The 144,179-nt window shown below is 42.0% G+C and overlaps 1 protein-coding gene across 1 annotated transcript; it reads left to right on the top strand.

The window, feature by feature from the left end:
• Window positions 1-33,562: 33,562 nt before the first annotated feature.
• LOC115154023 (cadherin-10-like) lies at window positions 33,563-104,899 on the top strand. Its single transcript, XM_029699802.1, has 12 exons — window positions 33,563-33,704; window positions 39,357-39,709; window positions 64,495-64,789; window positions 72,461-72,580; window positions 76,002-76,169; window positions 76,633-76,820; window positions 83,207-83,466; window positions 90,553-90,689; window positions 100,418-100,539; window positions 100,626-100,734; window positions 100,935-101,183; window positions 103,797-104,899. The coding sequence occupies exons 2-12, from the start codon at window positions 39,494-39,496 to the stop codon at window positions 104,288-104,290; spliced, it is 2,358 nt and encodes a 785-aa protein (XP_029555662.1). The 5' UTR covers window positions 33,563-33,704; window positions 39,357-39,493; the 3' UTR covers window positions 104,291-104,899.
• The last annotated feature ends 39,280 nt before the right edge of the window (window positions 104,900-144,179 follow it).

Below are 144,179 nucleotides of genomic sequence, written 5' to 3'. Positions count from 1 at the left end.
TTTCTATCCATATCTACTAATTATATGCATATTCTAGTTTCTGGGCAGGAGTAGTAACCAGATTAAATCGGGTACGTTTTTTATCCGGCCGTGAAAATACTGCCCCATATCCCAAAGAAGTTAAAGTTAGTGAGGGAGATATAAGTCTCCAGCTTCAGTGATTTTTGCAATTCGTTCCAGTCATTGGCAGCAATGAACTGGAAGGAAAGGTGACCAAATGAGGAGTTGGCTTTGGGGGTGACCAGTGAAATATACCTGCTGGAGCGCGTGCTACGGTGGGTGCTGCTATGGTGACCAGTGAGCTGAGATAATGCGGGGCTTTACCTAGCAAAGACTTATATATGACCTGGAGCCAGTGGGTTTGGCGACAAATATGAAGCAAGGGCCAGCCAATGAGAGCATACAGGTCGCAGTGATGGGTAGTATACGGGGCTTTGGTGACAAAACAGATGACACTGTGATAGACTACATCCAGTTTGCTGAGTAGTGTTGGAGAATATTTTGTAAATGACATTGCCGAAGTCAAGGATCGGTAAGATACCCTCGTAAAACTGACTATGTTTGGCAGCGTGAGTGAAGGATGCTTTGCTGCGAAATAGGAAGCCAATTCTAGATTTAATTTTGGATTGGAGATGCTTAATGCGAGTCTGGAAGGAGAGTTTATAGTCTTACCAAACACCTAGGTATTTGTAGTTGTTCATATATTCTAAGTCAGAACTGTCAAGAGTAGTGATGCTAGAAGGGCGGGCGGGTGCGTGAAGCGATTGGTTGAAGAGCATGCATTTAGTTTTGCTTGCAGTTAAGAGCAGTTGGTGGCCACGGAAGGAGTGTTGTATACAGAATGTTGTTGTCTGCGTAGAGGTGGATCAGAGAATCACCAGCAGCAAGAGCAACATCGTTGATGTATACAGAGAAAAGAGTCGGCCCAAGAATTGAATCTTGTGGCACCCCCATAGAGACACCCCCCAGAGTTCCGGACAACAGGCCCTCCAATTTGACACACTGAACTCTATCTGAGAAGTAGTTTGTGAACCAGGCGAGGCAGTCATTTGAGAAACCAAGGCTGTTGATTCTGCCGATAAGAATGCGGTGATTGACAGAGTCAAAAGCCTTGTCCAGGTCGATGAATACGGCTGCACAGTATTGTCTTTTATCGATGGCGGTTATGATATCGTTTAGGACCTTGAGCGTGGCTGAGGTGCACCCATGACCAGCTCGGAAACCAGATTGCATAGCGGAGAAGGTACGGTGGGATTCGAAATGGTTGGTGATCTGTTTGTTAACTTGGCTTTCGTAGACTTTAGAAAGGCAGGGTAGGATAGATATAGGTCTGTAACAGCTTGGGTCTAGAGTGTCACCCCCTTTGAAGAGTGGGATGACCGCGGCAGCTTTCCAATCTTTAGGCATCTCAGACGATATGAAAGAGGTTGAAAAGGCTAGAAATGACATTCTAGACGATTCTGTGCTTCCAACTTTGTGGCAACCGTTTGGGGAAGGCCCTTTCCTGTTTCAGCATGATAATGCCCCAGTGCGCAATGCGAGATCCATACAGAAATGGTTTATCAAGATCGGTGTTGAAGAACTTGCTTGGCCTGCACAGAGCCCTGACCTTAACCCCATTGAACATCTTTGAGATGAATTGGAATGCCAACTGCGAGCCAGGACTAATCGCCCAACATCAGTTCCCATCCTCACTAATTTTCTTGTGGCTGTATGGAAGCACGTACAAACAGCAATGTTCCAACATCTAGTGGAAAGCCTTCCCAGAAGAGTGGAGGCTGTTATCGCTGCAAAGAGGACCAACTCCATATTAATAAACATGATTCTGGAATGAGATGTTCAACAAGTAGGTGTCCATATACTTTTGGTCATGTAGTGTACATCTATTGGGCACAGATACCTTTCAAAAAAGGTAGGGGGGTAGATCAGAACACCAGTCATTATCTGGTGTGACCACGATTTGCCTCATGCAGTGCGACACATCTCCTTCGCGTAGAGTTGATCTGGCTGTTGATTGTGGCCTGTGAAATGTCAGCCACTCCTCTTCATTCACAGTGTAAAGTTGCTTGAAATTGGCTTGAACTGGAATACAGTGTCCTACACATCAATCCAGAGCATCCTAAACCGCTCAATGGGTGTCATGTCTGATTATGCAGGCCGTTTAAAAACGGGGACATTTTCAGCTTCCAGGAATTGTGTACAGATCCTTGCGACATGGGGCAGTGCATTGTCATGAGGTGATGGCAGCGAATGAATGACACGACAATGGGCCTCAGGATCTCATCACGGTATCTATGTGCATTCAAATTGCCTTCGATAAAATGCAAAAGTGTTCATTGTCCGTAGCTTATGCCTGCCCACACCATAACTCCACCCACCGCCACCATGGGGCACCCTGTTCACAACGTTGACATCAGCAAACCGCTCCCCACACGACACCATACACACTGTCTGCCATCTGCCCAATACAGTTGAAACCGGGATTCATCGGTGAAGAGCACACTTCTCCAGCGAGCCAGTGAAGGTGAGCATTTGCCCACTGAAGTCAGTTCTAGACCCTGGTGAGGACGCTGAGTACACAGATGAGCTTCTCTGAGACGATTTCTGACATTTTGTGCAAAAAAAATTATTTCCTGCTTTTGTCAATAGTTGCTCAGTTCTCTCCACCTGTGCCCTCATGTTAGCCATGTCTTGCACGTGCTTCAGCTGTGCACTGTGGTATTGGATCGATGCCAACCTTTGATGGTGATACATAAGAGCTAAAGTGGAGAGAACCGTCACAAAGCTTGTGTTTGATGGTTGATTTTGGACAGCGTTCGTAATTTCGGCTGATTTTTCACTAATGGCATAATTAGGGTTGGTATCGCTGCTGAGGTCAGAGATCAATCCTTTTATGGGTGGAGGTTCACTAATTAGCGGAGGAGTGGTGACCACCTCCTTTGGTAACTTGCACATTATTAGAAAAATTTTGAGGAAAAATGTTCCTATTTTATTCAATGTTTGGGTTGGAATTCATTGGAAGCTGCAAAGACAAGTTTAATCTATTTATAGATGTTGACAAACCATTAGTACTGTACAAGTAATGTGGAAGTTGGGTGTGAATGAATTTGCAAAAGCAAATTGAATTAATTAATCAATGCCAATGATTAATCCTACCTGGGTATTAAACTTGAATTAACCTGAGGTTGCTTCATCCAGGTTAATATGGGAAGTTTAAAAGTGTCTCATTTGATTGCAAGAACATTAAGGTTTGTTCAACAATTTAACTTATTAAATTGAATGAGATGATAATCCATACAATCTCCATTGATTGGATATCATAAGTGTAAACAGTAGATTAAATGTTGGGAACACTTCCCACTATGGTACACTTCTTCCTTGGGCCGAAGCCACATGGGATTCCCGCTGGGGCGGAACTTCTGTCAGTACTGGATTACTGAATGGGTTTTGCAAAAACCAAATTTTACTGATTGATCAATTTTAATGATAAATCAAACCTGTATAGGCTATTTGGGATTTAAACTTTAATTAACCTGAGAGGTTTATTCATCTAGGTTAATGTGGAAAAAAGATTACAATGTCTCATTTAGAAAACTCATCAATTTGGATATTTTTTTTAAAAGATCCACTTGAGAATGTAAATCTGGCAATTTCACTTATTAGTTCAATTGAATAAGACATCGATATCCGTCTGGATGTCATGAGTAACGACTTGAGTGTCACCTGACTAATTATTTGAAGTACAGTACTGGAGACTCTTCAGAGGTCCCTACTGGCACACACTGAAATCAACCGGAAGTACCCAGGGCAGGACTTTTGTTCCGCAAGTCGGATGAATTACAATGTGGCACAAACAAAATGGCTGTTTTCCCTTTTGTTAGCTTAGCATCTCGAGCAAGCTAATGCTACTTTATGCCTGAAAAATGCTCAACATAGGATTCCCTTGGCAAGGGAAAGGTTTTACTTATAACGTATTATGTTCAAACCCTTTTCGGCGATATTTGACGATGTTTTAACCGGAACTCGCGGTAAACAACAAAATGCACCGTGGTCTCGCATCGAAACGCGAGAGACAGACAGAGAGATACGCTGGTCAAGCTAATCTCTCCTAAATTTCAATCGGCTGGCTCTTTGTCCTCGCTCGAGAAATGAATAATGACCTAGCCAACACGCGTCTGAAACGCGAGAGGCAGAAATAGCCCAGCGTTTGGCCAAACGCGCTATTTCTCAGATAGCTTTATCAGCCATCATACATACATGTATAGTTTATGCTACCCACTGACTACGTCAGTGCACAACACTGAGGCGATTCTCCAGAGCACACACGCACCAATAATTCCGGTCTACAATTCCCATAATGTATATAATCAACTTGGTATATTATGTAATCTGCCTATCAATTTTATATAGGCTGAATCAAAATGAAAGCTTCATCCTATTTTAGATTCCTCGCACGGGGGCTCCATATGTCGTGTCTTTGGCTATGCCGGATTAAGTGATATGACATGCTAACTTATAAAATTATTTCTCTGTAATTAATATTACCTGATTAAGCTAATCATGTAAATGTAATTAACTAGAAAGTCGGGGCACCACAGAAGAACGTTTATAGAGCTGTTATCTTCCGAATAAACTCTTAAAATACTTAGTAATATTTTACATCGATAGCAGTCAATATTAACCCTTATCTTATTTTCAGTCTCATAATGAAAGTTGTCAATTCTTGGTTATCTTCACGAACCCTGGCTAACAAGTTGAATCAGCAATACAAAATTGGGTTTAATTATTTATTTACTAAATACCTAACTAATCACACAGAATTACAAATACACAGAATACAAATGATGTCATACAGAAAACGTCCTAGTGGACGGAGCCTGTATCATACCTGGTTACACAAAGGAAAGGGGGGTTGGGCTTGAATGAAAGGGCGGGAAGACTTAGGAACAAAGAAACAGCAGCTATGCTATCGTAAATACATTATCTTATGCATTCTAAATTACCGCCCATTTGGTAAAGGAAAATGCAATAAATATTTACTCTGAGCTGCGCTTTGGTAGATTGGTCGTAGATGCTGGCCGGGTTGGCCAACAGATCTTCCTGTAGTGGAAGAATGTCTCTGGTGGTAAATTGAATACGTGGTGGTATCTTCGTCTGGTTGTTAGACTGGATCCGTCGTCCGTCCTTTCCTAGCCCACGTTAGCAGCGGCTAACTCAACGCCTAGGAAGTATCACTTCTGTAGTGAATAAGCTCAAAGTTCATACCAGTTCATACCATAGCTCACGCCGAGGTTGGCTTAGTTCTGTCCTTGATATGTGTCTGTCCTTCTAACGTAGAGGCTGCAGACCTCCCGTACTGGAACACGTGGTTATCTTTTCGTCAAAGGCTTATATAGTGGAGAGGGGGGAGGGAGGTGTTTCATCGTTTATAACCCCATGTCTCTTCACAGGGTTGGGCCACTGATCGGGCAGGGCACTTTCCCTATGAAAACCCAATTCTCTCATTTGGAAGCTAAAATTACATTTAATCTCCTAACAAACAATTTCAATATCAAACATTTCAATTGCATAACAATTCCATGTGACTCTGATAACTAGAGGGTGTATACTTTCTCAGGTACAGTTTGTCGTCCTGTCATCAATCATAATGTCTCAGATAACAATGAACTGACATACATACTCATTACGTTATCAAGCAAATTTCCAACTGGTTTTATTATCAAAAGATGGTTCCTTTCCCCATTTGTTTGATGTTCCCAGACTCTCTATATTTAGCAGGACAGCAGTCCTTCAGTAGGGTCAGTAAGAGAGGGGAAGGGAGAAAGGTATTTATGGGGGGGTCATAAACCTTACCCACAGGCCAACGTCATGACAGTCCCCCCATGTTGGGTTCAATCTTGCGATTAAACTGCATGTTGTAAACCAACATAAAAATTAACTTGGGTTGTCCTGGTTGTGGATCATCGTTGTGGTCCCCATCTGGCGGTCGACCCGGGTAGGGTGTCTGCAAATGAAGAAGTCCGCTCCAAGGCTGGGCAGCAGATGTCCAGTTGGTGGTTGCTATTGCAGTCCCCCCTCTGGTGGTCGACCCGGGTAGGGTCTCTGCAAATGAAGATGTCCGTTCCATGACTCGGCAGCGGATGTCCGGATTGGGATCGCCGTTCCGGACCCGTCGTCTGGTCGTCCAGACTGGAATATCTGGGCAGTAACTTAGGCAGAGGTTAACTTCTTGGGGCTATGTGGGACGTTAGCGTGCCACCCGTGGCGCACCCTATCAACAGCAGGTGCATTTCAAGAGCGGCAAATTTGAAACCAAATAAATGTCAAAATTCAAATTTCTCAAACATACAACTAACTTACAGCCTTTGAAAGATAAACATCTCCTTAATCTAACCACGTTTTCCGATTTCAAAAAGGTTTTACGGGGAAAGCATAAAGTTAGGTTATGTTAGGAGAGTACATTGACAATAGCTGTGTGTAGTGTATTGTCGATTCAAAGACAGGCGTCACCAAAACCATAAATTCAGCTAAAAGTATGCACTAACCTTTTACAATCTCCATCAGATGACACTCCTAGGACATTATGTTAGACAATGCATGCATTTTTAGTTCTATCAAGTTCATATTTATATCTAAAAACAGCGTTTTACTATGGCGTTGATGTTCAGGAAATCGTTTCCCTCCAATACCGGCAGTCAAGTCATGACAACAAAATAATTAATTAATATTAGAAAACATTGGTAAAATATTATATTGTCATTCAAAGAATTATAGATTTACATCTCTTGAACGCAATGGACTTGCCAGATTTAAAATTAACCTTACTGGGGAATCACACTTTGCAATAATCTGAGCACTGCGCCAGAAAAATACGCATTGCGATACAGACTAACCGCCATGTTGGAGAGATCTAAAATCGAAAATACTATGTAAATAATCCATTACCTTTGATTCTCTTCATCAGATGTCACTTCCAAAGAATCCCAGGTCCATAACGAATGTAGTTTTGTTCAAAAAAGCTCATCATTTATGTCCAAAAACCTCCGTGTTGTAGCACATGATCTAAGCCAGCCGGACTTCACTTCACTTCAAGAACGGAAAAAATATATTTACGTTCGTTCAAACATGTCAAACGTTGTATCGCATAAATCATTAGGGCCTTTTTTAACCAGAACATGAATAAAATTCAAGGCGGACCATTGGGTTCTCTTTTAAAACGTTTCGGAATGAGAGTACCCACCATCAACTCGCGCGCCAGTTGATGGTGGGCCATCACGTTCCAAGGCTCTTCTTCAGTCAGATCTCACTGTAGAAGACTCAAAACACTTTGTAAAGGCTGGGGACATCTTGTGGAAGCAATAGGAAGTGCCAAAATATTCCTCAGCCCCTTTGTTTTTCAATGGTATAGGCTTAAAGTCAATTCAACACATCAGGTATCCACTTCCTGTCAGAATCTGTCTCAGGGTTTTGCCTGCAAAATGAGTTCTGTTATACTCACAGACACCATTCAAACAGTTTTTGAAACTTTAGGGTGTTTTCTATCCATATATAATAAGTATATGCATATTGTAGTTACTGGGTAGGATTAGTAACCAGATTAAATCGGGTACATTTTTTTATCCAGCCGTGAAAATACTGCCCCCTAACAGGTTAATAACGCACACACACTCATGAAATATATCATTACATTTCCTCCCAAATGAGCGGCGTTGTGACACTAACTGATGGTTGTATGGGGGAGTTGTTTATGGCTCTATCACTTTCTATGTTCCAAAGAAAATGAAACAAAATTAATGAAAGCATAAACAAAACAAAATAGTTATGCCACCTTAATCATCTAATTGGACTGTATTCTATCTACGTCCATGGTCTTGGCAAAATGACCCTATCATGGCATTGTCTAATGTCATATCTAGGGCTTTCCTAATTTGCGGGGTGGCGCTTAGGGTACTATCCTAAGTTGACAACTATATGATAAGTCTACAGCTGTAAGGCACTAGTTTTGGGCAGTCTACAGGATGACCTATGGACTTCTGGTTAGAAAACTGGTGAGTGCTGTAGAGTCAAAGGCCTAAAAGTAAATGTTCAACTTTACTAAGGCTGGTATTTTGCTTGGACCCTTAAGTGATCCTAGCATAAATCCTAATTGGATGTTCCGTTGTGCATGTGCGTTTATGCTTACACAATCGCGCATGTCAAGGGAAGAAAACCAAGTATCCTGGCAGATTACAACTTGTTCAGAATGAGTCTGACGTAGTCAGGTAATTTTCAGGTCAATGCCTGGAGGTCAGTCAGAATTGGTGTCAAGGGAGTCTGTAGTAGTTTTCTACAAGTCACGGTGTCTTCCACTGTTGTAGTGGCGGTAGGTATGAAGTCTATTTCATAGCTATGTTATCCACGGAGGAGCTAACCTCACGACGGAAGTACTCTAAGTATTAGACCAGTCGTACGTGGTGTGATCATGGTTCATGACTTCTAATAACTTTTCTCCTGAACGGAGGGTTCTTTTTATTAGTGGCATGTGTTAACCATTGGAAGAGTGCAATGGAGATTCCCTTCCCCGTGTTGCACTCTGAGTGACTCCTATGTCGCTATTATCAATAGCAATTTAACTTGTGAGGTTACTAATCCTCTTACTGAGTGTTGCTGGACTGACTGTGGTATTGGTACTGGTATTCAAGGGGTCCAGTTGTCCTACCGATTTATTCTGAAATATTATCTACCGGAACACATGATTGGAGCATATTACTAGTTGTACTGTAGTTGAACCTACACATGACAAGGAATGATTATTGTTGCCATTTGTTTTGGAGGTGGACAAGTCCACTGGACTTCCTTTACGACCAGTGTGGTACACCTCAGAACTATCTTAGATGTGTTCTAAGATAATGCCCCTCTAGGGGCCTGTCTGCTCCTCACTGTTCTCATAAGGGAGTTTACAACTAGATTTGATTTATGCTCTGGCGGCCTCGTACGGTGTTGTCCGTAGTCTCGACCCCCCCACCGGCCTCGATGAGGCTCATTATGGGTCTGGGCTACTATTCCCCCCCTTTGTGTCTCGGGACCCCCCCACCAGCGGGTGGTGTTGGTGTCCGAGGCGCAAACGAAAAGGTCGGACCCTATGTACGAGTTGTCAGTGGCCTCGTTATTATGAGAATGGCTGTAACCTTTCAACCAAATCTCCTGGTGTTTGTGCTTCAACACCCTCAGTGGCTGTCAAGGTCTGTCAGTCACCACCGCGTCCGCGTGTGGCAACCTCTTCAGTACCTGCAAACTGAGACGAGGATATCGGTCTGTGATATCGCAAAGTGTTTCACCAGTGGGAGTCATCGGGTCAGTTGCTGGACTGACGCCATTAGTGTCATTGTAAGGGGTGACAGTCCCCAACAAAGCAGAAGGTGTATCATCGGAAGCAGAGTGTACTCTGCGCATCAATCTTTTTCTTGCTGAGACGGCCGCAGTGCTTGCGGAAGTGTCAACTACCGTATTGCACGACTGCAAGAAGGAGGGAAGTTGCTCATTCACAGAGACAGCTGGCTCGAAATCATGAAAAGAATGGTCAATCAGATTGGCTGATGGAATGTGTCGAGATATCGTAATATCTCCTTGGATCGGATTCTGCACCAAGAGGTTTCTAAACGTCTTTTTCCCAAGGGGTGCTTTCGACAGATACCCCTCGTAAAGGACTGCGTTGCAGCTAGCGTTAGGGGAAGACAGTGTGGTCAGTGGAGAAGGCACTGTGGCCTGTGACCATACCTGGTTGGTTTTCCAATCCATCAATGGGAGTAACCGATCCATCAAGTCTGCTCCAAGTAGCAGGGTTACAGTTTAGAGGCTGGTAACATACACAGGATGAACGAGCGATACGTCCTGGAAGTGTAGTTTCAGCATGACTCTCAATGTGAGAGGCGAGGTAGTCTGAGTGACCCCTCGAAGTGTAGTGGCGCATCGTTCCACTTTTAACCAACGTTTAGTTGGCTTCAAAGCCCTTTTGAGATCATCAAACAATGTTTGAGAGATGAGTGATATTGTCGCACCCGAATCAATTAGCGCATGACAAGCTAAGCAGTCCTCCAGGACTGTTTCCAGGTATGGCCGTTTAGATTCGTGGTTAGTGGACATATTCCCCACAAAGTGTAGTGGTCGTTCGCAACGACGTGATGTGCCATGCCTGTTCCAGATGGAAGCAGATTGACTTTTCCGATTTTGAGTGGGCTTGGCTTTAACGAAGCGTTTGACCTTTATTCTCGCAACTTTTGTATCGGAGTCTACAGACAGAGCCCGGGGGCTTGTTTCTTGATCAAGCCGGCCCTGGATTGGGTCTTGAATGAGAGCGGGAGAAATTTGAACTTTAACGTCCATACTATGGGTGTTAATTCCTGCGGATCTGGTGTCCGGTAATTCCCCGTCTAGTCCTTGTGACTTATCTTTTAGCCTTATCTCAAATTGTTCTATCTTTAGTTCTTCACGTAGTGGAACTTCTGGAGAACATTGGTCTACGTTTTGATCGTCCTTCAACCCTTTGTTACCCTCGTGTTCTGACACTTTGTGTGGGTTGGGTACAGGAACGTAGCGAACAGGTCGATTGTAGCGGTAGTCATTTTGAAGGCGACGTACTTTACAGTTATTTCGACCGCGGCGGTTATTGGAATCATGCTTTCGTGGTAGAAACTGTTGTTGTGCGTCAGCTCTCGATGCTCCAATACCTGATAATGCACCCTCTAACTGGAGTGAGTGCTCCTGGTCAAACTTCAAAACCGAGTGGTCAGGGCTCTTAGCGTTGCGAGCTTTTGATGCCTCAAAAGCTGTGCTTGCAAGCTCTCTGAGTTGTAAGATAGGCAAGCCAACGTGGGCTGCAGGGCCCAAGTAGGTAATGAAGGTGGGATACACGTTCGACAGAAACATTTGTTTGAATGGTAACAGCTCTTCCATTCCTGCTTCCGTGAGTAGGCCAAAGTAAGCTGAACGAAGCCTATGATAGAAAGCTTGTGGGTGTTCGTTCCGAGCTTGTTTGACCGTGTTAGCCAGTGAGCTATCGTGTTTGCGAGTCGCAGAACCACTGAATTCTAATTTCAAAGCTGTGCCAAGTTTAGCGTAGTCATTTAGCACGTGTTGCTGTTGTAGGCGAATGAACCTCGTCACGTGTCTATTCGACGTTCGCTTCAACAGGTAAACCCTGTCAGAACCCGTAGCGTTCGGGTAGCCACCCAACGCGTCCTCTATGTCAGCTAGGAACGTCTCAGTATCGTTTGGCTGACCTGGAACGGGGTCAAAGGTGGGGAAATTCTTGACGAGTTTGTCAAGGTATTCCGCGCCAAGCGGGCGGAGAGGATTGGCTTCATCCTGTGGAGAAATTGGGGCCGAAAGGCCAAGAGGAGAAGCCAAGCTTTGGGTTTGTTGGCCAAGAGGCTCCATATTACTCAGTGCCGAATGGCCAAGAGGAGAAGACTGAGGGACACATGATGGATGCAATGTCTGAAACCTATCGTCTTCACTCCTTTGAGTACCGGACTCCAGTTGCTTGGATGGGTAGTCATGCTGTAGAGCGTGACCATTCTGGATTTCCTCCAGATGGTACCTAAGGGTGGTCTTCTGCTGCATTGCAGAGTCCACTTGAGCGCTTAGAGTACCAATTTTGGACACGTGAGTGTCACACCTGCTCCTTTCGGTCTCAAATTTATCTGTCATGGTTTGCAGATAGAGGTCTCGAGTACGGAGCGAGAGATTCAGTGATGAGATTTCCTTTGCTTGCTTAGAAATCAATATTTCCATCCTCATCACCTGAGTTCTCTCATCATTCAATTGGTCAGCGACTTCAATAAGTTCTGCTGATTTATCATCCAACTTTGTCACTGTGTTCATTAACTGATCGTCTTTGGTCTGCAGCGCTTTGAGGAGCACCGTGTTATTTTGAGTAACATTCAACAAAACAGCATGCATATTGTCAAATTGAGCACTCTTGTTTGTAGATAACTCTTCAGATTTATCTAGTTTGGCGTGGACATCATCGTATTTAGTTTTGGCTAAATCGAGTTGTTCCTCTAGCATATGATATTGTTGAAGAGCTTGTGCTCGTTCATCGTCATAAGTATTTGCAATTACTTTTAATTGTTCCGATTTCAAACGCAGTTCCTCGACTAGCAGAATGTTTTCATTTCCTGCTTTTGTCAATAGTTGCTCAGTTCTCTCCACCTGTGCCCTCATGTTAGCCATGTCTTGCACGTGCTTCAGCTGTGCACTGTGGTATTGGATCGATGCCAACCTTTGATGGCGATACATAAGTGCTAAAGTGGAGAGAACCGTCACAAAGCCTGTGTTTGATGGTTGATTTTGGACAGTGTTCGCAATTTTGGCTGATTTTTCACTAATGGCATAATTAGGGTTGGTATCGCTGCTGAGGTCAGAGATCAATCCTTTTATGGGTGGAGGTTCACTAATTAGCGGAGGAGTGATGACCACCTCCTTTGGTAACTTGCACATTATTAGAAAAATTTTGAGGAAAAATGTTCCTATTTTATTCAATGTTTGGGTTGGAATTCATTGGAAGCTGCAAAGACAAGTTTAATCTATTTATAGATGTTGACAAACCATCAGTACTGTACCAGTAATGTGGAAGTTGGGTGTGAATGAATTTGCAAAAGCAAATTGAATTAATTAATCAATGCCAATGATTAATCCTACCTGGGTATTAAACTTGAATTAACCTGAGGTTGCTTCATCCAGGTTAATATGGGAAGTTTAAAAGTGTCTCATTTGATTGCAAGAACATTAAGGTTTGTTCAACAATTTAACTTATTAAATTGAATGAGATGATAATCCATACAATCTCCATTGATTGGATATCATAAGTGTAAACAGTAGATTAAATGTTGGGAACACTTCCCACTATGGTATACTTCTTCCTTGGGCCGAAGCCACATGGGATTCCCGCTGGGGCGGGACTTCTGTCAGTACTGGATTACTGAATGGGTTTTGCAAAAACCAAATTTTACTGATTGATCAATTTTAATGATAAATCAAACCTGTATAGGCTATTTGGGATTTAAACTTTAATTAACCTGAGAGGTTTATTCATCTAGGTTAATGTGGAAAAAAGATTACAATGTCTCATTTAGAAAACTCATCAATTTGGATATTTTTTTAAAAAGATCCACTTGAGAATGTAAATCTGGCAATTTCACTTATTAGTTCAATTGAATAAGACATCGATATCCGTCTATATGTCATGAGTAACGACTTGAGTGTCACCTGACTAATTATTTGAAGTACAGTACTGGAGACTCTTCAGAGGTCCCTACTGGCACACACTGAAATCAACCGGAAGTACCCAGGGCAGGACTTTTGTTCCGCAAGTCGGATGAATTACAATGTGGCACAAACAAAATGGCTGTTTTCCCTTTTGTTAGCTTAGCATCTCGAGCAAGCTAATGCTACTTTATGCCTGAAAAATGCTCAACATAAGATTCCCTTGGCAAGTGAAAGGTTTTACTTATAACGTATTATGTTCAAACCCTTTTCGGCGATATTTGACGATGTTTTAACCGGAACTCGCGGTAAACAAAATGCACCGTGGTCTCGCATCGAAACGCGAGAGACAGACAGAGAGATACGCTGGTCAAGCTAATCTCTCCTAAATTTCAATCGGCTGGCTCTTTATCCTCGCTCGAGAAATGAATAATGACCTAGCCAACACGCGTCTGAAACGCGAGAGGCAGAAATAGCCCAGCGTTTGGCCAAACGCGCTATTTCTCAGATATCTTTATCAGCCATCATACATACATGTATAGTTTATGCTACCCACTGACTACATCAGTGCACAACACTGAGGCGATTCTCCAGAGCACACACGCACCAATAATTCCGGTCTACAATTCCCATAATGTATATAATCAACTTGGTATATTATGTAATCTGCCTTTCAATTTTATATAGGCTGAATCAAAATGAAAGCTTCATCCTATTTTAGATTCCTCGCATGGGGGCTCCATATGTCGTGTCTTTGGCTCTGCCGGATTAAGTGATATGACATGCTAACTTATAAAATTATTTCTCTGTAATTAATATTACCTGATTAAGCTAATCATGTAAATGTAATTAACTAGAAAGTCGGGGCACCACAGAAGAACGTTTATAGAGCTGTTATCTTCCGAATAAACTCTTAAAATACTTAGTAATATTTTACATCGATAGCAGTCAATATTAACCCTTATCTTATTTTCAGTCTCATAATGAAAGTTGTCAATTCTTGGTTATCTTCACGAACCCTGGCTAACAAGTTGAATCAGCAGTACAAAATTGGGTTTAATTATTTATTTACTAAATACCTAACTAATCACACAGAATTACAAATACACAGAATACAAATGATGTCATACAGAAAACGTCCTAGTGGACGGAGCCTGTATCATACCTGGTTACACAAAGGAAAGGGGGGTTGGGCTTGAATGAAAGGGCGGGAAGACTTAGGAACAAAGAAACAGCAGCTATGCTATCGTAAATAAATTATCTTATGCATTCTAAATTACCGCCCATTTGGAAAAGGAAAATGCAATAAATATTTACTCTGAGCTGCGCTTCGGTAGATTGGTCGTAGATGCTGGCCGGGTTGGCCAACAGATCTTCCTGTAGTGGAAGAATGTCTCTGGTGGTAAATTTAATACGTGGTGGTATCTTCATCTGGTTGTTAGACTGAATCCGTCGTCCGTCCTTTCCTAGCCCACGTTAGCAGCGGCTAACTCAACGGCTAGGAAGTATCACTTCTGTAGTGAATAAGCTCAAAGTTCATACCAGTTCATACCATAGCTCACGCCGAGGTTGGCTTAGTTCTGTCCTTGATATGCGTCTGTCCTTCTAACGTAGAGGCTGCAGACCTCCCGTACTGGAACACGTGGTTATCTTTTCATCAAAGGCTTATATAGTGGAGAGGGTGGAGGAGGTGTTTCATCGTTTATAACCCCATGTCTCTTCACAGGGTTGGGCCACTGATTGGGCAGGGCACTTTCCCTATGAAAACCCAATTCTCTCATTTGGAAGCTAAAATTAAATTTAATCTCCTAACAAACAATTTCAATATCAAACATTTCAATTGCATAACATTTCCATGTGACTCTGATAACTAGAGGGTGTATACTTTCTCAGGTACAGTTTATGTCGTCCTGTCATCAATCATAATGTCTCAGATAACAATGAACTGACATACATACTCATTACGTTATCAAGCATATTTCCAACTGGTTTTATTATCAAAAGATGGTTCCTTTCCCCATTTGTTTGATGTTCCCAGTCTCTCTATATTTAACAGGACAGCAGTCCTTCAGTAGGGTCAGTAAGAGAGGGGAAGGGAGAAAGGTATTTATGGGGGGGGGTCATAAAACTTACCCACAGGCCAACGTCATGACACAGCTTATGATAGAGAAATAAGCATTCAATTCTCTGGTAACAGCTCTGGTGGACATTCCTGCAATCAGCATGCCAATTGCACGCTCACTCAAAACTTGAGACATCTGCGGCATTGTGTTGTCACGCCCTGACCTGAGAGAGCTGTTTTTCTCTGTTTAGTTAGGTAGGTCAGGGTGTGATATGGGGTGGGCATTCTATATATTTTATTTCTATGTTTTGGCCGGGTATGGTTTCCAATCAGAGGCAGCTGTTATCGTTGTCTCTGATTGGGAGCCATACTTAGGCAACCTTTTCCCACCTGGGGTTTTGTGGGTAGTTATTTTCTGTTTGTTATTCTGTGACCTGACGGAACTGTTTGGCTGTTTTCGGTTTGTTTCTTTGTTATAGTGTTTTCATTGTCTAAATAAATATAATGAACATTCACCATGCTGCGCTTTGGTCCCCACCTTTCGACAGCCGTAACATGTGTTGTGTGACAAAACTGCACATTTTAGAGTGGCCTTTTATTATCCCCATTATACGGTGTACCTGTGTAATGATCATTCAGTTTAATTAGTTTTTTGATATGCCACATCATTAAGGTGGATGGATTATCTTGGCAAAGGAGAAATGCTTAGTAACAGGGATGTAAACAAATTTGTTGCTCAACATTTGAGATAAATACTTTTTGTGTGCGTATGGAACATTTCTGGGATATTTTATTTTAGCTCATGAAACACGGGACCAACACTTTACATGTTGCGTTTATATTTTTGTTCAACTGTAACGCCCTGGCCATAGAGATGTGTTTTTTTGTTTTTTATTTTGGTTAGGCCAGGGTGTTACATTGGGTGGGCGTTCTATGTTCATTTTCTAGGTTTTTTGTATTTCTTTGTTTTGGGCTGTGTGTGGCTCCCAATCAGGCACAGCTGAAGTTCGTTGTTGCTGATTGGGAGTCACACATAAGGAGCATGTTTTTCCTTTGGGTTTTGTGGGAAATTGTTTCTGTTAGTGTTTTGCACCTGACAGCACTGTTTGGCTGTCGGTTTTCTTATTTTTGTATCGTGTTCTTTTGTCTATTAAATATTCAATGATGAACACTAACTCCGCTGCACCTTGGTCTACTCTCTCTCACGACAGCCGTTACAGAATTACCCACCACAAGAAGACCAAGCAGCGGAGTAAGGAGCAGAGCAAGGTTAACCTGTTAGGGTATAGGGGGCAGTATTTTCACGGCTGGATAAAAAAATGTACCCGATTTAATCTGGTTACTAATCCTACCCAGTAACTACAATATGCATATACTTATTATATATGGATAGAAAACACCCTAAAGTTTCAAAAACTGTTTGAATGGTGTCTGTGAGTATAACAGAACTCATTTGGCAGGCAAAACCCTGAGACAGATTCTGACAGGAAGTGGATACCTGATGTGTTGAATTGACTTTAAGCCTATGCCATTGAAAAACAAAGGGGGTGAGGAATGTTTTGGCACTTCCTATTGCTTCCACAAGATGTCCCCAGCCTTTACAAAGTGTTTTGAGTCTTCTACAGTGAGATCTGACTGAAGAAGAGCGTTGGAACAACGATGGCCCATTAGACACCTGGCGTGCGAGTTGATGGTGGGTACTCTCATTCCGAAACATTTTAAAAGAGAACCCAATGGTCCGCCTTGAATTTTATTCATGTTCTGGTTAAAAAAGGCCCTAATGATTTATGCGATACAACGTTTGACATGTTTGAACGAACGTAAATATATTTTTTCCGTTCTTGAAGTGAAGTGAAGTCCGGCTGGCTTAGATCATGTGCTACAACACGGAGGTTTTTGGACATAAATGATGAGCTTTTTTGAACAAAACTACATTCGTTATGGACCTGGGATTCTTTGGAAGTGACATCTGATGAAGAGAATCAAAGGTAATGGATTATTTACAAAGTATTTTCGATTTTAGATCTCTCCAACATGGCGGTTAGTCTGTATCGCAATGCGTATTTTTCTGGCGCAGTGCTCAGATTATTGCAAAGTGTGATTGCCCAGTAAGGTTAATTTTAAATCTGGCAAGTCCATTGCGTTCAAGAGATGTAAATCTATAATTCTTTGAATGACAATATAATATTTTACCAATGTTTTCTAATATTAATTAATTATTTTGTTGTCATGACTTGACTGCCGGTATTGGAGGGAAACGATTTCCTGAACATCAACGCCATAGTAAAACGCTGTTTTTAGATATAAATATGAACTTGATAGAACTAAAAATGCATGCATTGTCTAACATAATGTCCTAGGAGTGTCATCTGATGGAGATTGTAAAAAGTTAGTGCATAATTTTAGCTGAATTTATGGTTTTGGTGACGCCTGTCTTTGAATCGACAATACACTACACACAGCTATTGTCAATGTACTCTCCTAACATAACCTAACTTTATGCTTTCCCCGTAAAACCTTTTTGAAATCGGAAAACGTGGTTAGATTAAGGAGATGTTTATCTTTCAAAGGCTGTAAGTTAGTTGTATGTTTGAGAAATTTGAATTTTGACATTTATTTGGTTTCAAATTTGCCGCTCTTGAAATGCACCTGCTGTTGATAGGGTGCGCCACGGGTGGCACGCTAACGTCCCACATAGCCCCAAGAAGTTAAGAACCAGGAGAAAAGCTATCTGGAGTCGTGGACTTGGGAGGAAATCCTGGATGGGAAAGGACCATGGGCTCAAGCGGGGGATTATCGCTGCCCGCAATGGGAAATAGAAGAGTCGAGAGCTAAGAGGCACTGGTATGAAGAGAGGGAGCGCAGCAGACACGAGAGGCAGCGGGGAGATTGGCGGAGTCAGGCGGTAGACCTGAGCCAACTCCCCGTGCTTACAGGAGGCAGCGCAGTACTGGTCAGACAGCGTGTTATGCGGTAAAGCGCACGGTGTCCTCAGTAAGCGTTCATAGCCCGGTGCGCTATAGGCCAGCCCCCCGCAAGTGCCATGTGAGTGCAGGCATCGAGCCAGGACGGGTTGTGCCAGCTCAGTGAGTCTGGTCTCCAGTGCGCCTTTTCGGGCCATGGTATCCTGCATCGGCTCTGCACACTGTGTCTCCAGGGCGCTGGGAGGGTCCAGTTCGCCAAATGCCTGCTCTCTGCCCGTGCCGGGCCAAAGTGGGCAGTCAGCCTGGAGTATGGGTAAAGAGCGTAAAGTCTAGAACTCCAGTGCTCCCCCACAGCCCGGTTTATCCTGTGCCTCCTTGGACCAGGCCTCCAGTGGATCTCTCCAGCCTGGTCCATCCTGTGCCACCTCCCAGGACTAGGCCTCCAGTGGATCTCTCCAGCCTGGTCTGTCCTGTGCAACCTCCCAGGACTAGGCCTCCAGTGGGTCTCCCCATCCTGGTTAAGCCTGTGCCTCCTCCTCGGACCAGGCCTCCAGTGGGTCTCCCCATCCTTGTCCGTCCTGTGCCACCTCCCAGGACTAGGCCTCCAGTGGGTCTCCCCATCCTGGTCTGTCCTGTGCCGCCTCCTAGGACTAGGCCTCCAGTGGGTCTCGCCAGTCCAGAGCTGCCCTCCAGTCCGGAGCCGCCAGAGCCGCCCGGCAGTCCGGAGCCGCCAGAGCCGCCCGGCAGTCCGGAGCCGCCAGACCCGCCCGCCTGTCCGGAGCCGCCAGACCCTCCCGCCTGTCCGGAGCCGCCAGACCCTCCCGCCTGTCCGGAGCCGCCAGAGCCGCCCGCCTGTCCAGAGCCGCCAGAGCCGCCTGCCTGTCCGGAGCAGTCAGAGCCGCCCGCCAGCCCGGTGAGTCCTGTGCCCGCGCCTAGGGCCAGGCCTCTTACATGTCTCCTCAGCCTTGTGAATCCTGGGTCAGTGCCGCCGGAGCCGCCAGGGACGCCCGCCAGCCGGAGCCGCCAGGGACGCCCGCCAGCCGGGCGCAGCCAGGGACGCCCACCAGCCGGGCGCAGCCATCGCCGCCCACCAGCTTGGCGCAGCTATACCCGCCCGCCAGCCGGGCGCAGTCAGGGTTGCCCTCTAGACCTTCGGCGCGGCCAGGTGCGCCACCTAAGAGGGCGACGCCGAGGGTGGAGCAGAGGCCACGTCCCGCACCTGAGCCGCCGCCGTAAAAATGCCCACCTGGACCCTCCCCTTCAGTGTCAGGTTTTGCGGCCGGAGTCTGCAACTTGGGGGGATGGTGATGTAACGCCCTGGCCATAGAGAGGGGTTTTTTTGTTCTTTATTTTGGTTAGGCCAGGGTGTTACATTGGGTGGGCGTTCTATGTTCGTTTTCTAGGTTTTTTGTATTTCTTTGTTTTGGGCCGTGTGTGGCTCCCAATCAGGCACAGCTGAAGTTCGTTGTTGCTGATTGGGAGTCACACATAAGGAGCATGTTTTTCCTTTGGGTTTTGTGGGAAATTGTTTCTGTTAGTGTTTTACACCTGACAGGACTGTTTGGCTGTCGGTTTTCTTATTTTTGTATCGTGTTCTTTTGTTTATTAACCTCTATGGGCTAGGTGGAACGCTTGCGTCCCACCTACTCAACAGCCAGTGTAATCCCGTGGCGCAATATTCAAATACCTTAGAAATGCTATTACTTTAATTTCTCAAACATATGACTATTTTACACCACTTTAAAGACGAGACTCTCGTTAATCTAAACACACTGTCCGATTTCAAAAAGGCTTTACAACGAAAGCAAAACATTAGATTATGTCAGCAGAGTACCCAGCCAGAAATAATCAGACACCCATTTTTCAAGCTTGCATATAATGTCACATAAACCCAAACCACAGCTAAATGCAGCACTAACCTTTGATGATCTTCATCAGATGACACTCCTAGGACATTATGTTATACAATACATGCATGTTTTGTTCAATCAAGTTCATATTTATATCAAAAACCAGCTTTTTACATTAGCATGTGACTAGCATGTGACTAGCATTCCCACCGAACACTTCCGGGGAATTTACTAAATTACTCACGATAAACGTTCACAAAAAACACAACAATTATTTTAAGAATTATAGATACAGAACTCCTCTATGCACTCGCTATGTCCGATTTTAAAATAGCTTTTCGGTGAAAGCACATTTTGCAATATTCTGAGTAGATAGCCCGGCCATCACAGGCTAGCTATTTTGACACCCACCAAGTGTGGTACTCGCCAACTCCGATTTACTATTAGAAAAGTTTGATTACCTTTGCTGTCTTCGTCAGAATGCACTCCCAGGACTTCTACTTCAATAACAAATGTTGGTTTGGTTCAAAATAATCCATAGTTATATCCAAATAGCGGCGTTTTGTTTGTGCGTTCAAGACACTATCCGATGGGTAAAGAAGGGTGACGCGCCCGACGCGTTTCGTGACAAAAAAATTCAAAATATTCCATTACCGTACTTCGAAGCATGTCAACCGCTGTTTAAAATCAATTTTTATGCTATTTTTCTCGTAAAAAAGCGATAATATTCTGACCGGGAGTGTTTGTTTTCGTTCAAAGAGAGAGAAAGTGAACATGGTGTCGGCTCGGGCACGCGCCTCCAGTCTCATTGTTCTCAGATCGACCACTTACAAAATGCGCTAATGTTTTTCAGCCAGGGCCTGCAAAGCCACCATTCAGCTTTCTGGCGCCTTCTGAGAGCCTATGGGAGCGTTAGAAAATGTCACATCATGCCAGAGATCCCCTGTTTTGGTTAGAGATGATCAAGAAGGCCATGAAATGGTCAGAGAGAGCGCTTCCTGTTTGGAATCTTCTCAGGTTGGGCCTGCCAAATGAGTTCTGTTATACTCACAGACTCCATTCAAACAGTTTTAGAAACTTATATGCATATTCTAGTTACTGGGCAGGAGTAGTAACCAGATTAAATCGGGTACGTTTTTTATCCGGCCGTGCAAATACTGCCCCCTAGCCCCAACAGGTTAAATATTCAATGATGAACACTAAATCCGCTGCACCTTGGTCTACTCTCTCTCACAACAGCCGTTACATCAGTATAATAAAAACATTGCTATAGCCTACACAATACCACAGATTCTTTTACCAGACTCACAACATTTCCCTTTCTTTCTGTGCCACCAAACTTTTGCATACTGCTGATAAAGTTTTAACAGGTTTAGCTAATACTGTATGTAACATTATGGAACAATGTTGTCCAGAGGTTATACGGACACGGACATAAGTCATGCAGCTGAGAGCTGAGTGAACCGAATCACACGAGAAACACACTTTCATGCCATTTCAAGTAGAGGTCGACCGATTCATCGGAATGGCCGATTAATTAGGGCCAATTTCAAGTTTTCATAACAATCGGAAATCTGTATTTTTGAATGCCGATTTGGCCGATTTTTCTTTTCTTTTTTTTGTATTATTTTTTAGACCTTTATTTAACTAGGCAAGTCAGTTAAGAACACATTCTTATTTTCAATGATGGCCTAGGAACGGTGGGTTAACTGCCTTGTTCAGGGGCAGAACGACAGATTTTTACCTTGTCAGCTCTGGGATTCAATCTTGCAACCGTACGGTTAACTAGTCCACGCTCTAACCACCTGCTTTACATTGCACTCCACCAGGAGCCTGCCTGTTACGCGAATGCAGTAAGAAGTCAAGGTAAGTTGCTAGCTAGCATTAAACTTATCTTATAAAAAAACAATCAATCAATCATAATCACTAGTTAACTACACATGGTTGATGATATTACTAGTTTATCTAGCCTGTCCTGTGTTGCATATAATCGCTTAGGTACACGTTGCTCCAACCATAAACATCAATGCCTTTCTTAAAATCAATACACAAATATATATTTTTAAACCTGCATATTTAGTTAATATTGCCTGCTAACATTAATTTATTTTAACAAGGGAAAATGTGTCCCTTCTCTTGCAAACAGAGTCAGGGTATATGCAGCAGTTTGGGCCGCCTGGCTCGTTGCGAACTATGAAGACTATTTCTTCCTAGCAAAGTCAGCCGACTTGGCCAAAAGGGGGATGATTTAAGTGCATTTGCGAAAAAAGCACAATCGTTGCACGACTGTACCTAACCAAAAACACCAATGCCTTTCTTAAAATCAATACACAAAAGTATATATTTTTAAACCTGCATATTTAGCTAAAAGAAATCCAGGTTAGCAGGCAATATTAACCAGGTGAAATTGTGTCATTTTGCGTTCATTGCACGCAGTCAGGGTATATGCAACAGTTTCGGCCGCCTGGCTCGTTGCGAACTAATTTGCCAGAATTTTACGTAATTATGACATAACATTGACTGTTGTGCAATGTAACAGGAATAACGTTTTGTTTTCGAGATTATAGTTTCCGGATTCGACTATATTAATGACCAAAGGCTCGTATTTCTGTGTGTTATTATGTTATAATTAAATCTATGATTTGATAGAGCAGTCTGGCTGAGCGGTGGTAGGCACCAGCAGGCTCGTAAGCATTCATTCAAAATAGCACTTTCATGCGTTTTGCCAGCAGCCCTTGTAACGGCTGTCGTAGGAGAGAGAGGACCAAGGTGCAGCGGGTTGCGTGCTCATCATTATAATTTATTAAATAAACGTGAACACGGAAAACAAAGAACGACAGACCGACAGTTTCACAGGCTACAATAATAACAGCAGTGCGAAATACAACAACCCACAAACCCCAGGTTTGGCCTCCTGTCTTCCCGACTGACGACATAGTCTCTTGGTTCTGGACCGTAGGCAGACTCCCTCAGTTCCGGGTTGTAGGCAGACTCATTTGGTTCATAGTTAATTTCAATCTCACCCGGTTCCGGGTCGCAGGCAGACTCACCCGGTTCCCGGGTCGCGGGCAGACTCACCTGGTTCCGGGCCGCGGGCAGACTCACACAGTTCATAGTTAATGTCAATCTCACCCGGTTCCGGGTCGCGGGCAGACTCACCCGGTTCCGGGTCGCAGGCAGACTCACCTGGTTCATAGTTAATTTCAATCTCACCCGGTTCCGGGTTGCGGGCAGACTCACCCGGTTCCGGGTCGCGGGCAGACACACCCGGTTCCGGGTCGTGGGCAGACTCACCCGGTTCCGGGTCGCAGACAGACTCACCCGGTTCCGGGTCGCAGGCAGACTCACCCGGTTCCGGGTCGCAGGCAGTCTCACCCGGTTCCGGGTCGCAGGCAGACTCACCCGGTTCCGGGTCGCAGGCAGTCTCACCCGGTTCCGGGTCGCAGGCAGACTCACCCAGTTCCGGACAGTGGGCCGTCTCCCCCGGTTCCGGACAGTGGGCCGTCTCCCCTGGTTCCGGACACTCTGGACGAGGCACTGTTGCCGGACACTCTGACACTCTGGACGGGGAACTGTCTCCAGACTCTCGAGGCTGGGTTGACGCACTGGAAGCCTGATGCTTGAGGCTGGTAGAGGAGGTACCAGGCTGGAGACACGCACCCTAGGGCTAGTGTGGGAAGCAGGAACTGGCCGAGAGGAACTACTATTACGCACTAGAAGCCTGATGCGTGGTGCTGGTACTGGAACTGCCAGTTTCAGAACACGCATCCCATGGCTAGTGCGAGGAGCGGGAACAGGCTGAATAGGACTAGGCTGACTCACTGGAAGCTTGATACGTGGTGCTGGTACTGGACGTGCTAGACTAGGGGTTCGCACTTCCGGGTCAGCATGAGAGACAGGAACTGTAAACACCGGGCCATGGAGGCGCACAGGTGGTCTTGAACGCACCTCCTGCACAACCCGTCCTGGCTGGATGGAACTAGTAGCCCTGTACATGTGGAGTGCTGGTACAGGGCGAACTGGGCTGTGCAGGGGCCTGATGGTTGCCGTGCGTAGAGCGGGAGTAGGGTAGCCTGGTCCTAGGAGGCGTACCGGTGACCAGACGCGCTGCGCAGGCATCCTCCTACCAGGCTGGATGCCCACTCTAGCACGGCATCTGCGAGGGGCTGGAATAACTCGCACTGGACTCTGCGTGCGTACGGGCGAGATCGTGCGCACTTCTGCAAAACACGGCGCCCTCCACTCCATATGCTCCTCCATATAAGCACGGGTAGCTGGCTTATGGCTCTTCCTTGGCCTAGCCAACCTACCTGTGTGCCCCCCTTCCAAAAAAAATGTATTGGGGGTGCCTCTCGTGCTTCTCCATCAGCGCGTTCCTGGCCTCATACCGCCGCCTCTCTGCCTTAGCTTCCTCTATTTCCTCCCGTGGGCGACGGTATTCCCCAGCCTGGTGCCAAGATCCAGCCCCGTCCAGAATCTCCTCCCAAGTCCATCTCTCTCTATAGTCCATGTACTCCACCTGCTGCTCCTTCCTCCGCTGCTTGGTCTTTGTTTGGTGGGTAGTTCTGTAACGGCTGTAGTAGGAGAGAGAGGACCAAGGCGCAGTGGGTTGCGTGCTCATCATTATAATTTATTAAATAAACGTGAACACGGAAAACAAAGAACGACAGACCGACAGTTTCACAGGCTACAATAATAACAGCAGTGCGAAATACAACAACCCACAAACCCCAGGTGAAAAACACACACCTAATATATGACACCCAATCAGGAACAACGATAACCAGCTGTTCCTGATCGGGAGCCACAAAGACCAACAAAGAAACAGACATACTAGAAAAACCATACAACACAACCCTACTGCCACGTCCTGACCAAAATCTAATACAATACTCCCTCTGCTGGTCAGGACGTGACAGTCCTTCGCAATGCATTGCGCTGTTTATGACTTCAAGCCTGTCAACTCCCAAGATTAGGCTGGTGTAACCGATGTGAAATGGCTAGCTAGTTAGCGGGGTGCGCGCTAATAGCGTTTCAAACGTTACTCGCTCTGAGACTTGGAGTAGTTGTTTCTCCTTCCTCTACAAGGGTAACGCTGCTTCGAGGTTGGCTGTTGTCGATGTGTTCTTGGTTCGAGCCCAGGTAGGAGCGAGGAGAGGGACGGAAGCTATACTGTTACACTGGCAATACTAAAGTGCCTATAAGAACATCCAATAGTCAAATGTATATGAAATACAAATCGTATAGAGAGAAATAGTCCTATAATTCCTACTATAACTACAACCTAAAACATCTTACCTGGGAATATTGAAGACTCATGTTAAAAGGAACCACCAGCTTTCATATGTTCTCATGTTCTGAGCAAGGAACTTAAACAGTAGCTTTTTTACATAGCACATATTGCACTTTTACTTTCTTCTCCAACACTTTGTTTTTGCATTATTTAAACCAAATTGAACATGTTTCATTATTTATTTGAGGCTAAATTGATTTTATTGATGTATTATATTAAGTTAAAATAAGTGTTCGTTCAGTATTGTTGTAATTGTGACAAATAAATAAATCGGCCGATTAATCGGCATCGGCTTTGTTGGCCCTCCAATAATCGGTACCGGTATCGGCGTTGTGAATCATAATCGGCCGACCTCTATTTTCAAGACAGCTACGACTGGAAGTTACTTTTTTTGTAACAGGTTAGGAGAACTTACGAAGCAAGTTAGGATAATTAAGGTAGCAGGTTTAAGATAATTAGGTTAAGGTTATGAAAAGGGTTAGGGTTATTGAAAATGCTTTTCTAACCTGCTAAATAGCTGTATTGAAGTGGCGTGAAAAGAGTGTGTCCCTGAATCACATAGTTGTCACAGCGTTGTTACAACTAAGGAAGACACTATGTTCTGGTGTTGTTGCCATTGATTCTCTCCTTTTTGAGTAGACTTTAACCTCTTATGGCTAGGGGGCAGTATTTTCACGGCTGGATAAAAAACGTACCCGATTTAATCTGATTATTAGTCCTGCCTAGAAACTAGAATATGCATATAATTATTAGCTTTGGATAGAAAACACTCCAACGTTTCTAGAATTGTTTGAATGGTGTCTGTGAGTATAACAGAACTCATTTGGCAGGCCAAAACGTGAGAAGATTCTGTACAGGAAGTACCCTGTCTGACCATTTATTTGCTTTCTTTGACATCTCTTCCAAAAACTAAGGATCTCTGCTGTTACGTGACACTTCCCACGGCTCCAATGGGCTCTCAGAGCCCGGGAAAAACCTGAATGACGTAATTCAAAGCCCTGGCTGAAACACACGAGCGCTTTTGCTAAGTGGTCTATCAGAGGACAAAGGGCTTAGGCGCGGGCACTGGCCGCCCCCGCCTTTCTGTTTTTCCCTCTGTTTGCAGACACGCAGATTCCCGGTCGGAATATTATCGCTTTTCTACGAGATAAATTGCATAAAAATTGATTTTAAAAAGCGGTTGACATGCTTCGAAGTACGGTAATGGAATATTTAGATTTTTTTTGTCACGTTATGCGCCATGCGCACGACCGTGATTTACCATTCGAATAGTGTCTAGAACTCACGAACAAAACGTCGCTGATGGAACATAACGATGGATTATTTGGGACCAAACCTACATTTGTTATTGAAGTAGAAGTCCTGGGAGTGCATTCTGACGAAGAACAGGAAAGGTAAGACCATTTTTCTTATAGTAAATATGATTTTGGTGAAGGCTAAACTTGCCGGGTGTCTAAATAGCTAGCCCGTGATGGCTGGGCTATGTACTTAGAATATTGCAAAATGTGCTTCATCCGAAAAGCTATTTTAAAATCGGACATATCGAGTGCATAGAGGAGTTCTGTATCTATAATTCTTAAAATAATTGTTATGCTTTTTGTGAACGTTTATCGTGAGTAATTTAGTAAATTGTTAGTAAATTCCCCGGAAGTTTGCGGGGGGTATGCTAGTTCTGAACGTCACATGCTAATGTAAAAAGCTGTTTTTTTATATAAATATGAACTTGTGTCACGGTTGTCGTCGGTGAAGGAGGACCAAAACGCAGCAGGTACGTGTATGCTCATCTTGAGAATTTATTAACTTCAAAAAATGAACGTACAAAATAACAAAACAAAAAGAACGAACGAACAACTACAAACAGTCTGGCTAGCATAGGCTCAACACAGAACAATCACCCACAAATAACAAACACAAACACACCCTCATATATGGGACTCTCAATCAAAGTCAGATAGACAACACCTGCCTTCAACTGAGAGTCCCAACCCCAATTTACCAAACATAGAAACAGACATACTAGACTAGACATAGAATAACTGAAAACCAAACAGTGCCCAAAAACCCCGGAATACTTAAACCAAATGCCCCTTCACCAAAACACACCACCCCGAACCACATAAAACGAATACCCTCTGCCACGTCCTGACCAAACTACAAAAACAATTAACCTTATACTGGCCAGGACGTGACAGTATCCCCCCCTTAAAGGTGCTACCCCGGAAGCACCTTAACAAAAAATAACCCCAAGCAACACCAAAAGAAAAATTCCCCCTTACTCAAGGGAGGGAAGGGAGGGTGGCTGCCTTCAACGACGGCACTGTGCTACACCCCCCCTCCCCAACCCACCTATCTCTGGAGGTGGCTCCGGCTCAGGCCGTTCCAGGCTGTCTGGCAGTCTGGCAGCTCGGGACAGTCTGGGCAGTCTGGCAGCTCGGGACAGTTTGGGCAGTCTGGGCAGTCTGGCAGCTCGGGACAGTTTGGGCAGTCTGGGCAGTCTGGCAACTCGGGACAGTCTGGGCAGTCTGGCAACTCGGGACAGTCTGGGCAGTCTGGCCACTCGGGACAGTCTGGGCAGTCTGGCCACTCGGGACAGTCTGGGCAGTCTGGCCACTCGGGACAGTCTGGGCAGTCTGGCCACTCGGGACAGTCTGGGCAGTCTGGCAACTCGGGACAGTTTGGGCAGTCTGGGCAGTCTGGCAACTCGGGACAGTCTGGGCAGTCTGGCCACTCCGGCAGTTCAGGGCAGTCTGGCCACTCCGGCAGTTCAGGGCAGTCTGGCCACTCCGGCAGTTCAGGGCAGTCTGGCCACTCCGGCAGTTCAGCGCAGTCTGGCCACTCCGGCAGTTCAGCGCAGTCTGGCCACTCCGGCAGTTCAGCGCAGTCTGGCCACTCCGGCAGTTCAGCGCAGTCTGGCCACTCCGGCGACTGTTGACTGGTGGGCAGCTCCGACGACTGTTGACTGGCGGGCAGCTCCGACGACTGTTGACTGGCGGGCAGCTCCGACGACTGTTGACTGGCGGGCAGCTCCGTCGACTGTTGACTGGCGAGGCTGGGTTTACGCACTTGCAGGCTAGTGCGGGGAGCGGGATCAGGACGAGTCGGATTGGGTTGACGCACTTCCGGGTCCGCACGAGAGACAGGAGCTGGAAATCCCGGGCTATGGAGGCGCACAGCCTGTCTAGATCTTACCTCCTGCACAACCCGCCTTGGCTGGATGGAACTAGTAGCCCTGTACGAGCGGGGTGCTCGCACAGGGCAGACTGGGCTGTGCAGGGGCCTGATGGTAGCCGTGCGTAGAGCGGGAGTTGGGTAGCCTGGTCCTCGGAGGCGTACCGGCGACCAGATGCGCTGCGCAGGCATCCTCCTACCAGGCTGGATGCCCGCTCTAGCACGGCACCTGCGAGGGGCTGGAATAACTCGCACCGGACTGTGCGTGCGTATGGGTCAGATAGTGCTTTTCTCAGTGAAACATAGCGCTCCCCATCCCATACGCTCCTCCATATAACCACGGGTAGCTGGCTTCCGGCTCTTCCTACGCCTAGCCAAACTACCCGTGTGCCCCCCCAAAAAAAATTATTGGGGGTGCCTCTCGTGCTTCTCCCTCAGCGCGTCTATGGCCTCGTACCACCGCCTCTCTGCCTTGGCTGCCTCAATTTCCCACTGCGGGCGGCGATACTCCCCAGCCTGGTGCCAAGGTCCGGCCCCGTCCAGAACTTCCTCCCAAGTCCACTTCTCCCGCCAGTCCAACTCAAAAACTGTCTTCTCCTTCCTCTGCTGCTTGGTCCTTGAGTGGTGGGTGATTCTGTCACGGTTGTCGTCGGTGAAGGAGGACCAAATCGCAGCAGGTACGTGTATGCTCATCTTGAGAATTTATTAACTTCAAAAAATGAATGTACAAAATAACAAAACAAAAAGAACGAACGAACAACTACAAACAGTCTGGCTAGCATAGGCTCAACACAGAACAATCACCCACAAATAACAAACACAAACACACCCTCATATATGGGACTCTCAATCAAAGGCAGATAGACAACACCTGCCTTCAACTGAGAGTCCCAACCCCAATTAACCAAACATAGAAACAGACATACTAGACTAGACATAGAATAACTGAAAACCAAACAGTGCCCAAAAACCCTGGAATACTTAAACCAAATGCCCCTTCACCAAAACACACCACCCCGAACCACATAAAACGAATACCCTCTGCCACGTCCTGACCAAACTACAAAAACAATTAACCTTATACTGGCCAGGACGTGACAACTTGATTGAACAGACATGCATGTATTGTATAACATAATGTCCTAGGTGTGTCATCTGATGAAGATCATCAAAGGTTAGTGCTGCATTTAGCTGTCTTCTGGGTTTTTGTGACATTATATGCTAGCTTGAAAAATGGGTGTCTGATTATTTCTGGCTGGGTACTCTGCTGACATAATCTAATGTTTGCTTTCGCTGTAAAGCCTTTTTGAAATCGGACAGTGTGGTTAGATTAACAAGAGTCTTGTCTTTAAATAGCTGTAAAATAGTGATATGTTTGAAAAATGGAAGTTTTCGGATTTTAGAGGAATTTGCATTTCGCGCCACGCCCATCATTGGATATTGGAGCAGACGTTCCGCTAGCGGAACATCTAGACGTAAGAGGATATCAAGGTGACATCTAGATAGCTATCAATACTAGTTATTTCTTGTGTAGGCTACTTGTGCTAATTTGGAGTATAATTCTGGGAGGAAAAAGAATTGGCCACGTTACTAGCTACCGCTGGCGACACTGTGATAGAGCTGCCCAGTGGAATTGTCTTAGGTCGGCAGGCATCTCGATACAACACCGGTGCATCGGTCAGTTTAACGGCCCATGAAGTGGTTCGTCTGTGGAATGCGGCCCGTCAATCCCATTTTTTTTATATGGATCATATCTTTTGAACTTCTAGAAACAAGACATTTTGTCTGTAGTAGTGGTGAAAACAGGTTGCACAGCAAGATATTTACAAGCAATTTAGAGCAGGCTAGCTAAGAAAACATGCAGTAATTCAATGTTGGCTAGCAATAATGTTATTTACTGTATAAACAAGTCAAGGTACCTACCCAGAAGCTGCTGGAAATATTCTTCCATTTCACTGCAGCTTCAAGAAGATATTTACTAAAATAGTCTGAGCTTCATGTGTCTCATCCAACAGCATGAAGGTGGTGCCTGAAACGGATCATTTGAATCTACAGTAGGCATAAGATATTACTGTAAAGAAATACCGTATGTTAGAGTACATTTTACAGGAGACTTACCATTAAAGTTAATAACAGTATTTTTCTGAATTTTACACATGATGCTGTGCAATCTACAGCATTAATGCTGGAAAACAGATTTACGGTATTTTACTGTGCATTCGACATTGTTTTACTTTTGAAATTACAGAAAAGTCTTATTGTAGCTACCTGGCTGTGTAAGCCGTGCTTCTCTGCGAACACACCTTTTGCGATGTTTATTACAAGGCGGTGTTATATATTCCCCTATATAGTGCCCTACTTTTGACTAGAGCCCTATGAGCCTACATAAAAAGTAGTGCACTATAAATAGGGTGCCAACAATGGTCTGTAGATATTTCACTGAAAGCTCAATTGGTTGTGTGGTTTTATATTTTCTCTACAGACAATGTTTGTGTCCCAAATGGAACCCCTTTATCTACATAGTGCACTGCTTTTGATCAGAACCCTATGGGTCCTGGTCAAGTAGGGAATAGAGTGCCAATGGCCCTTACACACTACCTCCTGGCATATACTCCTGGCGAAGTCTGAAAGATCACAGCTTCAATAAGGATCAGGGAGCTCTGTGGAGGTGAATGGGAGTGCAAGCTGATAGGATGCTGATAGGAGCAGACACAGCATCAGCTACCCAAATGGCACCATATTCCCTTTATAGTGCACTACTTTTAACGTAGGCTCATAGGGCTCTGGTCAAAAGTCATGCATTATATAGGGAATAGGGTGCCATTTGGGTTGTAGAGGACAATTGGGATAGCATCCCTGAAATGCACTTACTTGAGATAGCTGTTGCTGCCCCTGGAATAAAATGGTTTGATTAAATGCAACAAGTACTCCTCACTACATAGTAGTAAGTGAAGACACTGTACCAAGAGGTGGTAGAAGAATAGTGGGCAAGTGACATGGATTGGAAAAGAAAACTGTTTGCCAGGCAGTGGAATACTTTTACTAAGCTAGCTACTGATGTACTTAGAACTATACTGTAAGTACTGCACCTAGGTGAGTGATTGTGTTGGCGGTGCGTGTGAGAGAGTTTTGGTCCATTGCAGGTTATTTTTTTTAAATGTTTTTGCATGTACATTGATTGATTCATTAATGTTCTGCTGCTCACATATCAGTAACATGTATTTTTCTAAACTATTCAAATCTGTAACTTGGACTTATTGCACCCATTACTGAAATTGTTGTTCCAGTTTAAATGTTTAATTAAGGTAGTCCCATACCTTAGTCTTCCCAACCCTGGCAGTCATTTTGAGTGCAGGTTGTAGGTGATTTATTTTCTCCAGATGTTGGATATCCCGACTCTGGCTGGATTCCAATAAGATGAGTTTCAGGCCACTGTTAGGGTAAAACTACGCACATAAAATAAGGCCTTATGAAATACGCATTTTATTGTCTTAAATAATTTAATTTTAATTACAAAGTGTTCAAGTAGAATCTCATTTGGTGAAGGGCACAGACTGAAAATGAATAAATTCAACAACCATGTCTCTGTCACCAGCAAATATAGTAATGGGTGGTACTGGTAACAACATAATTAAGGATGTAGATGACAAGAAAATTAAAACAAATATACTGTTTATGTACAAAGCCTGTTTTTACACTGGCTTGTTACACACACACACACACACACAAATGGGGACACATCGATACGACATGCGCAGACACACTCACGTACACACGTACGCACGCACAAACACACACAGACACGCACACACACACACATAGTTATCCTATATATCTCTCATGACAGCAGAAACGACACAACTGTAAATTTTGAAGGATGTGGAGTTGGCTTCACATCAGAGAAAGGCTACCTCAGTGCCTGTGTTAATTAGTTTAACCTGTTTGCATTTTGATTTATTTATTTATTAGGTACAATTTGTCTGCATCTCAAGTGGCACCCTATTCCCAACATAGTGCACACCTTTTGGCAAATAGAGACGTTGAGTTAATCATCTATCCACACTGATAGTGGGAGATACAACTTGTGCTAGGATGAGGGCTAGTGGACTGACTGCAGACCCTGAGGGACATCCCATGCATTTCAAAGTTTCTCCATCACATCATTTATCAGCTCAAGATACATGTATGTGTATTGGCATGTAATTCTCTCTCAACTAAATTAAAATGCTGTATCACTTTCAAAAGGCAAATAATGAAAAGATATGATTGAGTGCTGCCTGCCTGGACAGACTTCCTGCTCGCACACACTAAGTTTCACTGCTGGCTGGTTGGCCAAGTCACCAGGCGGCGATGGAGATGGAGAAATATCCTCCCTCTGAGAGGGTTATTTACAACTCATGCCTGGTTTCTCCTTCATTCCATTGTCATTGAAAGGAGATTAGATCCGGACGATTGCTTTAGACATCGAACATCACAGAGTCAATCCGTAAGTCGCTCTGGATAAGAGCGTCTGCTAAATAATGTAAATGTAAATAAGAGTAGCTTAGTACATCCTAGCATAGACTAGTGATCCTCCTTTCTACATAGCTGCCTTTCCCCTTTTCTCCCTGCGTTCACATGGAGATCTTTCTGTGCCATCCAGGAGTCCACCCCCCTTCAGCCTCCTAACCTCCCCATCCTCAATTCCACTGCTGCTATAGTCAACTGTTGGGAGTAAGGACACTCTCCTTTCCTTGTCCCCTTGTTGCCATTGCTCCTTTTTCTTTTCTCTCTTTTTTTCTTCTCCGCTTCAGTCTTCCCGACATCCACAGCAAGATGTGATGCAGCGAGAGAGAGAGAGGAGAGAGAGAGGCAGAGAGAGAGAAAGAGGGAGGGAGATAGGCAGGGAGAGAGAGGTTGGAAAGACAGAGGGTGGGGGAGAAGAGAAAAAAAGAGAGGCAGGGGGTGGAGAAATAGAGGGAGGGAGAGGGAGAGTAGCAGGCTGAACAGACACTTACACTCACACTCGCTCTCGCAGCACTGTTGTCAGTCTTGGAATGTAAGTGCAGCCGAGAGGATTCAGAATAAGCGCCACCTCTAAGCACTGCTACGTGAGGAGTAGGGACACAGTAACACGACACTCAGAAACACAGATGGACACTACTAAGCTGTAAATACAAAAGGTAAGGTTTCTGATTTTCTGTTCTCTGTTTTAAAGGATATTTTGCCTCACTTTTCTGGATGGTGGGGTGAAATAACCCAGCTGCAATAGATAGGTGCTGGATTGTTGCGAACAGGTAAATAATTAAATCAATGCATTACATGTTGTTAACGTGCAGTATTCTTTACTTTGGACACCTGCCATGCTACAAATAACATATAATCAAGGGGTTGATATCTGGAACCTCTGTGTTGAATATTTTATGAAGTTTTAGTCCTACCAAATCTCTGGGGCAACTTTCCTCTCCATCTCTGTAAAACCACTGCAGTCTTAGGAAACTCCAAAATAGAAAGTGCTAGAAGAAGGACAGTAGCTACATGTATTCAGATACTTTTCTTAAACAAAATCGGATGGACACAGTGCTCGTGTGACAGATTTACAGATGCGAAGGGCAGTAGCTGCATACATTCAGATACTTTTCCTAAACAAAATAGGACTGGCATTGTGTTTGCGCATGTAGGGGATTTACAGATGTGAACGCTAACGGCAGTTTACTTCCTCCAGTGTATCACTCTGATTTAGATGTTTTAATGAACGGCCTTTCACCAATAAGCTAAGTGATATTCAGACTGATGTCAGCTGCCAGAGGGATTTGTGTGTGTTTGTGTGTGCGTGTGTGTGTGTGTTGTAGAGATGGCAAAACGTTACCTGTAATTAAGTGTGAGCAGAATTGATGGTGAGGCACTGTACTACTGATCCTATCTCAGCTCAAATGCATGGAAGGGTGAAGGGGTTGATCATGGGGTTTTGAGCACTGCACTCAATGAGTATGTTAGGATGTCGTATATACACTGAAGCAAAGAACGCACTTCTCTGTCTCCCTCTCTTTTTTCTCTCTCTTCCTCTCTTCCCCTCATTCTCTCTGCTGCTGTGTTTTGTGGGGCTTGGTGGAGACAGCTTTATAGTCACACAGGTGATTTATAAGGGTGCATTTTGTACTGGGTCGTTTGTGTAATGCATTATTGTTTAACACAAATTAACCACTAACATGTTCCCTAAATTATTGTCAGATATGTAATGGCCTTTCAGTGTTGGAATGAATAATAGCAAATCCCTGCCCTCCCACACACACAAACTGCATGGCTCTCATACAAACACTAAACCAAATCTTTAAACAGCCTCAATGTAAACATAACGGACGTTCTCTAAATTAACATGTTGGATATAGTTAGGAAAAAAGCTCTATACAAAATATATCATGTGGGTTGTCATCGTTCGAAATTGCTGGGATCCTGTAACAAAGTGAATTTTGTGTAGTGGGGCTCATTCAAAACACAATTTAAAATATGATCAATAAACTCATAAATAGACTGCAAAAGAAACTTTCAAAGAAATTATAATTGTGTCACATTCGGATCAAAATTACAGCTCTAACTATAACTATCTACAGTGATGATTTATTTAATGGGATTGATATTGTCTGTTTATGACCTCACATATGTAAGAAGTCTACCCCCTTTTGGACCAGTTTTCAAGTTACAAAGTGAAGAGAGCATTTCAAAATTGCGGCAGATTTCAGAGCATCTATAAAGGGCTGTCAAGCATTGCCAAAGACTGCAGTCAGCAGATGCTAGCGATGTTGGAAAGGTCTAGGGCTCCACCAAGTGGGCACTTTTACAGGTCTGCTGCTTTTTCACAGCTGTATCACCGCCCGACTGTAGACAGGCTCTGTGGTGGTCTGTGAGTGTGCAATCAGAAGGCAAGAGCCACTCAATCTCTAAATCACAAAACAGCCATTAATATTTATTATAAATATCCCTTGACCTCAATAGACCACAACTGCCTAAACCTAAATATCCCTTGACCTCAATAGACCACAACTGCCTAAACCTCAAGTGCACAATTTTTCTAAAATGTTTAGATTTTCAAGAAGTACCACGTTTGGTTTTTGTCAAATATGTATTCAAACCATCTCTCTGTCTTTTTAAGATAGATCCATCCACATGGACATCATATAAACCAAATATAGAATATGTTGTATTTGACCAATTTTCTTTTTAATGACGTAATGTCATAAGCACAACATTCTCAAATTGTGGCCATAAGGTATCCCTTAGTGCCCTTCAGTGAGTTTGTTGATGGCAAAGCAAGATACAGTATGTATGTGATTTAAGTTTGATTATTACAGAGGGAGATGTGATCATCAGTGTCCACTTTATTATAAAGGTCTAGGGAGCATTCTATTGTAAAATGGAATGGCCCGAGCTGGGCTCCAAGTGGTTATATATTCCCTATTAAGGCTGCTGTTGCAGACAGGTTTTCGGATTTCAGGAGAAATGCACCCAGGATACTCATATAGTATAAAGGGCGAGTGCAATTCCACTGACCATGTCTGTTAGGAGTCTAAACACTCCCAACTGTGTGTGTGTAATAGTGTTTATTCCACTAGCGTTTGCCAGAATAGACAACCATAAATTAAACGCTCTACTCAAAGACTTAACTTGTAAGAGCATATTTAACGATTTTGTCCTTTCATGCCTCTGTCTGTTTGCATGCCAAGCCTCTCAAGCTTTCTACCACCTAATCTAATCATAAACAACTTTTTAATACACTGTAGGCATTTAATGGACTAATCAAGTCTAGATAATTCAGTGAGCGGAGTCTATAGCATCTGGACAAGAAATCCAGTCAGTACACTCTGCTCAGCTCATCCTTTAATGGAGGGTTTGGAGGAATTCTAAAAAGACACACTGGCCTAATGCTTAATAGGCATGGTGCATCAAAGCTTAATATCCAGAATGCTATTAAAACTCAAGGACAGCCTTGAATGATAATTAGAAAATGCAATCACGGGAATCAGCCCAGATTAATTTCCAGCCAATGTTTCCCGATTTCTGGGATGCTGCGCCCGCCTGCAGCCTGTCATATTCATGGCAAACCCTGGGCACGTAGTGAAGTGATAACAGTACATCATCATCAGTTTATGGCTTACTGGCACCCCACGACATCCCCAATGTTCTTGGTTTCATTCTATATCTGGTGGTATGAAGAGAGAAAACCACAGTCGATATCAAATGTTCTTGGTTCATAGATGTTATCGATCTCATGCTTTGTGAAAATTATGAATTTGTCCTCATGTATTGTCAATTTTTCTGAATTTATTTATTGTCAATTTTTCTGATTTTTTTTTAATGAATTTTTATGTTCTGCTGTTTTACTGAGATTAGACTTCTGGGAAACTGGTTGGTTTTGCTTACTCTAAATTACCATTAATGGTCTAGTCCCGCTTAATATTTTGAAGTATTGACCTTGGATGACAACTTGAGACCGTACCAGTATTCCCAATCTCAACTGTCTCTCTCTGATATTGTCAAAACCTTTTAACATTTGGATACAAGACATAACCTGTCTGTATGAGAGTCATGGTTTGATTCAGTACAGGCATTAGCTCAATCTCTAATGACATGAATTACATTCCGCAGAGCTCTTTAATATTTCATTTTTGGATCTCATTAGCTTAATTATTTGATTTGCATTCATGGGATAATATTAATTTACATGTGGCGGTGCTTCAGTTCCATCAATGAAAAACATAATACTAATTTGTTCACAGACAAAAACAGGGTCCTTTGTTCATTCAAATCTAATGCCTTCATTGATATTAGGCTTATTTTTGTTGAACAAAAGTGGGGGAATTATAAAATCGGTCTTTGTTTGTTCACGGTCCCTCATTAGATACACAATGAAGGCCTTTCCACCAGCTTCTCACTAAATGGGCTCCACCTACCTGTATCCTCCTCTTGTTTCCAAACTGTCTTAAAAATACCCCCTATTTATTTATATACACAGTATACACACACACACATAAACGTATATATATAAAAAAAGTATCCCATGCTTGATGAGAATAATTGACTAGCTGGCAGTGACTTCTAAAGGTACTGTATTATTGGCTTCATGGCATGTTCGATAGAGTACCTAGATTAAGTAAATTCCCTATCAGGGCCTGACTTGATAGGTAATTTGGGGATTCATACATCATTTATGGTCTTTGGGAAGTTAATCCTAATAAATATTGTCCTCCTTTTCTAAAAGAGCCAATTTAGTGGGAGGCTTGTGGAAAGGCCATAGTGCCAGTGCCATCCTGACAAGCATTCATTGTGTATCTAACGAGGGACCGTGAACAAACAAGGACCAGATTTTAGAATTCCACCACTTTTGTTCAACAATCTGAAAAAAGAACCCTAAAGTCAACGAAGGCATTAGATTTGAACAAACAAAGGACCCAGTTTTTTTTTCTGTGAACAAATTAGTATTATAGTTTCCATTGATGGCACTGAAGCACCGCCACATGTAAATGAATATTATCCCATGAATGCAAATGAAATAATTAAGAGATCCAAAAAAATGTACAAAATTGATGGCATCATGAGGTTGGAAAATTAGGTGGATATATTGAAGCAACATCTCAAGACATCAGTCAGGAAGTTAAACCATGGTCGCAAATGGGTCTTCCAAATGAACAATGACCCCAAGCATACTTCCAAAGTTGTGGCAAAACGGCTTAAGGACAACAAAGTCAAGGTATTGGAGTGGCCATCACAAAGCTCTGACCTCAATCCCATAGAAAATTTGTGGGCAGAACTGAAAAAGCATGAGCGAGCAAGGAGGCCTACAAACCTGACTCAGTTACACCAGCTCTGTCTGGAGGAATGGGCCAAAATTCACCCAGTTTATTGTGGGAAGCATGTGGAAGGCTACCCGAAACATTTGACCCAAGTTAAACAATTTAAAGGCAATGCTACCAAATACTAATTTAGTGTATGTAAACTTCTGACCCACTGGGAATGTAATGAAATAAATAAATAATTTCTCTACTGTTATTCTGACATTTCACATTCTTAAAATAAAGTGGTGATCCTAACTGACCTAAAACAGGTAATTTTTACAAAGATTAAATGTCAGGAGTTTTGAAAAACTGAGTTTAAATGTATTTGGCTAAGGTGTATGTAAACTTCCGACTTAAACTGTATATATGTAGCTAAGTAGCTAGCAAGCTAGCTAACTTCCTTTAATTTAGCTGGCTGTATTTTCATTTACTTCACTACCCTTTGTTTCCAGAAATGATACACGTGTTGTCATTTCACAACTGTTTTCAATCAAACTAGCTAGCCAGCTGATAGCTAGCTTGCAAAAAAAACTATGAACTAACCAACAAGTTCACGTCATTTGTCTAGCTAGCCAGCTATAAGTTAAATGTAGGAATGAGTCAGTAACTTATTTTTGCATGAACTAAAACTACTGTCACATGTTTTTTTACTGGAACTAGCAGTTTGAAACTAGCAGGTTTGAGCTAGCTTATCAGAGCTAATTCTAGATAAAATGGCAGACTTTGAAACTAGAATTCCTTTAAAAGAATCAATGAAAGCATTTGAAGAAATTTCTAATCTCATCTTGCAGAGCATATAATTCATAATGTTTTATCTATGGAGATAAACAGTAGCAATTAAAATACTGGCAACGCTAAACAGCTTTGAAGCCAATTTTCTCTTAATACTGGACACAGGCAGGCGATATTACCTTTGGGCGGATATTGAAACAAATTATGCCTACCTGAATTCAATATCATTGTTGTGTTATCTCTCTGATTCATCCTTGTTTTTCTTCTTCACAGGGATCAATAGGCTATCAAAGGGAAAAGGACTACAATGCATGATTTGGTGGTGTTGCATTCCAGCGTGCATCCTACCAGAAGCTCATTACCATAACACATTAGTCATACAGAACTCCTTCCCCACGTGATTGGATACCATGATAACCAATCACTTCCAGATTCTATTTATGGTCTCCATTCTGCTGCCAATCACTGCCCTGCCCGTGGCACCTGGAAATACTGTGAATCTGTTGGGAACATCACTGGAGAAGGATGATGGAAAGATACTCCAGCGCTCCAAACGAGGATGGATGTGGAATCAATTCTTTCTTCTAGAGGAGTACACAGGGAATGACAACCAGTATGTTGGCAAGGTAAGGGTTTTATGTGCCGTTTTTATGGGACATTCTTTGTAGGCTGCCTAGAGATGATCGATTATGTCATAGTACACTCAGTCAAAATGACTGTTCCTGTTATATTGACATACCTTTCAATAGTTAGGACATAGAAATTAGAGAGGAGTGCATCACCTGAGAACTCCCTTAATGTAAAGATCAGCTTGTTAAACCAATAGCCATAGGTTAAGGGAATAGGCTCCATTTCCCAGCAACGTGCAACTAATTCCAGTCTCTCATTCACACAACAATTCAAAAACAACAGTGGGAATAGAGAAATCTAAATTAACAATTTAACATGACAGATAGAGGAGGAATAGATGTTCCCATATGTGAGGGATAACAGACAGCATAATCAAATCACATCATGAGGCTAGACAAAATCACTGACCCACTACCTCACATTGCCAACGGCCTGAGCCGCCTCTGTCATGTTGACACAGCTCTTTAACTGATAAGACAGCACAAAAAACATAAATATTTCTCAGAGCTATAACCCCCTACTTTAGATCAGAGGAGCGACTTGTCAAGCCACCCATGTTAGTGCTAACAAAGAGAGCTAGTCACAGTGTTAGAGATGACGCTACATTTATCATCCTGAGGGAGGGGAACGAGGTGACTGTCAAGCCTATTTTCTCAGAGGAAGCTGGCTTTCATCACATGCCTTATCCTCAAGAGTAAACAAGTGTCATGGTACAGGGTGGAGTAGAAGGATATGACTACCAGCTTGGCAGATAGCATCGTCCTGACGCATTGGAGAGAATCAGGGGAACAACAAAAAGGAAAAGATGGAGGGAAAGGGGGTGTTAGAGAGAGAAATGATGAATCAATCAAGCCAGGCCAATGATATTTCACTTCACTGTGTTATACGTGATGAGGCAACAAAACAGGCCCGGCTATCCATTGAGGCTATCCACTGATGTTGTCAGTGACTGCTGCATTCTGGCTTTCTTCCTGACTCTTTGATGGTCTCTGGCTGGCACACTGGCAAGTTTCCTGGCATGACAGCAATCACATGCGCTGGCCATTGACTCACCCGGTGTCCAATATCATTCACAATCAAACTGCCAGAATGACATGAGGCCGCAATAAATAAAGGGGGAGAAAAGAAACACCCACACGCTGGCTTTACTGAAGAAGCTAGTGTTGATTGCTAACGCTAATTCCATCAGCTTCACTCTGGAATTGTTGTCTGTGAGAAGGAGTGGTGAAAAGCCTGGGCATAAGGACAGGCACTTAAAGGCCCAGCACCAAGCTGGGCTTATTTATTTCACATCCAATCAAGTTTCACATGTGAAACTGCAAATGTTTTGCTGTGCCACAAAGTCTGTAGCTTTTTCAGAACTCCCTTACAGATTCAATACATCTCTGCACATAGCAAAAGAGTGCCATCTGCACTGCTATTTTAGTTATCAGTTAATCTGACTGTTATTGATTTTAATTTAACTATTTCAGCCATTTGAGGGTTTTCTGTATAGTTGTCTAATGTTGGTGGGGCATACTATTATATTTTCGATGTTAATCCTGAATCACTATGATATTATAATAGTTTTTCTTGAGTGTATTTTTAACAAAGTCCAAAGTGTAGGAATACAGGTGAAATCAGTTATTGACACAGATATGGTGGCATAGCAGGAAGATCGGAAGGCAGTGAACAAAGAGGTTGTCAGTTCAAATCCTAGGTGAGGACACGTTGAGTAAAAATTAAATAATGTGTCTAATATGTAAGTTGAAAACACTGTGGTGGCGTGAGGTTCTGGGCACATCCTTACAACTAATGGTTACTAAACCATTGTATCAGTGTTCATTTTGTCAACAATAACTATGACAAAAATATATTGTCAACAACCTATTTTTCCTGACTAAAACTATGACGATAACATTTGTTTTGTCCAATCATAAGTATGCATGCATGCAGAATACTTGATGCAATCCTCTCATTTGCAGAATTGATATCTTTCAGTTTTGTGATCTGATTCTGCCCGGCTCCCACACTTCTCTCAGGCTGTCACGTGAGTCATTCGTCAGTCTTTTGAACTGATGCGAAGCCAAGACACTTCACATGTAACTAACCTCAACCTGAAACAATAATGTTTACTCTCTCTTTCTTTCAAGTAGGCTATTTTTGCTTTGAGCACACTGGAAACTCTATTTTCCCATGTGTTCTGTTATTCATTCATCTGTGTTGCCACTCTGGTGCCACGGTCCGCAAATGCTAGTTGTGGTTGCTTTTTTCCTATGGGAAAAACAAATGCAATTTGTTGAGTATTAGGAGTACATTAATGCTTCTGGGATTTTTGGAAAGCTTAAATTCAATTCTCCCCTTTTCAAGGACACCCCTATAATTGACCCCTCCTTGATGGCTATGATGGAGAAAATCAGAGCTGTAAATTGTTTAACCTGCAGCCAAGGCTTTATTATAGCCTAAATGGTTAATTATGGTTGGCATTCGTTACAATCTGCCATAATATCAATGTTGCAAGCTAAGGTATACGAGGGAATCTGCTATAAGTTCAACCTGTCTTCCCAGTAGCCTACTTGGTGTTGTGAACTGCTGACTGCTATTAACTTGCAGATGATTGTTGACACATCAACCAGGATTAAGGGACAGGGCAATTTATGACTTGTTGTTTTCATAATCAGTGGCTTTATTGGAGGGGGAGTGGTTTCTCGTCTCCTAGGAAATCAGCAATTAGTACCGGGAGGTGTGCTCTTCACATTTTCAAGGCAATTAGCAATTAGTATTTGTACTTCAGTCTCCCTGTTTTCTCAGCGGTGGTCGTGTCGCAAAACTAAGGCTGTCAACGAAACAAAGATGGTTCTGCAGAGTTATTTGAGGAAGGAAAGAGAGAAAGGCTCCACAACACTCTCACTTGAGTAGCTTACCTAGTGATTTTCAGAATTCCCCCCCCCCCCCCCCCCGGCTGCAACCCTTCTAATTTTGTGTACCCTGCACGCACAATCCATGTGGAATTCCTGGTCTCTGGCAGCATTTGGAACTGCCGATCGGCGGTCAAGAACGCTAAATTAATCTCAGCCTATGCTGCATTTCAGTCCCATGACTTTTTGGCCCTGACGGAAACATGGATCACCACGGAGAACACTGCTACTCCAGCTGCTCTCTCTTCATCTGACTAGGTTTTCTCTCATTATCAGAGAGCATCTGGTCATTGCGGAGGTGGCACAGGGCTACTAATTTCTCCTAAGTGGAGATATTACATTTACTTCCCTCTCACCTGTCCATCTCCTCATTTGATTTCCATGCTGTCACTGTCACTTGTCTACTCAAACTTAACATTGTTCTTATCTACCACCCACCAGGTGTCTGTATCACATACTCTCACGACTGGTGTCCCCCGGGGCTCGATTCTAGGCCCTCTTCTCTCTCTACACCAAGTCACTCGGCTCCGTCATATCCTCACATGGTCTCTCCTATCATAGAATGCGGCTGACACTATGCCACTTTTCTCCTTCCCCCTTCTGACACCCAGATGGTGATACACATCTCTGCGTGCCTGACAGATATCTCAGCTTGGATGTCGGCCCACCACCTCAAGCTCAACCTCGACAAGACAGAGGTGCTCTTCCTCCCGGTAAAGCCTGCCTACTCAAAGACCTATCCATCACGGTTGCAACTCCACGGTGTCTCCCCCCCAGAGTGCAAAGAACCTTGGCATGACCCTGGAAAACACCCTGTTGTTCTCTGAAAACATCAAAGCAGTGACTCACTCCTGCAAGTTGATGTTCTACAACATCCGTAGAGTTCCAACCTACCTCACACAGGAAGTGGAGCAGGTCCTAATCCAGGCTCTAATCCCAGGTGGACTACTGCAACTCGCTGTTGGTTGGGCTCCCCACTTGTGCCATCAAACCCCTGCAATTTATCCAGAATGCTGCCGCCTGCCTGGTGTTCAACCTTCCCAAGTTCTCTCATGTCACCCTGCTCCTCCGCACACTCTACTGGCTTCCAGTCAAAGCTCACATCCACTACAAGACTATGGTACTTGCTTATGGAGCAGCAAGAGAAACAGCCCCTCCCTACCTTCAAGCTATGCTCAAACCCTACACCCCAACCCGAGCACTCTGTTCTGCCACCTCTGGTCTCTAAGCACTATGGGAGGGCATCTCCCATTCAGTCCAGTCCAAGCTCTTCTCCATCCTGGCACCCCAACGGTGGAACCAGCTTCCCATAGCACCCACCCCCTAAAAAAGCATTTTGTAAATGAGCACTCGCACTTGACTTTTCTTCACCCCTTACTAGCTCTGACTTTACTGATAGCTACTTTATTAAGGACTTACTGTGATGTGGTTGTCCTATTTTAAGATGAATGCACTAACTGTAAGTCGCTCTGGATAAGAGCGTCTGCTAAAATGTAAAAGGTTAAAAGGCCTACTTGGACATCTGAATTATGCACGATGGAAGTTAGAGGTAGCCTATTATTTAATAGAAAAAAAACGCACGGACTGTCATGTGACTATAATGGCTGTGACTCAAACTAGACGAAGGCTGAAATGACGAAAATGTGACTAAAACTAAAAGGTATTTTAAGCCTAAAACGAAATCTAAAATAACCGCCAAAATTAACACTGCATAATATATGACATGCTTTTAGGGCTCATTATACATACTGTATGTCATAAAGGATTATACTGATGACTACAGTGTGGAACTGTACATGGTGCTGAAATGGCTTCTCTTCAAGGTGAACTATATACCGTGCACAGAATGGCCCATACTCACGAAGTGTCTCAAAGTAGGACTGCTGATATAGGATCAGTTTTTCCTTTGCGGTGATAATCAATTAATATAATTACATGGACGGGGGACCTGATACTAAATCAGCATTATGAAAGTGGGCCATGTGTGTTTTTGTCAAACTCCCCTAGATGCGCCTCTTGGCGTTGCTGATTCACTATCACCTGATTTTTCAGTGAGCCATTTCTGACAGCCATTAGCATGAGGGAGGGTATTTAACAAGCCAAGTCCTCGTGGAGGGAGGCGTACTTGTTCAGTATGGCTCTGAAGTGTGAACACTTGCAATGCAATCAGAAGGCTTGTGTCAGGAGTTTCTTTCTGTAGGGGTGCAGTGACTCACATAAAAAGCTGTTCCATCCCAGCTATTGATGTGGACAAAACCCCTTTAACCTCTTGGTAGTCTGTGATGCTTTGTAAACAAACGCTGCCGCTCTCCAGTTCCCCTGAGCACTCTACTGATCATAGGAAAAATTGAAGAAACTGAAAAAACACTACTGAATGTGTATAATCCTGGAGAACAAGGACAACTAACAAAGAGAGAGAGAGAATATAATTATTCTGTATCCGTTTGGGGCTCTATTTTCCTATCTCCCCTTTGCAGCACTAAACAATGCTCACTAGAGACCTGACAAGAATTGCCAATGACTTTGCTGCTTTACTGACTATTCCTCTGTGTTTGTGCAAGGGGACTTAAAGCTAGAATCCTTAATTGATACAATAAGAAAGCTTTTTTGCAAAACAAGGGCTGGGAGAAGGCTAAGGGATGGAGCTAGAGAAATTTCATAGATGCAATGGATGGACTGACCATCCATTATATCAAATGTATAGTGATAACCATGTTTTGAGTCTATACAGTGTTTGCTTACACTTACGTTGGTGTAAAACTAGCGTATATTTTGGGTTCTGATTGGGTACGACAGTTGAACTAAGCAAATGAGGCATTTAAGTTATATTCTTCAAGAATACATGAGTATATACTGCATCATTAATTTATAAATCCAAAAATGGATGTATCAACTAAGGCTTCTAGCTTTTAGTCATCAAAAACTTTCCTCTGTCAAAGGCTCATTTTGTGCAACAAGAACTTTGGAAAAGAGAACCACCAAGCCTTTTTTTCATTATTATGATTTTCTTGGGGGGCAGATCAGCTTTAATGTTACAGATATATTGTAGCTTCCAGCAATGTTATTGTCTGCATCATATCCAATCCCTAATATATTTTTGTGTACCCCATAATGACAAAGCAAGAACAGGTTTTTAGAAATGTTTGCAAATTTATTAAAAATAAAAAACAAAGATTCCGACTCATTGCTATGAGATTCTAAATTGAGCTCAGGTGCATTCTGTTTCCATTGATCATCCTTGAGATGTTTCTACAACTTGATTGGAGTCCACCTGTGGTAAATTCAATTGATTGGACATGATTTGGAAAGGCACACACCTGTCTATATTAGGTCCCACAGTTGACAGTGCATGTCAGAGCACAAACCAAGCCATGACATCGAAGGAATTGTCTTTAGAGCTCCAAGACAGGATTGTGTTGAGGCACAGATCTGGGGAAGGGTACCAAAAAAATGTCTGCAGCATTGAAGGTCCCCAAGAACACAGTGGCATCCATTATTCTTAAACAGAAGAAGTTTGGAACCACCAAGACTCTTCCTAGAACTAAGCAAGCAGGGGAGAAGGGCCTTGGTGAGGGAGATGACCAAGAACCCAATGGTCACTCTGACAGCGCTCCAGAGTTCCTCTGTGGACAACCATCTCTGCAGCACTCTACCAATCAAGCCTTTATGGTAGAATGGCCAGACGGAAGCCACTCCTCAGTAAAAGTCACATGACAGCCTGCTTGGAGTTTGCCAAAAGGCACCTAAAGGACTCTCAGACCATGAGAAACATGATTCTTTGGTCTGAAGAAACCAAGATCAAATCTTTGGCCTGAATGCCAAGCATCATGTCTGGAGGAAACCTGGCACCATCCCTACGGTGAAGCGTGGTAGCAGCATCATGCTGTGAGGATGATGTTCAGCGGCAGGGACTGGGAGACGAGTTGGGGTAAAAGGCAAATTACAGAGATCCTTGATGAAAACCTGTTCCAGAGCACTCAGGACCTCAGACTGGGGTGAAGGTTTACCTTCCAACAGGACAACAACACTACGCACACGGCCAAGACAATGCAGTCGTTGCTTTGGGACAAGTCTCTGAATGTCCTTGAGTGGCCAAGCCAGAGCTTGGACTTGAACCCGATCTAAAATTTCTGGAGAGACCTGAAAATAGCTGTGCAGCATTGCTCCCCATCCAACCTGACAGAGCTTAAGAGGATCTACAGAGAATAATGGAAGAATAATTGCCAAGCTTCAAGCGTCATACCCAAGAAGATTAAAGGCTGTAATCACTGCCAAAGGTGCTTCAACAAAGTACTGAGTAAAGGGTCTGAATACTTATGTAAAAGTGACATACACTACCATTCAAAAATGTCCTTGTTTTCGAAAGAAATGCGAAAAAGTGTCTATTTAAATAACTAATCGATCAGAAATAGTTTCACAATTCCTGACATTTAATCCTATTAAAAATTCCCTGTCTTAGGTCAGTTAGGATTACCATTTTATTTTAATGTGAAATGTCAATAATAGTAGAGAGAATTCTTTATTTCAGCTTTTATTTCGTTCATCACGTTCCCAGTGGGTCAGAAGATATTTGGTAGAATTGCCTTTAAATTGTTTAACTTGGGTCAAATGTTTTGGGTAGCCTTCCACAAGCTTCCCACAAAAAGTTGGGTGAATTTTGGCCCATTCCTCCTGACAGAGCTAGTGTATCTGAGTCAGGTTTGTAGGCCTCCTTGCTCGCACACGCTTTTTCAGTTCTGCCCACAAATTTTCTATAGGATTGAGGTCAGGGCTTTGTGATGACCACTCCAATTGTCACATCCTGACCATGGTAAGCTGTTATTTTCTATGGTAGAGTAGGTCAGGGTGTGACAGCGCGGTTTGTTCTATGTGTTCTATTTCTATGTTAGGTTTAGTTTTTGTATTTCTATGTTGGTTTGTTTGGGATGATCTCCAATTAGAGGCAGCTGGTCCTCGTTGTCACTAATTGGAGATCATACTTAAGAAGGGGTTTTTCTACCTGGGTTTTGTGGGTGATTTTAATTTTGAGTTATGTATGTGTTCCTCTCTACGTCACGGTTTGTTGTTGGTTTCATTCAGTGTATTTATGTATTGCATAGTTTCCACAGTATAAATAAAATGTGGAACGACACACACGCTGCACTTTGGTCCTCTTCTTCCTACGACAACCGTGACAGAATCACCAACCACCAAAGGACCAAGCAGCGTGGACTGGACCAGTGGACTTGGGAGGAGATGAGGAGGAGTATATCTAGGGCTTTGGAGGAATTAGGGGCAGAAGAAAAGCGCTTCCCATGAGAACAGGTGGAGGCAGCGAGAGCACGGCAACGAGGGAAGCACGAGAGGCAGCCCCCACATTTTTTTTTGGGGGGGGCACACGGGGAGATTGGCAGAGTCAGGTTGGAGACCTGAGCCAACTCCTCGTGCTTACCGTGGGGAGCGAGTGACTGAGCAAGCACCGTGTTATGCGGTGATTCGCACTGTGTCGCCAGTGCGCATTCACAGCCTGGTGTGCTCTGTGCCTGCCCCACGTACCAGGCCTCCGGTGAGTCTGTCCAGCCTGGTACGCCCTGTTCCTGCTCCTCGCACTTGCCATGAGGTCCGTGTTACCAGTCTGGCGCCACCTAGGCCAGCCCCACGCATCAGGCCTCCAGTGCGCCTGCCCAGTCCGGGGTGTCCTGTTCCTGCTCCCCGCACTCGCCCTAAGGTGCGTGTTACCAGTCTGGCATCACCTGTGCCAGCCCCACGCATCAGGCCTTCAGTGCGCTTTCGCAGCCCAGAGCAGCCAGCGACGGCCTGCAGCCCAGAACCTCCGGCGAAGATCTACGGTCCGGTGGCACAGAAGCAGAGGGATCAGCGGGCGGAGCGGGGGTTACGCCCCGAAACAGAGCCGTCTCCTCTACTGGAGGATGCGCTGGATGATAAGGTTCTGGGTACTGCACCAGAGCTGCCATAGACACTGGTCACCCTACCTATCCTCCCTTTTGTTTTTTTGTTTTGATTTTTAGTTGCATTCGGAGTCAGCATCTTTTGGGGAGGGGGGGTACTGTCGGGTCCTGACCATGGGAAGCTGTTAGTTTCTATGGTAGAGTAGGTCAGGGCGTGACAGGGGGGTTTATTCTATGTGTTCTATTTCTATGTTGTTAGGTTCTAGTTTTTGTATTTCTATGCTGGTTTGTTTGGGATGATCTCCAATTAGAGGCAGCTGGTCCTTGTTGTCTCCAATTGGAGATCATACTTAAGTATGGGTTTTTATACCTGGGTTTAGTGGGTGATTCATTTCGAGTTATGTATGTGTTCATCTCTGCGTCACGGTTTGTTGTTTTTTTCATTCAGTTTATTTATGTATTGCATAGTTTCCACAGTATAAATAAAATGCCGAACGACACACACGCTGCACTTTGGTCCTCTTCTTCCTACGACAACCGTGACACCAATACCTTGACTTTGTTTTCCTTAAGCCATTTTGCTACAACTTTGGAAGTATGCTTAGGGTCATTGTCCATTTGCAACCAAGCTTTAACTTTCCAACTGATGTCTTGAGATGTTGCTTCAATATATCCACCCAATTTTCCATCCTCATGATGTCATCTATTTTCTTAAGTGCACCAGTTCCTCCTGCAGTAAAGCACCCCCACAACATGCTGCCACCCCTGTGCTTCACGGTTGGGATGGTGTTCTTCGGCTTCAAAGCCTCCCCCTTTTTCTTCCAAACATAATGATGGTCATTATTGCCAAACAGTTATATTTTTGTTGCATCAGACCAGATGGCATTTCTCCAAAGTACGATCTTTGTTGCAAACCGTAGTCTGGCTTTTTATGGCGGTTTTGGAGCAGTGGCTTCTTGCACTTTTTGCACCAAAGTATGTTTATCTCTAGGAGACAGAACATGTCTCCTTCCTGAGCGGTATGACAGCTGTGTGGTCCCATGGTGTTTCTACTTGCATACTTTGTACAGATGACCGTGTCTTCAGGCGTTTGGAAAATGCTCCCAAGGATGAACCAGACTTGGGGAGGTCTACAATTTTTTTTCTGAGGTCTTGGCTGATTTCTTTTGATTTTCCCATGATGTCAAGCAAAGAGGCACTGAGTTTGAAGGTAGGCCTTGAAATACATCCACAGGTACACCTCCAATTGACTCAAATGATGTCAATTAGCCTATCAGAAGCTTCTAAAGCCATGATATAATTTGATGGAATTTTCCAAGCTGTTTAAAGGCACAGTCAACTTAGTGTATGCAAACTTCTGACCCACTGGAATTGTGATACAGTGAATTATAAGTGAAATAATCTGTCTGTAAACAAGGTACAAGGTAAATGTCCTAAACAATTTGCCAAAACTATAGTTTGTTAACAAGAAATGTGTGGAGTGGTTGAAAAACTAGTTTTAATGACTCCAACCTAAGTGTATGTAAACTTCCGACTTCAACTGTGTGTATCTGTGTGTGTGTATATGTGTGTGTGTGTATATATATATATATATATATATATATATATATATATATATATATATATATATTAGCAAACATTTCTAAACCTGTTTCTGCTTTGTCATTATGGAGTATTGTGTGTAGATTGATCAGGAAAAAAACATCAAATCAATTTTAGAATAAGCCAATCAGTTGTGTTGTAACAAGGTAGGGTTGGTATACAGAAGATAGCCCTATTTGGTAAAAGTCCATATTATGGCAAGAATAGCTCAAATAAGCGAAGAGAATTGACCGTTCATCAATACTTTAAGACATGAATGTCAGTCAATACAAAAAACTTCAAGAACTTTGAATGTTTCTTCAAGTGCAGTCACAAAAACCAAGCGCTATAATGAAACTGGCTCTCATGAGGACCGCCACAGGAAAGGAAGACCCAGAGTTACCTCTGCTGCAGAGGGTAAGTTCATTAGTTACCAGCCTGAGTGAATCAGGCCTTCACGGTCAAATTGCTACAAAGAAACCACTTCTAAAGGACACCATTAAGAAGAAGAAACTTGCTTGGGCCAAGAAACACAAGCAATGGACATTGGACTGGTGGAAATCTGTCGTTTCGTCTAATGAGTCCAAATTTGAGATTCTTGGTTCCACCGCTGTGTCTTTGTGAGACGTAGAGTAGGTGAAAGGATAATCTCTGCAATGTGTAGTTCCCACCGTAAATTATGGAGGAGGAGGTATGATAGCCTTCCCTGTAGCTCAGTTGGTAGAGCATGGTGTTTGCAATGCCAGGGTTGTGGGTTCGATTCCCACGGGGGGCCAGCACAGAAGAAACAAAAAATTATGAAATGAAATGAATGTTTGCATTCACTACTGTAAGTCGCTCTGGATAAGAGTGTCTGCTAAATGACTAAAATGTAATGGTGTGGGGGTGCTTTGCTGGTGACACCGTCTGATTTAATTAGAAGTCAAAGCCCACTTAAACAGCATGGCTCCCACAATATTCTGCAGTGATACACCATCTCATCTGGGTTGCGCTTAGTGGGACTATAATTTGTTTTTCAACAGGACAATGACCCAACTCACCTCCAGGCTCTGTAAGGGCTATTTTCTTAGAAGGAGAGTGATGGAGTGCTGCATCAGATGACAAGACTGTTGGAAAAGCATTCCAGTTGAAGCTGGTTGAGAGAATGCCAAGAGTTGTCATCAAGTCAAAGGGTGGCTACTTTGAAAAATCTTAAGTAAACAAATCTCAAAATATATTTTATAACACTTTTTTTGGTTACTACATGATTCCATATTTTCCCCGTATCCGTACCTCCCCTAATTGAAGCAAACTAATGGGCAATAACACTTAGGCTTTTACTTCCAGCTCATACATATTATATATATTTTACAGACACAATGAATTTTACAATACATATCTTTTGTTTTTTTGATCCCATCTATATCTGAAGTCCATACAGTATTTAACATGTTTTTTTTACTGTGCTCTTTCAAAAGTTCTGAACCTATATACATTCTACGAACACAGTATATTTTATATTAGTTGTCTTGTAGTTTTTTTGCTCTACCCTTCAGCTCTACTCAACCCCTCCCATCTTTCTCTTTAACACCATCCATTTTTTATTTATATTTGCCATGTATTTTTCAACTGTGCTGTGGTGTTTCACAAAAGTTCTGAACCGTTCTATTCTCATAGTTTACACAGATTGAATATTAGCGATACATTTTTTTGCAAAAAGTTATTATATCGATTTGACTATGACTTTTCAAATCACCCAGCAGTGCTATTTGCGGAGCTAGCTCCAGGTAAACATTGCAATTCAAATTATCTAATGATTGTCTCTTCACAGAAAAATCTTCAGAGCTGGGATGGTTGTATTCCCCATATATATAACATCCTGTTGGTTACAAGAATTTTATCTAATCATTTAAAATGAAAAATGTGATGTTTTGAATCCATGTCGTTTTGCGTATCAGTTCATTAACCATGTGCCATATAATCGGTACATAGAAGAAAAAAATCCCAACTATTTTGCAATCTATATGGCACAGCTGTCACTTTTTTCTCCTTAAATGAAACTGGTATACTTTTTTATTTATCACAATTTTCTTGATCCAATATTGGTCTCTAATGCAGGGCCAACAGACAAGTTCCTTAATTTTCCCCCCTTCAACTTGCCTCTTCCATTTTTGCAATAATGCTGCAATTAGTTGGTTGTAATTTTGAATAGAGAAGACATTTCCAGATATTTTTGTTAGCTGAGTGTGATATAATTTACAAAGATTATACCTTTTTTAAACATCTTTTCAAATGTTTATTTTTTTATCAATTAGTATATTTAAGCAATGCGTAGTGCCTGGATAAGACCCTTTTGCCGTAGTATATTGGCCATATACCACAAACCCCCGTGGTGCCTTATTGCTATTATAAACTGGATACCAATGTAATTAGAACATTAAAAATTTATGTTTTGTCATTACCGTGGTATACGTTCTGATATACCATGGCTTTCAGCCAATCAGCATTCAGAGCTCGAACGAACCTATAATTGTGTTTCACCATAATATTTGTTGTATTATTTGTTCTGTTTGTTAATGGTGGATTAAACTGAAATTGCAACCAACTTTTCATATGGCTTCTTTTAAAAATAGAGATATTTTGGAGATTATATCATTTTCAAATAACCGAAAGTGAGAGGTTGTAATCTGAATAAAGGGAACAAGGCTATTCTTGAACATGGGGAGAGACATTTTCACTAATCTGCCAGAGAACCAGGTTGGATTTAAGTATAACTTTTGTACGACTGAAGCCTTTAGTGAGAGGTCTAATGCTTTAATATTTCATCATTTTTGCCTTCTGAATTTATATTCATTATATAAATAGGCCTGTTTAATTTTGTCTGGCCTGCTGTTCCAAATAAATTGAAATATTTTTCACACATATATATCATTTAAAAAAAACAGGTCGCTAGGTATAGGCGGGCAAGGCCATAACCAAATAGGTAAACTCGGATATGACTGAAGAGTTAATCAAGGTGATTTTTCCACAAATAGACAAGTATTTTCCTTTTCATGGTAGCAAGATTATATATATTTTTGCTAACTTTTTATTAAAATGTATTGTCGTGAGAATTTCTTTCTGGATTTGAATGCCGAGTATGTCCACATCATCGTTAGACCATTTTATTGGTGAACTACACGGTAATGTAAAGGTCAGTTTTTTTTGTGGTCCAATATGTAATATAGTACATAATAATTTGGTGTTAATTGACCAAGACTTACTTGGGCAAATACAATGCTGCATGTTATCTGTGCTTACCTCAAATCGCCACCAATGCATCCCTATTGAATTATATGTATTCTATTTTGTTGCCAAACTCATTCAACAATATTGCATTTCTGGAGGACATGTTCATAAAAACTACAGTGCCTGCATAGCCTATGTGGGGCATTAGGTCATAGATAGGAAATATCATAGCAATTCATACACTTTTATGTCACTTATTTTACTCATGGATCGACTCTATACTACTACATTAATCAATAACACTGCATGAATTACATGATTCAATTCCATACTGCTGCAAGAATTGACTGTATAATACTGCATGAATAGATTTGAATTTTGCATGAATCGACTGTATAAATCTGCATAAATCACTGGACTCAATAATACTGCATGAATACATGCAGCACAGGGGTATATTGCCCACTCCATACTAGTGTGCTAGCCTGCCAGTTATCCAGACTGGCAGACAGACGGTGTACTGTAAACAGCGGATTACACTGTGGCTTGTGAGATTGCCCATAAACGGACCTCCAATAATTACCTTTTAGTGTTTACCGTCTGAGCGTGTTGTGTATTTTCTGACCTGTCTAATTCAATAAGTGCTAGCACGTATATAGTAAATCCCTTAGTCCTGTGTTGTCTGAGAACTGTCAAACTCCAATTAGCTGGCAGACCTGACAGCATGGCTCCATTGTATGGAGTTCCCTCTTCCCTTTCATTTGATGGTCTCCTCTTTGTTTTCTTTCTGTCAATTCTCTCTCTTATTGGGGTTAACCATTGAGTCAGACGCATACCATATGTCCCAAATATCCCTGTTCAGAAGTAGTCAAAATGTAGGGAACAGGGTGCCAACATACTGCAAGTGTCATCAGCGGAATGTGCAGTGGGAAAGTAAAGAACACTGGGTAAAAACAAAGTACTTTAGGAGAATCTGAACACAATTGAAGAGTAGCCACTACATTTTATGTTGAAATTATTATATTGGCTTATCATATTCTTCAATGTTCAGCAATGAACATCATGAGTAAAACTATTCAGACTGTAGCTGTATTCATAATCAGCGTCCCAAAATGGAACCCTATTCCAACTTTTCACCAGTGCTGTGCACTAAATATGGAATAGGGTTCTATTAGCATATTTCTCACTTTCTTCCGAAAGTTGCATTGTTGTTGATCCTGGTTTTCAGATTGCAGAAAATAATGAGTTTCTCCCTCAGTGTGTTGATATTAATATTCATGAATATTATGATGCTGTGTCCCTCACTGCTTGTCACTTAGGATGTGATGGCCCATGAGATATAGTGCTAAATATAAGCCTATGACACTGTAGTATCAGCAGTGCAGTAACGAGCTTCAAGCCAGTCACTCATCATACTTACTTCAAGTAATGCTAATTTATTTCAAGACGATGAATAGTCTAGAAAAAGGCACTTAGATGGTACATCGGACCAAGCTTAGCAGAAACAAAAGTGCAAGAATATATGTTGTATTGTGTTCTTGTGATCCAATGATTTCCCCTATTTCTTTCCATTAAATGATTGCATTTTCATGTTGCTGGGTCTTGTAGGCAACTTGGGGAATGTCTACACTTGACACTTACAGTACATGCAAATTCTGCTATCAGAATAAAATGTTTGCATTGAAAAGACATGTCTTGACACACAGAAGTCGCATTGCGGTCTGATTATGTTCAGATCTGGTCAGTGACACATCGTATGTAGATTTCTCCTCAGTCTGGACTCAATCAGGCTATTGACAGTGCATACAGTGAGCGATGTCATCAGCATTCCACCCACAAGTCTTTTGGGAGTGAGAGGCACCTTTTCCTTATAACTGCTAGCTAGCTTCCTGGCTAGCTACAGAGACTATCGAGTTACAGCAGTTTGCTAGCTACTGCCATTAAGTTGTTGTTTTGCTATTTTCATATTTTACCTATGCCTCCTTTTGAGGAATGGTTACTGGCATGTAAATATAGCGCCATAGACACGTTTAAATATAGGCGTAGACACATGATGTGTTCAGAATTCCATGATCTGAACTCAAATCAAATTTTGCAGATGTTATCACAGGTGCAGCGAAATACTTCCGTTTCTAGCTCCAGAAGTGAAGTAACACCGAACAACATAAAACAAAACACACAAATACATTTATAAACTATAATAAAATAATAAAAATCAAGAAATATCAGAACGAGCAATGTCAGAGTCCAGAATATATATACAGTACCAGTCAAAAGTTTGGACACACCTACTCATTCCAGGGTTTTTTTTTATTTTTACACTTTTCTACATTGTAGAATAATAGTGAGACACTAAACTATGAAATAACACATATGGAATCATGCACTAACCAAAAAAAGTGTAAAAAAAATCTAAATACAAGTCCATATTGTGGCAAGAACAGCTCAAATAAGCAAATAGAAATGACAGTCCATCATTACTTTAAGACATGGTCAGTCAATGTGGAACATTTTAAGAACTTTGAAAGTTTCTTCAAGTGCAGTTGCAAAAACCATTAAGCGCTATAATGAAAATGGCTCTCATGAGGACCGCCACAGGAAAGGAAGACCCAGAATTACCTCTGCTGCAAAGGATAAGTTCATTAGAGTTAACTGCACCTCAGATTGCTTCCCAAATAAATGCTTCAAAGAGTTCAAGTAACAGACACATCTCAACATCAACTGTTCTGAGGAAACTGCATGAATCAGGCCTTCACGGTCAATTTGCTGGAAAGAAAACACTACTAAAGGACACCAATAAGAAGAAGAGACTTGCTTTTGCCAAGAAACACGAGCAATGGACATTAGACCGGTGGATATCTGTCCTTTGGTCTGAGTCCAAATTTGAGATTTTTTTGTTCCAAACGCTGTGTCTTTGAGACGCAGAGTAGGTGAACGGATGATCTCCGCATGTGTGGTTGCCACCATGAAGCATGGAGGAGGAGGTGTGATGGTGTGGCGGTGCTTTGCTGGTGACACTGTCGCTGATTTATTTAGAATTCAAGGCACACTTTACCAGCATGGCACGACAGCATTCTGCAGCGATATGCCATCCCATCTGGTTTGCGATTAGTGGGACTTTCATTTCTTTTTAACAGGACAACGACCCAACACACCTCCAGGCTCTGTAAGGGCTATTTTACCAAGAAGGAGAATGATGGAGTGCTGCATCAGATGACCTGGCCTCCACAATTGCACGACCTCAACCCAATTGAGATGGTTTGGGATGAGTTGGAGCACAGAGTGAAGGAAAAGCAGCATATATGGGAACTCCTTCAAGACTGTTGGAAAAGCATTCCAGGTGAAGCTGGTTGAGAGTGCTTTGTTTAACACTTTTTCTGGTTACTACAAGATTCCATATGTGTTATTTCATAGTTTTGATGGCTTCACTATTATTCTAAAATGTAGAAAATTGTACAAATAACTTCTTGCGCCTACCATCCCGTTAGCGGGATCATTTTCCAGCGAAAACTCCTAGCGACATTAGCATAACGAAATTCAATATTTTTTTTTTTTCAAATATAGGGCTGTCTCATATCGTTTTATAGATACACCTCTCTTGAATCGACCCTCGTTGTCCGATTTCAAAAAGGTTTTACAGGAAAAGCACAATATTAGATTATGTTAGAGGAGTACTTTCTAAAAGTAGCATCATATGAATTTTCCGAGAAAGCACACCCATCACATATAACCAAAAAACAGCTAAATGCAGCACTAACCTTTAACAAACTTCATCAGATGACACACCTAGGACATCATGTTACACACAGCATGCAATCTTTTGTTCAATAAAGGTCATATTTCTATATAAAAACAGCATTTTACATCGGCACCTGAGGTTGACTAACTATTTTCCCATATAATGCGTCCCGGGAAACAGTGCTACAATTTTATAAATTACTATTCGAAAACGATTTTTTTAATATATATTGTCAATCTAAGATTTATAGATGAATATCTCTTGAAAACACCCGTCAAAACAGATTTTAAATTAACTTTACAGGGTAATCACACTTTGAGATCAAATGGGATGCGATACCCAGAAATTGAGCTCGAAAACCTAGCTCGGCGCCATCTTTGAACATTTGAGCAAGTAACATCTGATATTGTATAATATCGCCAATAATCCCTCACCTTTAGTTGTCTTCATCAGAAAACACTTCCCGATGTCCCAGGTCCATGACAAATGTATTTTCGGTCGAAAAAGTCCATGCTTTATGTTCCATTAGCTTCCTGTTGTTAGCGCGTCCTAAGGCTGTAATCAAATGTTGTTCCGTGCGCGGCACCTGTCTAACGCAAAATGACTGTTTACGGTTAGTTAGGTTCGTTCAAACATGTCAAACGTTGTATAAAATAATCGTCAGGGCCTGTTTCAACAAGAGAGCCAATCAGATTCGAGTGGGACGATGTCATTGTGTTTCAAAAGGCTTCCAAAGGTGGGGGCAGACACGGCCGCCGACGTCACAATGCTCATGGCCCTACTACTCTGACCAATTGCCACATCGTCTCTTTCACTGAGTTTCTACCGCAGAACCCTCAAAACACTTTGTAAAGACTGGGGACATCTAGTGGAAGCACTGGAAAGTGCTCAATTATCATTTTTTTACGTTGTGATTTATAGGTAATGCTGTGAAGTCGAGTCCACAATTCAGATTTCCACTTCCTGGTTCAATCGGTCTCGGGGTTTTGACTGCCATACGAGTTCTGTTATACTCACAGACACCATTCAAACAGTTTTAGAAAATGTAGGGTGTTTTCTATCCATATAAAATAAGTATATGCATGTCTTAGCTTCTGACTTTGATTAGTAGGCCGTTGAAAATGGGAACGATTTTTTTTCAAAATGCGCTGTGGCGCCCCCTATCCTAGGGTAAGTCCAACAGGATAAAGAAAAACCCTTAAATGAGTTGGTGTGTCCAAACGTTTGACTGGTACTGTATTTCAATATATATGTATATGTGTGTGTGTGTGTGTGTGTGTGTGTGTGTGTGTGTGTGTGTGTGTGTGTGTGTGTGTGTGTATGTATATATGTATATATATATGTATATGTATATGTATATGTGTATGTATATGTATATGTGTATATATGTATATATGTGTATGTATATATATATATATGTGTGTATATATATATATATATATATATATGTGTATATATATGTATGTATATGTGTATATATATATATATGTGTGTATATATATATATATATGTATATATATATATGTATGTATATATGTATGTATATGTGTATATATATATATATGTGTGTATATATATATATGTATATATATATATATATATATATGTATGTATATGTGTGTATGTATATGTATGTATGTATATATATATATGTATATATATATGTGTATATGTGTGTGTGTGTGTGTGTATGTATATGTATGTATGTATGTATATGTATATGTGTGTGTATATGTATATGTGTATGTATGTATGTGTGTGTATATATGTGTATATATATATATATGTATATACGTATATATGTATATATATATATGTGTGTGTATATATATATATATATATCTGTGTATATATGTGTATATGTGTATACTGCTCAAAAAAATAAAGGGAACACTTAAACAACACAATGTAACTCCAAGTCAATCGCACTTCTGTGAAATCAAACTGTCCACTTAGGAAGCAACACTGATTGACAATAAATTTCACATGCTGTTGTGCAAATGGAATAGACAACAGGTGGAAATTATAGGCAATTAGCAAGACACCCCCAATAAAGGAGTGGTTCTGCAGGTGGGGACCACAGACCACTTCTCAGTTCCTATGCTTCCTGGCTGATGTTTTGGTCACTTTTGAATGCTGGCGGTGCTTTCACTCTAGTGGTAACATGAGACGGAGTCTACAACCCACACAAGTGGCTCAGGTAGTGCAGCTCATCCAGGATGGCACATCAATGCGAGCTGTGGCAAGAAGGTTTGCTGTGTCTGTCAGCGTAGTGTCCAGAGCATGGAGGCGCTACCAGGAGACAGGCCAGTACATCAGGAGACGTGGAGGAGGCCGTAGGAGGGCAACAACCCAGCAGCAGGACCGCTACCTCCGCCTTTGTGCAAGGAGGAGCAGGAGAAGCACTGCCAGAGCCCTGCAAAATGACCTCCAGCAGGCCACAAATGTGCATGTGTCTGCTCAAACGGTCAGAAACAGACTCCATGAGGGTGGTATGAGGGCCCGACGTCCACAGGTGGGGGTTGTGCTTACAGCCCAACACCGTGCAGGACCTTTGGCATTTGCCAGAGAACACCAAGATTGGCAAATTCGCCACTGGCGCCTTGTGATCTTCACAGATGAAAGCAGGTTCACACTGAGCACGTGACAGATGTGACAGAGTCTGGAGACGCCGTGGAGAACGTTCTGCTGCCTGCAACATCCTCAAGCATGACCGGTTTGGCGGTGGGTCACTCATGGTGTGGGGTGGCATTTCTTTGGGGGGCCGCACAGCCCTCCATGTGCTCGCCAGAGGTAGCCTGACTGCCATTAGGTACCGAGATGAGATCCTCAGACCCCTTGTGAGACCATATGCTGGTGCGGTTGGCCCTGGGTTCCTCCTAATGCAAGACAATGCTAGACCTCATGTGGCTGGAGTGTGTCAGCAGTTCCTGCAAGAGGAAGGCATTGATGCTATGGACTGGCCCGCCCGTTTCCCAGACCTGAAACCAATTGAGCACATCTGGGACATCATGTCTCGCTCCATCCACCAACGCCACGTTGCACCACAGACTGTCCAGGAGTTGGCGGATGCTTTAGTCCAGGTCTGGGAGGAGATCCCTCAGGAGACCATCTGCCACCTCATCAGGAGCATGCCCAGGCATTGTAGGGAGGTCATACAGGCACGTGTAGGCCACACACACTACTGAGCCTCATTTTGACTTGTTTTAAGGACATTACATCAAAGTTGGATCAGCCTGTAGTGTGGTTTTCCACTTTAATTTTGAGTGTGACTCCAAATCCAGACCTCCATGGGTTGATAAATTGGATTTCCATTGATTTTTTTTGTGTGATTTTGTTGTCAGCACATTCAACTATGTAAAGAAAAAAGTATTTAATAAGATTATTTATTTCACTCAGATCTAGGATGTGTTGTTTAAGTGTTCCCTTTATTTTTTTGAGCAGTGTATATATATATATATGTATATGTGTAAAAAAGACACCTGTCCACAGAAGCAATCAATCAATCAGATTCCAAACTCTCCACCATGGCCAAGACCAAAGAGCTCTCCAAGGATGTCAGGGACAAGATTGTAGACCTACACAAGGCTGGAATCGTCTACAAAGACCATCACCAAAGCAGCTTGGTGAGAAGGTGACAACATTTGGTGCGATAATTCGCAAATGGAAGAAACACAAAAGAACTGTCAATATCCCTCGGCCTGGGGCTCCATGGGGTTGCAATGATCATGAGAATGGTGAGGAATCATCCCAGAACTACTCGGGAGGATCTTGTCAATGATCTCAAGGCAGCTGGGACCATAGTCACCAAGAAAACAATTGGTAACACACTACGCCGTGAAGGACTGAAATCCTGCAGCGCCCGCAAGGTCCCCCTGCTCAAGAATAGATATACAGGCCTGTCTGAAGTCTGCCATTGAACATCTGAATGACTCAGAGGACAAATGGTGAAAGTGTTGTGGTCAGATGAGACCAAAATGGAGCTCTTTGACATCAACTCAACTCGCCGTGTTTGGATGAGGAGGAATGCTGCCTATGACCCCAAGAACTCCATCTCCACCGTCAAACATGGAGGTGGAAACATTATGCTTTGGGGGTGTTTTTCTGCTAAGGGGACAGGACAACTTCACCGCATCAAAAAGACGATGGACGGGGCCATGTACCGTGAAATCTTGGGTGAGAACCTCCTTCCCTCAGCCAGGGCATTGAAAATGGGTCGTGGATGGGTATTCCAGCATGACAATGACCCAAAACACATGGCCAAGCCAACAAAGGAGTGGCTCAAGAAAAAGCACATTAAGGTCCTAGAGTGGCCTAGCCAGTCTCCAGACCTTAATTCCATAGAAAATATGTGGAGGGAGCTGAAGGTTCGAGTTGCCAAACGTCAGACTCGAAACCCTCCTGAGATGTGTGCAAACCTGGTGGCCAACAAGGGTTTTGCCACCAAGTACTAAGTCATGTTTTGCAGAGGGGTCAAATACTTATTTCATTAAAATGCAAATTAATGTATAAAATTTTTTACATGCGTTTTTCTGGATATTTTTGTTTTTATTCTGTCTCTCACTGTTCAAATAAACCTACCATTAAAATTATAGACTGATCCTTTCTTTGTCAGTGGGCAAACGTACAAAATCAGCAAGGGATCAAATACTTTTCCCCCCCGCTGTACTACCGTACACACTTTTGTATCCCTCAATCATATAGTGCTTACTACAGAATTTTGTAGTATACTCTAGAATTCTATATTATACATAGTAGTATCCCTATAGGAATTCCCTATAGGAATACTACAGTAGTATCCACAAAAAAAACACTGTTGGAAATACCACACAGCAAAGTCAACAATAACACTACAGTCTGCAAAAACACATCACTTTTCTAACTATAGTAATAATTTGCATATACCCTGCCCCCTCCCCCATATCCCAATTTGTGCCACCCATAAGTAAGAAATCTACATGCCAAGTCGACCATATATTGTGCACACTACACATTATAGAAAAGAGCAGAAATGCTGAAATACTTGAATAGACCCTATTTTGAGCTAGCTACAGATTATGGAAAATGTGGTCTTTGAATATTCCTCTAGGAGAAAGCTTGCACTTCTTTGTCAAAGATAATGAAGCAAAAACATTATACTAAACACTACTATTCATTCTATAGTTAACTGTAAATACTATGGTATATTAAATGTAAATACTAAAGTCTGCAAATACACTGGAGTGAATAGTATTTATACCATAGTATACTATAGATTTTTTATGTAGGAGTATATTGATGTGGGTGTTGTAACATCAAATACAGGACTTAAGGGTTGTCCGTTTAAAATTACCCACAGAATATGATTATTTCGATCAGACAGGGCACGCCCTGCGTGGCCACTTCAGTCGGAAAGTTACAATTAGGATAAGAAGCAATGCAATGAATTTGAGGGACAAGCTTTAAGTACACACTCACTTTGCTAAGAATCCATGGGAATGCAAGATGGATGTTCTGTGCCAAACAGAGCAGTCTCTGAGCAACCATTCATGTTTTTTTATTTTATTATTTTACCCCCTTTGTCTCCCAATTTCATGGTATCCAATTGGTAGTATTTGGTAGCTGCAACTCCCGTACGGACTCGGGAGATGCAAAGGTCGAGAGCCATGCGTCCTCTGAAACACAACCCAACTAAGCCGCACTGCTTCTTGACACAACGCACATCCAACCCAGAAGCCAGCCGCACCAATGTGTCGGAGGAAACACCGTACACCTAGTAACCTGGTCAGTGTGCACTGTGCTCGGCCCACCACAGGAGTCGCTAGTACGCGATGAGACAAGGATATCCCTGCCGGCCAAACCCTCCCTAACCCAGACGACGCTGGGCCAATTGTGCGCCGCACCATGGGCCTCCCGGTCGCGGTCGGCTGCGACAGAGCCTGGGCTCGAACTCAGAATCTCTGGTGGCACGGCTGGCATTGTGACGCCCGGGAGGCCCATTCATGTTGTTTTTTAATTAAAACACGTCTAATATACGGTCCATACAAGAACCATATATGATCCAAACAAGAACCATTGCCTCTAGATCAGTCTCTGAGCTCGCATGTTTGTGCTAGCATTCTTGTTTTTCCATTTCTCAAATTAAGTAAATAAATTGTGAGGGATGGTAATCGTCAGCCAAGAGTATATAAACTCTGAAATCAAATGTCTGTGAATTGAATGTATCCAAGACCAATATAGTGAGCAATAATCAAAATCTCAAGATAGTTGCTACATGGCATTTATTATTATTACTGTAATTTCCGGACTATTAAGCGCACCTGAATATAAGCCGCACCCACTGAATTAAAAAATGTATATGATTTTGAACATAAATAAGCCGCACATGTCTATAAGCCGCAGGTGCCTACCGGTACATTGAAACAAATTAACTTTACACAGGCTTTAACGAATCACGGCTTGTAACAAAAATAAATAGGCTTTAACGAAACACGGTGTGTAACAAAAATAAATAGGCTTTATCGAAACACGGCTTGTAACAAAAAATAAAAAAATTGCAGTAAACAGTAGCCTACCAAGAAAGTCATTGGTCACTATCTTCCTCCTCCTGTGCACTGAAACCACTGAACCACTGAAACCACTCGGAGTTGAATAGCCTCAGAATTGCTTCATCCGATATTAGATCGTTTTCATTGTCGCTCTCGTCACTTTCATCCGGAGGCAAATCCCCCGCTGAGCCCTCTTCAACACGCAGCAGTCCAGCCTTTTGAAACCCGTTGATGATAGTGGATTTTTTCACAATGCTCCACGCTGTCAGGACCCACTGGCAGACTTGACCATAAGTTGCTCTTCGCATGCGACCCGTTTTAGTGAAGGATTTCTCCCCACTTGTCATCCAAGCCTCCCACTGAACACGGAGCGCCACCTTAAATGCACGATTTACACTGATGTCGAGTGGCTGCAAATACTTTGTTGTGCCCCCAGGAATCAGGGTGACAAAATGACTACCGTAACCAGAATGATGGGACGTTTGAGCGCGCTCGATTTAATCTAAACAGTAAACAAAAAAGTTCTTTGACCTTAACCCATTCGGCAATTTCATTGGTCTAATGAAAGCTTCATGCCGCCAAAAAACTGAGCACGTCACAGAATCTTTTTTTTATTTTTATTTTTTTATTTGAAAGCGGGAAAAATCCATATATTAGCCGCATCATTGTTTAAGCCGCGAGGTTCAAAGCGTGGGAAAAAAGTTGCGGCTTATAGTCCGGAAATTACGGTATTATTATGTTATAGCTAGCTTGGCTGTATATGAACATCTGTCCAAAGATTCTAATCCAAGGCAGATGTAAAGATGTAATGTTGAATTTCGTGTTGAATCTGTGATTTACATTTGAGTTTTTTGTACATTTCAAATTTCCTGACTGACTCTGAATGTTCTCTCCATCTCAAAAGAAATCTCTTACATGGTTTTTCCTTCTTTCTATCCACAGCTGCATTCCAATATGGACCGAGGGGATGGTAACGTGAAGTACATTCTAACTGGAGACGGGGTGGGGAGCTTGTTTCTAATAGATGAGAACTCAGGTGACATTCACGCCACTAAGCGGTTGGACAGGGAGGAGAGGGCCATATACACACTCCATGCTAAGGTGGTGGATAAGAGGACCAACAAGACACTGGAGGCTGATACTGAATTTAACATCAAGATCCATGACATCAATGACAATGAGCCAAAGTTCTCAAAAGACATCTATTTCGCCAGTGTCCCAGAGATGTCAGATGTAGGTGAGTAAAAACAACTGCTTGGTCTGAGTTGGTCCTTTTGTGATGCTGTATTTCCATTTAGAAATGTGAATGACAATTATTTTTTAAACTTAACAAAGGCAGAGATAATGAACTGGAAATCAAATCATGTAATTGACACCATAATATGCATATGTAATAGTGGAAGGTTGAATCTTTAGTGAAGGTTTTGCCTCATTACCCTGAACTTAATTAAGATAATATAGATTAACAAGTAGGCACAAATACATACAAAGCCTTAAAAAGTAAAACGGGCAAACTGGAATACATTTCCAATTATGAGCCCACAAATTATTAGAAAGTGTAATTGCAAGTTAAATAAAAGCCTATTTGCCAATATGGCAAATAATCGTCCTCTATCGTGTTCACATAATGATGGAATCATTAACTGATTCAAGAGAGAGGATGTTGAGGTTAACTGTGACTGGAATTGTGGCTGGAATTGCTGGAATTTTTGAAAACATTGATGAAATTGTGGCTGGAATTGCTGGAAACATTTGATGAAAGTATTGAGCAGTGGAGCTCTTATACAGAACAGTTTGAATATTTTGTTCTTGCATATTACATTGATGAGGACAAAATTGTGCCTAAATTATTTAGTATTATGGGGCCAAAGAAATGTAATTTGCTCCGCAGTCTGCTACAGGCAAGGTAATACAATGTGTGGGGGTATTGTGGAAATACTAGAAGGACCATTTTCACCAAATTACTAGTTATTGGTGAAGGGTTCCACAGAAGAAGTCAGGAATAAGTAGAATCAGTGACACGTTTGCTGCTGCATTGAATAAACTATCAGTGCACTGTGAGTTTGATGTTCTAAATGACAGCATTAGAGACAGACTAGTATGTGAGCTAAGGCATGAAGCTACACAAGAGACTATTGACTGAAAGTAATCGGACCTTTGCAAAAGCTATTACAGTCAGTGTGTCCATGGAAATAGCTGCAAAAGAGGCTCAACAGTTGGATTTATCAGGAAATGTGCACCAAGTTGCAACTGATAATCAGGAGAGGGAAATCAATGCACATGCTTCCACTGTGTCAAAGCAGGATATCAGGTGTCTACATGCTGGCATAAGGACATGGATTGATGAGCCTGTGGTAAAAAAGCGCCTTGTCGAACGAGCCTGCAGAAACAAAAAGAGCTCAGAGGAAACGTGTAAGACTGAAAACAAGAAAGAGACATTACAACACTAGAAAAATAGACATGTTTAGGCTGTTTAGCAAGTGACCAATCAGACGAGGAAGTCACACTGAATATACTGACTGTTGCTGGGGGGCTGCATGGCTACTATGTCTCTCCCTTGCTAGATGGGCAGCCGGTGCATATAGAGATTGACATGGGCAGCTGTATCTCTTGTGTCAGACACAGTTTGACAAAAAGACACTGGAACACCTTCCACTTCAGCCAGCACACATCATATTAAAATCTTACACGGGTGAATCTGTCGCCATGAGAGGCATCACTGAGGTCACAGTTCAGATAAAGGGACAAACTGAAAAAATGCCAGTCTATATTGTGAAAGGAAACTGTCCATCACTACTGGGATGTTCGTGGTTGGAGAAAATCATGCTGGACTGGCCATCAGTGCATACAATGACACATGGAGACACAGGCCTATCTTAAAGAAACATGGAGAAGTATTTAATGGAGAGCTGGGTTTCATGAAATATATTAGAGTGAAACTTAGCATTAAGCCAGACGACAAACCAAAGTTTCTGAAAACACGACTGGTACCTTATGCTATCAGACCAAAAGTTGAGGCTGACTTGGACGCTCTAGTCCAGAGTTCCCCAACTGGCGGCCAGCAGGCATGGTTTTATTTGGCCCCCCGAATTTTCTGAGCAAAAAATATATATATTCCGTATGTTTTAAAAAATATATTGTTGGACATAAAAAAAACTGTAAAAACACCAGGAAATCACCTCCATGTGATTTTAATGATGATATTCTGTTACCCAGTATTCCCACACATAAGAGAGACATGATTTGTATACAAATTAGGCAAGTTTTGAAATCATTATGTTTCTTGCGGTCAATTTGACGTCGACAAATGTCTTATAATGTTCTAGCCCCCTGACCATCCCCTCAAGAAATGTTTTTCTTCCCACAGCTGAATCTAGTTGACATTCCCTACTCTAGTCAAAAACAAAGTCCTGGAGCCGGTCAGTGTGAGTGAACAGGCGACACCCATCGTACCAGTCCTTAACAAGGATGGTGGAATAAGGATATGTGGAGACTTTTTAAAGTCACAGTTAACCCTGTGTTGTCTGCTGAACAGTATCTGCTACCACACATCAATTTAGCCGGCAGTCAAAAGCAAAATAAACCACTACCAAGCCTACTTGCAGATGCACGTGGAAGAAATGTCAAAAGAGCTGCTGACTGTTCTGACGCAAAATGGGCTCTTCAGGTATTGTCGTCTACCATTCGGAATCACAAGTGCACTAGCACTGTTCCAAAAGGAGATGGACCAGATCCTGAATGGATTGCCAGAAGACCAATGCTACCTGGATGGCATCCTTGTTATTGGAAAGGAACGAAAGGGATAATCTCCAGAACTTGGATGCAACATTACAGAGATTGAAGGACTATGGACTGCGAGTTTGTAAGGAGAAATGTGCATTCTTCCAATCCTTGGTTAAGTACCTTGGACACGTCATCGACGCTACAGGCTTTCACAAGGCTTTGTCCAAGGTCAAGGCTATCTTGGACGCCCCAGCTCCTCAGAACGTGAGCCAACTTCATTCTTCCTGGAGTTACTGAATAACTATGGACACTTTCTCCCAAGCTTAGCAACAAAGCTGAAGCTGCTGCATCAATTGCTTTGTCAGGACAAAACATGGAAATGGACAAAACAATGCGAGGAAGCATTCATGAAAACCAAGAAAACACTCCGGAAATCTGCACTGACAAAACTTTGACACGTCATTGCCCATCAAAATAACTTGGGATGCTAGTCACTATGGTGTGAGAGGAGTCATGTCCCATGCCTTCCGGTGAAGAGAAGCCTATCACTTTCGCATCGAGGACAATGAACAAAGCAAAAATGAATTATGAGGTGAGAGAACAAGAAACTCTAGGCATTGTTTTTGGAGTGCGTAAGTTTCACCACTCTCCCCCCCATGCACCAATAACCAACAAAATTAACAAAAGAGAAAAAAGACAAAGGAAAACAGAAAACAGCAATGCAACAACAACAAAAAAGACATCAAGGACAACAAAAATCCTAACAGCAAAGCCAACTGAATATGTTTGAGTGCATGTATGGTACTATTTACATGTGTGTTTGTGTCCATGTATGTGCACGTGTGTGCATTTGAATGAGTGTGTGTGTATATGCATGTGTACAAACAGCTGTGTGGCATCAGCCTCAGGAAAACAGGCATTAGATGTAACAACACTGCCCCTCAGTGTCATTCAAAGAATACTTTTTGTTGTTTTATTTTGACTTAATTTTTTTACTTTTATCTTTGACCGTCATTCTATCCCGTGCCCAGCAACTCCACTCTCACTTGTCTCCAATTCCACATCCCAACCCTCAGCTTCCCTCAGCCCATCCCACCTATCTCTGCTGGCCACCCTCTTCTGATTTCTATGCAACACTTATCTTTCAACTATGCTGTGATGTTTAACATAGATTAAAATTGTATCTAAATCGAATAGAATCCACAGATTGCAAGTTGAAGATAAATACTTTTACTAAGAGTATTAGTTACTGACCCGGTCTCTCCAGAGGTCTATTATTATTATTATTATTTCTAAAGGTACTGCATAGGTGTAAACATAAATTTATTTTGCAAGAGATAGCACTTGTATAGCTTAAGAAAGTAGCATAAATGTGCAGAAAGTAGTTTTGAATGCATTTTATTGAAGGAAAACATAGTGATTGAATAGTGATTGAATAGTGATATATTCTTATATACTGTACAATAAGGAATTCAACTACAAAATACTAGTCTTCTATTTTTTTTTTTACCATTGCCCCCACCCACAAGATGTATAAACAACAACAATAAATAAGAAGAAAATAAGATAATAGATGCAAAACAAAAATGTGAAGAACATAAATCAATCGACTCTAATTCGCATATACAGGACAGTATGCAAGTGTGTGTGCATGGACTTTGCAGATGTATTTCACACATGTGCAGCACATAGTATTTGTTTTACAGTCCTTCTTTGGGGGGCAGAATTGTCATCTCCTCCTTGCCTGCCCCAGCTGGATCAGGACAAGATTCAGCCCCCTGAACAGCTTTCACAAGCCCTGCAAAGGCTGCTGTATGGGGGAGGCGCTCCATCCTTTAAATGTGTGGGGTTACAGGTGCCTTTCTCAGCTGCTCCAGGAACACCCTCCTCTTGTTCCGCTTATCAGGCATCCAGGTAGGGTTGATCTTGCTCCATATCACAAAGGCATTGTATGAGGACACATCAATGATGTTATGGAAGATGACCAGGGGCCAGCGGGCAGTCATCCTCCTGCAGCTGTAAGTTCAATCACCTTGTCCAGGTTGTCCACGCCTCTTTTGTTGTGGTTGTAGTCCAGGATGATGGCTGTCTTCCTGTCCTCATGATCACTGATCTCAGCCGTTTTGTGCAGTGTGCTCAGGAGGACCACATTATTGTTCCTCTTATGGAGGTAATAAACTAGAGTGGTGGTGGGGGTGAAGGCAAACTTTGATGAGAAGGCCTCTCTCCCCCTTGTTGCGAGGAGTGCAGGGGGGAGCTCAGGCTTGTTCTTTCTAACTGTGCCAACCATGTTGATCTTCCTCTTCAGGAGCTGCTGGCTGAGTTCATAAGAGGTGAAGAAATTCTCACACGTGACATTGTGCCCCCTCAGTCCATCTGTCACATTAAGCACAACCCGCATCCCCTGGTTCTTCCATGTGTAGACTTGCATCTTCCAAGCGTAGCTGGATTGTACACCACAGGCCACCCATATCTTGACGTCATACTTTGCTGGCTTGCTGGACATATACTGCCGGAAAGGACAGCGACCTTCTTGACAAAAGAGATTACTATCAATAATTAGTATTAGTGTCCCAGAAAACAAATCACATAAATCAATGATATTACAGCAATACATAATAAAATTAACAGTGAAAATCACTTACATTACAGATATGAAAATAAAAATGTACCTCTGAATGGAACCAGTTGCTCATCCACTGTTACATCAGGCCCAGGGTTGTAGAGGTATGGCAGACGGTCCACCCACTTCTCCCAGACCACTCTTATGGCCACCAGTTTCTCTCACACGTCTTGCAGGTCTTGACTCATGGTTATCAAGTCGTAGCTTTCTTGACAAAGTGTGAAAGACTTTCAGTGGCATCGTGGCATGGAAAATCACCCTTCCACTCTCTGCATCCCAGAGACTACATGTAGCCTCACTTCAGGACCTATACATACCCGCTAAGATTAGCAGCCCTATGTAGGCACGCAGGTCAATCTCATCCATCCTTTTCCAGTTGTCTCCATATTTACGGAAACCCTCCAAATTTGTAATCTCCAGGATAATTTTTTCGATGGCTGGTGTGATGAATATGTAGAATGTTGAGGCGATGTCCTGGGCATGGGCTCCTGCATGTTTTGTGGGCCCTGGGGACACCCTTATGACATTTTGTGCTGCCATTCTGCCCTGGTTGTCATATGGTGACAAGGACCATGATATTTTGCTGTTCTTTCAGCTTGGGGCATTTCTTCTTCATCTGAAGATGATGCATCTTGCTCTGGGTTGTATTCTTCCCCATCTTCTTCTTCAGATACCACCTCCACTTCTAAATCATTGTTCTCTTGTTCCTCCTGGACAAAAATCCGATCTACGACCTGTTGGGCACTGAAACGTGCACATATGGCTTCAGCAAAGAGAGACCTGGGGGGACTGTAATCTGAACCACCTGTATAGCCTCTGACTGCATTCCCCATTAGTAAACAATGCTTTCAATATATTTTTTATTTTGTCAGAAATGTTTATTTTGTCTGTGAACTTGAGTCATGTGCAGGGTCGTGGAGGGGAGATGGTGGACATGCACAAGAAAGTTTTCGATTTGTCTGTGTTCAATCAGTAGCACACAATCTCAATTTCTCATTGTGTGTGTGTGTGTTGTGTCTTTATGGTTTTTGTGGTGTGTAAATTATTTTATAACTGACAGGTAGATACACCTACATCAAACCCTAGCTAACACTAAAATGTAAAGGCAATATGCAACAATTTCAAAGATTTTATTAAGTTACAGTTCATATAAGAAAATCAGTCAATTGAAGTAAATTAATTAGCTCTTAATCTATGGATTTCACATGACTGTGTAGGGGCACAGCCACTTGAGTCGGGTTGGGTTCCCCATTAGATAGAAATACTCCCCCCCCACCTGAGTTTTGAACGACCCTCCCCCCTTTTGTTTCATGCTGGCTGAAGACACAGATGAAAGGGGAAACATATTAGTATCTTCGCCAGAGATGAATATGGTTAACTTTTAATTATATTTCTTGACACCTCCAGTAAAATATTGGCATCAGTAGAGTAGTTATCTAGCTATATAAACCATGCTCCTTTGCAAACACGCCTTCTCCAATGTTGGATACAAGGCTGAACTTATTTAAATTATGTAACAGAATATCATGTTACCATTGGTGTATTAAAATAAGAGTTAAGGTGATGTTACCTTATCCCCTTAATAATAATTGCAAGTGTTTCACATGGGGGATGGTAACACTAACTTTATGATCAAACCTGATCAATGTAGACGCAACAGTCATTTGCCATACGTTGATCTTGTTTCCTTCAAATATCATCCAATTTCATGAAAAACATGATTTTGACTGTTCATGAGCTTTAAAGAATTACATTTTGATGACAATCTATTTACTTAGACTCTCACTTGGTGAAGACCACATGACTGAAAATGCATGAATCTAATAACAATCTCCCTGTCACTAGCAAACCGTCATGGGTGGTACAGGTAACAAAAATTCCCACAGTAGGCACCTTGGGAAGTATACAAATAAGACTTGAAACCCTATAGCAGAGGTATTAAATTCTCATCCTGGAGGGCCAAAACATCTCTGGTTTTGGATTGTTATATGGTTCTTCAAAGAACCATCCCATTTATGGTTCTTCAGAGACCCTAAAATGGTTCCCTTATGGCAGGGGTAATCAACTCATACCCTACGAGGTCCAGAGCCTGCTGGTTATCTGTTCTACCTGAACATTGCATTTACAGGGTGTCCCAGGTGCAAATAAGTCTCTGATTATAGGGGAACAATGACGAAAATGCAGTGGAACTGGCTTTGAGTTTGAGAGCCCTATAGCATCGGTCTCAAGAACCGTATTTGATTGCAACTTGCACTTTTATTTTATTAGATTATTTTGGGATACATTTTTTGGGGGGTTGCTATATCTATACTGAAAAGAGCAATACGTTGTGCATAATTCCCTGGGCAATGTTAACTGTGCAACATAAATTTCAATGCCTCAACTTCTGCCTCCCTTTGAGCTGGATCACATTTCAAATTAATTAATCAAATTTCATTGTGGTTATAATGACTATTATATGCATGTTAGAGCATTCCTAATAATTGTTTCATGTGTAATGAAATTGTATGGCTATGTGCATTATCTTGGATATGTGCATTATCCCTATCTTCTCCTCCACAGGCACGTCAGTTATACAAGTCACCGCGACAGATGCTGACGATCAAACATACGGGAACAGTGCCAAGCTTGTGTACAGTATTCTACAGGGTCAACCCTATTTCTCAGTGGATTCAGACAATGGTAAGATATTCCCAACAAGCAAAATGGGCACGCAAACACTTGAAATGAGGAATCTTGTGTGCATATTATCTTTCTACAAAAAGAGACTCAGCAGCACTCAGTATGGGGTGTTTTTTTGTGAATGAGAAGTGAGTTGAGGTGAATCAAAGGTTTCCTCTCTTGTCTGAATCAAGCAATTATATTTTATTTGTGGGGTAATGTCTGCCGTGAACTGTTGGTGTGGTGTAAATACAGTTGAAGTCGGAAGATTACATACACCTTAGCCAAATACATTTAAACTCAGTTTTTCAAAATGACTGACATTTAATCCTGGTAAAAAATCCATGTCTTAGGTCAGTTAGGATCACCACTTTATTTTAAGAATGTGAAATGTCAGAATAATAGTTGATAGAATTACTTATTTCAACTTTAATTTATTTCATCACATTCCCAGTGGGTCAGAAGTTTACATACATTCAATTAGTATTGCCTTTAAATTGTTTAACTTGGGTCAAACGTTTCTGGTAGCCTTCCACAAGCTTCCCACAATAAACTGGGTGAATTTTGTCCCATTCCTCCTGACAGAGCTGGTGAAATTGAGTCAGGTTTGTAGGCCTCCTTGCTCGCACACAGTTCACACAGTTCTGCCCATACATTTTCTATAGGATTGAGGTCAGGGCTTTGTGATGGCCACTCCAATACCTTGACTTTGTTGTCCTTAAGCCATTTTGCCACAACTTTGGAAGTATGCTTGGGGTCATTGTCTTATTTGGAAGACCCATTTATGACCAAGTTTTAACTTCCTGACTGATGTCTTGAGATGTTGCTTCAATATATCCACATAATTTTCCATCCTCATGATGCCATCTATTTTGTGAAGTGCACCAGTGCTTCCTGCAGCAAAGCACCCCCACAACATGAGGCTGCCACCCCCATGCTTCATGGTTGGGATGGTGTTCTTCAGCTTGCAAGCCTCCCCCTTTTTCTCCAAACATAACGATGGTCAATATGGCCAAACAGTTATATTTTTGATTCATCCGACCAGAGGACATTTCTCCAGAAAGTATGATCTTTGTCCGCACTTACAGTTGCAAACCATAGTCTGGCTTTTTATGGCAGTTTTGGAGCAGTGGCTTCTTCCTTGCTGAGCGGCATTTCAGGTTACCTTTTTCCTCCAGCATCTTCACAAGGTCCTTTGCTGTTGTTCTGGGATTGATTTGCACTTTTCGCACCAAAGTACGTTAATCTCTAGGAGACAGAATGCATCTCCTTCCTGAGTAGTATGACGTCTGCGTGGTCCCATGGTGTTTACACTTGCATACTATCGTTTGTACTGATGAACGTAGTACCTTAAGGCGTTTGGAAATTGCTCCCAAAGGATTAACCAGACTTGTGGAGGTCTACAATATTTTTATAGACCTCCACGCTGATTTATTTTGATTTTCCTATGATGTCAAGCAAAGAGGCACTGAGTTTGAAGGTAGGCTTTGAAATACATCCACAGGTACACCTCCAATTGACAAAAATTATGTCAATTAGCCTATCAGAAGCTTGACATCATTTTCTGGAATTTTCCAAGCTGTTTAAAGGCACAGTCAACTTAGTGTATGTAAACTTCTGACCCACTGGAATTGTGATGCAGTGAAATATTCTGTCTGTAAACAATTGTTGGAAAAATTACTTGTCATGCACAAAGTAGATGTCCTAACCGACTTGCCAACACTATAGTTTGTTAACAAGACATTTGTGGAGTGGTTGAAAAATATGTTTTAATGACTCCAACCTAATTATATGTAAACTTCCGACTTCAACTGTATACATTGGTGTTCAGCATTTGATAACTCAACAAGATTTGTAATATATTGCGCTCATACTGAATACTGGCAATACAAATTATTGTTTATTCTAAATAAAGTACATCTTGTCCTTGTAAATTATTTTTAACTCATGTTAAAACCTCTCTGGGGTATGTGGGACGCTAGCATCACACTATTCAATAGCCAGTGAAATAGCAGGGTGCCAATTTCAAAACAACAAACATCTCATAATTCAAATTTCTCAAACATATAACTATTATATCCCATTTTAAAGATACACTTCTCGTTAATCCAACCACATTTTCCGATTTTCAAAAAGGCTTTACGGCGAAAGCATAACATTAGATTATGTTAGGACAGCGCCTAGACAAGAAAAACCACACAGCCATTTTCCAAGCAAGGACAGGCGTCACAAAAAACAGAAATACAGCTAAAATTAATCACTAACCTTTGATGATCTTCATCAGATGGCACTCATAGGACTTCATGTTACACAATACATGTATGTTTTGCTCGATAAAGTTCATATTTATATCCAAAAAACCCATTTTACATTGGTGTGTAATTTTCAGAAATGTTTTGCCTCCCAAAACTTTCGGTGAATTAGCACATCAATTTACAGAAATACTCATCATAAACTTTGATAAAATATTCACCTGTTATTCAAAGAATTATAGATACACTTCTCCTTAATGCAACTGCTGTGTCAGATTTCAAAAATGCTTTACAGCGAAAGCACACTTTGCAATAATCTGAGTACGGCGCTCAGTCACAAAACCAAACCCGCCATTTTGTGGCGTCAACAAAACTCAGAAATAGCATTATAAATATTCACTTACCTTTGATGATCTTCATCGGAATGCACTCCCAGGGATCCCAGTTCCACAATAAGTGTTCATTTGTTTGTATAAAGTCCATCCTTAATGTCCAAATACCACAATTTTTTTACGCGTTCAGTCGAGTAACCCAAATCCACTGTGCTCGCGCAGTGAGTTCAGACAAAAAGCCAAAAAATGTATATTACAGTTCGTAGAAACATGTCAAACGATGTTTTTATCATAAATCTTCCATAATATTCCAACCGGACGATTCCTTTGTCTTCAAAAAAGAAAAAGAACACAGCTAACACTCACATGAGTGCGCGCCACTGAGCTCATGTCATTTTCTCAGACATCTGACTCCATATGCTCTTATTCTCGCCCCATTCACACTAGAAGCCTGAAACAACGTTCTAAAGACCGTTGACATTTAGTGGAAGCCTTAGGAAGTGCAAAATGTCCCCACAGACACTGTATATTGCATATGTAATCACTTGAAAAACTACAAACCTCAGATTTCCACAATTCCTGGTTGCATTTTTTCTCAGGTTTTTGCCTGCCATATGAGTTCTGTTATACTCACAGACATCATTCAAACAGTTTTAGAAACTTCAGAGTGTTTTCTATCCAAATCTACTAATACTATGCATATCTTAGCTTCTGGAACTGAGTAGCAGGCAGTTTACTCTGGGCACCTTCTTCATCCGGACGTCAAAATACTGTCCCCTACCCAAGAGAGGTTAAACCTGACCAATCATACACCTGTCGTACTTATATATGCTGATAATAATCTATTTTCTTATTCAGGTACGATCAGGACAGCCCTGCCCAACATGGACAGGGAGACGAAGGAGAACTACCAGGTTGTGATCCAGGCTAAAGACATGGCTGGCCAGATGGGTGGACTATCAGGAACCACCACGGTCAGCATCACTCTCTCTGATGAGAACGACAGCCCACCCCGCTTCGCCAACCGTAAGACTCAATTCCGCTCTCCATGTTGACCTGTTTTTAATGAAGGCACACAGTGGTGTACTGTACAGTACATGTATGTGCTTTATAACTCTGCAAAACTGTTTTAACCAAGTCAACAAAGATTATTCTAGCTTGTAGGCCTATCAACAATATCTTGTGATCTCTGTCTACAGTCAATGTCTGATAGGGTTTTAAGACATAAGCAATAAGCTTTTTTCTACCACTGTACTGAACCTTTAATGTCCGCTGAAAAGCAGATGTTGTTCTATGCACTGTATGTAGCGTATGGTTAGGACTGGCATCATAGTCCCAAATTATTTCTGTACTAAATAATGATTTCTAAAGGAGTCCCACAACTAATGATAACGTAGCCAATCATTCCCACACAAGGAAAATTGCATAAAAAATGGCAGTGCTTATTCTGTTATTTATTTTAAATCATAGTTTTTCTTCATCTCCCCAGATACATTTCGTCTGAGCACTCTGGAGTCAGCTGAAGTAGGAGCTGCCATAGGTCGGATCAAGGCTAACGATGCGGATGTGGGGCGGAATGCTGAGATGCAGTATAGCATCGTCGACCGAGACGGACAGGACATATTCACCATCATCACTGATCAAAATACTCAGGAGGGCATTATCAGGGTGAAAAAGGTAGCCCCTAAACTCCTGAGTGCAACGCTCTCATGTTTTAATCGCCTATGATTTGCCACTGCTTCAAATCACAAGATACCACTTTGTGTGCAGACAGAGTGATCCTCTCTCTGAACTAAACCTGTCTTCTATTATTATCATCATCTTCATGAAAGTACTTGATTCTTTTCACTGTCAAGAGACCCTTATTCCTCCTTGGGATTTGAATAAAGAATCTGAGACTTTTGAAATCCAGGTTTAGCTTTTCCTTTCTTAGCCAGGGCCATACTTTTCAGAGCCTCAGCAAATTATGCAAATTGAAGAACATAAGTGGTGCGTACGTACTGTATACACAGGCTCAGATGAAAAATTATAGGAGTCCTTCATATCTGAAAGTGCAATAAAGATTATATTCGAATTGACCACCAGTTATTGATACAGTACACTCTTAGTTATTTGTAATACATGTCATCCCAGATGTATTACTTTTAACACAATCACCGTGTTGGCACAACATGATGTGTCCATTTTTCAACACATTTTGTGTCAATTCCTGCAATGAATGTGTTAAAATCTGAAAACCATACAACACACCGTAGATGTGTTAATTGACCAATCACATTGCGGATCCGAAGTCAACATGCATCTACTCTCTTAGAACAGATGTATTAAAAACGCCACAAGTTATTATCTAACACATCTCTGTGTAGTTAGGGACGACGTGTTCCTTTTAACACAGTCACTGTGTTGTCACATTTAACATGTTGTGTACCTTTTTCAACACAATGATTATGTTAAAAGTAATGTGACATCCCTAACTGTATACACGGAGGTGTAAAAACATGTTTGTTTTTTTACAGACAGTGCATTCGGAAAGTATTCCGACCCCTTGACTTTTTTCCACATTTTGTTATGTTACAGCCTTATTCTAAAATAGATGAGAAGAATGCATGTATGAACAATACCCCATAATGACAAAGCAAAAACAGGTTTTTAGAAATGTTTGCTAATTTTCTATAAATAAACAACTAAAATTTCACATTTACGTAAGTATTCATACCCTTTACTCAGTACTTTGTTGAAGCACCTTTGGCAGCGATTACAGCCTTGAGTCTTCTTGGGTATGGCCCTACAAGCTTGGCACACCTGTATTTGGGGAGTTTCGCTCATTCTTCTCTGCAGATCCTCTCAAGCTCTGTCAGGTTGGTTGGGGAGCGTCATTGGACAGCTATTTTCAGGTCTCTCCAGAGATGTTCGATCGTGTTCGGGCTCTGGCTGGGCCACTTAAGGACATTCAGAGACTTGTCCCAAAATCACTCCTGCATTGTCTTGGATGTGTGCTTAGGGTCATTGTCCTGTTGGAAGGTGAACATTGGCCCCAGTCTGAGGTTCTGAGTGCTCTGGAGCAGGTTTCCATTAATGATCTCTCTGTACTTTGTTCTGTTCATCTTTCCCTTGATCCTGACTAGTCTGTCAGAGCTCTGTCAGAGTGACCACTGGGTTCTTGGTCACCTCCCTGACCAAGGCAATAACGTACTTCTACCATAGAACATTTAAACTGGTAAAACTCTTCCACTCATGGGTGGCCAAAAATAACTTACTGAAAAATATTGGAGGCGTGGCTTAGTGCGGGCGTGGCTTTCAGTGCACTACTTTTGTGAGAAAAAACAAAAGGTTTCCCAAGCTGCAGAGGGCTTTATTTGTCCACTAATACACTATATATACACAAAGGTATGTGGACACCCCTTCAAATTGGTGGATTCAGCTATTTTAGCCACACCCGTTGCTGACAAGTGTGTAAAATCGAGCACACAGCCATGCAATCTCCAGAGACAAACATTGGCAGTAGAATGGCCTGGTTAATGAAGAGCTCAGTGACTTTAAGTGTGGCACCGTCATAGGATGCCACCTTTCCAACAAGTCAGTTTGTAACATTTCTGCACTGCTAGAGCTTGCCCAGTCAACTGTAAGTGCTGTTGTTTTGAAGTGGAAACGTCTAGGATCAACAATGGCTCAGCCGCAAAGTGGTAGGCCGCACAAGTGTGTGTGTGTGTGTGTGTGAAGTGCTAAAGCGTGTAGCGCATAAAAATCGTCTGTAACACTCACTACAGAGTTCCAAACTGCCTCTGGAAGCAACGTCAGCACAAGCACTGTTCGTTGGGAGCTTCATGAAATGGGTTTCCTTGGCCGAGCAGGCTGGAGATAAAATGTATGACAATGTAATGAGACAGACACTTTTTACATAATTTTTTTATTTAATTTTTTTATTTAACCTTTATTTAACTAGGCAAGTCAGTTAAGAACAAATTCTTATTTACAATGACGGACGACACTGGTCCAATTGTGCTCCGCCCTATGGGACTCCCAATCACGACTGGATCTGATAAAGCCTGGAATCGAACCTGGGACTGTAGTGATGCCTCTTGCACTGAGATGCAGTGCCTTACGCTTCGAACACACCGACAGCGTCATTGCGCAAAATAGCACATAGCATCATCTGGATATGTATGCAACAAAAGTTTCACCTTCACCAACATTCACCTTCTGCTACCATTTCTGTCAAGCCGTCTATGCATACAATTTGACACAAAAACTTTCGATAAATCCAACATATGCACCACACCGAACGCACTGCAACTGCCTCGGCAACTCAATGCTGAAAAGGGAAACGCAGCGTTTCATTGGAAATGAATGTAATTCTGGTGTACCAAAATGCAATGTCAGTGTGTTCGAAGCATTAGACCATTGCGCGACTCGGGAGCCCATCATACCATTCAAATAGACTTATACCTAAATTGCACCCAATCAACTCAAAAAATATATCCTGAAAACATGATACGTCGAAGTAAAATGGTCAATATTTAATGGATTATCAGGCTACTCACAACTGCTCTCCAGGAGTTTCACCCCGTGGGCTAAATTGTCATGATCATTGGTTTCTAGTTTGTTTCTGTCAATTGTTGATGATCTGACACAGCGAGGAAAAAAATGACTTCTGCATTTCCCGCTATGTAAACACATTAGAAATAGGCTCAGGATAACTTCTAATGTACAGTAGCTGGGTAGCTGATATTCAGAGCTTAAACAGCCAAATTGATTGGTCACAGGAATCAACATCAACATCTTTTGGATAACTTTTTTTGGTCCTGTCGAAACTAGCAGTCTTTTTTTGGTCCAGTCTGGACCAGCCTTGATTTGGCTGAAACATAAACGTCTATGTTTAGTTCAGATTTGGTCCAAACAGATAAATGACATCTTTTCAACTTTCATTCAGAACCGAAAATGTACATGTTAACATCCAGAAAAAACATATTTTCTACTTCAATTCAGAACCGAAAATGAACCTGATTTCAACGTCTGGAAAATACGTCTTTTCGACTTTCATTCAAAACGTAAATTGAACCGAACTTCAATTTCTGGAAAATACGTATTTTAATCTTTTGAACGTAATTTTGCTTACTGAGACTTTTCTTGTTTTGCAAGGTACGGCAATATTTTTGTCTCGCCTACGGCGGCACCTTGTCCTAGAGATATTTACACGGTTATCAAAATGTCACACAAGGGTTAGCCTACACGAAACAAAGCCTTTATTTTAAGTGTTTCTAAAATCCTCTATGGGAAAAATGTATGGTTGAAAAACGATTGGAACCGTTTCATTGTTTGACCGCAAAGTTTTATGGGTATTATGACTCGTACTGTGGTACTCTATATTGGTCCATTAAAACAGGAGTTGTAAAGGTCCAGTGCCCTTTTGTGAATAACTTAGTTTATTTTTTGTATTATTATTTATTTTAGGGGGTGCACCAGCACCCCTACTTCGTATTGCTATGGAATGAAAGCCAGGGTTTGAAACATTATGAGGAGACTACCTAAACCATTTAAACTTGAACACCCGGTAACGGGTGCAAAAAAATCTAAGTGATTGGATTAGTCAAGAAAACGAAATGTAATTTATCTTCATATCTGCAGTGTGATTGGTCGATAATCTAACACATCTAGGGTGTTGTCACGACTGTCTGAAGAATGGGACCAAGGCGCAGCGTGTGTATCGTTCCACATTTTATTAAAACTGTGAAACTATGCAAGACATACAAAACAACAAACTGTGACGAAGAGGTGCAACATACACTTAGTCAGAATAATCTCCCACAAAACCTAGTGGGAAAAACAACAACTTAAATATGATCCCCAATTAGAGACAACGATTACCAGCTGCCTCTAATTGGAGATCATCCCAATAAACAACAACATAGAAATACAGAAACTAGAACCCCACATAGAAATACATAAACTAGAGAAAACCCCCAACATAGAAAAAAGAAACTAGAACCAGCATAGACATAAATAAACTAGACAAAACCCCGTCACGCCCTGACCTAATCTACCATAGAAAATAAATGCTTTCTATGGTCAGTACAGGTGTGTTGTATGGTTTTCAGCTTTTACACATTAATTGCAGGAATTGACACAAAATATTTTAAAACATTTACACAAATCATGTTGTGTCAATGTAACACAACATGTGTTGTCCCTAACTCGACACAAGGATGTGTTAAAAAAATAACACATTTTCCAAGACTGTAGGCCTTGAGAATTAACAATATACAGCTGAATAGTGTAGAGATACAGTGCTTTGCAAAGTATAAATCCCCCTTTGCGTTTTTCCTATTTTGTTCCATTACAACCTGTAATTTAAATTGATTTTTATTTGGATTAATGGACATACACAAAATGGAATGGACATAAAATGTAATGGACATACACAAATTAGTCAAAATTGGTGAAGTGAAATTTAAAAACCAACTTAAAACAAAAAGAATCCGGAAAACTGGTGCGTGCATGTGAATTCACCCCCTTTGCTATGAAGCCCCTAAATAAGATCTGGTGCAACCAATTACCTTCAGAAGTCACATAATTAGTTTAAAAAATTCTACATTTGTGCAATATAAGGGTCACATGATCTGTCACAGGATCTCAGTATATATATACACCTGTTCTGAAAGGACCCAGAGTCTGCAATACCACTAAGCAAGTGGCACCATGAAGACCAAGGAGCTCTCCAAACAGGTCAGGGACAAAGTTGTGGAGAAATACAGATCAGGGTTGGGTTATAAAAAAATATCAGAAACTTTGAACATCCAACAGAGCACCATTAAACCCATTGTTAAAAAATTGAAAGAATATGGCCCCACAACAAACCTGCCAAGAGAGGGCCTCCCACCAAAACTGCCGGATCAAGCAAGGAGGGCATTAATCAGAGGCAACAAAGAGACCAAAGATAACCCTGATGGAGCTGCAAAGCTCCACAGCGGAAATTGGAGTATCTGTCCATAGGACCACTTTAACACTCCACAGAGCTGGGCTTTATGGAACAATGGCCAGGAAAAAGCCATTGTTTAAGAAAAAAACAAGCAAACATGTTTGGTGTTTGCCAAAAGGCATGTGGGAGACTCCCCAAAATTATGGAAGAAGGTACTCTGATCAAATGAGACAAAAATGTAGCTTTTTGGCCAAACCCAACACCTTTCATCACCCTGAGAACACCATCCCCACAGTGAAGCATGGTGGTGGCAGCATCATGCTGTGGGGATGTTTTCCATCTGCAGGAACAGGGAAACTGGTCTGAATTGAAGGAATGATGGATGTCACTAAATACAGGGACATTCTTGAGGGAAACCCGTTTCAGTCTTCCAAAGATTTGAGACTGGGACGGAGGTTCACCTTCCAGCAGGACAGTGACCCTAAGCATACTGCTAAAGCAAAACGAGTGGTTAATGGGGAACATCTAAATGTCTTGGAATGGCCTAGTCAAAGCCCGACCTCAATCCAATTGAGAATCTGTGGTATGATTTAAAGATTGCTGTACACTAGAGGACATATCCAGCTTGAAGTATCTGGAGCAGTTTTGCCTTGACGAATGGGCAAAATTCCCAGTGGCTAGATGTGCCAAGCTTATAGAGACATGCCCCAAGAGACTTGCAGCTGTAATTTCTGCAAAATGTGGCTCTACAAAGTATTGACTTTTGGAGGGTTGAATAGTTATGTACGTTTCAGTTTTTTTGTCTTATTTCTTGTTTGTTTCACAATAAAAAATATTTTGCATCTTCAAAGTGGTAGGCATGTTGTGTAAATCAAATGATACAAAACCCCCCCAAAACTATTTTAATTCCAGGTTGTAAGGCAACAAAATGGAAAAAATGCCAAGGGGGTGAATACTTTCGCAAGCAACTGTAGGTGGGGAGCTCCACTATATTTTACTCATTCACTCATTTTTACTTCAACCAAGAATCCACCAAGTTTATCAATTAAAGTATCAACCTACAGTTATGAAAGGACATACATTTAGGATAGTATATTTATTCTATTTAATAATTATTGATCATGTATCTGTTTCATTTTCTTCATAGCAACTGGATTACGAGAGAAAAAAGACATTCTCATTTAAAGTGGAGGTGACCAACACCTATCTGGACCCCAGGTTCATGTACAGTCCCAACCCTCCATTCAAAGATGATGCCATGGTGAGGGTGACAATAGAGGATGTGGACGAGCCGCCAGTGTTCAGCAGGAACCCTTACATCATCGAGGTGCATGAGGATACAGCCGCTGGTAGCTTTGTTGGTGTGGTGTCAGCCAAGGACCTCGATGCTGACAACAACCCAGTCAAGTAAGTGATCATGTGACGAGGGTCACGCTGCTTGCTTAACAGTACAAAGCTAACAAGTCAATGGCACATGTGGAGGAATGTCATGTTGAGGAGCGAGGTTACTAATCCAACTCGGTTCCATATAGTATACTGAACTAATCTGTATCAGCAACTTTTTATATATGCTGTTCATTCAGAGGATTAAGTTTACATACACCTTAGCCAAATACATTTAAACTCAGTTTTTCAAAATTCCTGACATTTAATCCTTGTAAAAATTCCCTGTCTTAGGTCAGTTAGGATCACCACTTTATTTTGACAATGTTAAATGTCAGAATAAAAGGAGAGAATTATTTATTTCAGCTTTTATTTCTTTCATCACATTCCCAGTGGATCAGAAGTTTACATACTCAATTAATATTTGGTAGCTTTGCCTTTAAATTGTTTAACTTGGGACAAACGTTTTGGGTAGCCTTCCACAAGCTTCCCACAATAAGTTGGGTGAATTTTGGCCCATTCCTCCTGACAGAGCAGGTGTAACTGAGTCATGTTTGTTGGCCTCTTTCCTCGCACACGCTTTTTCAGTTCTGCCCACACATTTTCTATAGGATTGAGGTCAGGGCTTTGTGATGGCCACTCCAACACCTTGACTTTGTTGTCCTTAAGCCATTTTGCCACAACTTTGGAAGTATGCTTGGGGTCATTGTCCATTTGGAAGACCCATTTGCGACCAAGCTTTAACTTCCTGACCGATGTCTTGAGATGTTGCTTCAATATATCCACATACATTTATTTCCTCATGATGCCATCTATTTTGTGAAGTGCACCTGACCCTCCTATAGTAAAGCACCCCCCACAACATGATGCTGGCACCCATGTGCTTCACAATTGAGATAGTGTTCTTCGGCTTGCAAGCGTCCCCCTTTTTCCTCCAAACATAACAATGTTTATTATGGCCAAACAGTAATATTTTTGTTTAATCCGACCAGAGGACATTTTTCCAAAAAGTATGATCTTTGTCCCCATGTGCAGTTGCAAACCGTAGTCTGCCTTTTTTATGGCGGTTTTGGAGCAGTGGCTTCTTCCTTGCTGAGCGGCCTTTAAGGTAATGTCAATATAAGACTCGTTTTACTGTGGATATAGATACTTTTGAACCTGTTTTCTCCAGCATCTTCACAAGGTCCTTTGCCGTTGTTCTGGGATTGATTTGCACTTTTCGCACCAAAGTACGTTGATCTCTAGGAGACAGAACGCGTCTCCTTCCCGAGCGGTAAGATGACTGCGTGGTCCCATGGTGTTTATACTTGCGTACTATTGTTTGTACAGATGAACGTGGTACCTTCAGTCGTTTGGAAATTGCTCCCAATTTTTTTATTCTGAGGTCTTGACTGATTTATTTTGATTTTTCCATGATGTCAAGCAAAGAGGGACTGAGTTTGAAGGTAGACCTTGAAATACATTGACAGGTACACCTCCAATTGATTCAAATGATGTCTATTAGGTTATGAGAAGCTTCTAAAGCCATTACATAATTTTCTGGAATTTTCCAAGCTGTTTAAAGGCACAGTCAACTTAGTGTATGTACACTTCTGACCCACTGGAATTGTGATACAGTAAATTATAAGTGAAATAATCTGTCTGTTAACAATTGTTGGAAAAATGACTTGTGTCATGCACAAAATAGATGTCCTAACCGACTTGCCAAAACTATAGTTTGTTAAAAAGAAATGTGTGGAGTGGTTGAAAAATGAGTTTTAATGACTCCAACCTAAGTGTATGTAATCTTCCGACTTCAACTGTATTTGAGAATCCTATTCATTGACTACAGCTCAGTGTTTAACATCTCCAAGGTAGGGGGCAGTATTTTCACATCCGGATAAAAAACTTACCCGATTTAATCTGGTTATTACTACTGCCCAGAAACTAGAATATGCATATAATTGTTTGATTTGGATAGAAAACACCCTAAAGTTTCTAAAACTGTTTGAATGGTGTCTGTGAGTATAACAGAACTCATACGGCAGGCCAAAACCTGAGAAGACTCTGTACAGGAAGTGCCCTCTCTGACCATTTCTTGGCCTTCTATACCCTCTTTATCGAATACAGAGGATCTCTGCTGTAACATGACACTTTCTAAGGATCCCATTAGCTCTCAGAAGGCGCCAGAACGTTGAATGATGACTTTGCAGTCCATGCTGAAAAACAGTAGCGCATTTGGATAGTGGTCGATCTGAGAACAATGAGACGGGGGTGCGGGTGCACGTGAAGAGTCCATTTTAGATTTTCAATCTTTGAACGAAAAAGACGTCTCCCGGTCGGAATATTATCGCTATTTTACGAAAAAAATCGCATAAAATTGATTTTAACCTGTTAGGGCTAGGGGGTAGTATTTACACGGCCGGATAAAAAACATACCCGATTTAATCTGGTTATTACTACTGCCCAGAAACTAGAATATGCATATAATTATTGGCTTTGGATAGAAAACACCCTAAAGTTTCTAAACCTGTTTGAATGGTGTCTGTGAGTGTAACAGAACTCATATGGCTGGCAAAAACCTGAGAAGATTCCTTACAGGAAGTGGCCTGTCTGACCATTCCTTGGGCTTCTTGGCTCTGTTTATTGAAAATTTAAGATCTTTGCTGTAACGTGACACTTCCTATGGCTCCCATAGGCTCTCAGAACCCGGGAAAAAGCTGAATGATGTAATTCCAGCCGCTGGCTGAAAAACTTTAGCGTCTTTGGTAAGTGGCCGATCAGAGGACCATCAGACTGAGGCTCGTGCACGAGGGGATCCCATGTTTTTATTTTCTCTCTCTTTGAACGTAAACACGCTTTCCTGGTCGGAATATTATCGTTTTTTTACGAGAAAAATTGCATAAAAATTGATTTTAAACAGCGGTTGACATGCTTCGAAGTACGGTAATGGAATATTTTGAAATTGTTTGTCACGAAACACGTCGGGCGCGTAACTCTTATTTACCCTTTCGGATAGTGTCTTGAACGCACGAACAAAACACCGCTATTTGGATATAACTATGGATTATTTGGGACCAAACCAACATTTGTTATTGAAGTAGAAGTCCTGGGAGTGCATTCTGACGAAGAACAGCAAAGGTAATAACATTTTTCTTATAGTAAATCTGACTTTGGTGAGGGCTAAACTTGGTGGGTGTGTAAATAGCTAGGCCTGTGATGCCGGGCTATGTACTTAGAATATTGCAAAATGTGCTTTCACCGAAAAGCTATTTTAAAATCGGTCATAGCGAGTGCATAGAGGAGTTCTGTATCTATAATTCTTAAAATAATTGTTATGTTTTTTGTGAACGTTTATCGTGAGTAATTTAGTAAATTCACCGGAAGTTTGCGGGGGGTATGCTAGTTCTGAACGTCACATGCTAATGTAAAAAGCTGTTTTTTTAAATAAATATGAACTTGATTGAACAAAACATGCATGTATTGTATAACATAATGTCCTAGAAGTGTCATCTGATGAAGATCGTCAAAGGTTAGTGCTGCATTTAGCTGTGGTTTGGGTTTATGTGACATTATATGCTAGCAAGAAAAATGGGTGTCTGATTATTTCTGGCTGGGTACTCTGCTGACATAATCTAATGTTTTGCTTTCGTTGTAAAGCCTTTTTGAAATCAGACAGTGTGGTTAGATTAACGAGAGTCTTGTCTTTAAAATGGTGTAAAATAGTCATATGTTTGAGAAATTGAAGTAATAGCATTTCTAAGGTATTTGAATAACGCGCCACAGGATTCCACTGGCTGTTACGTAGTTGGGACGATTTCATCCCACCTACCCTAGAGAGGTTAATGGGGGTCTGTTCAGCCCTCCTTTTCCTGTAGTCCACGATCAGCTTCTTTGTCTTGCTCACATTAAGGGAGAGGTTGTTGTCCTGGCACCACACTGCAGTCGTGGGTGAACAGGGAGTACAGGAGGGGAATAAAAATTAATGAAAGTTAATGATCAGCGCGGCAGATGTGTTGTTGCCTATCCTTACCACCTGGGGTGGCCCGTCAGGAAGTCCAGGATCCAGTTGCAGAGGGAGGTGTTTAGTCCCAGGGTCCTTAGCTTAGTGATGAGCTTTGTGGGCACTATGGTGTTAACCTCTCTAGGGTATGTGGGACGAAATCGTCCCACCTAGTCAACAGCCAGTGGAATCGAGTGGCGCGATATTCAAATACCTTAGAAATGCTATTACTTCAATTTCTCAAACATATGACTATTTTACACCATTTTAAAGACAAGACTCTCGTTAATCTAACCACATTGTCCGATTTCAAAAAGGCTTTACAATGAAAGCAAAACATTAGATTATGAGAGAGAGTACCCAGCCAGAAATAATCACACACCCATTTTTCAAGCTAGCATATAATGTCACAAAAACCAAAACCACAGCTAAATGCAGCACTAACCGTTGATGATCTTCATCAGATGACACACCTAGGACATTATGTTATACAATACATGCATGTTTTGTTCAATCAAGTTCAAATTTATATCAAAAACCAGCTTTTTACATTAGCATGTGACTAGCATTCCCACCGAACACTTCCGGTGAATTTACTAAATTACTCACGATAAACGTTCACAAAAAACATAACAATTATTTTAAGAATTATAGATACAGAACTCCTTTATGCAATCGCGGTGTCAGATTTTAAAATAGCTTTTCGGCGAAAGCACATTTTGCAATATTCTGAGTAGATAGCTGGCCATCACGGGCTAGCTAATTTGACACCCACCAAGTTTGGCGTTCACTAAACTCAGATTTTCTATAAGAAAAATTGGATTACCTTTGCTGTTCTTCGTCAGAATGCACTCCCAGGACTTCTACTTCATCCACAAATGTTGTTTTGGTTCAAAATAATCCATAGTTATGTTCAAATATCCTCTGTTTTGTTCTTGCGTTCAAGAAACTGTCCAAACGGTGACGTGCGGACGCATGTCGTGACAAAAAATAAATAATTATTCCATTACCGTACTTCGAAGCATGTCAAACGCTGTTTAACATCGACAGGGTTGCAGTGGAGCAGGTCGAGAGTTTCAAGTTCCTTGGTGTCCACATCACCATCAAACTATCATGGCCCAAACCCACCAAGACACTTGTGAAGAGAGCACGACAACACCTTTTCCCCCTCAGGAGACTGAAAAGATTTGGCATGGGTCCCCAGATCCTCAAAAAGGTCTACAGATGCACCATTGAGAGCATCCTGACCCGTTGCATCACTACTTGGTATGGTAACTGCTCGGCACCCGACTGTAAGGCGCTACAGAGGGTAGTGCGAATGGCCCAGTACATCACTGGGGCCAAGCTTCCTGCCATCCAGGACATATATATACTAGCCGGTGTCATAGGAAGGCACAAAAAATTGTCAAAGACTCCAGTTTCCCAAGTCATAGACTGTTCTCTCCGCTACCGCACAACAAGCGGTACTGGAGCACCAAGTCTATGACCAAAAGGCTCCTTAACAGCTTCTACCCCCAGCCATAAGACTGCTGAACAATTAATCAAATGGCCACCCAGATTATTTACATTGACCCCCCCCTTTGTTTTTACACTGCTGCTACGCACTGTTAATTATCTATGCATAGTGACTTAACCCCTACCTACTTGTACAAATTACATCGACTAACGTGTAACCCCACACATTGACTCTGTACCTCCTGTGTATAGCCTCGTTATTTTTACTTTTTATTTTGCTTTTTACTTTAGTTTATTTAGTAAATATTTTCCTAACTCTATTTCTTGAACTGCATTGTTGTTTAAGGGTTTGTAAATAAGCATTTCACAGTAAGGTCTAATCCTATTGTATTTGGCGCATGTGACAAATAAAATTAGATTTCATCCTTTTTTGCCTTCACTCTCTTGCACTGACTATGCATACTCACTGGATTCTACCCACACATTCACATAAACTTACACTGACACTCCAAAACACACACACACACACACACACACATGAAAATGATTCCCCACAGACACTCACATACACTGCTGCTACTCTATTTATTATCTATCCTAATTGCCTAGTTATTTTCCCCCTACCTATATGTACATAGTAACTTGTACCCCTGCACATCGATTCTGTACCGGTACTCCTTGTATATAGCCTTGTTATTGTTATCTATTTTGTTAGCATTTGTATTTTCTACTTTTCGTACTTTTTTACTTTGCATTGTTGGGAAAAGGGCTCTTAAGTAGATTCGATGTTCTGCTGCTGAATAAAGCCGTTTGAGGTCATTTGATTGTTTTATGACCTAATGGATGGTTATGGTGTAAGAATTAACACAGCAAGAGAAACAAATGATTATTGGTGTGGTATCAAGTCTATAACAACAATTCAAAGTTTCCTCTAATAAGGTTTTTTTGGGGGTGGAAATATGGTTCACTTGGATAAATCTAATCCATCCGTGTATCCGAGTGTCAGTGTGGAGTGAGGGAGAGAGGAAGGGAGGTTGGAAGAAAAGCAAATTATTCATCGGTCCCTCCTGGTGATTTCCCAGCGGAAGTTTGTGGCACTGTGAAGAGAATACAGACACTGTTTATATCCACATAATTATGTAAACTAGCCCAGTGCGGTAGCGGCACAAAGTCAAACTGAAAGAGCCTCATTTGCTCTATCGATTCACACTGCTCTGTTCTGCCATTCCACACATATGGTGCCTGTCTGTGTATTTTTCTGTCTGTGTATCTGTCTCCAACATGGAGACAACCCTGTCTCTGCTTGTGCGGCATGGGAGGATTGTGTTGCAAATTATGAAATGTCAGTGGAATATGTAAGTTGACAGTGATAAATGAGACAACAGTATATGAGGATTCATAATTTCCTGACAAAGGAAACAGAAGGATAGGAATGATATGTACTGTGGGGACCAAAAATGTGTGATTTGTAATGTATTTTCTCATTGAGTCGTGTGTTATTATGCTCTAATGTAATGGATCACAAGAAACAGGGACAGCCTTGTGTAAATAGCCTACTGTCTGGGGAAATAAATAATGTCCAGATTCTTTCATTTGATTGTGTAAATGATGCGTATATAAATAATATTGATATTTTTACATAATCAAAATTATGTATTTGTATTACTCTGCAGATACTCCATTGACCGCCATACCGATCTGGAGAGACTATTCAACATTGATTCTGTAAATGGCACCATTACAACACTGAAAGCCCTCGACAGGGAGATGTCCAAATGGCATAACATCTCTGTTGTTGCAACTGAAATAAGTAAGATTATAATCCCTTTTCTTTACCTTGTTTTGCAAAAAATGTCTATGCATGTGTCAGGCAGCCGAGGGGTATATGTAATGTAGCCGAACTATGCCAACTAGGTGTGGTTATAAGCCCAAGGAACTCAGATAAATTAGAATAAGACAACAAGACATCCGCAGCCAAGTAGCGATTGCGTGCTCTAAAACACAGAGAAAACTGTCCAGCGCCTTGTTCCACAGATATGTGCACTCTTGGCAAAAGTTTTAAATGTATAAAATCAAGAAATAAAAAAGTTAAAAACAAGGGCATCTGCGCAATATGCAAATAACACTAAAACACCACATAACTAATATTAGCCGCTATAGCTAACCAACCGATCCCAGCAGCAAATCCTGCGAGGGCCCGTAGCCAGCATTATAATCGGTTCATCTTCCACTACATAAAATAGACAGTCTACTTACAATCTTCCTAGGTAGCTGGCTTCAGCTGATCGGACCAGGATGTGTTTAGTTTGCCTTGATACAAAAGTGCTGCTACGCTTCAGGATGGCTGGCTTGGTCAATCGGGCGTTGGCTCCGAGGAATATCCAAGGCTTTTTGCTCCACTCGTTCCACATCCGCATATATCCGGTCACAACCAGGTCGGACAACCCCTGTCCCAGCCCAATAGGTCCACAGTTTCGGTTGGCTCAAAGAGTCGCTTATCAGACCCAATTGTCCAATGGGATTCTCATTAGGAAGTTCAGTGTTCATGGCAGGAGCAAGTATTTGGAAGAAAAATAAAATAAACATGCAAATACAATGTCATGGATTAATCAATGTTTCAGTCAATCGTGTAGGATAATCAGTCTGCAACAATGTGTCTTTCCAATTCCACTGTAAATCAAAGTGTATTGTTCACAGCAGCGTGACATCCCCCCAAACTTGAATGTAGCCAGTCCCTGTCACATGCCATGTCTTGGTCTCTATAGTGAGCTGGTGGTTGTCCAAGGTTAGCCCGAGCAGGGGCCGGGTTATAACATCTGCTTCATCTGGCCTATGGGGCTCAGCAGCAGGGACAACATAAAAAAAACATAGAATGGGGGGTCTACTCCAGCCTCTGCCTCAACTATGGGTGTAGGTTCCTGTTAAGGTGCTCACCCTGTCCCTTCCTCTTCCTGTCTCGCACCCACACCCGCTCACTTGGAAGTAGAGATAAAGCTTGTGTTTTGCAGACATAGTACTTATTGTGTTGCTCAGCTGGGTCCCCCATTTTCTTTTTGACTAAGTCATAATCAAAAGGTCAGCCTTTGGTGACGGTCCCTAACCCACCCATTGGGGTTGAGCTTTGGCTGAGGGGGATCTACGCCTAACCCAACAGCTACTGTGAGTGTTAAGTGGCAACCAAACATGAATACCCTGGGACATGCACAGCGTTGTAGGCTTGCAATAGCTTGGGATGTGCTCTGGCCACCTACTCCGCTTCTCTGCCTCTAAAGTGTGCAACAATGTTTTGTTCATTCGCTCTACCCTGTCATTCCCTGCTGGATTGTATTTGGTTGTACTACTCTTAGAAATGTCATACATTTCACAGACTTGAGGCTTCTTCAGGATGGCTGGCATCAAAGCTGACAAAAAAATGTGGGTTCATATCAGAGTGGAAATGGGAGGGGCAACAAAAATGTCTCGACTACATGGGACCATACTGCTCCGACTTTGGTTTTTGCTGTCTGAGCACGAGTAGGGACAGCCCATGTATATCAGGTAAACATGTCAATCATGACCAAGATGTTTTGATAAGTGTCTAGGGGCCTACTGAGGGAAGGGAAGTCTAGGGCAACCACTTCCAGGGGGAAGGACACTGGAATGGGGATTAAGGGGGGCCCTGGCATCTACTCTGTCTTTCTGCAGGCTACAGAAAACGCATCCAGAGTGGAAACCCCATACCTCCTCCTCCATCTGTGGCCAGTAGAAGTGTCGCCGAATGCTGAACAAGGTCTGTTCCACTCATGGTTCAGCGGTTACATGGTACTTCCTCCACACCTCTCTGCACCTAGAAGCTTGGCAGACAATCTGGGATAGAATGCTCATGGGTGTTAGTCAATTACTTCATGGCACATCACATCTTAGCAGATCTCTAGTTTCCTCTGTTGTTGGAACAGACATTTTACTTTTTGGGGCATAGCCCTCCTCTCTAGGCTCCCTGGAATCAATCACATTCCAACATACCGCTTGACTGTCTGAACATCAGGGTCAACTGCTTGTCAGGTTTTTCAGTCATCACACGGTAGCTCAGAGTTCTCCTGTGGACCTCGTGCCGCCACAGCATTGGTTAGATTCATGCCGGCCAGCATGCAGCTGCTCACATTTCCTGTGGGCAAGGAGACTGGAAGGAACCTAGACAGGGCCTCAGCATTGGTGTTCTCTTATGCAGAACGACACTTCTCAGTGAAAGCAATGGAGGGGAGTTGGGCAACCCACCTTTGCTCCACGGCACCTAGCCGGGCAGTCTGTAGTTGGGCAACTGGGTTATTATATGTAAAAACAGTTAAATGAATAGCCTTCAGGTAGTCCCGAAATTTCTCTGTGATGGCCCACTTCAAGGCCCAGAGTTCTAACTTGAAAGAGCTGTAGTTGGGTGCAGGCTGCAACTAGTGTAGGCTATCACATGCTCACAGCCGTCTTGCATTTGAGTTAGGACTGCCCCAAGCCCGTGGTTTCTTGCATCAGTATAAACTACAAAGGGTAGGAAAAAAATCTACATAAACCAAGACTGGGGCCTGGGTTACGGCTGCCTTCAGCGGCTCAAACGAGGATTGACAGGCTGGCGACCAATTGACCTTATTGGTCCCTGACCTCTTGTCAGCAGGAATGCCAATCAATAGTGCATTCAAGGAGCGTGCAATCTTAGCAAATCCTGATACAAAATGTCTGTGGTACCCTACTAGGCCTAGGAAAGACCTGACTTGTTTGACTGTGGTAAAGGTGGCCCAGTCAGTAACAGAATAAATCTTGTCTGTCTAACCACGTGCCTCAGGAAGTTTATCTGCTGTTGAAGAAGATTACACTTGTTAGGGTACAGCTTCAGTCCATGTCTCTAAAGGTTTTCAAAGACCTCGTCAAGGTGCTGCAAGTGGGATGAGAAGTCCAAAGTGCAGACAATGATCTCATCAAGACTAAAATGGACTCTTTGATCTGCTCACTGAGACATTGTTTTAGCAATGGTTGGAAGGTGGCAGGTGCATTATCTGCTGGCCAGGTCTAGGGTCGTGAAGGTTTGCTGAGTGTGGTGAGTCGCCTCAACTCTGGGAAAGGGAAAAGCATCCTTGGGAGTCACAAAGTTCAACGTACTTTAACATTCGAAAAAATGCCAACTTCCAACCTTTTTCTTTAATATAACAATGGGTGCAACCTAAGAACTAGATCTTTTGCAGATGATACAATTTTCTAGCATACCTGACAGTAGAATCCTGTACATCATGGGGGGTAAGGGCCGAAACGTCTACCCAATTGGAGCTGCATCAACTGTAGGTATTCTATGTTGAACAATGTCAGTCCTTCCAAAATCTTCAGCAAAAACCTTCTCCCACTTCTGCAACAGAGCACTGAGATCGATTGCTGTTTTTCAGTGAGTCCTGGTCTGTCCATCAGGCTGCTCACATCAAAGCTGGACTCCACATCCTCTAGGGCTGTGTAGGGCTCAACAACACCCACATGGACTACACCATCAGAGTCCAGCATCATGCTCAGATCTCCAGCTCCATGTACATCCACCTCATCAACATAATTGACACTCCACAGCTTCTGGTAGCGGCCTATAGACAGACATGAAAGGGTTCAGATTGAAAGTATGAACTGGAACTCCCCATTCTTTTACGACAGCCAGTGTTCTTTCCACCCCTACAGCATTAGGGTCCGGTAAGGCCTTCACGAGCCCACAATAATCACTGCCATGCCATGCGGGCCCATCCAGGCACATCCCAATACCACAACTTCGTTCCTGGCTGGAACACGAATCCCCGAATCCCCAGTCTGTTGGCAGGCCAGAAGTAACCCAGGAATTTATCCCCTCCACTGGTGCCAATGGTCTGTTGGCAGGTGGCAAAGGGACTCATCCCCTCACGATCAGGGGGTTAGTTGAACACTTGTCTTTGACAATCCCAACTCCACAGTTTGGTATCTTGACACCTTCAATTTTAAAATCCATAATTGCATAACCTACAAATGGATGATCTAGGCCATTTGTAGCTTTGATGGTCAGAATTGAAGTAGCCTCTCCCACACCTACTGTATCTTGCTGTTAAGGAAGTGTTTGTTCAATAGTTGCTTTTGCACCAGGGTGACCTAAGAGGCAGTATATAATAGCCCAGTGAGTTTAACTCCATCTATACAAATGTCCACTTTTGGACAATAAAAGTTGAGTTTGCAGTACCAGCTGACCCCTCTGCTCGGACCTCCGAAGCAGGGCTGGCTAGTTAAAAGCCGGGTCAGATTTTGAGAGCCCCCTACAGAACCAGCCTGTTTGCAGTGATAGCAGATTGTATTACCTTCAAAATCCCAAGTAGTTAATGGCCTGCTTTCAGTCAGAGACCTCAATGTATTAGACTCTGCAACAGCAGAACATTTTACCTCAGCCCACGTTTTGCTACCATGTTCCTTTTCCAGTAGCATGGCGTCCTAGCATAAGTCATCAAAGCACAGTCCCAGGATACAGCAGGAATAGGTCTTCAGGTCCTGAGTTAGGGCACCCTCTTTAAACCAAGAGGAACTGTTCCCGTAAATTGTGTTCAATCGGGACATACACTGAACAAAAATATAAAATGCAACATGTAACAATTTCAAAGATTTTATTGAGTTACAGTTATTATAAGTAAATCAGTCAATTGAAATAAATTTATTATGGCAAAATCAATGGATTTCACATGACTGGGAATACAGATATGCCTCTGTTGGTCACAGATACTTTAAAAAAAAGGTAGGGGCGAGTCAGTATCTAGTGTTACCACCATTTGCCTAATGCAGCGCAACACATCTCCTTCGCATACAGTTGATCAGGCTGTTGAATTTGGCCTGTGGAATGTTCTCCTCTGCGAAGTTGCTGGATATTGGCAGGAACTGGAACATGCTGTCGTACACACCGATCCAGAGTATCCCAAACATGGTCAATTCGTGACATCTGGTGAGTATGCAGGCCATTGAGGAACTGGGAGATTTTCAGCTTCCGTAAATTGTCTACAGATCGTTGCAACATGGGGCTGTGCATTATCATGCTGAAATATGAGGTGACGGCGGTGGAGGAATGGCACAACAATGGGCCTCAGTATCTTGTTACGGTAACTGTGCATTCAAATTGCCATCGATAACATGCAATTGAGTTCGTTGTCTGTAGCTTACACCTGCCCATACTATAACCCCACCACCACCATGGGGAACTGTTCACAACGTTGACAACAGAAAACCGTTCGCCCACATGCCGCTATACATGTGGTCTGCGTTTGAGGCTGGTTGGACGTACTGCCAAATGTGACCGACCGACTCATTTCGGTCTTATGTAGCAAAATTTGAAATTGCATTTTTATATTGGATAAAAGTAGAGACTGGTATATCATACACTACAGTTGAGGAACAACGGGAAAGTAATTTTGCTTTAATAGTTGATAAACTTGTAACCTTCAGCATCTCTTTAAGGGTTGATCCGAGCGTTCTGTACTAACAACAGCAGTCAAGCACCCAAGTTAACTTGCTATCTACTTCCAGACACAAATGAGAGAACAGCTCACTGAACATTACTCACCCTAAGAGAGCTGGTTAGGCTGTTATGTTATCCAGAGCGTTGGCGACTGCAACTGTGCTGTCAGATTGTCTGCTCATAAATTCAGAGCACTTTCCTCTCGGAGCGTTCAGACTTAACAACGGCAGCTCAGAACCAATGCTAACTGGCTAACATTGGCTAGCTTGCAAGCTACTTCCAGACACATAATGAGATAACACTGACCATTTTGTGACCATTTTACTCGCCCTAGCAGATCTGGTTAGCCTGTTTTCATGTTATTCAGAGCATTGGTGACTGTAACTGGGCTGCTGGCAACAATTGAATTACGCTTTTTTGCCAACATTTACTGACACCGGCCATATTCAACTGGTGTTGAATGAACCATAATCCCAACTCATGACATTACTACCCTGCATTCATATGCAGGTAGCTAACCAACCAGGTTCAAGCTAGCTACCATTAGGCTATAACTAGTGGCTCTGAGATACGAATTACAAGATCATACATGTATCGTTAGCTAGCGAGCCAGCCAGCTAACATTAGCTAGCAGTACACTTTAACTTGAGATGAAAAGACTATGTCAAAATGATAAACGTGTAATGTCTGAAAATGTAGCTAGCTAGATTATTTTACCCGTTCATATTATGGATGGAGGCGTCTCCTGTTGAATGCCATGGTTGCCCTTAGTTTGAAAATGTAATCTGGAGACAGGTGTTTTCTCCATCTCCTTAGTTAACATACTCAATTTCCACTGATTTCAAAACAGTCCTCCAGAAAGTGGAGAGCACACACGTAATGTTAGCTAATGAGCCAGCCAGCTAACGTTAGCAAGCTAACTTTAACTTGACATTAGGTTTATGCAGTTTTACAATGCAATACATTTTTATAAAAAGCAGCGTTGACAGGATTACCTAGACTTACTGACCAGCTCAAATAGACAGAAGTGTGCTATATGGCATACCAATCCAAACTCATCTCTCGGCATGTCCAGCCCACTCATTATCTCAGCCAATCATGGCTAGTGGGAAGGTTGCTGACTTTTTCTGTGGCTTAACAAACAAGGCTTGTAATTTAACAATTTGATTCGTATTTACAGATGGCATACACATTTGTTATTAAGGCACATGAAAGTTCACATGTTCGAGAAGGCATTTCTGCAAAGAAACACATTTTGATAAAAATAAAGAAGTTTACATTCAAACAGCTCCCCTGTGAAATATGGTAAAGAGATGAACATTCAATTCTCTGTCAACAGCTCTGGTGGACATCCCTGCAGTCAGCATGCCAATTGCATGCTCCCTCAAAACTGTGGCATTGTGTGACAAAACTGCACATTTTAGAGTGGCCTTTTATTGTCCCCAGCAAAAGGTATACCTGTGTAATGATCATACTGTTTAACCAGCTTCTTGATAAGCCACACCTGTCAGGTGGATGGATTATCTTGGCAAAGGAGAAATGTCCACAAATGTATGCACAAAATTTGAGAGAAATACGATTTGCTACTATAGAAATGTTACCTCAACAGGGGTATAGGAACCTGTTTGACATACAGGTAATCTAAATAGGCAAATACCTTAGTGGCTCTGTCGTACTCCTCCTCTGAGGTCACGCTGACCTGTTGCTTAGCTTTGCCCATTTAAATCCCCTACTTGGATAAACTTTTTATTTTTTATTTTCCTTTAATGCCTAAGATCCCCTCAATATTCTCTTTCCATTAGCCATACTTCAAATCACAATTAGGACATTTACACTGAGGCACCCAGTGTGCCCTGGGGTAAAATGGCATCATCATATTTGTTTTCCTAAAACCTGTCCTTTGAGTAACTGAACACTGCTCCTAAAAATCCAATCCTGCCAACTACTGCCAAATGTCAGGCAGCCGAGGGGTATATGTAATGTAGCCGAACTATGCCACCTGGCCAGCCCCTTGTCCCACAGATTTCTGCGCTCCGGCAAGAATGTGCACAATTATCAAGAGTTTTAACTTTATAAAATAAAAACAACAAATGGAATCTATGCAATATTGAAGTAAAAATTGTGAAATGTGCAAATAATGCTAAATTACCACATAACTTAGCTAATATTAGCCGCTATAGCCAACCAACCGAGCCCTGCAGCAAGTCCAAAGTGGAACTGTAGCCGGCACTATAATTGCTGCATATTCCACTTCATAAAATAGACTAAGTCTACTTGAAATCTTCCTGGGTAGCGGGCCCCAGCCCACTGACCTGGGATGTATCAGTGCTGCTACACTTCCTGGCTTCGTCAATCTGGCGTCGGTTTGGGTGATATTCACAGTGTTCTGCTGCAGTCTTTCTACATCTGCATATATGTGGTCACAACCAGGATGGACAACTCCTGTTCCAGCCCCATAGGTCCACATGGGCAACGCCCACAGTTTCAGTTGGCTCAAAGGGCTGCTCATCAGAACCAGTTGTCCAATGGGAGACTCGTTAGGAAGTCAGGAGTATTAGGAGAAAACTAAAATAAACATGCAACTACAAGTTAATATTTTAATTAATGTTTCAGGCAATCGTGTAGGATATTCAGTCTGCAACAATGTCTTTCCAATGCTACTGAAAAAAATTTACTCATCAATCTACACACAATACCCCATAATGACAAAACAAAAACCGGTTTTCATTTTTTGGGGCAAATGTATTAACAAAAAAAAACAGAAGTATTGAGACCCTTTGCTATGAGACTCGAAATTGAGATCCGGTCCATCCGCTTTCCATTGATCATCCGTGAGATGTTTCTACTACTTGATTGAGCAATTGGGGGAGAAGGGCACTGATCAGGGAGGTGAACTCTGACAGAGCTCCAGAGTTCCTCTGTGGAGATGGGAGAACCTTCCAGAAGGACAATCATCTCTGCAGCACTCCACCAAAATCAGGCCTTCATGGTAGAGTGGCCAGAATGAATCCACTCCTCAGTAAAAGGCACAACAGCCCACTTGGAGTTTGCCAAAAGCAACAAAAGGACTCTCAGACGATGAGAAACAAGATTTTCTGTTCTGATGAAACCAAGATTGAACTCTTTGGCCTAAATGCCAAGCGCCACGTCTGGAGGGAACCAGGCACCGCTCATCATCTGGCCATTACCATCCCTATGGTGAAGCATGGTGTTGGCAGCATCATGCTGTGGGGATGAACAGAGAAAAGGGAAAGATGAACAGAGAAAAGTACCGAGAGATCCTTGATCAAAACCTGCTCCAGGACCTCAGATTGGGGCGAAGGTTCACCTTCCAAGAGGACAATGACCCTAAGCACACAGCCAAGACAACACAGCAGTGACTTCAGGACAAGTCTCTGAATGTCCTTGAGTGGCCCAGCCAGAGCCTGGACTTGAACCTGATCAAACATCTCTGGAGACCTGAAAATAGCTGTGCAGCGACACTCCCCATCCAACCTGACATAGCTTGAAAGGATCTGCAGAGAAGAATGGGAGAAACTCCCAAAGTGCAGGTGTGCCAAGCTTGTAGCATCATACCCAAGAAGACTCAAGGCTGTAATCGCTGCCAAAATTGCTTCAACATGGTACTGAGTGAATGCTCTAAATACCTATGTAAATGTGTTTTTTTTTATATAAATTTGCTAACATTTATAAAACATTATGGGGTATTATGTGTAGATTGATGATGGAAAAAAACAAGTTAATCCTTTTTGAGAATAAGGATGTAAGGTAACAAAATGTGAAAAAAGTCAAGGGGTCAGAATACTTTCCAAATGCACTGTATGTTATATTTTTTGTTAATTTGCTAATGTCAACTTCAGGGATATTTAAATTTTACCCTACAAGCTCCGGACTACTGCTGTTTTTCTGTTCTACCTGATAACGAATTGCACCCACCTGGTGTCACAGGTCTAAATCAGTCCCTGATTAGAGGGGAAGAAATAAAAAAAAGCATTGTAACTGGCTTTGAGGTCCAGATATGAATTTGAGGGGTCTACTGTATGGGCCAACTACACATTTTCAATCTTCTTGTTTAGGTAACCCTCGCCAAACCACTCGAGTCCCAGTGTTCATACGGGTTCTGGACGTAAACGACAATGCACCTGAATTTGCCATGTATTATGAGACATTTGTCTGTGAAAATGTCAAATCTGGACAGGTACAGTATGACATCATAATACTACAAATGCTGAAGAAAAGCCTGAAGAAACATCTTTTCTCATACCTTTTTTTCACTATCCACAGCTGATTCAGACGATAAGTGCGGTTGACACCGATGAGCCCCTTGTTGGACATAAGTTTGTCTTCAGTATGAGCTTCTCCAATCCAAATTTCACCATCATTGACAATGAAGGTAGCTAAATGTTAGCCTTGTGCTTTTTATCTGGCCATTATCTGGTCTTAGTGGTGTGAGTTGTATTAACAATTTCACTTTTTTGTAACATATGGAGCTGCAATGTTACAATCATTACTGGGAACATTTGTTCTAAACATTAGAAACAACCTTTCATTTCTCATATCCCTTTTTCCTTCCCTCTGCGATCCACCCCTTAGATAACACAGCCAGGATCATCACTCGAAGGGGAGGATTTAGCCAGCGTGAGATGAATGCATACCTACTGCCCGTGGTGATCTCAGACAATGACTACCCTATCCAGAGCAGCACCAGCACTTTGACTGTGAATGTGTGTGCCTGCGACAGCGGGGGGAATGTGCAGTCCTGCAACACAGAGGCTCTGCTGTCTGCCGGGCTGAGCACTGGAGCACTGGTGGCTATCCTGCTCTGTGTTATCATCCTCTTGAGTAAGTATCACTATCAATCACACTGGTAAAGTCAACCGCCGCCTACCAAATTACACCCTATTCCCTGTTGTTACGAACCAGCTCATAGCCCGTAACAAAGAGGGAGACAAAGCAGAAATAAAGAAATGACAAACATAGTTATTAAACAAAGTAAACTATATCCGAGTAACAATGGTGTGTGTAGTCAATAGTGTAAGTGAGTGGATGCGTTCATAGATGGTGATAATGAGGGGTGTTCACGCACGCCACCCAAAAACGCCACAACAAAAAACACCAGTGTGTTTGGGTGAGAGAGTCTCCTCAATCTATGGGGGGAAAGGTGTATTTATCCCCGGGACACACCCGACCACAGGTAGTGTCACATTTCACTGACGACCCTCCCGGCTCCGCCCACCGACATCCTATTAGGGAAAACAAGAGCAAAGAGAAAGAATTCGGCAGACAGAGTGGGAGGGTCGTCACACTGTGTAGAGCCCGTAAGGCTTTGGTCAAATGTAGTGCACAACATAGGGAATATGGTGCCATTTGGGAGACACCCAAATCAAACTGAGTCAGATAATTTAAGTAGTATTCTTAATTCTGAACATACAGTACTGTACAGTAGCACACAGCAATCTAAGTCACTTAATACAAAGCTGAAGCAATTATTCTAGGCTGTGTTGGACTCTAACACAATAAACTACACTGCACGTGTAATGGAGTGAGAAGGAGTGAGAAGGGACGGAGTGAGAAGGGACTTTATTTGCACCCGGTAGGCACTGGTTAGCTCCTTCTTTTTCTCTGCTGCGAGTCCTTCGAAAGCACTTAAATCCTATGTGCTACTTCTGTGTTATTCCTTTGTGTTATTCCTTTCATCATCAAACTTCTTCAACTAAAGAAAGTTTAAAGTAGAGCCACTCACTGAGACATTACTTTGCTGGCTGCATGTGTAAATAGTATGTTTCCTCATGAAAATGATGCAGCAGGATGAAAGCTTTTATTATTGGTTATATCCACTTGACAAAAAGGTATTTGTGTTTTTCCCTGCTAAAGTAGGTCACATCCTATTTCCTGGCATCCTAAAGCAACACTTCAGCCTCCTTTGTGAGCTAATGCAGTATGTAAAAGCACAAAGTGCAAAACAGAAAGTGTGCATGTCTTTTTCCCCGGCAAAAAGCAAAAAATATGTAGTGCTTATGTTCAAGGGGATATCAATAAGTAATAGGCAAAAAAATGACTTTGAACCTGGTATTGCACTTGGCCAAGCATGACCCCGGTGCCACCTAAACAGCATCATCCATGAGCTTATTAAGGGTGTTGATATATTCAATTACCCAATTAAAAGTCATGAGTGACTTAATAGCAACATAAATACCAATCCACTGACTTTTGTTTGTGTACTCTGCTTTGCGTTATGGCTAAGAACAGCCCTTAGCCCTGAGTTATTCATGATAATGCACAGGTTCTCATTTTTTATTGCTTAAATGAGTGTTTGTGCTATTCCTCCTCCTCACTCAATAATGCAGAGACCCAGCTCATCTGTTGATGTGTTCACCTGTTCATCTGTGCTCTCTTCCTTTCTCTTCCTGTTCCATGATCTCCGCCCGACTTGAATCTTGCTCGCATCCTTGCCTAGCCACTGATCCCTCGCTAGCAAATTAACTATTGACATTTCTTCCACTGCATGCTGTGCTTGTTCCCCCTTCACTTGTCTGTCTGACACTGGAGAGAGCTCTACTGTAGCTCTGGCTTCTGGCTAACTCAGATTGGAAGTGCTGAAGATTGAACCCCATGTTCGCCTCTTGAGCGAAATATCATGACATCTGCTCATTATCCGATGGTTTTCTCGCTTGAACCCTTCTGACAGGCTGTCTAATTCACCTCCACTACGCCTCTGACAGGCAGACAGGCAGGCAGGCAGTAGGCGCTGAGCTGGAACAGTTTGCGCTCCTCCTCCACACTGCACCACACTGCTCTATGCCACCCCACACCACCCAACACTGGGGTATCAGTCAGAAAGGCCTGGTAACTGGGCCTCTAAAGAGCCACTCCTTTAGAGACCTTTGTAATTAACACCTGGGTGGGAGGCAGGTAGAGTACTACTGCACCTGCTGAGGTGTGGGAAAGAGGAGGAGGAGGGGGATGAGGAGGAGGCCCCAATGTGAGGGAATTGTTTTTACTCTCGATTTGCTCCTTTTTCATGAAAATAATGAGCAACAACATAAATCCCATGCTCTCATAGCGCCACTCTGGATGCAAATTCCTCCTTCAGCTGGAAAGTTTGGATTTAAAGTCCTGCTCAGAAATTAAAATAGAATAAAATGCATTTAATTATGCGAGTAAGGGTAGTCTGACCTGAGAATGAGAAAAAGAAAGGGCTCGTTCAAGTGCTACAGATTTTCTACAGTGAATTTGATGTTAAGGGGAAAAACGAAAGAAAAGCTTGTCCTGCTCAATCTTTCATAAAAGGAGGTGAGTGCCCAAGGCAGTGCAGCGTATTTATCACTGATAGCAAATGTCTTTCTCTCCGGTGTGTATTCCTGAGTTTACTTAATGAATGATGGAGCACACTCCTCTTCTCTCCCATCTCATACTCAAGTTTTTATCTCTCTCTCTTTCTGTCTGTGTGTGTAGTGATCGTGGTGCTGTTCGCTGCCCTGAGGAGGCAGCAGAGGAAGAAGGAGCCTCTGATCATCTCCAAAGAGGATGTGAGAGACAATGTTGTCAGCTACAACGATGAGGGGGGCGGAGAGGAGGACACTCAGGCCTTTGATATCGGCACACTGCGCAACCCAGAGGTGATGGACGCTAACAAGCTGCGCAGGGACATCATCCCAGAGATGCTGTTTCCCTTCGGGAGGACATCACCTATAAAGGATAATGCCGACGTCAGAGACTTCATTCACGGGAGGCTCCATGAGAACGACTCGGACCCCACCGCGCCCCCGTATGACTCCCTTGCCACCTACGCCTACGAGGGGAGCGGCTCGCTAGCCGAGTCCCTCAGCTCCCTGGAGTCTGGAGCTACGGAGGGGGACCAGGAGTACGATTACCTCAGCAACTGGGGACCGGCGTTCAAAAAACTAGCGGACATGTATATAGGGAAGGACACGGAGAGAGAAACCTAGGTTACAGTTAGGCCTGTACTACCGGAGCTCATCATCAACGACATGCATTGATAATCTCTCTCACACACTATCCTGCAACCCATCCATTGATTCATATGGCTGGTCAAGTAGAATTCATGAATTAAACATTAAACTCACTACTGGTGGTGATATTTCTCACAGTTTTACTGTTTTTGGTTATAATCAGTAAAGATGCCTTTGAATTTTAAGAAATGTTGTGAACAATGGTGTGGACAATGTGTTTTGTAATTGAGGAGTGAGATAGTAGTCTTGTATACTATCAATGTTTACTGGAGAAAAAAAATGCTTTTCCTGCAAAGTAAATTTGAAATAGATACATGTATGAACTGCTTTTCCATGATGGACATACTATACCCTATTCGCCATCTTTGTTTGGCAAGCAATGTTCATGTTAATGGTTGGTTAGGTTTATTCTGTGCATCCATTTCATTATATACTGTAGGTGTATGATGTAATAAGGACGTGTACGTTGTAGGGTAACTGTCACACACTGAATTCATGTTGTTTGAATGCCAAGTCGTATTGTTTTATATTTATATTTTTATACTTCTTTTATTAATAAAAAAAATAAAACTTCACATTTTCATACATTTCATAGAGTTTCAAGTTTTATTAGTAGTACTTTATGAATCGCACAGTTAACGCCTTGGCCTCTTTAAAATACAAGTTGATACATCATATCAGTGGAATTTGATAATATAGAAGTTCCACAAAACTCATTGTAAATATTACGTTTTCACATCTGAAGTACGGGAAACTAGGCATGAGCTACAACCACCACCTCAATTTATTGTTAGCCACTATGGTGCAATGTAAATCAGATGGCAGTAATATATTAGCGATATGAGTATTGCTAGGGAGGTTCCACTTTACATTTATACTGTATGATCAATACCTCTTGACTTTCTCTTTGTGGACAATAAAAAACATTATTTAATTTCTTTGCCCAATTATGGATAATGAATCTGCATGCATATTTTGAGACGAGTGGAATGAAATCCAATACAGCCAATGCTGTGACCCAAAATGGCACCATATTCCCTTCATAGTGCACTACTTTTGACCAGAGCCCTATGGGCCTAGGTCAAATGTAGGGTACTAATGTATATAGAGAATAGGGTGCCATTTGGGATGCATCCAATGTATAGCTCTCAGAGTTACAAACATAAATCACTCCAGTAACAAACTCAATCACCCCCTTACACAAGCCGCAATCCGAAACTTTGAAGGATACCTGTGGGGTTGGTCATGGTTAGTTTCACAATAGAATCATTTGTAATCCTATTGAAGTGCCATTGCTTATGGGGTGGCAGGTAGCCTAGTGGTTAGAGTGTTGTGTCAGCAACTGAAAGGTTGCTAGATCGAATCCCTGAGCTGACGAGGTAAAAATCTGTTGTTCTGCCGCTGAACAAGGCAGTTAACCCACTGTTCCTAGGCTGTCATTGTAAATAAGAATTAGTTCTTAACTGACTTGCCTAGTTGCATCAAGGTAAAATAAAAACAACATGGGTAGATAACATTCTCATCTCATCCTAATACTATTCCTCCAGCAAGATTGATTTATGATACACATGTTGACTGCTATGGACCTTGTGGGAGTCTATAGTAATAGTATGCATTCAAATTTACATACAAACTCAGCAAAAAAGAAACGTCCTCTCACTGACAACTGCATTTATTTTCAGCAAACTTAACATTTGTAAATATTTGTATGAACATAAGATTCAGCAACTGAGACATAAACTGAACAAGTTCCATAGACATGTGACTAACAGACATGGAATAATGTGACCCTGAACAAGGGGGGGTCAAAATCAAAAGCAACAGTCAGGATTTGCTGTGGCCACCAGCTGCATTAAGTACTGAGTGCATCTCCTCCGCATGGACTGCACCAGATTTGCCAGTTCTTGCTATGAGATGTTACCCCACTCTTCCACCAAGGCACCTGCAAGTTCCCGGACATTTATGGGGGGAATGGCCCTAGCACTCACCCTCCGATCCAACAGGTCCCAGATGTGCGCAATGGGATTGAGATCCAGGCTCTTCGCTGGCCATAGCAGAACACTGACATTCCTGTCTTGCAGGAAATCACGCACAGAACAAGCACTATGGCTGGTGGCATTGTCATGCTGGAGGGTCATGTCAGGATGAGCCTGCAGGAAGTGTACCACATGTAACGCACAGCATTGAGATTTCCGGCAATGACAACAAGCTCAGTCCGATGATGCTGTGACACACCTCCCCAGACCATGACGGACCCTCCACCTCAAAATCGATCCCGCTCCAGAGTACAGGCCTCCTGTGTAACGCTCATTCCTTCGACGATAAACGTAAATCCGACCATCACCCCTGGTGAGACAAATCCACAACTCGTCAGTGAAGAGCACTTTTTGCCAGTCCTGTCTGGTCCAGTAACGGTGCGTTTGTGCCCATATGTGATGTTGCTGCAGGTGATGTCTGGTGAGGACCTGCCATACAACAGGCCTACAAGCCCTCAGTCCAGCCTCTCTCAACCTATTGCGGACAGTCTGAGCACTGATAGAGGGATTGGTGTAACTCGAGCAGTTGTTGTTGCCATCCTGTACCTGTCCCGCAGGTGTGATGTTCAGATGAACCGATCCTGTGCAGGTTTTGTTACACGTGATCTGCCACTGCGAGGACGATCAGCTGTCCATCCTGTCTCCCTGTAGGCGTCTCACAGTACGGACATAGCAATTTATTGCCCTGGCCACATTTGAAGTCCTCATGCCTCCTTGCAGCATGCCTAAGGCATGTTCACGCAGATGAGCAGGGACCCTGGGCATCTTTCTTTTGGTGTTTTTCAGAGTCAGTAGAAAGGCCTCTTTAGTGTCCTAAGTTTTCATAACTGTGATCTTAATTGCCTACCATCTGTAAGCTGTTAGTGTCTTAACGACCGTTCCACAGGTGCATGTTCATTCATTGTTTATGGTTCATTGAACAAGCGTGGGAAACAGTGTTTAAACCCTTTACAATGAAGATCTGTGAAGTTATTTGGATTTTTACGAATTATCTTTGAAAGACAGGGTCCTGAAAAAGGGACGTTACTTTTTTGATGAGTTTATAATGTATTTCATTTACCGTAATTTCCAGACTATTAACCGCACCTGAATATAAGCCGCACCCACTGAATTAAAAAATAAATATTATTTTGAACATAAATAAGCCGCACATGTCTATAAGCCGCAGGTGCCTACCGGTACATTGAAACAAATTAACTTTACACAGGCTTTAACGAAAGACGGTTTGTAACAAAAATAAATAGGCTTTAACGAAACACGGCTTGTAAGAAAAAATAAAAAATTTGCAGTAAGCTTTAGTTGTCTTTTTGCACTGAGTCAATTCCTCACGCTGCTGTTTCCAACGTCTTATCATCGACTCATTAAGACCAAGCTCCCGTGCAGCAGCTCTATTTCCTTTTCCAACAGCCAGATCAATCGCCTTCAACTTGAAAGCTGCATCATATGCATTTCTCCGTGTCTTTGCCATGATGAGGGTGACAAAATGACTACCGTAATCGGAATGATGGGAAGTTTGAGAGCGCTCGATTTAATCTAAACAGTAAACAAAAAAGTTGTTTGACCTTAACCCGTTCGGCAATTTCATTGGTCTAATGAAAGCTTCATGCCGCCAAAAAACTGAGCACGTCACAGAATGTGTTTTTATGAAAAAAATAATAATTGAAAGCGGGAAAAATCCATATATTAGCCGCGTCATTGTTTAAGCCGCGAGGTTCAAAGCAGGGAAAAAAGTTGCGGCTTATAGTCTGGAATTTACGGTACTAGTAAACACAGTGAGTAAAAGTCAAGTAACAATCTACCTTTGCCTTTTAAATTGAACTGATGACTGCTATATCCAGGAATGTATTATCTCTGTAGAACAACATTGTCATTTTTGGAGCCACCCAAGATATTTAAAAGCACAATCTGAGGTGTAGGCTCAGGATAAAGAGAGGGACTCCATGACTCTACTGAGAGACCGGACCATCCTATGTTCGGGCAGAGAGACGAGCCAAGGTGACTTCAAAGACTTAACACGGTCACTGGCCATTACCTTAAGATTTGTACTAAGTCACAAATGGAACCCTATTCTCTATACTGTATAGTTTACCACATCAGGTCAAAAGTATTGCACTATAAAAGGGAATAGGGTGACATTTGGGACACAACCTTGGTAATATGGGGCACAATGAATTGTCCATGGCCTGATTTTGAAACGCGATGGAAATCCACTCTTTGAAAATCAGTAATTTTTTAACACATCTGTGTCTAGTTAGGGATGACACATGATGTGTTAATTTTAGCACAATCACCGTGTTGGCACAACATGATTTTAATAAATGTTTCAACACATTGTGTCAATTCCTGGAATGAATGTTTTAAAAGCTGAAAACCATACAGTACCAACCAGTCACATTGCAGATCCAAAGTCATCATGCATCTACACTCTTAGAACATATGTTGTGTTTTTTATCTGTGTGTCTCGTTAGGGACGGTATGTTGTGTTGCATTTATGTACATTTTTCAACACAGTCATTTTATTAAAAGTAACACACGTGTTATCCATAACTAGACACACAGATGTGTAAAAAATGTGTTGATTTTTACTCAATGTGTTGCATTCCGCTTAAATCCACTTTAACTTTCTGTAAATGACTGAGGAAAACATGTAGAAAAAAGTTGCCATTTATTTAATGAATACAGTGCTGCTCCACATACAAAATCTTATATTAAACAAATTCTGTACATGCAAGATATCATTAACGAAAGACTTCAAATGTGTTAGTGCCAGTTAGTTATGCAGTCTAGGGAAACCAACTCAGACAGTTTTTGTACCTGAGATAGAGACTCAATCATCAAGTTTGCAGACGACACTACAGTGGTAGGCTTGATTACCAACAACGACGAGACGGCCTACAGGGAGGAGGTGAGGGCCCTCGGAGTGTGGTGTCAGGAAAATAACCTCACACTCAACGTCAACAAAACAAAGGAGATGATCGTGGACTTCAGGAAACAGCAGAGGGAGCACCCCCCTATCCACATCGACGGGACAGTAGTAGAAAAGGTGGAAAGTTTTAAGTTCCTCGGCGTACACATCACGGACAAACTGAAATGGTCCACCCACACAGACAGCGTGGTGAAGAAGGCACAGCAGCATCTCTTCAACCTCAGGAGGCTGAAGAAATGTGTTGTGTCACCAAAAACACACACACTTTTACAGATGCACAATCGAGAGCATCCTGTCGGGCTGTATCACAGCCTGGTACAGCAACTGCTCCACCCACAACCGTAAGGCTCTCCAGAGCGTAGTGAGGTATGCACAACACATCACCGGGGGCAAACTGCCTGCCCACCAGGACACCTACACCACCCGATGTCACAGGAAGGCCAAAAAGATCATCAAGGACAACAACCAATGCCTGTTCACCCCACTATCATCCAGAAGGCAAGGTCAGTACAGGTGCATCAAAGCTGGGACCGAGAGACTGAAAAACAACTTCTATCTCAAGGCCATCCGACTGTTAAACGGCCATCACTAACATTGAGTGGCTGCTGCCAACATACTGACTCAAATCTCTAGCCACTTTAATAATAAAAAATTGGATATAATAAATGTACCACTAGTCACTTTAAACAATGCCACTTATATCATGTTAATGTTATATGTTTACATACCCTACATTACTCATCTCATATGTATATACTGTACCATCTACTGCATCTTGCCTATGCCGTTCGACCATCGCTCATCCATATATTTATATGTACATATTCTTATTCATTCCTTTACACTTGTGTGTAAAAGGTAGTTGTTCTGAAATTGTTAGATTACTTGTTAGATATTACTGCATGGTCGGAACTAGAAGCACAAGCATTTTGCTACACTCGCACCAACATCTGCATGTGACCAAAACAAAATTGATTTGATGAGGAATAAATGGTTACCATATCCAACAACAGTCCAGAGGCAATAAAAAAACCATAGAACAGTTAAACTTGTACAGCTCTTCCACTCACAGGTAAGCAATAATAACTAACTTAAAGCCACACCAACACTAAGCCAACCTCTAATATAATTTCCCAGTGTGCCTTTCCAGTGAATTGTAGAGTTACCACCCATGACTATATTTGTTAGATGGTTGTTGAATTCATTCATTTCTAATTCAATGGCTATCACCAAGTGAGTTCCTAAGTAAATGCTGTCAATTAAACTAAATGTCATGAACTGTTTTTCCTGATTCTCAAGTAAAATAGCCTTTTTGTAACTATAATATCACCTATAAGAAAATAAAAAGGTATACATCTGTTTGGCATGTCTCTTGTGATACAATTCACAGCAGCACTGACGGATGTGTTGACATAACTGTTTTAGAGTTTTGAACGTCGCAGCCCCTTCTTTTGTTCCATGCTGACTGAAGACCTAGCTAGCCAGTAACTAGATAACACCAGACACAGATGAAAGGGGTAAAACATTACACAAATCATTACACAAGTCAGTATTTATTATGATTTTAGTGGCAAAGCTGATAAAAAAAAGACATATGAGATAAACTCCCAGCGTGTTGATGTTCTCCGTTTCCACAGCCAGAAAGATTTTGCAGTGCATGATGATCAAACAGGTTTCCTGTTATATTCATAACAGGTGTAGGGAGGTTGTAGTCTGTGAATTCAAAAAATAGTAATTATACAGATGTTTAACAAAACATGCACACAACAGTATTCATATCTTGGTTTTTGTGATGAATGTGAATTAAAAAAAACTTTTGATAACGATTTTCATACACATACCTTGTCCATAATGTAGAGGCCTATGGGATATTCAGTGAAGAGGTAAGGGAGGAGGATGGTAAATGTGATCTGCATAACATACCTTTGTATGCCCCCTCGTCTGTGTACCTGCAGACAGCCACAAAAGTGATCAGTTTAGTAAGCTGCACCCAGTACAGCTAGCCTTCAACACATTCCTATAGCATACATATTCTTACTTCTTTGTTAATTGTTGTCCATTTTTTGTTTTAGAAAGATTTGCAGAAATCTGAAAAAAATAAATGGTATCATCATTAAGCAATAACAATTTGGGGTGGCAGGTAGCCTAGTGGTTAGAGCGTTGGACTAGTAACTGAACGTTTCCAAGATCAAATCCCTGAGCTGACAAGCTGAAATTCTGTCGTTCTGCCCCTGAACAAGGCAGTTAACCCACTGTTCCTAAGCTGTCATTGAAAATAAGAAATTGTTCTTAACTTACTTGCCTAGTTAAATAAAAGGTAAAAATAAAAAATGTACATCATTCAAGGGACAAACATTAAATTGATGAGATCTTTTTATTTTTCAATTAAGTGCCTGTACCTGCTGTCCTTTGAAATCCAAACGTTTCAGTTGGGCAGTTAGGCTCCTGCAAGAACCCCACCAACTAAGGAGGTTCCTAGATGAACCCCACCTCCTATGGGGTTCTTAGAAGAACCCTCTGGGGGAAATGTTCAATGCCAAGAACCCTAAGGTTCATCGAAGATCTTTGAGGATCTTCAAAGAACCCTTGTGGAACCCCTATTTATTTTTGGTATACCGTACATACACAGTGAGTAAACAACAGTATATAAACAGAATATGAAGTAACCAATGTTCAATGTCTCTATCAGTGGTTCCCAAACTTTCACTCTGGCCTCGCTTACATCACATTGTGCATTTTACTATTACAACTTTCAAGAATAGGTTGAAATCCCGACTGGGGTCTTTAAAAAAGGGGGGGAGTGGGAACCCCACACCCCTACTGCTTCCCAACTGTTTGGAAACCACTGCTCTATATATATGGGGAATTAGTCTCAAGGTGCAGGGCAGAGTACTAGGCAGGTAGCTCGTGATGGCTGTTCAACAGTCTGATGGCCTGGTGATAGAAGCTGTTTCTCAGGCTTGTGTTCCAGGATCTGATGCGCCTGTATTGTCTGTCCACTAGATGGTAGCAGAGTGGAGGGAAGGCAGTGTGCCCCCGGTGATGCGTTGGCCTGACTGCACCACCCTCTGGAGAGCCATGCGGTTGAGGGCAGTACAGTTGCCGTACGAGGCGGTGATGCAGCCCGACAGAATGTTATCAATGGTGCATCTGTAGAATTTGTGAGGGTCTTAGGGGTGTTGAGCGCTGTTGTCCCTTCAACACGGTGTCGGTGTGGGACCATTTCAGGTCCTCAGTGATGTGCACTGCGACCCCGTCGATGTGGATGGGGGCATGCTCCCTCTTCTGTCTCCTGTAGTCCACGATCAGTTGCTTTGTTTTGTTGAATTTGAGAGAGAGGTTATTTACATGCCACCACTCCGTCAGGGCTCTAACCTCCCTGTAAACCGTCTCGTAGTTTTTGGTAATCAGCACATATCCCTGGGGGGCCCTCGTGTTGAGGATCAGCGTGGCGGCGGTGTTGTTGCCTACTCTGACCACCTAGGTTTGAGCTGTCAGGGGTCGGCCTGTCAGGAAGTCTAGGACCCAGTTGCACAGTGAGGAGTTCAGACTCTAGGCCCTGAGCTTATAGTGATGAGCTTGGAGGGCACTATGGTGTTGAATGCTGAGCTGTAATCAATGTCGGTGAACAGCTTAGGTATTCCTCTTTCTGTTATCCTCCCGTTTTATTCTCACAGTTTGAATATGCACTACCTTACACAGTGTAAATAATAGACCACAAGCACGTTGAAATAACTACATCCAAAACTTTCTTTATTTTGGATGTTATCGTACCCCCTGTGAAGTTGATGAGAACAAGCGATTGTCAGTTTCCATGTCACATTGTATAATACATCAGGTTCAAGAATGGCAGAGGAAAATAATGTTTTCAGAGATGGTTAAGGACCCCCTAGGCCATATTTATCAATAATTCAGGTAAAGTATTGGCATGTGAACGGGATGTGACAGGCTGTGTCAAGTAAGGAGGACCACCTGAGGCATGGAGCGGTCCTAGGCAAGTGGAAATGGCTTAGTCAGTGGTTACGTAAAAAGTTACATCCCATTCCCTATTTAGTGCACTACTTTTGACCAGGGGCCATTTAGAGAATAGGATGTCATTTGGGACGCAACCTTTGTTCCCCCTGTTAAGAGGTTGAACTCACACTTGAGTGGAGCTAAGAGGTGTGTCCAGCGATGCGTCCTGGAGGAGGAAAGTAACGATGAATCAAGCGAGTCATAATGGAAGCCGATGGTCCCGTTAAACGCAAGACTCATCTGTTAATAAGAATAAATACATTCTTAAAGATGATGTCGTGCTAGTCATTGGGAATGTTGAGTTATGGGCTTTTCTGAGGTTGGTTGGTTTTTAGAAGGACCAGTCAAGGTAAGAGAAGCATTTGGTTTACAAGGAAGGGGGCATTTTTGCAAGCAAACATTAGCTATCAGTTTGGTGGATAGTCTAATCTCTCCTTATTGCATTTTGCATTGGCCATGTTTTTCAATATTCTGTGAATAGAACATTTTATTTGTCTATTTGCACCTCTGAGGTAGTCCTTCATACTTTCCACTGTCACATTTTAGGGATATGGCGCACTAGTTAAACAAAGGCAAGATGTATTGCCTCTTGCCTAACGCTACCCCTCTAAAGTTGACAGTGCCTTCTCAGTGCTTTTCATACCCCATGACTCAGCTAAGCCAATTCTCTAACACCCAGGGTTGCACAGTCAGGATGATGATACTCAGTGTCCTGATGAAAAATAGCCCCGACAATTCTACCATCACCTTCGGATGTTATGGTGCGAGAGAGCTGAAGACTGAATCTGTGCCAGGACAGGACACACCAGGGAGAAGATACTGAGCATCATCAGCTGGAACTCTGCTATACCCATCTATGGAGGACCATAGGTTTTTACTATACTGTGTAATTCATTTATATATATATATATATATATGTGTGTGTTTACTATAGGTTTTTAATATAAGAAGGTACATGTAGGTTAAACTCTAATAGTGCTCTGTTTCCTAAATCATAAAACCCAGGGAGAGAAATGCAGGGTCATTCCATCTCAAAAAGACCAAGAAAGAGGATTGACACACACCGTCTCAGGTGGTTCTCCCAATCTTTTCTGTTTTTAGAAACAGATAAGATTAGCATTCGTGCAACATTATTTTGTTGAAATATCATTTGATATCTGAAAAATTAAGCTAACTGATTGCACACAAATTGGTCATTTCAATTTAGATGATTCATATAATATTCCATAAATACAGTACCTAACATCTGACTTGGACCAACATATTTTATAACAATGAGTTAGACATGAGGAATCTAAAGAAATGGTAGGAACTGCCTTAATAGGGCATTGGGGCCACCACGAGCCGCAAAAACAGCTTCAATGAGCCTCGGCATAGATTCTACAAGTGTCTGGAACTCTATTAAAGGAATGCGAGACCATTCTTCCACAAGAAATTCCATAATTTGGTGTTTTGTTGATGGTGGTGGAAACGGCTGTCTCAGGTGCCACTCCAGTATCTCCCATAAGTGTTCAATCGGGTTGAGAAACAGATATGCACACACCACAACCGTTTAAACCTCCTATGCTGCTTTGCGACCTCTTTCAAAGTCACTGAGATCTCTTCCACTAGCCATGATAGTTTGATTACAGTGCCTTCGGAAAGTATTCAGGCTCCTTGACTTTTTTCATATTTTGTTACGTCACAGCCTTATTATAACATTCCTCAGCAATCTACACACAATACCTCCTGATGACAAAGCCAAAAGAGGTTTGTAGAAAATTTTGCAAATGTATTACAAATAAAAAAGAAATACCTTACATAGTTTTCAGACCCGTCGCTATGAGGCTCTAAATTGAGCTCAGGTGCATCCTGTTTCCATTGATCATCCTTGAGATGTTTCTACAACTTGATTGGAGTCCACCTGTGGTAAATTCAATTGATTGGACATGATTTGAAAAGGCACACACCTGTCTATATAAGGTCCCACAGTTGACAGTACATGTCAGAGCAAAAAACAAGCCATAAGGTCGAAGGAATTGTCCATAGAGCTCCGAGACAGGATGTGTCAAGGCTCAGATCTGGGGAAGGGTACCAAATAATTTCTGCAGCATTGACGGCCCCCAAGAACACAGAGGCTTCCATTATTCTTAAATGGAAGAGGTTTGTAACCATTAAGACTCTTCCTAGAGCTGGCAGCCCGGCCAAAGTGAGCAATCGGGGGAGACGGGCCTTGGTCAGGGAGGTGACCAAGAACCCGATGGTCACTTTGACAAAGCTCTAGAGTTCATCTGTGGAGATGGGAGAACCTTCCAGAAGGACAACCATCTCTGCAACATTGCACAAATCAGGCCGTTATGGTATAGTGGCCACTCGTCAATAAAAGGCACATGATAACCTGCTTGGAGTTTGCCAAAAGGCACCTAAAGATGCTCAGACCATGAGAAACAAGATTCTCTGGTCTGATGAAACCAAGATTGAACTCTATGGCCTGAATGCCAAGTGTCACGTCTGGAGGAAACTTGGCGCCATGCCTACGGTAAAGGATGGTCGTGGCATGCTGTGGGGATGTTTTCAACGGCAAGGACTGCGAGACTAGTCAGGATCGAGGCAAAGATGAACAGAGCAAAGTACAGAGAGATCCTTGATGAAAACCTACTCCAGAGTGCTCAGGACCTCAGAATGGAAGTTTACCTTCCAACTGGACAACGAAGCTAAGCACACACCCAATAAAATGCAGGAGTGGCTTTGGGACAAGTCTCTAAATGTCCTTGAGTGGCCTAGCCAGAGCCCGGACTTAAACCCGATCGAACATCCCTGGAGAGAGCTGAAAATAGCTGTGCAGCAATGCTCCCACTCTAATCTGACAGAGCTTGAGAGGATCTGCAGGATCTGCACTTGGGCTTCCAAGTGGTACAGCAGTCTAAGGCACTGCATCTCAGTGCTAGAGGCATCACTACAGTCCCTGGTTTGAATCTAGGCTGCATCACATCCGGCCGTGATTGGAAGTCCCATAGGGCGGTGCACAGTTTCCCGGGTTTGGCCGTGGTAGGCTGTCATTGTAAATAAGAATTTGTTCTTAACTGACTTGCCTAGTTAAATAAAGGTAAAAATTAAGTATGGGACAAACTCCCCAAATACAGGTGAGCCAAACTTGTAGCATAATACCCAAGAAGACTTGATTCTGTAAGGTGCTTCAACTGAGTAAAGGGTCTGAATACTTACGTAAATGTGATTTAATTTTATATACATACATATATTTACAAACATTTCTAAAAACAACTTATTGCAGTATCATTATGGGGTATTGTGTTTAGATTGACGAGGGGAAAAAAAGATTAAATAAATGTTAGAATAAGGCTGTAATGTAACAAAATGTGGGAAAATATGAATACTTTCCAAAGACCATGTAATTATTTCATTTTCCTTCATTTTGGTAGTTAACTGTACTAAGTCTTATTGTCGGCTCCTGACATCACCATGCACATTACCATTCACAACCCACCTCATCTCCAGTACAAGTCTGGTTTTATGTATTTGTATAGTACTTTTTTTTTGTATTTTTAAATGTAAGGTTGTCTAACTACACAAATACTTTTTGAGATCAACTGACACTAACCAAAGAGTTTATCAAATTGAACAACTCCTGTTTAATTTTAAGCCACTAATTGAAAAAATAACTTAAAAAGTAACCATAATCAAGAGCACTATCACTCACACACATCCTCAAAACCAAACACCATTTCCATTTTAAAACGATGTTTTGGACATTTTTACAAATTGTGACTCGTTTCAGGAAACTAGGCATATGTCGCAAATCACAACTTCACAGGAGATGCGTTTTTTGGCAGCAATGCCTTCTGGAACATTTTAACTTTCATGTGCCTTAATAACAAACTTGTATGTCATCTGTAAATATGAATAAAGTTGTTAAATTATGCGCCTAGTTGGTTTAGCCACAGAAAGAGGCAGGAACCTTCCCGTTAGCCATGATCAGTTGAGAACATGATTGGGCTGAATATGCCGAGAGATGAGTTTCGGATTGGTCTGCCATGTACCATCTCATGTCTATAAAATGAGCTGCTCGTTATGTGTAGATAATCCTTTCTACTGCACTTTTTTTCAAAAGATATAACGTTAGCCAAATGTGTTGCTAATGCTCTCAATAACATTGCTGCCTTGAATTTATCAGGCGCTATCGACAAAGGACAGTGGGGAAAAAGTTGTGATGGACTACCTTCTGGAGGATGATCGTACCATGCTGACTCTGACTCTGAAAATGAATCAGAAATCCCTGATTTAGGTAAAAACATTTTAATTGAAGTAGTGTCTTCTGATGACAGTGATGAGTAAGAAACGGCAATCAACAGTTTTGTTGTCAAGGAAGTTGACAGTTTACTGTTAGCTAGCTAGCTGACATTAGGTGGCTGGCTCGCTAGCTAACATTAGCGTTAAGTGTATGCTCTGTGTAGTAATATTATTTCAGAAAGCCATTTGCATTGCATAGTTATAGCCTAATTTTAGCTTGTTAACTAGCTAACATTGTACATATTTGGTTACATTTAGCTAGCTATGACAATTGGTTTGTATTGCTAGTACTCTATGGATTGGGATTATGGTTCATTGTTTAGCTAGATAAATAGCTACTTGTCTAAACAAAATACAAGTTAAAGCGTACTGTTAGCTAACTAGCTGTCGTTAGATGGCTGGCTCACTAGCTAACATTACTCGTATGATCTGTGTAGTAATATTATCTCAGCAAGCCATTTGCATTGCTAGTTTTAGCCTAATGTTAGCTAGCTCACTATCTAATATTGAACCTTTTTGTTTAACTTTAGCTAGCTATGACAATCGGTTTGTAATGCTAGTACTCTATGGATTGGGATTATGGTTCATTTTTTAGCTAGCTAGCTAGCTAGACATCTAAACAAAAGACTCCACTTCCCTAGATCAGGTATTCCCAAAACTGGGGTATGCGCAATGCCGTTGGGGGTACACCAAATAAAAATATGATTTGTTTTTTTAATGTATTATTTCTTTCATTGTTACCCAAGGAAATCTTAAGTTTTATTACATACAGCAGGGAAGAACGATTGGATATAAGATTAACGTCAACTTACCAACATTACAACCAGGAATACGACTTTCCTGAAGCGGATCCTCCCAGTAGGCGATCCAAAACAATGACGCAACCGAAGAGGCAGACGAAGCGGCCACCTGGCCAGGCTCCATAGACAGGCACATCACACACTGCTCCCAAGAATACTACTAGCCAATGTCCAGTCTATTGACAACCAGGTCGACGAAATTCAAGCAAGGGTTGCCTTCCAGAGAGACATCAGAGATTGTAACATTCTCTGTTTCACGGAAACATGGCTCTCTCGGGATATCTTGTTGGAATTGGTTCAGCCACCGGGCTTCTCCATGCATCGCACCGACAGATATAAACACCTCTCTGGGAAAAGGAAGGGCGGGGGTGTATGCTTTATGATTAACGACTCATGGTGTAATCATAACAACATACAGGAACTCAAGTCCTTCTGCTCACCCACTCTAGAATTCCTTACAGTCAAGTGCCGGCCATTTTACCTACCAAGAGAATTCTTGTCAGTTATAGTCACAGCTGTGTACATTCCCCCTCAAGCAGACACCAACACGGCCATCAAGGAACTTCACTGGAATATATGCAAACTGGAAACAATACATCCTGAGGCTGCATTTACTGTAACTGGGGATTTTAACCTCTGGGCCAGTGGGACGTCCCACCTACTCAACAGCCAGTGTAATCCCGTGGCGCGATATTCAAATACCTTAGAAATGCTATTACTTCAATTTCTCAAACATATGACTATTTTACACCATTTTAAAGACAAGACTCTCGTTAATCTAACCACACTGTCCGATTTCAAAAAGGCTTTACAATGAAAGCAAAACATTAGATTATGTCAGCAGAGTACCCAGCCATAAATAATCAGACACCCATTTTTCAAGCTAGCATATAATGTCACATAAACCCAAACCACAGCTAAATGCAGCACTAACCTTTGATGATCTTCATCAGATGACAATCCTAGGACATTATGTTATACAATACATGCATGTTTTGTTCAATCAAGTTCATATTTATATCAAAAAACAGCTTTTTACATTAGCATGTGACTAGCATTCCCACCGAACACTTCCGGTGAATTTACTAAATTACTCACGATAAACGTTCACAAAAAATATAACAATTATTTTAAGAATTATAGATACAGAACTCCTTTATGCACTCGCTATGTCCGATTTTAAAATAGCTTTTCGGTGAAAGCACATTTTGCAATATTCTGAGTAGATAGCCCGGCCATCACAGGCTAGCTATTTTGACACCCACCAAGTGTGGTACTCACCAAACTCCGATTTACTATTAGAAAAGTTTGATTACCTTTGCTGTTCTTCATCAGAATGCACTCCCAGGACTTCTACTTCAATAACAAATGTTGGTTTGGTTCCAAATAATCCATAGTTATATCCAAATAGCGGCGTTTTGTTCATGCGTTCAAGACACTATCCGAAGGGTAAAGAAGGGTGACGCGCCCGACGCGTTTCGTGACAAAACATTTCTAAATATTCCATTACCGTACTTCGAAGCATGTCAACCGCTGTTTAAAATCAATTTTTATGCTGTTTTTCTTGTAAAAAAGCGATAATATTCTGACCGGGAGTCGTTGTTTTCGTTCAAAGAGAGAGAAAGTAAACATGGTGTCGGCTTGTGCACGCGCCTCCAGTCTCATTGTCCTCAGATCGACCATTATCCAAATGCGCTAATGTTTTTCAGCCATGGCCTGCAAAGCCACCATTCATCTTTCTGGCGCCTTCTGAGAGCCTATGGGAGCGTTAGAAAATGTCACGTTATGCCAGAGATCCCCTGTTTTGGTTAGAAATGATCAAGGAGGACAAGAAATGGTCAGACAGGCCACTTCCTGTAAGGAATCTACTCAGGTTTTTGCCTGCCATAGAGTTCTGTTATACTCACAGACACCATTCAAACAGTTTTAGAAACTTTAGGGTGTTTTCTATCCAAAGCCAATAATTTTATGCATATTCTAGTTTCTGGGCAGGAGTAGAAACCAGATTAAATCGGGTACGTTTTTTATCCGGCCGTGCAAATACTGCCCCCTTTATCCCCAACAGGTTAAAGGAAAGTAGTCTGGGAATAAATCTGAAAATATAACAGTGTAGCTATTCACTCCCCAAGGCAATCAAACAAGCAAAATGCCAGTACAGGGATAATTTGGAGTCTTAATTCAACGGCTCAGACACAAGACGTATGTGGTAGGGTCTACAGGAAATCAAACTACAAAAAGAAATCCAGCCATGTCACTGACACCGATACCACGCTTCCAGACAAACTAAACACCTTCTTTGCCCACTTTGAGGATAATACAGTGCCACCGTCGCTTCTCCATGGCTGACGTGAGTAAAACATTTAAACGTGTTAACCCTCGCAACATTGGGTGCTGACATTGGGTGCTGTAGGTGTCCTGGAGGTAGTTTGTCCCCGGTGATGCATTGGGCAGACCGCACCACCCTCTGGAGAGCCCTGCTGTTTCGGGCGGTAAAATTGCCGTCCCAGGTGGTGATACAGCCCGACAGGGTGCTCTCAATTGTGCATCTGTAAAAGTTTGTTAGGGTTTAAGGTGCCAAGACAAATTTCTACAGCCTTCTGAGGTTGAAGAGGCACTGTTGCGCCTTCTTCACCACACTGTCTGTGTGAGTGGACCATTTTAGATCAGTGTTGTGTATGCCGAGGAACTTGCAGCTTTCCACCTGCTCTACTGCGATCCCGTCGATGTGGATAGGGGTGTGCTCTTCTGCTGTTTCCTGAAGTGCACAATCAGCTCCTTTGTTTTGTCGACATTGAGTTAGAGGTTATTTTCCTGGCACCACATTCCAGGGGCCCTCACCTCTCTGTCGGCTGTCTCGTCATTGTTGGTAATCAGGCCTACTACTGTTGTGTTGTCTGCAACCTTGATGATTGAGTTGGATGAGTGACTTGCCACACAGTCATTGGTGAACAGGGAGTACAGGAGAGGGCTGAGCATGCACAGTTGTGGGGCCCCTGTGTTGAGGATCAGCGTAGTGTAGGTGTTGTTTCCTATCTTCACCACCTGGGGGCGGCCCGTCAGGAAGTCCAGGACCCAGTTTCACAAGGCAGGGTTCAGACCCAGGGCCCCAAACTTAATGATGAGCTTGGAGGATACTATGGTGTTGAATGCTGAGCTATAGTCAATGAACACCATTCTTACATAGGTATTCCTCTTGTCCGAGTGTGCCGAGCAATGGCGATTGCATCGTCTGTGGCTCTATTGGGATGGTAAGCAAATTGAAGTGGGTCTAGGGTGTCAGGTAAGGTAGAGGTGATATGATCCTTAACGAGCCTCTCAATAACAGAAGTGAGTGCTACGGGGCGATAGTCATTTAGTTAAGTTACCGTTGCTTTCTTCGGTACAGGAACAATGGTGGACAGATGTCTGAGATAGGGAGAGATTGACTATGTCCGTAAACACTCCAGCCAGCTGGTCTATGCATGCTCTGAGGACGCGGCTAGGGATGTTGTCTGCCTTGCGAGGTTTAACACGCTTAATTGTCTTACTCACATCGGCCACGGAGAGGCGGAGCCCACAGTCCTTGGTAGCGGGCTGCGTTGGTGGCACTGCATTATCTTCAAAGGTGTTTAGCTTGTCCGAAAGCAAGACGTCACTGGGGTTACCTTTGTTTTCCCTGATTGTCTATAGACGCTGCAACATACTTCATGTCTTAGCCGTTGAATTGCGACTCTCTATACTGACGTTTTGCCTATTTGATTGCCATACGGAGGGAAAAACTACACTGTTTGTATTCAGCCATATTCCCAGTCACCTTGCCATGGTTAAATTTCAGTTTTGCACGAATGCTGCCATCTATGCACTGTTTCTGGTTAGGGTAAGTTTTAATAGTCACAGTGGGTACAACATCTATACACTTCCTGATAAACTCAGTCACCATATCAGTGAATTTGTCAATGTTATTCTCAGAGGCTACCTGGAACGTATCCCTGTCCACGTGATCAAAACAATCTTGAAGCGTAGATTCCGATTGTTCAGACTAGTGTTGAGTAGTCTTTAGCACGGGTACTTCCTGTTTGAGTTTCTGCCTATAGGAAGGAAGAAGCAAAATCATGATCATGATCAGATTTGCTGAAGGGAGGGTGGGGGAGGGCCTTGTAGGCATCCCAGAAGTTGGAGTAGCAGAGGTCGAGTGTTTTAGCAGCACGAGTACTACAGTCAATATGTTGATAGAACATCGGTAGAGTTTTCCTAAATTTGCTTTGTTAAAATCCCCAGCTTCAATAGATGCGGCCTCAGGATATGTGGTTTCCAGATTGCATAATGTCCAGTTAAGTTCTTTGAGGGCCGTTGTGGAATCGGCTTGAGGGGGAATATACACGGCTGTGACTATAACTGAAGAGAATTCTCTTAGGAGGTAATACAGTTGGCATTTGATTGTGGTACTCTAGGTCAGGTGAACAAAAGGACTTGAGTTTCTGCATGTTACCACAATTACACCATTAGTAGCTAATCATGAAACACACATCACCGCCTTTCTTCTTCCCGGAGAGATCTTCATTCCAGTCGGCGTGATATACTGAGAACCCAACTGGCTGTATGGACAAAGACAGTATATCCCGAGAGAAGCATGTTTCTCTGATGTCTCTCTGGAAGGAGAATCTTGTACTGAGCCTGTCTACTTTATTATGTAAAGACTATACATTAGCGAGTAATATACTCGGAAAAGGTGGATGATGTGCACGCCTCCTGAGTTGGACTAGAAGCACACTCCGAATACCTCTTCTCTGACGGCGGTGTTTTGGAACAGGCTCTGGAATCAGTTTAATTTCCCTAGACGGTAAGGACAAAGGATCCAATTCCGGAAAGTCGTATTCCGGGTCATAATGCTGGTGAGTTACCGCAGCTCTGATATCCAAAAGTTATATCCGGCTGTATGTAATAGACAAAAATATTCCTGGGCTAATAATGTAAAAAAAATAACACAAAAAAACAAAATACTGCAAAGTTGCTGAGGAGCTAGAAGTGGAGCAGTCCTATCTGTTGGCACTATTTTACCAGCCCTATCTGTCGGCGCCATCTTTATTCTGTACGTAAATCCGAGACACTCCATTTAGAATGATATGTTACTTTTCATATGGTATGTGTTAATTTGTGGATGTAATCACCCATTTCTTACGATATGTTACGAATTTGAAAAATTTATATTCAGTCCGTAGATGGAACGTTAGATTAAAACACATTAAATATATACAAAAAAACAAGGAAAACATATAAAACGATATTTACAGAGGACAGGACGGGACAAGAGAAAACACATGTCCAACCTCTACGCAATTTTGGAACATTGAACACAAGGGGTTAGGGGTTAAGGTTAGGGTTAGGGGAAGGGTTAAGTTTAGAGTTAGCTAACATGTTAAGTAGTTGCAAAGTAGCAAGTAGTTGAAAAATTGCTAATTGGCTAAAAACCTTTTGGGTTGCTTGACTTAAGAATTATACACCCACCCATCCACCCTACTTTCATTTTTACCTTGAGTAAGCATCCGTCTAATCTAACCAAATGTAGCATATCATAAAATGTCATTGTTCCCGATTTGCATTTACTATGTTACGTCTAGTCAAATAAAAATTGGTCACATACACATGGTTAGCAGATGTTAATGCGAGGGTAGCGAAATGCTTGTGTTTCTAGTTCCGACAGTGCAGTAATATCTAACAATTCCCCAACAACTACCCAATACACACAAATCTAAGTAAAGTGATGGAATAAAAATATGTATATTTAAATATATGAGACCAGGCTGCATATTTTGGCAAATTAATTATAATATTTTTGAGGAAGAATAAGGATACAGACAGATCATGCTTTCCATCCCTAGTTGATATTGACTGCTAACATGAATGACTTTGAGCTGAAAATGCAGGTCTAAAATGCAGTTTATTTCTGTATCTGGCATTTTGAAACTACATAAAGGCTGTAATGACAGACTACATTTGTGCCCTGTGTGCGCATGCATGCAAGCTTTGAACCACTCCATTCTGAAGTTCGTGGGTCAAAAAGTTTGAAAACCATTGAGATAGCTAACAGATTGCTGATTTGCTGTACAGTTTAGGATGGCTGCAGTGCAAATGCAAAGGCTGCAGTGCAAATGGGAAATTGTAGGGAGAGAGGATTGCCATAATTTTTTTGGAGCTGAATATTTATTTATCTTGCATTGTTTTTTAACTTCTATGGGCAGGTGAAATATCAAGAGCGCCAAATTTGAAAACAATTAAATGTCATAATTCAAATTTCTCAAACATACAACTATCTTACACCCTTTGAAAGATAAACATCTCCTTAATCTAACCACGTTGTCCAATTTCAAAAAGGCTTTACGGCGAAAGCATAAAGTTAGATTATGTTAGGACAGTACATTGAAAATAGCTGTGTGCAATGTTTTGTCAATGCAAAGATAGGCGTCACCAAAAGCAGAAAACCAGCTAAAATTATGCACTAACCTTTGACAATCTTCATCAGATGACACTCCTAGGACATTATGTTAGACAATACATGCATTTTTTGTTCTATCAAGTTCATATTTATATCCAAAAACAGCATTTTACAATGGCGTTGATGTTGAGAAAATATTTTCCCTCCAATACCCTCCAATACAATATCAGCACAACAAATTAAATAAATACTATTCGAAACCATTGGTAAAATATTATATTGTCATTCAAAGAATTATAGATTAACATCTCGTGAACGCAACCGCATTGCCAGATTTAAAAATAACTTTACTGGGAAATCACACTTTGCAAGAAACGAGGTCCTCTGCTTAGAAAAATAGGCTTGGCGATACAGACTAGGCGCCATGTTGGAGAGATCTAAAATCAAAAATACTATGTAAATATTCCCTTACCTTTGATTATCTTCATCAGAAGGAACTTCTGAATCCCAGGTCCATAACAAATGTAGTTTTGTTCGAAAAAGCTCATAATTTATGTCCAAAAAGCTCCGTGTTGTTAGCGCGTCCTGTAGGCTACTCAAAAACATGAACATCGCCCGCCGGACTTGTCTTCACCAAAGAGGGAAAAAAAATATTTACATTCGTTCAAACATGTCAAACGTTCTATAGCATAAATCATTAGGGCCTTTTTCAATCAGAACTTCAATAATATTCAAGGGGGACGATTGCATTCTCTTTTAAAACGTATTGGAACGAGAGTACCCAAACATGCACTCGCACGCCAGAGTAGTATAGGCCATCCGCTTATGACCAACATTCCAAGTCTCTCGTTCGGTCAGTTTTCACAGTAGAAGACTCAAACCACTTTGTAAAGATTGTTGACATCTAGTGGATGGCGTAGGAAGTGCTCAATGATTAATACGTCCCTGTGTGTTTCAATGGCATAGGCTTAAAAGTAATTCAACACATCAGGTATCCACTTCCTGTTAGAATTTGTCTCAGGGTTTTGACTGCCATATGAGTTCTATTATACTTACAGACACCATTCAAACAGTTTTAGAAAATTCAGTGTTTTCTATTCAAATCTGTTAATATGCATATCCTAGCTTCTGAGTTTGTGTAGGAGGCAGTTAAAAATGGGCACATATTTTTTTCTAAATTCTCAATGCTGCCCCTTAGCCCCAACAGGTTATTAACATGGTTGCATCATATTTGTGAATACTTTGTTGAAGCTTGCATTAATACATGCTTGGAAATGTGTACAAGCGGAATACGCATCCAAGAAGTGCCCTGAATGCTCCACCTCAGCCACGCTCAAGGTACAAAACGATATCATAACCGCCATTGATAACAGACAGTACTGTGCAGCTGTCTTCATCGACCTGGCCAAGGCTTTCGACTGTCAATCACCGTATTCTTATTGGCAGACTTAATAGCCTTGGTTTCTCAAATGACTGCCTCGCCTGGTTCACCAACTACTTCGCAGATAGAGTTCAGTGTGTAAAATCGGAGGGCCTGTTGTCCATACCTCTGGCAGTCTCTATGGGGGTACCACGGGGTTCAATTCTCGGGCTGACTCTTTTCTCTGTATATATCACCGTCATCGCTCTTGCTGCAGGTGATTCCCTGATCTACCTCTACGCAGACGACACCATTCTGTATACATCTGGCCCTTCTTTGGACACTGTATTAACTACCCTCCAAACAAGCTTCAATGCCATACAACACTCCTTTCGTGGCCTCCAACTGCTCTCAAACGCTAGCAAAACCAAATGCATGCTTTTCGACCATTCGCTGCCCGCACCCCCGACTAGCATCACTACTCTGGACAGTTCTGACTTAGAATACGTGGACAACTACAAATACCTAGGTATCTGGCTAGACTAAACTCTCCTTCCATACTCATATCAAACATCTCCAATCCAAAATCAAATCTAGAATCGGATTTCTATTTCGCAACAAAGCCTCCTTCACTCACACCGCTAAACTTACCCTAGTAAAACTGACTATCCTACCGATCCTCGACGATGTCATCTACAAAATAGCTTCCAATACTCTACTCAACAAATTGGATGCAGTCTATCACAGTGCCATCCATTTTGTTACCAAAGAGCCTTATACCACCCACCACTGTGACCTGTATGCTCTCATCGGCTGGCCCTCGCTACATATTCATCGCCAGACCCACTGGCTCCAGGTCATCTACAAGTCTATGCTAGGTAAAGCTCCGCCTTATCTCAGCTCACGATAACACCCACCCGTATCACGCGCTCCAGCAGGTATATCTCACTGGTCATCTCCAAAGCCAACACCCCCTTTGGCCGCCTTTCCTTCCAGTTCTCTGCTGCCAGTGACTGGAACGAATTGCAAAAAATGCTGAAGCTGGAGACTTACATTTCCCTCACTAACTTTAAACATCAGCTATCTGAGCAGCTAACCGATCGCTGCACATAGTCCATCTGTAAATAGCCCACCCAATCTACCTACCTCATCCCCATATTGTTTTTATTTACTTTGCTGCTCTTTTGCAAACCAGTATCACTACTTACACACCATCATCTGCTCATCATCATCTGCTCATCTATCACTCCAGTGTTAATCTGCTAAATTGTAATTACTTTGCTACTCATGCCTACTTATTGCCATACCTCCTCATGCCATTTGCACACACTGTATATAGACTTTCTTTTTTTCTATTGTGTTGACTGTACGCTTGTTTATTCCATGTAACTCTTTGTTGTTGTTTCTGTCGCACTGCTTTGCTTTATCTTGGCCAGGTCGCAGTTGTAAATGAGAACTTGCTCTCAACTAGCTTACCTGGTTAAATAAAGGTGAAAAAATGTATAATTGGACAGGGTGGTGGTTGTGCTACGTTCATAAGGGAAGGTCTTTTATATCAGATTATATGTGTTGGTGGAAATATACAGCAATGTTTGATGAAATATCAGGAGAATTGGGCTCGAGATATATGGTGCAGCGACTTTAATGCATATATGTGTTGGTGGAAATATACAGCAATGTTTGATGAAATATCAGGAGAATTGGGCTCGAGATATATGGTGCAGCGACTTTAATGCATATAGTTTATGGGAAGCACACATACAGATGCTAATGGTACTATTGTGTAAGACATTATGGAAACAATGGCATTAGTATATCTTAACAATGGATGTGGGACAAGAGTTGAAGTTGTTAGAGGGGTCCCATCCTGCCTGGACTTCACACCGGCTTCTAACTCTATTACATCTATGTGTGAGTGGAATGTAATGAATGATTCTACTGTTGGAAGTGATCATTTCCCGATTTGGTGTACCATGAACTTTGATGTTACTATTCCAGATAGGGTACCATTTAGAAGATGGTGCTTTCATAAAGCAGACTGGTAAAAGTTTAGTGATCATTGCTTAAAGTCTGTTGGAGAGTTGTCTTTAGAGAGGCCGGTTGATGTATGTGCTGCCTCTGTGACCTCTGATTTTGAGCGCTGCAAATGTATGTGTCAGTGAGTGATGTGGGTGAGAACAGGAAGGTGGTTCCTAAGTGGACTGAAGAGTGCACTGCGGCATTTCAAGAAAAAAAAATAGGGCTTACAGAGTTTTGCGTAGGAATATTACTCCTTGCCTCCCGAGTGCACAGTGGTCAAAGGTACTGCATCGCATTGCTAGCTGTGCCGCTAGGGATTCTGGGTTCAAGTCCAGGCTCTGTCACAGCCGGCCGCGACCGGGAGACCCATGGGGCGGCACACAATTGGCCCAACGTCGTCTGGGTTAGGGGAGGATTTGGCCGGCAGGGATGTCATTGTCCCATCGCGCACTAGCAACTCTTGTGGCGGGCCGGGCGCAGTGCAAGCTGACACGGTCACCAGGTGTACGCTGTTTCCTCCGACACATTGGTGCGGCTGGCTTAAGTGGGCATTGTGTCAAGTAGCAGTGCTGCTTGGTTGGGTTGTGTTTCGGAGGATGGACGGCTCTCAACCTTCGCCTCTCCCGAGTCCGTATGGGAGTTGCAGCGTTGAGACAAGACTGTAACTTCCAATTGCATACCATGTAATTGCGGAGAAAAATAAATAAAATGAATATTACTCCTGAGAAACTACTTGATTACAAAAGGAAGAGAGCTTTAGTACGTAGGGTCATTAAGCATGTCAAGAGAAATGCATGGAGACAGATCTGCTCTACAATAGGCAGGGGTACTGAGCTGGGGGATGTATGGTCTCTATTGAAGAAGATGACTGGAGGAGGCAAGTACACTCTAATTCCAGTTTTGGTTGTGGGTCAAAAAATGGCCCTAATTTATAAAGAAAAATATGACTTGTTGGGGAAGACATTTGCTAGGGTACATAGTGGGTTTACTTTGGATGAAGTATACCAGCAATGCAGGTGTGAGATTTTTAATGCTCATGGTAATGTGTGTAAGAAAAGGGATACTGTTGACTCTTCTTTGGATACTGTATTTACCATACATGAGATGCGTTCAACATAAATAGGCTGTGGATATACAGCCCCAGGTCATGATCAGTTGAGCGATGTAATCTACCTATGTCACACGCTGATCTGTTTCAGCTTCCCTTGTGCTAGGCTCCACCCCCTCCAGGTGTCACCCATCTTCCCCACGTATCCTCTGGGTATTTATACCTGTGCTTTCTGTCTGTCTGGGCCAGTTCTTCTTGTTTGTTCAGGTCAACCAGCGACAAAATGAAAACTGAAACGGAAGGAGTTATGGTTTTCCCCAGTCTCTCTTTTTCTCGTACTCTTGGTTTTTGACCCTTGCCTGTCCTGACCCTGTACATGCCTACCTGACCACTCTACCTGCTTGACCTGTACCCGAGCCTGTCAAAGTGGATTCCATGAAGGTAGATCTACTTTGGATGCATTAGTAAAGCTGAGCAATGAAATTGAGAACTCTGGTCATGAAACAAGTAATGGCTACTTGTATTGAAAAGTCATACGACACTATGTGGAGCGAAGGCCTACTGATTAAGATGGAAAGACTTGGTATTGGTGGGAGATAATATACAGTGCTTTGCAAAAGTATTCATCCCCCTTGGCGTTTTTACTATTTTGTTGCATTACAACCTGTAATATAAATAGATTTTTATTTGGATTTCATGTAATGGACATACACAAAATAGTCAAAATTGGTGAAGTGAAAAAAATAAATTAAATGAAAAGTGGTGTGCATATGTATTCACCCCCTTTGCTATGAAGCCCCTAAATAAGATCTGGTGCAACCATTTCCTTCAGAAGTCACATAATTAGTTAGATTGCAAACAGGTGGACTTTAAGTGTCACATGATCTCAGTAAATATACACATGTTCTGAAAGGCCCCAGAGTCTGCAACACGACTAAGCAAGGGGCACCACCAAGCAAGCGGCACCATGAAGACAAAGGAACTCTCCAAACAGGTCAGGGACAAAGTTGTGGAGAAGTACAGATCAGGTTTGGGTTATAAAAAAATATCAAACTTTGAACATCCCACAGAGCACCATCAAGTCCGTTTAAAAAATTGAAAGAATATGGCACTATAACAAACCTGCCAAGAGAGGGCCGCCCACCAAAACTCACAGACCAGGCAAGGAGGGCATTAATCAGAGAGGTAACAAAGAGACCAAAGATAACCCTGAAGGAGCTGCAAAGCTCCACAGCAGAGATTGGAGTATCAGTCCATAGGACTATTTTAAGCCGTACACGCCACAGAGCTGGGCTTTACGGAAGAGTGTCCAGAAAAAAGCCATTGCTTAAAGAACAAAAATAAGCAAACACGTTTGGTGTTTGCCAAAAGGCATGTGGGAGATTCCCCAAACATATGAAAGAAGGTACTCTGGTCAGATGAGGCTAAAATGTTGTTTTTGGCCATCAAGGAAAACGCTATGTCTGGCGCAAACCCAACACCTCTCATCACCCTGAGAACACCATCTCCACTGTGAAGCATGGTGGTGGCAGCATCATGCTGTGGGGATGTTTTCATTGGCAGGGACTGGGAAACTGGTCAGAATTTAAGAAATGATGGATGGAGCTAAATACAGGGAAATTCTTGAGGGAAATCAGTTTCAGTCTTCCAGAGATTTGAGACTGGGACAAAGGTTCACCTTCCAGAAGGACAATGACCCTAAGCATACTGCTAAAGCAACACGAGTGGTTTAAGGGGAACATCTAAATGTCTTGGAATGGCCTAGTCAAAGCCCAGACCTCAATCCAATTGAGAATCTGTGGTATGACTTAAAGATTGCTGTACACCAGCGGACCCATCCAACTTGAAGAAGCTGGAGCAGTTTTGCCTTGAAGAATGGGCAAAAATCCCAGTGGCTAGATGTGCCAAGCTTATAGAGACATGCCCCAAGAGACTTGCTGTAATTGCTGCAAAAGGGGGGTGAATAGTTATGCACACTCAAGTTCAGTTTTTTTGTCTTATTTCTTGTTTGTTTCACAAAAGCTTCAAAGTGGTAGGCATGTTGTGTAAATCAAATGATACAAACACCCAACAAAAATCTATTTTAATTCCAGGTTGTAAGGCTGTAGGAAAAATGCCTAGGGCTGAATACTTTCGCCAGCCACTAACTGGGTTTTGGCCTTCTTAATTAAATCGGTCTTTGAGTAAAAATAGGATCCATTTTATCTGATACTAATGGAGTTCACAATGGTATTCCTCAAGTCAGTGCTATCAATCCAATTGTGTTCAACATTATGACTAACGATGTGTTTTCAAATGTAGGTAGGGGTATTGGGGCTTCCCTATATATGCTGATGATGGAGCTATTTGTAAGAGGGTAAGGAATTTCTCTCATGAACAAATATATTCAACAAGCTATAGTGGATGTTGAAATATGGTCGATTGATTGGGGTTTTAAATTGTCAGTGGCAACGTTTTGCTGTATGTTCTTCTCAAAGAATAAAATTGCTGATAAATACAGTTGTGTCTGTGTGGACAGCCTATGGGGAGGGTTTCTAAGTATACATTTTTGGGTCTATGGTTCAATGAGCGATGTACATGGAAAGATCATGTTGTGAATGTTGAAACAAGGTGTAAGACGGTGGTGAATCTTATGCGCTTGGTCTCTGGTTATGATTTGGGTGCTGACAGATAATCGTTGATGGATATTTATAGAGCTCTGATCAGGACGACCATTGATTACAGGTGTATAGTTTACCGAACAGCAGCGAAGACTTGGCTTCGTTGGCTGGACAGTATATAGCTTTAAGGATATGTATTGGTGCATTTAAATCAACACGTGCCTTACTAGTGGAGCAAGGTGAGATACCTTTAGATATATGGCGTAAAATAATTGTGATTCATTTATTGGATTAGGCTGAAAGGCTGTGGTTGACCATCCCACTGCTACTGTTCTAGATGACTGTTGGGAATATACTAGTAGATAAGGCAGGGGTTTTGGTTGGACAGTTGGATAACTTGCTGATGAGAGTGGTTTGAGGGAGTTGGAGGTTGGCCCTTCTGTAGTGATAGGGGATGTTCCTCAATGATTACTCCCATATCCTGTTGTTGATATAACCTTGGTAGAGAAAAGGAAATATTGGTCAGAAATCAGTGATATAGGGAAACTGGTTGACAATTACATTGGTAAAAGTGTTTATGCATTTTTACTTATTTTCACAGATGGATCCAAGGACCCAGATAGTGGACGCAAAGGAGCAGGTGTTTACGTTCCTGAATTTGATGTGCAGATATGTAGAAGACTAACAGATTAAATGTCCGTACTATAAGTTGAACTGTTGGCGATAGTAGTTGCCCTCCAGTAGGTGGAAGACGCACAACCTGTCTGAATTATAGTATGCTCAGATTCTCTGTCTGTATATTTTTTAAATATTTTATTATCTGGCAAATCTAATAGGAGTGACCTACTATTGGAGGTATTCATTTTATTATGGAGAATTGAAGACTGGGTGTAGTAGTGAGATTCTGCTGGGTCCAAGCCCATTTGGGTGCGGAAAGGAATGAAATTGTAGACCAGTTAGCCAAAACAGCTTTACAACAAGATAATTTATATAAATGTTCCACTGAGGCCAAATTTAAGATCAGAACTATTTTGATAGATGTGTGGCAGATGAGATGGGACTGAGCCCAAGGGCCGGCATTTACACTACCGTTCAAAAGTTTGGGGTCACTTAGAAATGTCCTTGTTTTTGAAAGAAAATAACATCAAATTGATCAGAAATACAGTGTAGGCATTGTTAATGTTGTAAATGACTATTGTAGCTGGAAACGGCAGATTGTTTTAAATGGAATATCTACATAGGCCCATTATCAGCAACCATCAGGTCTGTGTTCCAAAGGCACATTGTGTTAGCTAATCCAAGTTTATCATTTTAAAAGGCTAATTGAACATTAGAAAACCCTTTTGCAATTATGTTAGCACAGCTGAAAACGGTTGTTCTGATTAAACAAGCAATAAAACTGGCCTTCTTTAGATTAGTTGAGTATCTGGACCATCAGCAATTGTGGGTTTGATTACAGGGTCAAAATGGCCAGAAACAAATAACTTTCCTCTGAAACTCGTCAGTCTATTCTTGTTCAGATAAATGAAGGCTATTCCATGCGATAAATAGTTTTTTTTCTGTGAAGAACATGTAAAATAACACATTTATATTATTTGCAGTACCAGTCAAAAGTTGACTCACCCAATCATTCAAGGGATTTTCTTTATTTTTACTATTTTCTACATTAGAATAATAGTGAAGACAGTAGAATAATAGTGAAGACATTAAAACACATGGAATCATGTAGTAACAACAAAGTAAACAAAGTAAAACTTCGGAAACAGGTCGAGAAACATGATGTGTCCGAGGTTGTGACAGGAAATGACGCTTCAGAATATCAGAGTCAAAGTTCACTCATGGGTAGTCCTACCTCTTTATTTCTTGAATAGGCTCCAACACAAAGCCGTCGTTGTTAGTAGCCTAAAGTAAAATTTAAATTAAGACTTTAAATTAGGCCTTCACGAATTATCCTACTTTTAGCACCCATGCCTCTGTGGCTGATGGTTTATAGTAATGTAAGTTATGTAAATTACTTGAATATGGCTTATTGTGAGGTCAATAACTGATAAATAACTTCTTAACTCAATTATAGCAGTAGCAAGCTTACATACCGTCCTCCTTCTCAAACTGAACAGTACATCAGTATAGCCTATAGATCATTTGATTGAGACCACACTAGGCACACACTATATTGTGTGCCCAGAAAATAATCCAGGTTGAGGGGCAGCATCGGGCACACATCGATATATAGTAAACAACAAATTCTCAAACACTGAGCAATATGACATTTAATTGATTAAATTACATGACTGTAACCTGGACTTAAAAAAAATAAATACTAAACCCTCCCCCTGACTGAAATTGAAAAACCATGGCCCTCCCATATTTTCCTCCGGGTAACAATTGTGTACATTTCGACCGCTCCCTTACCAACCATTTAACAGATTCTGTTAACATTGTGATAACCCTCCAGATGTGGAGTCCTCATTCAGTTTAATTGAAAGTGGTAATTTCCCACAAATTAACCCTATTACATTATGAATCCCCTGCATTTGACACTGAGCTAATTCTCTATCTGAAGTAACTGTATGAATCATATAGCCCTTAGAGTAAGTACTCTATTGCATTCGATGGGCCCTGGTTAGAGTAGTCCACTAATATAGGGATTAAGGTGCCAATTGGGACGTACAAACATCACTAACAGTGAAATCACCTGATTCTTTCAGGTATGTGCGAGTGGAAAGAAGGACATGACGAGAACGTTAAAATAAATAAAATACATTACTCTCCAATCCAGAGGGACTATATCAATCGTGGGCACACAGTGGTTTGTTATAATTACAGGCATAGGAAACTTCTGAAAAGGCGTCTTAGTTACCAAACAAATTGGTGCCCATCTGAGCAATTTTCTTAGGAGGAAGATTGTAATTGCTGTTTTTGTAGCGTGTGCTGCTCTCCATGCCGGAGTGATATGTATTCATCGCATTTCAGATGATTACAGAGACAATTACATGCCAATCATGCCATTCCTAGCTAATGCTGGTTGCACATTATTTTGACAGGGAGGATGTCATGCTGAAGGTGTATCAAAAAAGAGGGGGAACAAGAAAATAAAGAGAATATAATACGAATGGGGAGAGATGCAAATGGATGAATAATGAAATTGCTGTTTAAATAGCCAAAACATTGCTGGGCACAAATTACCATGCAACCTATATCCAGTTCCACAGCTGCAAATATCACTAGCTGGTCCAATTGCAAGAGCCAGTCATTGGCAAGTTGATGACAGGCAGTTTGTTAAAGATAAATTAACAACCTTAATTGTATATTACTGTATGTGTTTAGGTGAACACATATAGCCTATGCCTAACACCCTGTCTTTTTCTTTCTTATGGTAAGGTAACAGTTCTCAGTAATATTAGGTATTTCTATCAGATGATAGGCCTAACCACTGTTTACAGAGTGTGGCAATAATGGTTATAAGAAAGGAAGCATTGCTCAGTATGTGGCACCATCTTCTGGAAAGGACATGCTATTGTTTTTTAGGTATAGCCCCCTTTTTTTCAATTTTTGCCTGAATGACATACCCAAATCTAACTGCCTGTAGCTCAGGCCCTGAAGCAAGGATATGCATATTCTTGGTACCATTTGAAAGGAAACACTTTGAAGATCCTAATATTACTGAGATTAGTACAGTATAACTGTGTTACCTTACCATAACACAGACAAATACAGGGTGTTAGGCATAGGCTATATGTGTCTTCCCTGTGGCTCAGTTGGTAGAGCATGGTGTTTTCAACGCCAGCATGGTGTGTGCAACGCCAGGGTTGTGGGTAAGATTCCCACAGGGGGCCAGTACAAAAAATGATAATAATATGTATGAAATGTATGCATTCCCTACTGTAAGTCGCTCTGGATAAGAGCGTCTAGTAAATGACAAAAATGTAAATGTAACTTTGTGGAAATGTGAATTGAGTGTACAGTGAGGGAAAGACGCATTTGATCCCCTGCTGATTTTGTATGTTTTCCCACTGACAAAGAAATGATCAGTCTATAATTTTAATCGTAGGTTTATTTAAACAGTGAGAGACAGAATAACAAAGCAATCCAGAAAAATGCATGTCAAAAATGTTATAAAATGATTTGCATTTTAATGAGGGAAATAAGTATTTGACCCCCTCTCAATCAGAAGGATTTCTGGCTCCCAGGTGTCTATTATACAGGTAACGAGCTGAGAATAGGAACACACTCTTAAAGGGAGTGCTCCTAATCTCAGCTTGTTACCTGTATAAAAGACACCTGTCCACAGAAGCAATCAATCAGATTCCAAACTCTCCACCATGGCCAAGACCAAAGAGCTCTCCAAGGATGTAAGGGACAAGATTGTAGACCTACACTAGGCTGGAATGGGCTACAAGACCATCGCCAAGCAGCTTGGTGAGAAGGTGACAACAGTTGGTGCGATTATTCGCAAATGGAAGAAACACAAAAGAACTGTCAATCTCCCTCGGCCTGGGGCTCCATGCAAGATTCCACCTCGTGGAGTTGCAATGATCATGAGAACAGTTAGGAATCAGCCCAGAACTACACAGGAGGATATTGTCAATGATCTCAAGGCAGCTGGGACCATAGTCACCAAGAAAACAATTGGTAACACACTACGCCGTGAAGGGCTGAAATCCTGCAGTGCCCGCAAGGTCCCCCTGCTCAAGAAAGCACATATACATGCCCGTCTGAAGTTTGCCAATGAACATCTGAATGATTCAGAGGACAACTGGGTGAAAGTGTTGTGGTCAGATGAGACCAAAATGGAGCTCTTTGGCATCAACTCGCCGTGTTTGGAGGAGGAGGAATGCTGCCAATGACCCCAAGAACACCATCCCCACCGTCAAACATGGAGGTGGAAACATTATGCTTTGGGGGTGTTTTTCTGCTAAGGGGACAGGACAACTTCACCGCATCAAAAGGACGATGGACGGGGCCATGTACCGTCAAATCTTGGGTGAGAACCTCCTTCCCTCAGCCAAGGCATTGAAAATGGGTCGTGGATGGGTATTCCAGCATGACAATGACCCAAAACACATGGCCAAGCCAACAAAGGAGTGGCTCAAGAAAAAGCACATTAAGGTCCTGGAGTGACCTAGCCAGTCTCCAGACCTTAATCCCATAGAAAATCTGTGGAGGGAGCTGAAGGTTCGAGTTGTCAAACGTCAGCCTTGAAACCTTAAAACCTCTTATCGGGCTCGTCCCGTATGCAGGACGGACATCCAGCGGACATCCAGCGAAAAATCCTATCGCCATTAGCATAACAAAATGTAATATATATATTTTTTCAAATATAGGACTATGTTATATTGTTTTATAGATACACGTCTCCTGAATCGAACCACGTTGTCCGATTTCAAAAAGGCTTTACAGCAAAAGCAAAACATTAGATTATGTTAGAGGAGTATATCGTAAAAGTAGCCACATAGCCATTTTCCGACCAACCACATGTATCACAAATAACCAAAAAACAGCTAAATGCAGCACTAACCTTTTACAATCTTCATCAGATGACACTCCTAGGACATCATGTTACACAATGCATGCATTCTTTTGTTCGATAAAGTTCATATTTACATATAAAAACAGCATTTTACATCGGCGCGTGACGTTGACTAACTATTTTCCCTCAAATGCATCCGGTGAAACAGCGCTACAATTGAATCCTACAGACGAAGAACCATATATGTGACAATTTTTCCATTTTAAGATAATCAGTTATTTATATATTATTAATTGTGTGTACCACATTAGGTGTTTTATGGTTGACAAATAATTCACCATACTCATATCTTCCAACAACAATTGATATTTTTTTGTTATTTCAAAAAATACTTCTTTTATTGCTGTTTTAATTTTTAGAATGTGGAAGAACAGTATATCTCCAGCGATGATTTCAGTTTGTGGAAGAACAGTATATGTGACATTTTGCATGACACTTGTAAGATGTCCTTTTTTAACACCTGATATGATGTTTTAAGTACTTTCAAGTACAGATGCCCTTCATGTAAATAACTTAAATGCAATATATAGTTAATTAATTTGTATGGAGGTTCATTTAAAGGTGGTCTATCAACTTTAGCACTGATGACTTTTCTTAAAAGTTGAGTCATGAAATCTTAGTCTCATTTAAAATGAAGCCCTCAATGTGAACATACCATAGAATAACTACAAAAATAGAATACAATTAAATTAATTCAATCAAAAGAAGCACAACTTGTACATATCAAATATGGATCAATGTGATGTGCCAATATGCATGTCCATTATGCAGGTCCATAAGGTCAATATTACAAAACGTTCAGAAAACCATTCTCTTTGCGTTTAACACGATGATCAGCAATTAAGTTTTGAATTGCGTTAAACCCATGCTAAAGGCAAGAAATGTCCTTCTGTACTGAGGTGACAGCCGTAAATAAGTTAACTGCTTAGAGTTAATGCTAAATGTGGTGATAGTAAACTATTTTCTGTGCAATACCTGTGACTTTTAACCACCTCACTGAGGTGATCTGTAGTCCAGCTGGTCGCTTGAGGACAGAATCTGGAAGGTGCCTGAAGTCTTCACATTGCATCCTCATCACCTTGAATGGTTTCGCTGGTTGTGCTTCAAGTATCATCTTTGAAACATCATCAGGTGTATGAAGGACTGACTCCTTGCACCTCTTCTCGATGGTGGCAAAAGATCGATCACAAGGAAGAAAAGAATGACCAGAGACCATGAACTTCTGCTCAACTTGGGTAAAGTAACCCATAGAGACGAGCATCGACATCAGATTGAGCATCCGCCAGTTGTTATTCTGCCCACAGCATCTGTCACTGAAGATGATCAACTTGTGCACCTCTGGTTTGGTGAGTGGCGTGAATTTTGTCTTCACCCACTTCAATATGCAGCTTGCTACCTAAATGGACCCTCGGTGTGCAATCCCCTCATGCCAAACACACATGTATGCAGGATCTTCTTTTCCAAGTTCCTGGATGCAAAGGTTAAAATTTGACAGCTGCCGCTGATAGTAGACATTGGAGTGGGTCAGATTAGGGGTGTACATCACCCCCTATAGATCCACAGAAATGACATGGCAGTCAGCATTGGCTTTAGCCCACTCAGTGTCATTTTGAAGCTGTGTGTAGGCCTTTTCGGCTTTTCGATGGTGCAACTCACTTTCAACTGCAATCTTCCTCTTCTCCTCTTCAGATGTTGCTGCTGACATCTTAGTGAAGAATGCGTCACATTTGCCACAGGTGTCACTCCTGGGTTGGCCGAAATTGAGACTCTGCTGTTTGAAAATGTCCCTATAAACCCAGAATTTTGCAGATGATGTGGTATTCTTCTCTTTGTAGAACATATACATTTATTGATAGTAAAACATATACTGTAGCACATTCAGGGTATTGCTTGATCAGGACCCCCATCTTTCACACACTCCCAACCTATGCACAGAATGAGTTTGTATTGCACCATTGTGTAACACTGCACTTTTAGAGTTAACGTTAATGTACGTATCATTACTGTCAAAGTTAAACTATGCAAGTGTTCAATATAGCTATTATAATAGGAGTTTTGTCCTGTTTCTAACCTGTTCTAAGCCGGAGAGAATCAACGCTTGTTGTTTCTCGTATGGGACAGTGTAGAAACTGTTGAACAGATGCAGCTTGCGCTCATCAGTCAACTTTCCACAATCCTTTCTGCACGTCGTGGAACACGCTCTTCCCTGCAGGATACAGTGTAACGTTGCATATAACTAGCTAGCTACTGTAGCCATGTCGAATCATCCGGTGGATGGAGAAAAAGTAGCTAGCTATGTTTCTTCTATAATCGAGCAATAACATTTGTAACGATAGTGTATAAATTAGTAGCCAACGAACTTTAGCTAATATGTTTTCTCTATAGTTACAAATTAGACAACCCAGAACATACATGTTAGTTACTGTACTCTATAGCTAGCTAGCTTGATTGTTTGATATACGGTTCTTCCACATACCTCTTTTGGACAGCTTTTCACAGTTTTTTCTTGACCCTTACGATTTGTATAGGGTTTTCCCGCATTCCGTAAGATCTTCCTTTGCCTGTCTTTCCATTCTTTTAGTTTTGTTTTACGTTTCTTTCCCACATTCCGGCGATTTTCATCAGCAACAGAAAAGGTGTGCGCTTATCCGTCCATTCTGAGTGGTGCACATAAACGGTTATTCCACGAGAGCCTATCTTTAAATGTAAAAATATTGTTAATTAGCGCGTGGAAAGCTTGTGAAACCGGTTCACTATAGAAAAAGGGTGTCCAATAATGATTTTTCATGTATATCTCTTTTTTTTGAAAAATGTCACATATACGGTTCTTCGTCTGTAGGATTCAATTTACTAAATGACTATTCGAAAACATTTTTAAAATGTAATATTGTCATTCTAAGATTTATAGATGAATATCTCTTGAAAGCACCTGTAATGCCAGATTTAAAAATAACTTTACTGGGTAATCACACTTTGCGATAAAAGGGGATGCGATACTCAGAAAAATAGCCTACCGTTACAGGTCAGTGCCATCTTGGAACAATCGCATATCAAATCTACTCTTGTATGCTATTGTCAATAATCCCTTACCTTTGATTATCTTCATCAGAAAGCACTTCCATGAATCCCAGGTCCACAACAAATGTATTTTCGTTCGAAAAAGTTAATCCTTTACGTCCCAATAGCTAGTTCTTGTTAGCGCGTTCTGAAGGCTGCTCCAAATGTTCCGTCGGCCGCGGGACTCCTCTTTCAATAAAATGCATTTTTTATTAATTTAGGTTCGTTCAAACATGTCAAACGTTGTATAACATAAATCTTTAGGGCCTTTTTCAACCAGAACTCCAATAAGATTAAAGGGGGACGATTGCATTGTGTTTCTAAACGTTTCGAAAGGGGAGGGTAGCCAGGGGCGCAGGCGTCATAATGGTGATGGCCCTCCTCATGTGACCACTTTCTACAGCCTCTCATTCTGTCAGTTTTCACAGTAGGAGACTCAAACCACTTTGTAAAGACTGGGGACATCTAGTGGAAGCAATAGGAAGTGCTCAATGAACCATTGCTCACGGTGTGATTTATAGGCAAAGTGATGAAGTTGAGTCCGCAATTCAGAATTCCACATCCTGTTACGATCGGTCTCGGGGTTTTGACTGCCATATGAGTTCTGTTATACTCACAGACACCAATCAAACAGTTTTAGAAACTTTAGGGTGTTTTCTATCCACAAGTATTAATTATATGCATATCCTAGCTTCTGAGTTTGAGTAGAAGGCCGTTTAAAATGGGCACGAATTTTTTTCCAAATTCGCTATAGCGCCCCCTATCCTAGGCGACCGACAAGAGGTTAATGACTTGGAGAAGATCTGCAAAGAGGAGTGGGACAAAATCCCTCCTGAGATGTGTGCAAACCTGGTGGCCAACTACAAGAAACGTCTGACCTCTGTGATTGCCAACAATGGTTTTGCCACCAAGTACTAAGTCCTGTTTTGCAGAGGGGTCAAATACTTATTTCCCTCATTAACCTCTACGGGCTAGGGGGCAGCATTGAGAATTTTGGAAAAAATATGTGCCCATTTTTAACTGCCTCCTACACCTACCCAGTAACTAGAATATGCATATACTTATTATATATGGATAGAAAATACCCTAAAGTTTCTAAAACTGTTTGAATGGTGTCTTGAGTATAACAGAACTCATTTGGCTGGCAAACCCTGAGACAGATTCTGACAGGAAGTGGATACCTGATGTGTTGAATTGACTTTAAGCCTATCCCATTGAAAAACAAAGGGAAGGAGGAATATTTTGGCACTTCCTATTGCTTCCACAAGATGTCCCCAGCCTTTACAAAGTGTTTTGAGTCTTCTACAGTGAGATCTGACTGAAGAAGAGCTTTGGAACGGCGATGGCCCATTAGACACCTGGCGTGCGATTTGATGGTGGGTACTCTCATGGTCGGCCTTGAATTTTATTCATGTTCTGGTTAAAAAAGGCCCTAATGATTTATGCGATACAACGTTTGACATGTTTGAACGAACGGAAATATATTTTTTCCGTTCGTGATGTGAAGTGAAGTCCGGCTGGCTTAGATCATGTGCTAACAACACGGAGGTTTTGGGACATAAATGATGAGCTTTTTTGAACAAAACTACATTCGTTATGGACCTGGGATTCTTTGGAAGTGACATCTGATGAAGAGAATCAAAGGTAATGGATTATTTACATAGTATTTTCGATTTTAGATCTCTCCAACATGGCGGTTAGTCTGTATCGCAATGCGTTTTTCTCTGGGCGCAGTGCTCAGATTATTGCAAAGTGTGATTTCCCAGTAAGGTTAATTTTAAATCTGGCAAGTCCATTGCGTTCAAGAGATGTAAATCTATAATTCTTTGAATGACAATATAATATTTTACCAATGTTTTCTAATATTAATTAATTATTTTGTTGTCATGACTTGACTGCCGGTATTGGAGGGAAACGATTTCCTGAACATCAACGCCATAGTAAAACACTGTTTTTAGATATAAATATGAACTTGATAGAACTAAAAATGCATGCATTGTCTAACATACTGTCCTAGGAGTGTCATCTCATGGAGATTGTAAAAGGTTAGTGCATAATTTTAGCTGATTTTATGGTTTTGGTGACGCCTGTCTTTGAATTGACAATACACTACACACAGCTATTGTCAATGTACTCTCCTAACATAACCTAACTTTATGCTTTCGCCGTAAAACCTTTTTGAAATCGGAAAACGTGGTTAGATTAAGGAGATGTTTATCTTTCAAAGGGTGCCAGATAGTTGTATGTTTGAAAAACTTGAATTTTGACATTTATTTGGTTTCAAATTTGCCGCTCTTGAAATGCACCTGCTGTTGATAGCGTGCCACCTGTGGTGCACCCTAACGTCCCACATAGCCCAAAGAAGTTAAAATGCAAATCATTATAACATTTGACATGCGTTTTTCTGGATTTTTTTGTTGTTATTCTGTCTCTCACTGTTCAAATAAACCTACCATTAAAATTATAGACTGATCATTTCTTTGTAAGTGGGCAAACGTACAAAATCAGCAGGGGATGAAATACTTTTTTCCTGCACTGTACCTTACATTATTTTCAAAGTAAATTACTATAATACTGTGTTATGCTAAATTCAACTTTCTTATTATTGTTTCCTCCGTTTTGAAATTCAGATGTTCATTGGCAAACTTCAGACGGCATGTATATGTGCTTTCTTGAGCAGGGGGACCTTGCGGGCGCTGCAGGATTTCAGCCCTTCACGGCGTAGTGTGTTACCAATTGTTTTCTTGGTGACTATGGTCCCAGCTGCCTTGAGATCATTGACAAGATCCTCCCATGTAGTTCTGGGCTGATTCCTCACCGTTTTCATGATCATTGCAACTCCCAGAGGGGAGATCTTGCATGGAGCCCCAGGCCGAGGGATATTGACAGTTCTTTTGTGTTTCTTCCATTTGCGAATAATCAACTGTTGTCACCTTCTCACCAAGCTGCTTGGCGATGGTCTTGTAGCCCATTCCAGCCTAGTGTAGGTCTACAATCTTGTCCCTTACATCCTTGGAGAGCTCTTTGGTCTTGGCCATGGTGGAGAGTTTGGAATCTGATTGATTGCTTCTGTGGAAAGGTGTATTTTATACAGGTAACAAGCTGAGATTAGGAGCACTCCCTTTAAGAGTGCGCTCCTATTCTCAGCTCGTTACCTGTATAAAAGACACCTGGGAGCCAGAAATCCTGATTGAGAGGGGGTCAAATACTTAGTTCCCTCATTAACCTCTTATGGCTAGGGGGCAGTATTTTCACGGCTGGATAAAAAACGTACCCGATTTAATCTGATTATTAGTCCTGCCCAGAAACTAGAATATGCATATAATTATTAGCTTTGGATAGAAAACACTCCAAAGTTTCTAAAACTGTTTGAATGGTGTCTGTGAGTATAACAGAACTCATTTGGCAGGCCAAAACGTGAGAAGATTCTGTACAGGAAGTACCCTGTCTCACCATTTCTTGCCCTTCTTTGTCATCTCTATTCATTACAAAGGATCTCTGCTGTTACGTGACACTTCCTACAGCTCCAATGCGCTCTCAGAGCCCAGGAAAAACCTGAATGACGTAATTCAAAGCCCTGGCTGAAACACACGAGCGCTTTTGCTAAGTGGTCTATCAGCAGACAAAAGGCTTGGGCGCGTGCACTGGCCACCCCCGCCTTTCTGTTTTTCCCTCTTTTTAGCGATAGGCAGATTCCCGGTCGGAATATTATCGCTTTGTTACGAGATAAATTGCATAAAAATGTATTTTAAACAGCGGTTGACATGCTTTGAAGT

The sequence above is a fragment of the Salmo trutta genome, chromosome 2, assembly GCF_901001165.1.
Source record: "Salmo trutta chromosome 2, fSalTru1.1, whole genome shotgun sequence".
NCBI classification, from domain to species: domain Eukaryota; kingdom Metazoa; phylum Chordata; class Actinopteri; order Salmoniformes; family Salmonidae; genus Salmo; species Salmo trutta.
The sequence above is the reverse complement of the archived record's forward strand: the minus strand, read 5'-3'. Positions and strand labels throughout refer to the sequence as shown.

Coding starts and splice junctions, on each gene's coding strand:
- LOC115154023 (XM_029699802.1), top strand. CDS start 39,494: ATGATAACCAATCACTTCCAGATTCTATTTATGGTCTCCATTCTGCTG. Junction 64,790..72,460: donor CCCAGAGATGTCAGATGTAG/GTGAGTAAAAAC, acceptor TCTCCTCCACAG/GCACGTCAGTTATACAAGTC. Junction 76,170..76,632: donor CCCACCCCGCTTCGCCAACC/GTAAGACTCAAT, acceptor TCATCTCCCCAG/ATACATTTCGTCTGAGCACT.